The sequence below is a fragment of the Dermochelys coriacea genome, chromosome 14 (assembly GCF_009764565.3).
Source record: "Dermochelys coriacea isolate rDerCor1 chromosome 14, rDerCor1.pri.v4, whole genome shotgun sequence".
NCBI lineage: Eukaryota > Metazoa > Chordata > Testudines > Dermochelyidae > Dermochelys > Dermochelys coriacea.
In genome coordinates, this window is record NC_050081.1 from 32,130,729 (window position 1) to 32,255,310 (window position 124,582).

The 124,582-nt window shown below is 45.3% G+C and overlaps 5 protein-coding genes, 1 long non-coding RNA gene and 4 pseudogenes across 8 annotated transcripts; 7 read left to right on the top strand and 3 right to left on the bottom strand.

Moving 5' to 3' along the window:
- Window positions 1–7,736: 7,736 nt before the first annotated feature.
- Window positions 7,737–8,813, top strand: LOC119843054 (olfactory receptor 6N1-like). The gene has a single exon (XM_038371954.2). It carries the CDS (start codon window positions 7,763–7,765, stop codon window positions 8,717–8,719), a length of 957 nt encoding a protein of 318 aa, XP_038227882.1. The 5' UTR covers window positions 7,737–7,762; the 3' UTR covers window positions 8,720–8,813.
- Window positions 8,814–16,104: 7,291 nt separating this feature from the next.
- Window positions 16,105–17,058, top strand: LOC119843055 (olfactory receptor 6C4-like). The gene has a single exon (XM_038371955.2). It carries the CDS (start codon window positions 16,105–16,107, stop codon window positions 17,056–17,058), a length of 954 nt encoding a protein of 317 aa, XP_038227883.2.
- Window positions 17,059–20,731: 3,673 nt separating this feature from the next.
- LOC122456720 lies at window positions 20,732–25,154 on the top strand (annotated as a pseudogene).
- Window positions 21,838–44,065, top strand: LOC119843056 (olfactory receptor 1020-like). Of its 2 annotated transcripts, XM_038371956.2 has the most exons (3): window positions 21,854–21,896; window positions 40,007–40,123; window positions 43,004–44,065. In XM_038371956.2, the coding sequence occupies exons 2-3, from the start codon at window positions 40,118–40,120 to the stop codon at window positions 43,958–43,960; spliced, it is 963 nt and encodes a 320-aa protein (XP_038227884.1). In that variant the 5' UTR covers window positions 21,854–21,896; window positions 40,007–40,117; the 3' UTR covers window positions 43,961–44,065. The 2 variants fall into 2 exon arrangements, with proteins under 2 accessions (XP_043352955.1, XP_038227884.1); XM_043497020.1 differs by lacking the exon at window positions 40,007–40,123 and having other exon boundaries at window positions 21,838–21,896.
- LOC119842516 lies at window positions 21,851–70,368 on the top strand (annotated as a pseudogene).
- On the top strand, window positions 51,152–52,961 carry LOC119843057 (annotated as a pseudogene).
- A 6,260-nt stretch (window positions 70,369–76,628) lies between the features above and the next one.
- On the bottom strand, window positions 76,629–78,183 carry LOC119842508 (olfactory receptor 10A7-like). The gene has a single exon (XM_038370769.2). The coding sequence runs from the start codon at window positions 77,586–77,588 to the stop codon at window positions 76,650–76,652; it is 939 nt and encodes a 312-aa protein (XP_038226697.1). The 5' UTR covers window positions 77,589–78,183; the 3' UTR covers window positions 76,629–76,649.
- Window positions 78,184–94,540: 16,357 nt separating this feature from the next.
- On the top strand, window positions 94,541–96,283 carry LOC119842975 (olfactory receptor 5B21-like). Its single transcript, XM_043496992.1, is given in 2 exon segments — window positions 94,541–95,391; window positions 95,393–96,283. Coding segments are annotated over 2 exon segments (1,050 nt in total). The 5' UTR covers window positions 94,541–95,118; the 3' UTR covers window positions 96,170–96,283.
- Window positions 96,284–110,599: 14,316 nt separating this feature from the next.
- LOC122456631 lies at window positions 110,600–113,867 on the bottom strand. 2 transcript variants are annotated; one of them, XR_006275612.1, is made up of 3 exons: window positions 113,457–113,867; window positions 112,865–112,990; window positions 110,600–112,418 (listed from the first exon to the last, which is right to left on the bottom strand). It is a non-coding gene; the product is annotated as an uncharacterized LOC122456631 (long non-coding RNA). The 2 variants fall into 2 exon arrangements; XR_006275611.1 differs by having other exon boundaries at window positions 110,600–111,732; window positions 113,457–113,861.
- Window positions 113,868–120,079: 6,212 nt separating this feature from the next.
- On the bottom strand, window positions 120,080–121,672 carry LOC122455420 (annotated as a pseudogene).
- Window positions 121,673–124,582: the final 2,910 nt, after the last annotated feature.

Below are 124,582 nucleotides of genomic sequence, written 5' to 3' on the forward strand. Positions count from 1 at the left end.
AAAGGTAGGTAGGACAAGTAGTAGGAGCTGGAGATCCCGGAACTGAAGCCAGGGGTCAGAGTCAGTATCAGGGTCAAGAATCAAGCCGAGGGTCAGAGCCGGAGGCAGAATCAGGAATTTTTTCCCCTTCATTTCATTTGCCTACAGTTCTTGCCATTCCTTCCTTAGCTCACTTTTGATTAGGTGTTTAAATTCCAGTTTGCTTAAGGGGATCCTAAGGTCAACTTGTTTGTGATTAATAGCACTTTTTGTCAGCCAATTCGTTGCCTGCTATCCCTGTCTGCACCAGGATCCATGTGATTACGTTGGTTATATCCAATTCCACTAGTCTGGCTGTTAGCAGTAGTATATCATTAAGAAAATAATTTCTGCTGTCAGACTCACCATTGTGATTTGCCTGCTGCAGCCCTGACAAGGAGTCAGACAGGATGGCCACAGCAGCTGGCCGCAAATCTAAAGCACGATTTAGTGCTAGCATAATCCCTGTGTATCTCAGCCATAAAGATGGATACAAAGTTCGCCATACAGCTTTCTTAAGTCCGAGTAAGGGCACACAGGAAGCTTTTCCACTCTGTTCTTTCCTCTTTGAACCCTCCGTATGTATTTGTCAATACTGTCCCCCACTTATAGCAAATTAATATAATTGTGACATCTTGTCTATCCTTTTATTTATTTCATTATATAATTCCATGTCTTTCCCGACGGGGGTGATTTCTAATGATAGAGTATTTGCCATAGCTATACATTTGGTCTCTTTCAATCCCTTCTTTTCATTAAGATCATTATCCACTTCTGTACCTATTACATGGGGAATGTTGAGTTTTTGTCCTAATCAGTTAGCTTAGTGCTATCTTCACTATTACCTCGTACTTTGGCCCAAAAAGGTTAAGTCTGGGAGCTTCGTTTCTAAGAGTTAGCAGCAGCTGATGGAAATGCATATCTGTAGCACAGAGATACAGTAATGAAGGCACCACCTGATATACAATGTGTGTGCATGGATATAATCTAGTTCAGATTTGTATTCATTGCTGACCCAAAGGCCGGGCATCCATACCCAATAACTGGTCTAATTAATGATCTGTATAGCATTACCACCATTTTCATATCCACTCCCCAGGATGTTACAAAGGTATTTGACTTTTGCATTTATCTAATATTTTCAGTATGGTCCCTCCAAGTGAGCTTATTATCAAATATCACACCTATGAATTTGTAATTTCAGTATATTTATCTGTTGGTCATATAGCTATAACTTTACATCTTTTTGGCTTTTCCATGTTGTGAGGATCATTCCCTTAGTTTTGTCTATGAGAATTTGAAGCCCCACCTCTTTCCCCATTCTGCACTTTTCTTAAGTGCATCATCATTCTTTTGGTGCACTTTCAAGGTTTCTGTTTTTGATCCATATGGCACAGTCAGCAAACATGATCCCTATTCCTATACTCATCTCTTCAGGGCGATCATTTATCATGATGTTAAAGAGGGCTGGCGTAACTACAGTGCCCTGTGGAGCTTCACTTGCAATTTACTATACGTTGGAGAAAGCTTTCCCTAATTGGACTTGTACAGTTCTTTTGCCTAAGAAGTTCCTTATCCATCTGTACATTCTTCCTATGTTATCCATTGAGGCCACTTTATGAAGTAGTTCCTCTCTCCATAACACATCGTAGGCTTTTTCTACACCCAAGAATATTAGGATAATTAATTCTATGATTTTCATGCTTTTTTGAGCTTTTGTCTCTATCCTGACAACGTGGTCAATCACACTCCCACCTTACTGGAGCCCACTTTGTGTTTTATCTATAAAGCTACTTCTTTCTAGGTGTACTACTGTTCTCTCCCTTACTATACTTTCCATAGTTTTACTTAAGCCACACTAAAGTTTACATTTAAAATATCCACATCCTCCTCCCATCCCACCTCTTCATCTTATAATTATCCTTAATGTTCTTTTCTTCTCCCTAATTGTATCCTCTGATATTCATCATTCATGACTTTTTGAAACAAGGTGGCCAGAGTTTCTGCTTTTCTTTTGTTAGAGCTTATTACTCCATGCCCCGCAACTGGAAGACTTGGTGTTACGTGACTCTTACTCTTTATTCCATTCATTTCCCTAGTTTTATATATATATATATATTATTTATATGTATCTTTGCTGTATTGGTATTTTTACTTACTTTCCCATGTTATGGAGTTCAGCTTTCTCTTTTTGCCTTTTTTATAGCCCTATAGTGAAATTACCTTACTTTTTTTATATTTCATTAAGTCCGTTATTTAAGGATTTTTTGCTGTCTTATATGCCTTATTCCTTTCCCTAATTACCATTTCATATTCCCTGTTCCACCATGGTACACTTTTCCTATCTTTAGGCAGTGTTGGTATCCTAGGAATAGCTAGGCTGGCTGTCTTTATGATTCCTTTATTAATATCACTACAGAATTCCTCAATATCTTCACAGATACATTACTTATTCACATATTCCTCACTTCTCTTTCCAAAGATTTTTCCAGTTTGCTTTTTTAAGATTCCAAGTGGGGATATCCTTTTCCTTGAGATGTAATTAATGTCAGGATGTGGTCACTAGCCATTCCCTCCTCTCTGTCAATTTCACAGCTGCATTCACTCCCTATGGTCACAGATCCAGACATGAGAAGCTTCCATCAGCTGTATTGAACCTGTAGGTGCTCCATCATTTATTACTATGTTATTCTTTTCAAAGATTTGCTCTAAGCATTTTCCATGTTTTTCTTACTTCCCTGCAATCAGTTGTGACTATTAAGATCATCACAGATAATGAGTGGGTGTGTGACACTTGCAATGAATTCTTTCAGTCCATAGCCTCTAACTTCCTGCATGGGTTATAAACATTATAAAGTCTTAGAGATGCAGAATTGTTTTGTATTGGTATCTCAATAGCTAAATATCAAGGATAATGCTTTCTAATCTCTACTTCAAGGCACTTCAGGTTCTCATTAGTGAAAGGGTATGCATCCCCACCTTTTCCATTTCTCTATCATGTCCATATAGACCATATCCTGGGATTTTATAGTCTCATTTTTCTATTAGCCAAGTCTTGTGTGCATATTATATCAGGCTTTGTTTTCATATCAAAAATATTGGTCTTTAATTCCTGCCCATGTGCTATTAAGCTGTGGGCATTCAAGCTGAAAATAGTAACCCCTGTTTTTAACAGTCCATAGTAGCTTCACTTAGGAAAGTATGAAGTTGTTCCACTGACAGGTTGCTAACCTGCAGCTTTAATTATAATTCTCATTTTATGTTTTCTTTCCTGTTTTGAGAACTACAATTGATTACATCAACCATTAATGCAATGAATCTCTTTTCATCCCAATGTCACTCATTTCCTCCTATTAATTTGTTGCAGGTTATTGCCTTTCCTCACATCAGGTTCTCTTTTAGGTATCTCCTAACAGCTTCTGCATAGGACATGTTATTAGTAACTTGGGTTTTTTGTATTTCTCTAGCTTGCTCCCCTCAGTACAGCTTGCATATTCTGAGCTGTGTTTTCCTCCACAGTAGCAACATTTTTGTTCTGTCCCTTCCTCACAATCATCATATGAATGGTCACCTCCACATTAACTGCACTGTATTTCCCATTGGAATTATTTGCAACATGACCAAATCTCTGGCAGCTGTAGCATCTCACAGAAAGAGGACTATAGGACTTTGATACCCTAAAGTTACTCTGATATTCTGGACTATCTGGTAACATCCCTCCCCTAAAATGTGACCAGCACAGCTGTCAAGCACTTGCTATCACTTCCTCTTCTGCTAATTGGCCTCTTAGCACTTATCACCTTATCTCCACCTCTTCCTTGCTTTCTTTCCTGAAATTTCATTTGGCACCCCAGATACTACCCATCTTGTTTCTGTGAGGAATTTGGGTAGCTGACAACTTATTTTTATTTTACCTAGCACCTTTGTCTTAAGGAGTGTCCCTACTTGGTCTTTGTTTTTACATTCCACTAATGAGTCTCCAGCAGGTACCATCTTAGCTCTTGTTCTATCTCCAGCACTTTTTTGATCCCCTCTGCCATTCTCAGGGGGTTGATATCCCCTATCTTTATGTCCTTATCTATGGATTTTACCTGTTAGGTAATTTTCCCTCATTTCCCTTTCCTGCCCTCCTATTTGCTGGTCCTTCTTCTGGGTGCAGAGAATCTCCCCTTTTCTTTTTCCTTGCTTGCATCCAGTCTTCATCAATGCTTTCCCTATACTCATGGTCTAGCCTGGTTTCAGTTTCATTTCTCTCATCCATCTCACTCTGCCCAGCCAGCCACCAAGCCAGCACCCGACAATCTCCACTGAAACAGCCTTTCTTCAACCAGACCCTGGACGCTTCCTTTTTACACCCCATCACTTTATACAGGATCAAGGAGCCAATCAGGGATAGCTAAGACCACTGTCAGTCAGATCACATGAGGCAGAACTTCCCCTGGAGTTAAACCACTGCAGATTGTGTGTTGCAAGGAATAATGAAATTACAGGTAGCAATGTGGGGATGTTTGTTGCCTGGTAGTCCTATAGACCCACTAGGTCTTGCATCATCTCTTCTAGGGGTGCTGTCCAGACAGGCTCTTCTAGGAGGATGATGGTATGCTTGGCAGATAAGGGAAGCTTGACTATCAAATCCACAGTAATACCCACCTAGAGTCTGGATAGAGTGTCTGAAGGTGCTGAGGGGCGCCTTCTTACTAACTAAAGGAAGAAGTGGTCTTGGGGAATAGAGCATCCAGGAAATTATAGGGCTTGAGGATGCACATCTGCTGGGTATGGTCAGGGAGGTATTCCCCTTTTCAGGACAGGGCATTGGCTGCCTTGTTCTGGTGATAGGTGATGGTAAAATAAAAGTGTGTGAACAACAGGGCCCATTGAAGCTGTCTTTGGTTCAGCGCCTTTGCCCTACGGAGATAGTCCAAGATTTTATGATCTGTGTATACCTGTAATGGGTGTTGGGCACCTTCAAGGTGGTGGCGCCATTCCCCGAAGGTGGCTTTGATTGCTAGAAGCTCCGTATCTAAAATCTCATAATTTTGTTCTGCTGGGTGTGAGTTTCCGAGAATAATAAGCACAAGGGAGCAGGTCTGTTGGGGGCCTGATTCTTGGGGAAGTATGGTCCCAATTGCAACATTAGCTGCATCAGTCTCACTGACAAAAGCCTGCATTGGATTAGGATGGATCAGGACAGGAGCACTGGTGAGGCCATCTTGAGCTGGTCGACCACCTGTTGAGCCTCTGGAGAGTAGATGAAGGAGGCGTGTTTGCAGAGGAGCACTGTCAATGGGGCTATCTGGTCCAAAAACCCAGGCATGAAGTGCCTAAAAAAATTAGCAAACCCAAGGAAGCACTGCAGCTCCTTGATGTTCCAGGGGTGTCTCCCAGGTCTGAACAGTGTTCACCTTCGTGGAGTCCATTTTGAGCCCCTCAGAGACAGGATGTAACCCAACTACTCCCACAGAGTGTTGGTCAAAGCTGCCCCACTTGTGTTCGCACCATGGGAAGTTCTGTCCAGGGGCTGTCCCAATCTGTTCAGGCGTGTTTAGTGGAACACGCTGGGAACATGCTGGGTAGGGGGTGACCTACTGCCTCCATGTCCCACAGGGCTGGCCTTCTACAAGTGTGAGGGGTAGTCCAGGAAAACTTTCAGAATCCTTGGCAAAAGTAGGCAGGACTAGAGGCAGGAGCTTGGGATCCCAGAACTGAAGCCAGGAGTCAGAGCCAATATCAAGGTCAAGCTGAGGGTCAAGCAAAAGTCAGAGTCAGAATTAAGCCGAGGGTCAGAGCTGAAGACAGAGTCAGGATTGGGATGCGGATGAAACCCAGGTTTTGACCTTTAATCATATTTGTTACTCTTCTCTGGACTTTCTCCAATTTGTCCACATGTTTCCTGAAATGTGGTGTCCAGGAGTGGAAGAATTATTTCTCGTGTCTTGCCTACAACACGCTGCTAATACATCCCAGACTTATATTTGCTTTTTTTGCAACACTGTTACACTGTTGATTCATATTTAGCTTGTGATCCACTATGACCTCCAGATCCCTTTCCGCAGTACTCCTTCCTTCTGTAGTCATTTCCCATTTTGTATGTGTGCAACTGATTGTTCTTTCCTAAGTGGAGTACTTTGCATTTGTCCTTATTGAATTTCATCCTATTTACTTCAGACCATTTCTCCAGTTTATCCAGATCATTTTGAATTTTAATCCTATCCTCCAAAACACTCACAACCCCTCCCCGCTTGGTACTTTCTGCAAACTTTATAAGTCTAGTCTTTATTGCATTATCTAAATAATTGATGAAGATATTGAACAGAACCCTACCCAAAATTGATCCCTGTGGGACCCCACTCATGATGCCCTTCCAGCATGACTGTGAACCACTGATAACTACTCTCTGGGAATGGTTTTCCAACCAGTTATGCACGCACCTTATAGTAGTTCCATCTAGGTTGTACTTCCCTAGTTTGTTTATGAGAAGGTCATAAGAGACAGTATCAAAAGCCTTACTAAAGTCAAGATATACCACATCTACTGCTTCCTGCCATCTACAAGGCTTGTTACCCTGGCAAAGAAAGCTATCAGGTTGGTTTGACATGATTTGTTCTTGACAAATCCATGCTGACTGTTACTATCACCTCATTATCTTCTAGGTGTTTGCAAACTGATTGCTTAATTATTTGCTCCATTATGTTACCAGTTACAGAAGTTAAGCTGACTGGTCTGTAATTCCCTGGGTTGTCCTTATTTCCCTTTTTATAGATGGGTACTATATTTGCCCTTTTCCAGTCTTCTGGAATGTCTTCCGTCTTCCATGACTTTTCAATGGGGTGACGAGTGGTGATAGAGTCTTACTAGCCCAGATCACACATGCCAGATTGTTTCTGAGTTTAGGGACAGCATCTTTGTTCACCCAGTGCCTTTCCTATTCCTGTATTATCATCCCACACTCATTATGGAGTGGGGAGGGTCATTCCCCACTTAGTGTTGCACATCAGCCTGGTTTTGCCCCTTCCTAAGATCCACCCTCCAAAGAGCTGTATTTTATTATTGCTACATAGCTAATGTTGGGAAACAGAAAAGGCACTGCCAGTCCCTCACCACGTTACCATCACCACCACAGGAACTAAGGGAGAATTTACTCCACTTCATAATTTATGGCATGAACTGATCTCTTGTGAGGGGTTGAAAATTATTCCTTCTCCTACAGGGCACTGAAACGCTGAATATACCAGGTTATATTGTTAGAATTAATGGAAAGAAATCTAACAGAAGGATGGTGCCTAAGAACTCTAGACCACATTGAAAAATCTCAGTCCAAGATTTTAGTTGATGTTTGATTTTGACTCATAAGACAGGGCATGATTCTAGCTATTGCCAGAAGTGAAATACAGCATTTAAGCATCATTGTTAAGCTCTGGTATGTCACTATATAGGATATGATAGACAGAGAAATGATCTGATCTGTCATATTATTATGTGGCTACCAGATAAATGGGCTGTTATAGTAGTCATTGGTATCCGTGTCGAACACCCTCTTCCCCATCAGAGCAATGATCTGTCCTTGGACTCAGTTTTCTGGCACTTTGCTCTGAAATCTAAATTTAGTCTTAAAATTTCAGCCTGTAACCAGAAGAGGGAGGGAGTTTGTGAATATTTATGGAATTAATTCACAAGGTTTAATTAACTTTTAACTCTGAGTCCTTCCAATTCAGTCGCACAGATTTATTGTTCCTAGACTCAACCCATGGCAGACTGGAGAAACCAAACAGCCATCACTGAATTCTTCCTCCTGGGATTCGGGGATCTCCCTGACCTGCAAATTCTTCTCTTCCTAATGTTCCTAGTGATCTACATGGCAACCGTGGTTGCGAACATCCTCATTGTGGTCCTCATTGTGGCTGACCAGCACCTTCACAGCCCCATGTACTTCTTCCTGGGGAATTTGTCCTGTGTAGAAACCTGCTACACCTCAGCCATCGTGCCCCGGATGCTGGCCAGTCTCCTGACTGGGGACAAAACCATTTCAGTCAGTGGCTGCATCATACAACTGTATTTCTTTGGGTCTCTGGTGGCTACGGAATGCTGTCTCCTAGCAGTGATGTCTTATGATCGGTATTTAGCGATATGTAAACCCCTGCACTATTCAACTCTTATGAATATCAGGTTTTCCTTCCAATTGGCTGCTGGCTCCTGGTTAAATGGTTTTTTGGCTCTTACCATCTTTATCTTATTCCTATCACAGTTAATATTCTGTGGCCCAAATGAAATGGACTATTTCTATTGTGATCCCATGCCACTGATAAAGCTCTCCTGCAGTGACACACACCTGGTCATATTGCTGGATTTCATATTAGTCTCTGTATTCACCCTGCCTCCATTCCTACTAACCCTGACATCCTACATGTGCATCATCACCACCATCCTGAAAATCCCTTCCACCACCAGGAGGAAAAAGGCCTTTTCCACCTGCTCCTCTCACCTCATTGTGGTGACAATTTTCTATGGAACCATAATGATTGTCTACATGCTACCGAAACGTGATACACTGAGAGACCTAAACAAAGTGCTCTCTCTTTGCTACACGGTCCTGACTCCCCTGGTAAACCCCCTCATCTACAGCCTGAGAAACAGAGAGATCAAGGAAGCTTTGAGGAAAGCATTCAGTAAATGTGGCTTTTGCAAAAACGTGCAGAGACTTTGAGATAATAACTTAGCTTTGAAAACATCAGGCTGTCTGGGTGATTTAAACAATCATCCCCCATTAAAATTAAGTTGAAAAGTCCTAGTGAAAATCTCAACACTCAGTGTTGTCCATCTCAGTGGAAGGACCAGGAAGGGAGGTTGCCATAACCATGTTCCCATCATGGAGTTATGGGCACTAGGCAAAATGGAGACAAAATTTTAACCAATTGTTTAGATCTTTAAAAAAGCCATTCTTGATCAAAATAAATGTTTGGACAATAAAAATAGTAACTGCTTGTGCAGCATATATGGGAACGTAAGTCTGGCAAAACTGCCACCCCTGAAATTGTGCTTATTACCATCATAACCCTCTGCAAACCGACCATCTTCACTGAACTCACAGAAGCAAACAACCAGGCCCCAGCAGTGAGCTCTAGACATTTCATCAGGAACAGATTTATAGCTATTTTCTGGGCTACACCCGGCTGTGACCAGCTCCGGGAAAGCAACAGCTCCAGGCTCACCGGGCCCTTGGAGGCAGGGAGGTTGGGCAAACAAAGAGGTAGACTCACACGCCAGGTCCACTGGGAATGCCCAGACCGAGCTGGGGGTTTGCCAGGGCACACGTAGAATGAGGCCATTTCTGGGGTCAGGTCTGTCAAACGGTCACTGACGAGGGATTCTGCACATGACCGTGCAGGGCACCAGCTGCTCTGCTTCCACCAGCTGCAAAGAGAGGGGACCTGTTAAATGAGCGTCCCCAAAACTAACTGCAAAAAGCCCAATGTCCGAGAGGGCTAGTTCTGAGAGCACAATGTCTAGTCAGCCCCAGGTACCATAGACAGATGTGGTCCACGCAGGGCCCTTTCCTCAGTGGGTGAGGCAACTATGGTGAGAGGAAGCGGCTACCACCTACCAATGGGCAAAACTCCTGTGATGCCATACACGGCAGTGCTGGCTCAGTCACTGGGAGCATGTCAGGGCTTGGCCAGAGGTAAGAGAGCTGGGCACCAGTGAGAATTTTAGGGCTCCGACTCTGTGGAAAGGATTTCACAAGAGACATAACAGAGTTAGTCACCCAAATCCCTTTGAAATGGGAGATGGATGCATATCACCTTACACGCCTCTGAGAATCTCAGCCTGGAGAGCCACTGGGAATCTGTCACGGTAGGTTCAATCTATGCATTTCCATTGGACACAGAGCCCACATCAACAGAAGGCACTGGATGGATGGGAAACCCCTGCTAAACCTTTGAGAGCTGCTGCCATTGTATGTGCTCTTGTAGCCACTAATATTGCAATCATTTTTTGTAGAATTTTGTTCCCAGTGGCTATAGTTTGAAACAACGGACACCTAGCAGTGGGTAAGAAATGAGGAGAGATGCAATTATGCTGTCTAGGGCCACAAGAGGGCAGAGAGAACAGGTGCAGCCGTGCTGCCCAATGAACAGCAGCCAAAGTGGAAGGGCAAGAAAGGAGAAGTTATGTTGCCAAATGACCAACAGAAAGGGAGGTGAAGCTGTATAACGGTGTGTAAGTGTTGAGTAGACAGCATTGAAGAGAAGAGGACCTCTGTGCTGCATAGTGAAAGGTGGATAGTAGCAGGTGTTGCAAAATTGCCACCCTTAGATCTTTTACTGAGTGGCCACAGAGGTTGAAGTGTTCTCCTACTGGTTTTTGAATGTTATGACTCTTGATGTCAGATTTCTGTCCATTTATTCTTTTGCGTAGAGACAGTCTGGTTTGGCCAATGTACATGGGAGAGGGGCATTGCTGGCACATGATGGCATATATCACATTGGAAGATGTGCAAGTGAATGAGCCCCTGATGGCTCACCACACGATCCATTGTCTACAGCCAAGCTCTAAGATACAACTGCATTAGCTCCAATCCCTCAGACAGAGACAAACACCTACAAGATCTCCATCAAGCATTCTTAAAACTACAGTACCCACCTACTGAAGTGAAAAAACAGATTGACATAGCCAGAAGAGTACCCAGAAGTCACCTATTACAGGACAGGTCCAACAAAGAAAATAACAGAACGTCACTAGCCATCACCTTCAACCCCCAACTAAAACCTCTCCAGCACATCATCAAAGATTTACAACCTATCCTGAAAAATGATTCCTCACTCTCACAGATCTTGGGAGACTGACCATTCCTCGCTTAAAGACAGCCCCCCAACCTGAAGCAAATACTCACCAGCAACCACACCACACACAACAAAAACACTAACCCAGGAACCTATCCTTGCAACAAAGACCAATGCCAACTCTGTCCACATATTTATTCAAGCGACACCATCATAGGACCTAATCACATTAGCCACGCCATCAGGGGCTCGTTCACCTGCACATCTACCAATGTGATATATGCCATCATGTGCCAGCAATGCCCCTCTGCAATGAACATTGGCCAAACCGGACAGTCTCTACACAAAAGAATAAATGGACAGAAATCTGACATCAGGAATCATAATATTCAAAAACCGGTAGGAGAACACTTCAATCTCTGTGGCCACTCAGTAAAAGATCTAAGGGTGGCAATTTTGCAAAAGAAAAGCTTCAAAAACAGACTCCAATGAGAAACTGCTGAGCTTGAATTAATATGCAAACTAGATACTATTAACTTGGGTTTGAATAGAGACTGGGAGTGGCTGGGTCATTACACATATTTAATCTATTTCCTTAAGTTAAGTATCCTCACACCTTATTGTCAACTGTCCAAATGGGCCATCTTGATTATCACTACAAAATTTTTTTTCTCCTGCTGATAATAGCTCATCTTAACTAATTAGCCTCTCACAGTTTGTATGGTAACTTCCAACTTATCTGTATGTATATATATATATCTTACTATATGTTCCATTCTATGCATCCGATAAAGTGAGCTGTAGCTCACGAAAGCTTATGCTCTAATAAATTTGTTAGTCTCTAACGTGCCACAAGCACTCCTGTTCTTTTTGCGGATACAGACTAAGACGGCTGCTACTCTGAAACCTGTCAATAATGGGAAAGTTATACTGTAAAATGGCCACTAGCTGGCAGCATGTTGTAAGAGTGAGATATTGAATCTCAGGGTTGGAAGGGACCTCAGAGGGTCATCTAGTCCAACCCCCTGCTCAAAGCAGGGCCAATCCCCAGTTTTTGCCCCAGATCCCTAAATGGCCTCCTCAAGGATTGAACTCACAACCCTGGGTTTGGCAGGCCACTGCTCAAACCACTGAGGGCAGCTATTTTCAAAAATTCCCATTAAATGGCAGCATATCTTGAATACTAATTCAGGGGCGGTGCAAGTGCATGATAACTGGCCATCACTTTGGACAGGCATCTCCCAAAAATGTAAGCTGGTGTTTGTCCACGATCTAAAATATTTTCCACAAAGGATCATTAGACTAAAACATGATGTACAATGGGACTTGTATAATTGCAACTCACAGTGGGCATTGTTAGCTACAAAGCTTTGGAGACACAAAATGAACCAAGTGGGAAAAAGGTTGAAGTGGGACTGTATTGAAAAGCATGAAGAAAGAATATAAATATGAGAGAGCATTTACACTTATTAAATCGAAGGGGAAGCCCATTTTCCAAAGGTAGATCTCATGCACCAGCTCATCCCTTCAGATGAAGAGACTGCAGGTCTCTTTACTGAGAAAGTCCCATTTCTGCAGAATGATGAAAGACAAGAACCTCAGTGGAACTGGAGTTTCTGTCTGCCAAACTCTGAAGAGCTCTGTGTAGTCGAAAACATGTCTCTCACCAGCAGAAGTTGGTCCAATAAAAGGTATTACCTCACCCACCTTGTCTCAAACCCTGAGAAATGAGTTCATCAGCTCAAGTGAGAGCTGTCCTATGAATAGAGGTGAGCACCCAATTCAAAACTGCTGTTACTTTGCATTTATATATCACCTTCTAAACCAGGATATTAAAGTGCTTGAGGAATTAAGCATTAGCAATTTAAGATTTGCCTTCTGTGAAGAATGTGGGAAGTATCTGTATTAATTTTTATGATACATAATCTGTGTCAGGATGCTGGGCAAAGGTAGTAGGACAAGTGGTAAGAGCTGGAGATCCTGGAACTGAAGCCAGGGGTCAGAGTCAGTATCAGGGTCAAGAGTCAAGCTGAGGATCAGAGCCAGAGACAGAATCAGGAATTGGGACAAGGGTCAAAAACAGCTATCAGCATCCCAGTTGTGTTTCCGGGGTTGATCAGGAGTCAGAATCCAAGTCAGAGTTGAGGTCAGTACCAGGACTTCAGACACAGAGAAGCAGGGCGGTCATGACAGCTGGCTGCGATCCACATTGTTGCCTGGACACTTCTTGGTGCGCCCCATGGGTGAATATAGGGTCAAGGAGCCAAGAGCACTTTCAGTCCCATCATGCAGAATGGAATTTACCGTAGCATACAGCCACTGCAGATTATGGGCCACAGGGAATGAGTCAGCTACAGGCACTGACAGGTTGCAATATGGGGATATTACTTACCCGTTAACCTTACAGGCCCAGGTACAAGTCCTGCTGATACTCACAGTTACTTTGGGTGGCTATGGTATGGGTAGATAAGGGTTAAATTCTGCAAGCACTGTCTCATGATAGCTGTAGACAGACCTCAATGGTCTGATGCTCAAAAGGAAAAGCCCTTTGGGAGAAATGCATGAAGCAGTGTATTAGAGATACAGGGTGGGTGAGGTAATATCTCTTATTGGACCAACTTCCGTTGGTGAGAGAGACAAGCTTTCAGCTACTACACTGCATGAACCAATGTAGTCAGGTTCAGGTGCCCTTCTTCAAACCCCCAAGGGATCTTTGGGTAGGAACCCTGAACTAAGGGACTTTGGAGTGGATAAAAAGACAGCCTGTGGCTCAAAGGGTTAATGTGATGCTTGGATATATAAACGGGATAATCTGGAGCAGAGAGGCTATTTTTCCTCTGTATTTGGCACTGGTGCGACCACTGCTGGAATCCTGTGTCCAGTTGTGGTGCCCACAATTCACAGTTCACGAAGGGTTCAGCGAATAGCCATGAGGACGATTAAAGGATTGAAAGACTCAAGGAGTTCAATCAGTTCAGTTTAACAAGGAGCAGGTTAAGGGGCGAACTGATCACAGTCTGTAAGTAACCATGTGGGGATCAGAAATATGATAAGGATGGGCTCATCAATCTAGCAGAGAAAGGTATAACAAGGGTTAACAGCTGGAAGTTGAAACTAGACAAATTCATACTAGAAATAAGGCACAGTTTTTATCAGTGAGGGTAATTAACCACTGGAACAATTTACCAAAGAGTTATGGTGGATTTCCCATCAGTGGAAATTTTAAAATCAGGATTGGATGTTTTTTCTGAAGGATCTGCTCTAGTTCAAACAGGAATTAATTCAGGGAAGTTTTACGGCCTGTGTTTCACAGCGATTCAGTCTAGATGATCCCAGGGACCCTTCTGGCCTTGGAATCTATGAATAAGTGGGGAGAGATTCTGATTGGGGTGTTAGACTATTCGAGAGGCCAGGGTTGCAGGGGGCAACCTGCCTCAGTGTTTTTAGGGGGTACCTGGGTTAAGTGGAACCTGCTTAAACTGGCAAGGAAAGGCAGTGTTTAGATAGACAAATCGTCTCATGCCATTTGAAGTCATCACATATTGGGGTGCTTTACCTCCTACTGAACCGAAACAGTACCCTCAAAATCATCCAGATCTACGCTCACACAAGTGCATGTGAAGATGATGATATGGAAGGATTCTATGAGGAACTGGAGGAAACCCTCGCACAGAGTTCCACATAAAGGATTGCGATGGGAGATTTTAACGCCAAGGTTGGAAGAGGGAGAGGGCGAAAAGTTCATAGGAAGGTACGGTATTGGAGAATGAAATGTGCGAGAACGACTAAATATATTGGCAGAGACGAGGAGAATGTTCATTGGTAACACCTAGTTCCAAAAGAAGGCCAACAGAAGATGGACCTGGATCGCACCAAATGAGAAGACAAAGAATGAAATCGATTACTTTCTAATCGATAGACAATGCATCGTGCAGGATATTTCAGTAGTGCCATCATTCAACATCAGTAGCGACGATCGCCTACTGAGAGCCAGACTCACGTTCACTGTGAAGGTGGAGAAAAAGGCGCTATGTATGGGGAACAGAAGGCACCAACCGGTAGCTTTCGACGAGGCAACCCTGAAGGAAAACATTTCCAGGGAAGACTGGAGCCTCCTGGATGACTGCGATGATGATTATGAGAACTTCAGCAAGAGACTGAAATGGTGCGTGAAATTAGACAATATGTGCATCGGATTTTATTGTTTTAACCCTATTTCCCCCTGCCAGTTATGTTTCTGTGAACCAATCAATCACACCTGTTTTTGAAGAGGCCATCCTGAGTCACCAGAGGTTCACATTGGTCACAAGGTCCAAGAGAGGATTCCATAGCAGGGGACAAAGCCAGTTGTAGCTGCTGGAGATAAATACAGATGGTGAAACAGGGACGCTGTAGCCTGCCGACACACAGCACCCATTCTATATACATGGGAGATAGAGAGATGGATATATAGCTGATTACTTAAGAAGAGAGAGAGAATAGAAAAATCAGTGAAATAAAAGTTTTAACTTTCCTACCAATATTGGTTGGAATTTTCTAAGTGCCTTAATGGATTTAGGTGCCCAACTCGTCAAGAAGAGCGGGTGCCTAACTCCTATAGAGTACTATCGAAGTCTCAGCCTTAACAGTCCAAGAATTCATGTTACAGGGAGAGAATTCCCAGCACAATTTAAACATTTTCAGGTTCCACAACTTATATAATGGAAAGGGTTTTCAACACTTATTAATATTTGCTAAAGGTGGTAAATCTGGCTCTACCTGTTGGGAATTTTTGATATTTTGGAACTGTGTAACAGTGTTAAAGAATCACAGAGGTACATTCATAGATTTATAGATTGGAAAGCCACAAAAGACCATTAGGTCCTCTAATCTGACGTCCAACACTAGATTTATTGATTGATTGATTTGGCTTATACAAAAATATGAAGACTTTCTCAGTAATGGTATCCCACATTTGGACAAACTTTGTCACGAGAAGAGATATGAGATGATGTGAATCAAATTATGTGTGTCTAAATGGCTGCCCATTACTGTGGGCTCTCAGACCCTTCAATATAGCAACTGGGTTCCTGGTCCGATTTGAGAGATGTTGGTATTTTGTTAAATCTGCTGCATAAAACTTATGATAATATATCCAAAGAGTCAACATGCCAGCCAGCTCTGTTCCTGCAACTCCATCATCAAACCAAAGGGCTTCCTTCCCCCTCAACTTCTTCTTTGCTGGGTTAAAGCTTAAGTATGTTTTTGCCAATCATCTCCAAGACGTATTTTTCTCTTCTTCAGTTTTTATCCTTCCTAGATACACCCCATGGCAAACACAGAAGGGAGGAATCAAACATTCATCACAGAATTCGTCCTCCTGGGATTCAGGGATCTTCCTGAACAGCTGACCCTACTCTTCCTGCTGTTTCTAGTGATCTACATTGTGACCTTGGCTGGGAACATCCTCATTGTTGCGCTAGTTGTGGCTCATCGGCACTTTCACATCCCCATGTACTTCTTCCTGGGGAACTTGTCCTGCTTGGAGACCTGCTACACCTCCACCCTCCTGCCCAGGGTTCTGGCCAGTTTCCTGACAGGGGACAATACCATTTCTGTTAGTGGTTGTATGACACAATTTTATTTTGTTAGTTTCTTTGCTGCTGCAGAATGCTATCTGCTAGCAGTGATGTCATATGATCGGTACTTGGCGATATGCAAACCGCTCCATTATGCAGCCCTCATGAATACCAGGTTCTGCCTGCAGTTAGCAGTTGGGTCTTGGATAAATGGATTTCTGGCTGTTATCATAGTAATATTTCTTATGTTACAATTAACTTTCTGTGGCTCCAATGAAATTGATCATTTCTACTGTGAATCAACAGAAATGTTAAATCTCTACTGCAATGGCACCAACCAGATAGAGCTTGTCATTACCATCCTGGCTGCTATATTCACTCTTCCTCCATTTGTATTAACCATGATATCCTACGTGTGTATCATCTTCACCATCCTGAGAATCCCTTCCACCACCGGGAGGCAAAAGGCATTTTCTACCTGCTCCTCTCACCTCATCGTAGTGACCATTTTCTATGGGACCCTGATCATTGTGTATCTGCTACCAAAAAACAACACACTAAGAGACCTAAACAAAGTGTTCTCTGTCTGCTACACAATTCTGACACCTATGGCCAATCCCTTCATATACAGCCTGAGAAACAAAGAGGTGAAGGAGGCCCTAAGAAAAATTGTGAGTAAATGTGTAGATTTTACAAGAAATTAGAAATCACAAGGTTTTTATTTCTTACTATATTGAGGGAAAATGGTGACATGCAGAGCTTGCTTATTGTTTTATAGAAACAGATTCTGGGTGGTCCCTAGTCCTGGCTAGGTCTTTGGGAATGTGCTGCTATAATATTTGAGGATGTGCAAATATATGAAATGTGAGATCAGTCAATACCAGGATCTTTATATTCAGAATAAAACTGAACTGTATTACACTTGGTTCGAGTTAGGCAATTCCATACACTAAGCCCAAGTAAGAATATAAGATAAAAGAACAATTTACACTGGGATTATCAAAGGATCCTAAGGGGGTTAGGGATCCAAATTTCAATGGGGTTGTGTTACCTCACTCTGTTAGGTCCCTTGACAATCCCGGCTGAATGACAAAAGGATACATTGATTTTGGGTGCCTCAGCCACTGGGGACCCCCACTTGAGAGACCAAGATTTTCAGAGCACATAGAATTTTCATAACCTGTTGTGTGTTCAAATGGGGTGGGGGGTAGGAAATGATCCGTTCAAGTCATTCTATCTAGGTATGTGATGTGGCCCTCACCAACATTAACAATGGGACACCTCAAGAAAGAAGAGCTTGTCGATATGGAAAGAAATTATATGAATTTGAAGAAATTTGGGCCCTGTTTCCAGATACTTTTGGATAAAAAATGCTGAAATAATGCCTGACTTCCATTCCAACGGACCTCTCTGCTTTCTTCCTCCCACTTCCTGCTCCCGTTCCCCAACTTCATTTTTTTTGCCAATTTGTGTCTTTTTTAAAAATTGTTGTTATCCCCTCCCTCGCAGGCAAGGTTCATCTGATTTTCTATAGCCTAGTCTTGTAGTTTTGACAAGTTGCAAAGTTGCATAATTACATATTTTTTTTAGCTAGCCTGTAAAATGTTCAGTGTCGGGCAACATGTACGAGCTGTAACAATTGTTCGAGTTTGGTTCTTCATGAAAATTTTAAAAAAATGAATCACAAAAATAAAATGACAGGACACCTCACAATCACTGCCGGAAGTTAGGGAATTCCCATCCCCGTATTACAGAGGCACAGGGTGGATTACAGCACATGTCCAAATCCATACAGAAAGTCTGTGGTTGAGCAGGGAATTGAATGCAGATGTCCCGCATCATGCTCCAGGTCCTATCACTACACCATCCTTCGGCACCTGAGAGGGTAACGCCTCCCCGTTCTCATTAGTTAACCTCCTGTGCTTTCTACAGGCCATGAACTACTGACCTCACAAGCAGAGGGTGAGGATTGAGAAACAGGCATTTATTCACTGTAAGAGCCATTGGATGGCAAACAAGGCAACTGATGAAAAAGTGGATGCTGTACTGTTTAATGGTTACCCTGGTAGAGGGTGAGGGATGGGAAAGGGGCAGCTATACTGTACTATGGGCACTACGGGGCAGCAGTAATTCTCTAAAATTGCAGCTTTTATGAATATTGACAAAGCAATATTATTATTATTATAATAATAATGTAATAGGACCATCCAGAAACCTGGCCTTGGCCCCATTTTGCTGTGCAATGTACAAACACAGAGTAAGAGAGTCTCAGGCTTTGTCTACACTAACACTTTTGTAGGTAAAACTTTTGTCAGTCAGGGGTGTGAAAAATTTACAGTTGGGCTAAGTAAGAAAAATGCTGTTTGAGAACTAATTAGAGTTTGATTTAGGGCTATTTACTCTGTACAATGTGATGTGATGTTGACTTTGAGTTTTAGTGGTTACAAAGCTTTAACAGTTTGAATCTCAACAGCTGCTGTCATTAAAAAACTGTCTGACCCTCCTCATAATTTCCCATAACTGTGAAAATTTAAATCAATACAAATAATACAAAATGTTTAAAAATAAATATCAATATTATCCAGTTCTACCAAGCCTAGAGACAACACACAAACAGAAGAAAGAGAGTCAAAGCCTCATAATGTCATAGAAGAGCCATGCCTTTTTGTTTTTAATTCTGATTACTGCTTTGGGGTGGGGTTTAGTTAGGAAGGATTTGGCTAAATGAAAAGAAGTGAGGGAAAATATGCTGAGGAGAGAGGATTGGGGGCACAGAGAAGGGAAAGAGGTGGAAGCCATGAAGAAGGAAGATATGAAGGATGTTCTACTAGTTAAGGCTTCATTCTAGCATTTGGGATTAGAACTGGATAAAATGTTCCATTTTAACAGTTTATTCACCTAAAAAAATACAGTTTTGTTGACTGAAACTATCTGACATGAAGAAAAGGAGTACTTGTGGCACCTTAGAGACTAACAAATTTATTAGAGCATAAGCTTTCCGATGCATCCGATGAAGTGAGGTGTAGCTCACGAAAGCTTATGCTCTAATAAATTTGTTAGTCTCTAAGGTGCCACAAGTACTCCTTTTCTTTTTGCGAATACAGACTAACACTGCTGCTACTCTGAAACCTATCTGACATGAATTTGCCTCATATTTTCGGGAGTGAGGGGGCTGGATTCACGAAGAGACTTAGTGCTCGTTCACAAAATGGCTGAAGGAGAAGAAAGCAGCAGAGGACTGTGTTTTAGACAATGGTTGCAATGCTCACCTGCAATATTGGAGACCCAGCTTCAAGTTCCTATGCTGGAGCAGGAATTTAAATGCAAGGTCCCCTTCTCTGAGCGGAGTGCCCTAAATCCCGGGCCATAGAGTGTTCAATGGTGGATCTCTTTCAACCTTGCTATTGAAGCTGTTCCACTTTGCATAAAATACCTCAGTGGTCATTAACTCAGGGAGCAAGCATGAGAATGACTGTACAGCCCAGTGGTCGGAGCATGCAGCTGGGAGATAGAAGACCTTGACTCAAGTCCCTGCAACAATGAACATGTAATTATTGATATAAAGTGGGACAGCATCAACAGAAGAATCTGAGAGACACCCCCCGCCCCCGATCAGTCTGTCACTAGCGTTAGGACACTCACCAGGACTGGGATATCTGGGTCTCGCACATCACAGGCTAGAACTCTAACCACTGGGCCAAAGGTCATAAAGGCAAGCTGGGCCCCATTCTCCACTGCCCATTTTATGAATGGAACCTAAAGATCCTTGTGAATCGATCCTTTTAAAAATGCCTGGAAGCCAAATGTTTTCAGTTGAGTGACATGGTATTTTCAACCCAAAGTGGATTTTCTGTTGCATTTTGGTTTGTTGAAAATTCCAGATTTGGTTCAACCTGCAGCAATTGTCTTTTCTGAATTTTTGGAACTACCACCAAATCAAAAAATCAGCTGTTTGTTCAGTTCTACTTGGGGTACCTGTGTTCCAGTCCCTGCTCCACCAGAGATCCCCTGTTTGACCATGGACATTTCTGTGCTTCTGTTCCCCAGCTGTACAATGGAGAAAACAGGCACTCCGTACCTCATGGGAGTGTTGTGAGGATCTATACATTATAGACTGTGGGTCACCCAGATACTATGGCAAAGGGGGTCAGATAAGTACCTTTGGGAAAGGCAGGACTGTCTCATGAATGGGATCCTGAACACACCCAGAGGAACTGAGATTACTCACCCACACAGCTAGTGTCTGATACTGGACTCATGCCCCTAAATAGGCTACTACTGAACTGACCACTAGGTGGAAGTGGAGCAGAAATGAGAGTGATCGAATGCAGCAGTGATGGAGATGAAGAGAGACACTCAGGGAGGGGCCGTCTCACAATGACTAATGAGAGCCCGACCCTGCCTGCTCAGGTCTCACTCAGCAGTGATGGCGGAGGTGAAGAAAGTGATCAGATTTAGCTGAGCCTGACCTAAATGCAGATTTTTTGCGACTTAAGTTGATGCTGTAGGTCTTGTCTATATGGGGAATGTTATCAGCATACTTATACAGCGACAGTTACACCAGTGTAATGCCCCATCTGGACACCCTTATTCTGGATGAAGCTGGCTTTTTCCCAGTGTAGCAGGCATCACTTTCAAAGCAAAATAAGCTGAACCAGAAAATGGCGCTCTGAGTCCAGAATAAATGTTTCCACATGGGGAGTTTTGCCAGTATTGCTATGGTGTATTTGTACTGGCATTATTCCCTGTGTAGACAAGCATGTAGGGTCCCCAGCTGAAGCTAGCTTATGGTGGAAGATCCCTGCTCCATGCACTTAGTCTTGTCCCAATAAATTGCTGGTGGGGCACCAGTAACTGGACTGGATGACTGGGTTGCCCTGGGAGTGAATGCACTGGGAGGCCCAGGCTGCGATTACCGTTTGGGCTAGAAGACTCTCCCCAAGAGGAGAGAACTTTGGGCCAAGCAGGCTGATTTCAACAGCACTGGTGTTTGTGCCATCTGTGTCGCAAACCCAGCTGCAGCTCCCCACACTCAGTGGAGGAAAATGCCCCTCAAAAGTAGCATCAGGGGAGACACAACCTTCTCCCTCAGAGGATACAAATCTGAGGAGGCGAGTGCGCTCTGTCAATAGAGAGAGGAGAACATTCTCCAAGGGAGATCTCAGCAACTGCTTGTCTCTTCAGGGCCATGTGGGTCTCTTTACTGAGAGAACCCAATTTCTGGAGAGAAGTGAGAGAGAAGAACCTGACTTCTGGTCATCAACACTGAGAGATCCAAGCTCATCTACTGGAGGCTGAATAGCCTGTGATCTCGGGTGAGCATTATCCCTCATCCTGCTGCCAGGCACTGAGACAGAACCAGTCTGTCAGGGGATACCACTAAAGGGTTAATAGGGAAACTGCAGGCCTGCTCAGCTGGGACTGCTCAGTGGCCTCCCAACAGCTGCAGAGATAAAAGGGCTGCACAGCCACAAGGTAAGTTAGCTGCTAGAGAGACTGAAGAACTGCTGAGAGGAGTACCTTTTGCTTCAGCAACAGATTGGTAAGACGCTACCTAGGCAATCAGGTCTCTCTCCTTAATGGTCACAAGAATTGATTGGAAAATGGAAAACTAGTTTCATTTAAAACGTTGACATTTGAAAGTTACTTCCATTAATCAGGAAGAAGTTTGCATTTTTTTTAAACTTTTGGTGATTTTGTTTAAACTGCTGTGTGCTAGAAAATAATTAGTGTCCCTTCCCCTTGCTCTCTTCTGTCTATTTATTTTTCTTTTTGTCACTTGGTAACTTTCCAAAACTTCCTCAAACTTTGAAAAATTATCATGTGGCAAAATAACAGACTTTCATTTTTCCTCTTATCTCTCTGTACCTCTTTCACAATTATGGGGGGAAGAACAAGGAGTTGTGAACAAACTTTAGACATGATTGTTGACATGTTTTCTGAATCCTGTAAGCTTCTATCCCTTGTAAATGTATAACTTTGCTAGTGGAGATTTTGATGGTTATTTTTATCATGCTGTTTCAGAATCTCACTAAGCAGTTTGAATCAACAATATCTATTGGTAGAGAATTTGAAAAGTTAATCCCTGATTGTGGCAACCTGGGTTCAGCCACCTCAAGGGGAGAATAGATAGTTTAAAACAAGCAGTTAAGCCAACCTATTGCATATTGTGGTTGTTGTACATAAAAAAAATATGTTGAGTAAGGTTGTTGATGAAATCTTGTAATGCTCTAAACTTAATCACTGATATATATATACATACACACACACACACACACAGAGACCGTGGTTATGAGTGTGCATATAGGTTCAGAGCACAGGTTATTACAGTTTCAGCTCCACCTCACAGTGGCCATTCTGGTAGAGGGGGCTGCCTGCTCCTCCCCAGATGAGACTAGCTCAATGCCTGTGGCATTCTACAACCCAGGAAAAGACAAATGGTGGACCCTTAAGGGGAAAACACTGAGACATCCTGATGGTCAAGTAGAGGGCATTTCCCCTGCTCTGACTAACCATGAACCACCCTAGTCTATACCCCCCCCCCCCCCGCCCGGCTTGGTCTCAATCTGAAAATCTTGTTGAAGGGATTTCAAGTGAAATCTCTCCAGTAACTGAGGGACAGTCACTTGGTGGGTGCTGTCTGTGACATGCTGAATCCCCCTACAGTTAGGGAATATGCTGGGAAAGTTCTTTTATTAGAAAAGGGATTTTTATCTAATTTGAAATTTTACAGGTAGATGTTGCATCTGTTTTTTCTGCATGGCTTGTATGTTTGTTTCCCTTGCTATTAAATAAATCTCATGTTTATTTTTACCCCAGCAGGGGTCTGTGCGAATTGAGGAAAGCTTATCTGTCAAGAAAGGGGAAAGGTGCCCCTTAATGTCTGGGCTTGAGGGTGTCATTTGAGGGGGCTTGCCCTGCAAGACTGATGGTAGCCAGGGCAAGAGCTTTATTCTTATGGGCTGGCTACTGGGGTCAGGGCTCTGCCAGAGCTGGCAAAGTATTAAGACACCCAAGGTTGCAGGGCAGGCAGGGACAGAACCCCTGACTTGTCTGTGTGATCCCCAGAGTATCACTATGATGCTCACATAACAGCATAAAAACTGATCTGCATGGTACAGCATAAATGAAATCAAACAAATACCTGCCTAAAAAGGCTTTCCAGTTCCAGTTTTGGACTGGAAAAAAAACAGTCAAGGAGCGCTGGTTTCTGCCGGGGACAAGTCCAAAACAAACCAATATTCAGCTTTCTCCCTTCTGTCCTTGGAGTCTGACTTCAACATGGTTCTCCCAAATCCTAGGGAGGCTATAGAGTCACATTCATACTCCATTCCCAGCCCAATGACTATCTGTTGCCATTCATAATGGCAATTCATAGTCTGTCATGATGACAATGAATACTCATTGGGCTAGGAAAACTGGGTGAGAATAACTCTACAGCCTCCTACTTCATCATTAGCCTACATTGTATGAATCCCACCACCTCAGCCTGGGTTCTCAACCCAGCATTTGGGCTGTGACCTCAAGGAGAGGAAACATTTGAATCAGTAGATTAAAGTTTAACAAACATCATTCTCGTTGTACTGTAGAGTTTATCGCTTCCCCCAGATACATCCTATGGCAGACACAGAACAGGGAAATCAAACATCCATCACAGAATTCATCCTCATGGGATTTGGGAATATCCCCAAACTGTGGGTTTTTCTCTTCCTGCTATTTCTAGCAATCTACTTTGTGATCATGGCTGGGAACATCCTCATCATTGTGCTGGTTGTGGCTGATCAGCACCCTCACACCCCCATGTACTTCCTGGGGAATCTGTCCTGCTTGGAGACCTGCTACACCTCCACCATCCTGCCCTGGATGCTGGCCAGTTTCCTGACTGGGGACAGAACCATTTCTGTCAGTGGTTGCCTCACAATATTTGGTTTCTTTGGAGCGACAGAATGTTCTTAGTTGCAATGTCTTATGATTGGTATTTAGTAATGTGCAAACCACTGCATTATGCAGCCCTTATGAATGGCAGTTTATGCCTCCGGCTAGCAGCTGGTTCTTGGATGAAAGTAAATTCATGATTTACTTTGGCCACCACCTTGTGTTTTACCCACTGTGCTGTATCTAGATATATTATAGTAATCAGTGAAATTAAAAGGCAGCAAGTTTAAAACCAATCACAGGAATTTAAAAAAATACAAGGTATAATTAGCCTGGGGAACTCATTACCACAAGGTATTATTCAGATAATTGTGTTTTTTGACTATTCCCATAATAGTATTTCTTGTGTTAGAATTTACTTTCTGTGGTCCCAATGAAATTGATAACTTTTTCTGTGAATCTATACAAATAATAAATCTATGCTGCAATGACACCTACCAGATGGAGCTTGTTGTTACCATCCTGGCAGCTTTATTCACTCTGCCCCTCTTTGCATTAACCCTGGCATCCTACATTTGTATCATCTCCACCATCCTGCAAACCCCTTCCACCACTGGGAGGCAAAAGGCTGCTCTACATGCTCCTCTCACCTCATCATGGTGACCATTTTCTATGGGACCCTAATCACTGTGTAACTGCTACCAAAAACCAACACACTGAGAGACCTGAACAAAGTGTTCTGTCTGGTACACAATTCTGACTCCTATGGCCAATCACTTCATATACAGCCTGAGAAACCATGAGGTCAACGAAGCCCTAAAAAAAATTGTCTAGTTTTTATGAATTCAGAAACTTTAATTCCTTTAGGCAAAATGGTGTAATACTCATGCTATGTGGACCTTATTTCTCTCTCCATTTTTGGTGATATGCACTTATAACATTTTGAGGATGTGCAAAGTTTTGAAAGTATAAGAGGAATCAATACCAGGACTGTTGGAATAAAATTGATCTGCATTTTACTTTCTGAATGTGGGTAGATACCTTGATTCCATACACTAAAATAACTTGGGGCTAAATCTACAAAGGGACTTTGGTGTTGCAACGAGTAAGTTTCAGTGCCATGCCAGCCAGTGGGAACCTCAGCCCTGAGTTCGCAGCCAGGCTCCCTATACGGTGCATGGGGAGAATTAGGCAGCTAAGAAAGGGATCCTCTGAGGTCAGCATGCAGAGCAAGGAGCTGCCTTACCTAGCCAAGAGGAAAAATCAATTAGTGTTGCCTAAGCCCTTCTCTCCCATGGAGTTAGACACTATCTCTGCTTGGGATTTTCAGCTGGGAACCCCAAGGGGCGAGGGGTGAATTCTCTAGGCTGTTGGAGACCCCAGGTTCAGTCCCCCCTGACTATGATGGAGCAGGGATTTGACTATGGGTTCCCCCATCCCAGGTGAGTGTTCAAGCCACTGGACTGCAGTCATCCTCTGGCCCAATGCATGTTTAATTAGTTTGTTCCACTGTGTAAATGTCCTCAGGAGACTTTGAGGGAGCCCCACATCTGATTGCCCTCCACACCAGTGCACAGGGAAACTCTCCCAAGAAGAGGGAAACTCAAGTTTAAATGCCTCCTGTGTGAGGTTGGAGGGGGGAGGGAATGGGACCTATCTCCCCATGTCCTGGCTGAATGCCCTAGCCACTGGAATCAGGGTTATAATGGAGGCTTCATGCCCCCCAGCCACTTTGGTTGGGGATAGGCATGCTGTGAGCATGCCTACTGGATTGAGCCATGTGGGTGAGACAGGCAGGGACACATCCAGCTTGAGGCTCCTGTGGGGGTGAGGTATGAGATGAGTGCCTAGACTGAGGCTGTGCATATGCTCCCTGGCAGATACTGGCTCCTACAGTCCTTTAGTGGCAGAGATTTAGCCACCTATGACATCAGGTGTCAGCTGAACCAGGATTTTGAGGCTCTCAGTGGTGCCTAAATGCTGGCCCTACGCACCTGAGTCCCTTTGTGGACCTAGCCCTGAAAACCCAACTTCTGAACTGACGGATGCACTTAGGCCCATGGCCTCTCAATGAGACTTGTGTTCCTGTGTTGCCAAGGTCACTTGAGGCCAGATGTATTTAAAGGTATTGAGGTGCCTAGTGGAATTTTCAAAAGCGTCCAGGTGCAGAACATGCCAAAAATGGGTTTAGGCCCCAAGATGCTGCTGAAAGTCCTATTGGTGTTTAAATAGATTTTAAAATCTGGCTCTTGGGCACTTCTGAAAATTTTACTCCTGGTCTTTAACCTCCCCAGTGAGAGCAGAGGGATTCATTAAGTTTACAGCTTGGTGGCCCATATGAGACCGGAACCTCTGCTAACTGGCCAAGGGCACAGGGTGTGCATAGTTTCATAGGGATCCCCTGGGTTGGGTATCTGCACAAGAGCTCACCAGAGGGCAGCATGTGAGGTCTATACTGAGAGCTGATATCACACAGGTTATCATAACTCCTTAAGAATTATCCAGCCAAACTTTCACAAGTTTCAGAGTAGCAGCCGTGTTAGTCTGTATTCGCAAAAAGAAAAGGGGCACTTGTGGCACCTTAGACTAACAAACTTATTAGAGCATAAGCTTTTGTGAGCTACAGCTGACTTCATCGGATGCATTTGGTGGAAAAAACAGAGGAGAGATTTATATACACACACAGAGAGAACATGAAACAATGGGTTTATCATACACACTGTAAGGAGAGTGATCACTTAAGATAAGCCATCACCAACAGCAGGGGGGGGAAGGAGGAAAACCTTTCATGGTGACAAGCAGGTAGGCTAATTCCAGCAGTTAACAAGAATATCAGAGGAACAGTGGGGGGTGGGGTGGGAGGGAGAAATACCATGGGGAAATAGTTTTACTTTGTGTAATGACTCATCCATTCCCAGTCTCTATTCAAGCCTAAGTTAATTGTATCCAGTTTGCAAATTAATTCCAATTCAGCGGTCTCTCGTTGGAGTCTGTTTTTGAAGCTTTTTTGTTGAAGGATAGCCACTCTTAGGTCTGTGATCGAGTGACCAGAGAGATTGAAGTGTTCTCCAACTGGTTTTTGAATGTTATAATTCTTGACGTCTGATTTGTGTCCATTCATTCTTTTACGTAGAGACTATCCAGTTTGGCCAATGTACATGGCAGAGGGGCATTGCTGGCACATGATGGCATATATCACATTGGTAGATGCGCAGGTGAACGAGCCTCTGATAGTGTGGCTGATGTGATTAGGCCCTATGATGGTATCCCCTGAATAGATATGTGGACAGAGTTGGCAACGGGCTTTGTTGCAAGGATAGGTTCCTGGGTTAGTGGTGCTGCTGGTGATGGCTTATCTTAAGTGATCACTCTCCTTACAGTGTGTATGATAAACCCATTGTTTCATGTTCTCTGTGTGTATATAAATCTCTCCTGCTTTTTCCACCAAATGCATCCAATGAAGTGAGCTGTAGCTCACGAAAGCTTATGCTCTAATAAATTTTAGTCTCTAAGGTGCCACAAGTACTAACTTTCACAAGGATTATGTATCTCAGGGTTAAGCCAGGTCACCAGGAGGTGACACCTCCAGAAATACTTCCTAACTGTAAGAACAGTGGGACAACAGAACAGACTCCTAGGAAGATTGTGGAAGCTCCTTTACTGGAGGTTTTCAAAAGGAGGCTGGATAGCCAGCTGTCTTGGATGGTTTAGACAAAACAAATCCTGCATCTTGGCAGGGCGTTAGACTAGATGAACCTTGTGGTCCCGTCTAACCCTATAGTTTTATACCTCTGAGATAACAGGATGCTTTTCTCCCTGTCTGGCCATTTGTATATTGTGGGCCTCAAATGGAGGCCTCTTTACAGAATGAGTCTGGTGCAAGTTAAGAGATTTCAAAATCTGAGAGAAACAAAACAGTAGGGGGTGTTGAGAGTCCTTCACCTAGGAGACAACAGTGTTTGTTTTATGAAAGCAGGGTCACCACTAGCCTGGCTATAAAGCACAGCAAGGATTTTGGGGGAGCAATACTTTACAAGACACATGTATCTTGTTAACTAAGTTTGGGCTCTAGAATACATGTTATGATTTTTTATTATAGGTAACCATTTGTTTCAATACTTGCTACTACCGGAATCTCTAAGCTTTGCTAAATAAACTATTTGTTTTCACTATAAACATATGTAAATGCTGTGTGTTAAGCAGAGCAGTGATCCAAGATGGAATGGGTAAGCTCAGGTATACTGGTTCTTTGGAAGCAGCAGATCTGTGAATATGGCAAGTGTCCAGTGGACCAGGGGCTGGTCACTCCAGGGGGATGCTCTGAGGCCTTGAGCATTGGTATGTGCCTAATGCTAACTGTAAAGTAACACCAGGGCCTGCATAGGCCTAGAGAAGAGTGCTTGTGTCACCCATGGCTGGTGGAGTTAGGGAGCTGACCCCCAGTAGGTACAAACAAGTCTTCCTCACACTGAGGGCAGGCAGTGGTGAGGTGCTTCACAGCACTGGGTATTACAGGAAGTGTCGCAGCAAAACTGATTAAATTAGTAAGTTTTTGTTTTTAACCAAAATGAGTCTCAATTAAACGAACTGAAAAAATTTTTATTCAAGTTGAATGAAATTTTTCAATGTGAATTTAAAATATTTCAAGACCAATTCCCTCCCCCCAAACTCTTCACCAAATTCAACCTTAATTCCTCAATAGTTTCACTGCCCTGAAAAATGCATTTTTTTTTTTAGGCAAATTTACCATTCACTGAAAAAATGTCTCCATGCTCTACCTGTGGGCCATGAGTGACTCTATCTGGGTAATTGTCTACCTGAACTCTATGGGAGAGGGGATGCATAGAACACTTGCTCCCCACTCTCAGAGGTTGCATTGGATACAGGCTGAGTGTAGTGCTGCACAGTGGGATATTTGTGGGAACTCCCAGATTGCAAACTTGGGAGCCACTTGAGAGATGAGGACTCTGGGTGGAGGAATGCTCAGAGGGGTAAGGATGCTGGGTGCTCCTTGTCCCAGGTGCTATATAGCTCAGGTCCCAGGTTTCAATGGCATGACACAGGCTGATGGTGTTGGGAAAGCAATGAAAATGTTGTGTTGAATAAGGACCCCCCTGAGAGGGCTCCGGATTGACATCCCTTCTCTAAGTGGCTGCATTGTGTAACAATCACTAGGTAGCAACATTGCAACTTTTATACCATTTATGCTGCTACAACATCTAATGGACCTTAGATGGCAAAGCAGTGTAGCAAAGGAGTGGGGCATCTGTTACTGGGACAAGGTGAGATGAGAGTAATGTAAGAGAAAAGGGCACCTATCACTAGGCTTGGCAGAAGTCAGTTTTTATTTGTTTCAATGGATAATACACTTTCAGTTGCAGAAAATTATGGGGGATCATACTGTGTGGGTGGGTCAATCAATAGTTAATTACAGTAGTTGAGATTCAAAAAGTTAAAGCTTTAAACTGCTAAAACACAAATTTTTAACATCCCGTGTCAAAATATACCAAGTAAATATTCTTAAATCAAACTAAGTTGTCAAGCAGCATTTTTTTGTTCTTTACTGATCTGTAAATTTCAATGGTCATCAATGGAAATTTTTTTCATCAGTTTGTGGTTGGTAAAATCAACATTTATCAAGAAAAATCTAATTTTTCCAAGCCGAAGTTTAGTTCATCCTTTCCTCTTTTTTTACCCTCTACAGAATCTTCCCAGCTCTCACTGATGGCTTCTTATGTCTTGCTCACTATCTATTTTCCACAATAGACTCCCCATATGTATCCCTTGCCCTGTGCTGCCATCTAGTGCACAACATATTGTCTTTATCATTTGTGCTGCATGGCTATCTAGCAGCCACAGCACCACTGCTGAGTGCTTTTCTGTAGGTGTCCAATCTCTCCTCTGCTTTTTCCACCAAATGCATCCGATGAAGTGAGCTGTAGCTCACGAAAGCTTATGCTCTAATAAATTTGTTAGTCTCTAAGGTGCCACAAGTACTCCTTTTCTTTTTGCGAATACAGACTAACACGGCTGCTACTCTGAAACTTTTCTCTTGGCTCTCAATGGGTGCCAGTAACACAACACCAGGGTCCTTATTCTCTGCTGCCACCCAATGGCAGCAAATGTAGAGTGCAGCTGCCCCTTTTCATAGTCCTTATCTTCCACTCTCCTCTATCAGTCATTACACAGTATAACAGCCTGTTCCCTCTTATCTCCTGTCATCTAGGGGTATTCCCAGAGTAAAATGGTCCTTTCTCCTTTCAGAGTAGCAGCTGTGTTAGTCTGTATTTGCAAAAAGAAAAGGAGTGCTTGTGGCACCTTAGAGACTAACTAACAAATTTATTTGAGCATAAGCTGAAGTGAGCTGTAGCTCACAAAAGCTTATGCTCAAATAAATTAGTTAGTCTCTAAGGTGCCACAAGTACTCCTTTTCTTTCTCCTTTCATTACCCTCTGCTGCTACCCAGTAGCCATTGTATAATACAGTTGTATCTCTGGCCAGGTCTAAACAGAAATGTTTACCAGGATAGTAATGTTGGTTAGGTTTTTTTAATGACACCTCTACCCCAGTAGACATGGGTATAGCAAAAAATGTGCTCTTACTAATATAGCTTATTTCACTCAGGGAACCCATCTGTATAAGCTACAAGCAAAATCACTTTTTGGCTGGTAAAAGCCATGTCTGAGGTAAGAAGACTTTCAGGTATAGCTCTGCCCACCAACCTTGTTCTAGTTTGTGCTAGATTTCATACCAGTATAACTTTGTCTATTAGGGGTGTGATTTTTTTTAACCAATATAATTATACTGGCAGAAGCCCTTATACCTGTCAGTTATAGCAATGCAAAGATTCCTTATACCAGTATAACTCTGGCTACAATTCACCAAAATATGATTATCTAGCCAAATTCAGCAGGTAAACTACAGTTCAAGTTTATTCTGACTGTAATGATCCCAGTACTAACTCCTCTTACTTGTTTAAATATTTGCATATCTGCAAATGTTATAAGCACACATGACCAAAGACTGAGCGAGAAGTAAGGGCTACACAGCATCTGAGTATCAAACAGCAAAGCAGCTGCACTTGTCACCACTTTGTCTGAGAATTTAGAAATCTCACTTAAAAAAAAGACAATCTAGACCAGGGTTTCTCAATCTGTGGGTCAAGACCAAAAATTGTCACCAGAATGTTTCAAAGGTCACATGGCAGCTCCTGTCCCACAGGGACGGGCTCATCTCCCTGGGCTTGTCTCCCTGCTCCAGGCACTGCAAGCTCTGGGGCAGAAGTGGTGCAGCCCATTGGGGGCCCTAAGCAGGAATATTTGGAGGAACCCCCCACAGCACACATACTAATAACTAATAGGGGGCACCTTTGAGTCACTCAGGGCCCTAAGCGATTGCTCAGTCTGCTTACACCTAGTATCAGCTCTGCTCTGGGGTCCCAGCACCACTCAGGTTTGGCCCAGCTGTCATGATGGCAGGAGTCCAGGTAGGCCAAATCTCAGTGAGTGGCACTGCACCCCCATGAGCCAGGTCACACCTCCACTCGCACAAATTTGGTCCAGTCAGGGGGCGAGGCCAAACCTGAGCAGCGCTGCAACCGCAGAGGTTGCAATGCCCAGAGCAGAGAGCCAAGCCCAGCCAGCCCCACAGCACAGGAGCTGCAGGAGCCACCACTTTGGGTCCTGCCCAGTACTCACACCAACTCCCCTAGAGGGCAGGACCCAACCAAAATCACCCCAGGGCCTCCTCCACAGCCTGTTTATTGAGTTGCAACAGGCCATAAACATTTACAAATGGGTACAGAGTCTAAAAAGATTGAGAACCACTGATCTACACATTTACTGACAATTTTTCGCAGGGTTTCCTTCATCTTTGTTTCTCAGGCTGTATATGAAGAGATTGGCCATAGGAGTCCAAATCGTGTAGCAGACAGAACACTTTGTTCAGGTCTCTCAGTGTGTTGGTTTTTGGTAGCAGATGCAGTGATTATGGTCTCCCGATGAGGTGAGCGAAGCAGCCTATTGCCTCCCAGTGGTGGAAGGGATTCTCAGGATGGTGGAGATGATACAAACATAGGATGCCAGAGTTAATGTAAATGGGGGCAGAGTGAATAAAGCAGCCAGGATGGTGGTTACAACCTCTAGATGGTAGGTGTCTCTGCAGCTGAGTTATTATTTTTGTAGATTCACAGAAGAAATGATCAATTTTATTGGGTCCACAGAAAGATAATTGTGACGTGAAGGACATTGGTGTGGTGCCAGCCAGAAGCCCACTTATCCAAGACCCACTTGCTAGCTGTAGGCATAAACTGCCATTCATATGGGCTGCATAGTGCAGTGGTTTGCATATTGCTAAATACTGATCATAAGATATTGAAGCTAAGAACATTCTGTAGCTCCCAACAAAACTAACAAAATAAAATTGTCATACAGCCTGATAGAAATGGTTCTGTCCCCAGTCAGGAGACTGCCCTCCTGCTGAGGATGCTGGCCAGAAGTATAGCAGGTCTCCAAGCAGGGCAACTTCTCCAGGATGAAGTACATGTGTGCATGTGCGTGCGAGAGAGATGCTGATCAGCCACAACTAGCACAACAATGAAGATGTTCCCAGTCATGGTCACTATGCACTAGAAATAGCAGGAAGAGAAGGCTCTGCAGCTAGGGAGATTCCTGAATCCCAGGAGGATGAATTCTGTGGTGGATGTTTGATTTCCCCCTTCTGTGTCCCCCATGGATTGAATCTGGGGGAGATAAAACAAACTCTCCAGTATAATGAGAATACAGTATTTGTTAAACTTTAACTATGAATTTAAAAGCATTTATATTCAAGTGCCCCATCTCCTTCCAGCCACCAACCCAGATACTGGCTCAAGAACACAAACTGGGGTGGTGGCATTCATCCAATGGAGGTTGATGCTGAATTGCCAGGCTGCAGAATCATTCTAAGGCTATGTCTACACTGGAATTACTCCACTGTAGCTGCACTGCTATAGTATAGACACTTACTACAGCGATGGAAGGGGGTCTTCTGTTGCTGTAGTAAAATCCACCTCTCCAAGAGGCGGTAGCCAGGTCAACTGCAGTTCTCTTCTGGTGACCTAGCAGTGTCCACAGCAAGGTTTAGGCTTGATTAGCTACATCAGACAGGGCATGAAATTTTTAACAGCCCCGAGCAATGTAGTTAGGTGAGTTTAACTTTGTAGTGTAGACCAGCCTTTACTCTCCTTTTCTGGCCACATTACTATTCGTTGTCATTATGAAAGACTCTGACAATGGATGGTCATTTGGGTCAGGGACAGCCTGTGAAAGTGACTCACTAGCCCAGTGGCTAGGGCTGTCACCTAGGGTGTGGGTGAGAAGTCCATGCCCCAATGATGACTTAATTATTTAGTGGAATGTCTCTGAGAGGAAAGATTGCGAACACTCCTTGGCTCAGTGTCCAGGGCATTTGCCTGCAACATTAAAGATCCCTATTCAATCTCTTCTCGTGTGGCCACAGGAGGAGTGGAACCTGGGTCTCCAGTGGCTAAAGCCCTCAGCTGGGATGTGGACTAAAGCTTATAAGGGAGCAACTTCCTTCTCCAGCTGGCTTGTGAATATCTTGCTTTGCACTTGTCAAAATTCCTGAAACTCAAAACAAAAAAAAATCTGGGACAAAATTAAGCATTTCCTTTTGTTGTAACATCCCAGAGACGTTTCCAGTCAAAATGGGAACCTTTGGTAACATCCAAATATCTTGTTTTTTTTCACCTTTTTTTTTACTTTTCAGTTCACCATGTCCTTTTCGGTTTGACCAGAAATGATCTGGATATATATTCTTTTCTGAAATTGCCAGTGAACTGAAAAACCCATGATTTGCCCAGCTCTATCAGTGACATTGGAAAGTGTCAGTTTTGACCATGCAGCAATGTGCTGCTAAGTCACTCAGATTTGTGTATAGATCCTGATGCATCTGGTTAAAAACAGATTTAGCCTTGCTCCCCAGAATCAGCTCCAAGGAGCCATCTCTTGTGGCTTGTAATGGGTATGCCAGCTTTCCAGGAGGAGTCTGGCAAATGGAGGTGTGCAGATGGGATTCCCTTCAAAAATGTCCCCTCTTCCCCAGCAGAACCCAATGCTCCATGAATGTGGCTTTGCCAGTCCAAAACTTCACCTCTGAAGCCTTTTTAGGCAGGCATTTGTTTGATTTTATTTGTGCTGTACCATGCAAATCTGTTTTTATGTTGCTATATGATCACCACTAACTTTTGGATTTCTCTGCTAATGGATATTGATTCAATTTGTTTAGTGACATTCTGAAAACTGAACAATATCTCCATTAATATCCACACGAGCAAAGTTCTTCCTTTAGAAGGGATATAAACTTGCATGATTCTGAAAATGTGCCAGCTGTCATGTCTAAGGGTTTTTTCCCACATTTCCTTTTTATCCTTTTTTCCTTTTCTCACTCTGAACTTCTCTAACTTTGAAGAAGTTAGAGGGAAGAAAAATTCAGGTCTGTTACTTTGCCACTCTTTTGCAATTTTTTCAAACTTTAAGGAAGTTTTAGAAAGTCACTGAGTGGCAAAATAGATGAGGAATTAGTGTGTGTGTGTGTGTGTGTGTTTGTGTGTGTGTGGCGGGGGGAGGGGTAATGACACCATTTTATTGTTAAACCACTAGGGACAATCACCAAAAGTTTGGAAAAAAAAATGCAAACTTCTTCTTTATGATTAATGGAAACTGCTTTCAAATGCCAACACTTAACATATGCTATGTTTGTTGTAGCCATGTGGGTCCCAGGATAGAGTGGCAAGGTGGGTGAGGTGATCTCTTTGATGGTGAGAGAGACACTTTCAAGCTTACCTAGAGCTCTTCTTACCCTCTGAGCACATTCCTGACTGGATGTCTACACTGCAATTAAACCTCATGAGGGGAGAGTGACCTAGAGCTCAGGCTCCAACCTGAGCCCAAATGTCTACATTGCAATTTTATAGGCAGTCAGCTGACACAGGCCAGCTACAGGTGTTTAATTGCAGAGAGACATAACCAAAGCACCAGTTAAATACAAGGTGGAACAGATTGTTCAGCATAAGTAGTGAACACTTTTCAAGGGATCAGACAAGGTGAAGTGGCCTGTTAATACCTCAGTAATAAAGGGGGGAGGGGAGTTAAGTGGGTTACATATTGTTGTAATAGACCACAAATCCAATGTCTCTGTTCAGTCCAGGATTTTTAGTATCTAGCAAAGTTATGAATTTAAGCCCCCAGACTTGTCTTGAGGACAAGGACTGATAGGTCAGATATGGAGTGATTGCTTTGTGAAGTGTTTGCCCACTGGCATATGGTATCTTATCACTTTTTTTCCTGAGTTCATTCAAGAGCATAGTGATTGACTGTCTGGCTTTACCCAATTATTTTGGGGGCATTTAGTGCACTGGATGAGGTACGCCATATGTGATAGGCATTTGTAGGACCCATGGATCTTGAAAGGTGTGGGGGGATAGGGGTATTCTTAATCACAAAGTGGAGATATGACTACAGATTTTTGCATCTGTTCTGGCAGGGTCTGGTGCCACTCTGAGTTAGTGTCTCCTGGTCTGTGGGAGTTTGCTTCTTATGATGAGGTTGTGGGGGGAGGTTGTTTGAAGACCTGAAGAGGGAGCTCAAAGATTTATTTCAGGATGGGGTACCAGTTGAGTATGGGTTGTAATTGTTTAATCATATTCCTGGTTGTCACCTACCACATCACACTGGAACCCATACAGGGTATGTGGCAGGAGGGGGTCCCTTCCCACCATGTTAAAGCCAGTTCTATCAGGGTATTTGAATGGCCTGTTCCATGATGTGATCTACTTCTTTGGAGTGTCCTTGTTTTGGTGAAGGCACTCTTAAGAGTGTTAAGGTGTATATCCCAGACTTCCTCCTTAGTGCATATTCTGTGGTATCCAAGTGCCTGGCTGTAGATAACAGATTTTTTGTTATCTGGGATGGTTGCTGGAGATGACAGTAGGTGTGGTGATCCATTGGCTTTTTTAATATGGTTGTCTGTAGTGTTCTGTTGATAATGATTGTGCTGTCCAAGAAGCTGATGCTGATGTGAGTATTCTAAAGAGTTTGATGGATGAGTGGTTGAAGTTGTCATGAAAATCTATGGAGGAGTTTAGATTGGCTGGTCATAGGATGAAAGTATCTAAGTATCTCAGGTACATGTACCATGGAACCAGTCATACCTGAGATATGTAGACAATGCACAGTGGTGCACCAGGGTGATAAGTGGTTCCCACCTAATGTCTGGAAAAGTTTATCTCAAGGTGTCCTCCTGTGAGTGAAACTACAAGGCCTAGAGAACATAATGTCCAGCAAATACACAACTCCTCACATTTTCTGTGCATACATCTCACAATGATTCTGATGACCAGTGTGACATTAGAGATATGTGATAGCTTTGGATGAACCCATGGGATCAGTGTCCTCTGCCAGTTGTCATCAAGATGTCCTAGGATCACACTAAACACTTCTAAAAATCTGCCCCTCAATCCACAAAGGGACTTAAGCATGGTGATACCCAGCTTCTAAACACCTTGCCATGCAGTGATCCCACAGCTCAGGTTAGGTGCTTAGGCTGCACAGGGAGAATTGGGGCTCCTAATTCCCACTGATTTCAGTGGAAGGTAGGAGCAAGGTCCCTTTGAGAATCTGGACCTAAGAAAGGGATCCACAAAAGCCAGGGAGCAGGGAGCCCATAGGGAATGCTGAAGAGCTGGATATGACCTAAGCCCTGCTCTTATGAGGGACCAATGTGTGCCTAAATCTCAGCCTGAGGGAGGAGAGAATCTGTGTATGGGGTTCTCAGCTGTGACACCCCCCTCAAGCAGGGGTAATCACCTTGGAAGTGGGAAACCAGGGTTCTTTCCCTTCTGCCTGTTGTGGAGCAGGGTTTGAACAGGGGTCTGACCACTGGGCTGTAGAGTCATCCCCCCTTACCCTTTGGCCCAGTACATGTGAAGTTATTTATACATGGTGGAACGGCTTCAGCAGGTAAGACTGCAAGCACCCCCCTGCTCCATTATTGGAACATCCCATAGCTCAGTAGCTAGGCCACCCACCTCTGAAGAGTGAAACCCAGGTTCTAATCCCTTCTCTGCACAAGGAAGAGTTCAACCTGCATCTCCTGCCCCTGGCTGAGAGCCCTAGCCAAGGCTGAAAGGGAGGCTGCCATTTTCCCCTTTGCCATGTTGTGCAGAGTTAGGTCTTCTCTGAGCATGTCTGCATCAGGCCCACAGGTGGAAAAAGGTGGGGATCCTCCTGCAGCTTGTGTATGGGAGAGGAGCCTCAGCACCTAGACAGACGTGCAAGGGCACATGCTAACTGCCATGGACTTGGACAATTAGGGGAACTTAATGATGGAAATTCAGATGCTGAGGAGATTTCCATGCTGGACATTGAGGCTCAGTGGGAGGTTAGGGACCCAAAGGGTTAAGTGGCAGCTGAGCAGGGCTTTGGAGGTCCTCAGTGCCATTGGAATGTTGGATTTCAGCATTTCACTTGAGGTGCTTAAGTCTTCTGATGGATCTAGCCCCTAAATCTCAGTCAAAAGGAACTGATGCACTTAGGAACAAATCTCATCAACCATCAGTAAGTTATGAAAAAGGGTTTTAAGCTCCTTAGGCACTTGAGCTATACTGTATAATGGCCAGCAGAGAATGAGGGGTGGGGATGGGGCAGCCATACTGTGATGTGCACTAGGGGACAGCCAAGATTTTCTGGCCTATGGTGTCCATTCTTATGATTTCTAGATGGCAGCTGATTCTGGGGAATGACAAATAGACAGTACTAAATACTAAAACAGTGATTTTAGTTAAACAATATTTTAAGTGTTAAGAATTGATAAACTTGGGATTAAAACTTGAATTAAAAATGTAAACCAAGCTTTGTGAAGATTCAGGTCTATCCCTATATTGTATATTCTAGTCCTGCATTCAGCCAGTATCTTTCAAAAGCTAAGCAATAAGATTTCATCCATATCTACTATATTTGTCAGATTAATTAAAAACAAAAGGAAAAATCTCTTTAAAAACACAATTATGTGAGCCACAAATATTCAGCACTGGACATTATGAAGAACAAAGCTTGGGAGATACCATTATTCATAGTAGTGATAAATTCGACAGACCTTAAGAGGTTAGGGAGCAAATTATGCTAGAAGAGGACTGGGAATAGCAAAGTTTGTTTTGCATTCAGAAATAAGTAGATATTTGTACTCTTTCGTAAAGGCTGAAACATTTCCTTCAGGGCAAGAAGTGACAGTATGTCAAACTTCATGCTGAAAAAAACACTTTTTTAGACTCAAGTTGTAGAATATAGTATAATACACACAGATGAAACGATGATATTCACTGTACCCATAGAGGACCATGAACTGGCTAGTGTGAATGATAACCAACAGAACATTACTAACTACATCCCATAGAGGACCAGGTTATACAAACACTCAGACCAACTAGAGGTCTGTATTTTTGTACAAGATTATCTAATTTGTGTAATTGCTGTGGCACTGAAGATCCATGTGACTCAAACTTTTCAGGGTTTTGGGAAAAAAACTTGGGTCTGACCTTCATGCTTCCATGGTCTGGGCTTTTCCAAGAAGCCTAAAGAAGTTAAGTGCCAAACTCTCTCATAGCAATTCAGTGGCAGTTGTGTACATTACCTCCCCATGTCCTTGAAAATCCCAACCTAAATGTGTAAAACACCTTGTTGTACCTGCATTTTACCTGAGCAAAAATTAGGTAATATTTTCAAAAACACTTAGGCTTCTATATCACTGCTGAAGTTTGCTTAAGTCCTGTTGACTTTCAGTGACTCTTCAGGTGCTAGCCTTAGTAACTAAGACACTTCTGAAAATGGGATTTAGGCTCCTAAATCACATAGACACTTTTTAAAAAATGTTCCATGAACTAATTATCTGATATTGGATGGGGTCTGAGTACTTTTGTGTTTTGCTATTGAGGGCAACATGGGGTTTTGTTTAGAGTGCAAGAGCAGCTTTTTTAAAGCTGCCTAAGGGAACCAGATGGGAACTTGGTGTCTAAATCACTTAGGCAGCTCCAAGTTACTACAGAAAATTCTTTCCTGGGTATCTGGCTGGTGAATCTTGCCCATATGCTCAGGGTTTAGCTGATTGCCATATTTGGGGTCAGGAAGGAATTTTCCTCCAGGGCAGATTGGAAGAGGCCCTGGAGGTTTTTCGCCTTCCTCTGTAGCATGGGGCACAGGTCACTTGAGGGAGGATTCTCTGCTCCTTGAAGTCATTAAACCACAATTTGAGGACTTCAATAGCTCAGACATAGGTGAGGTTTTTCATAGGAGTGGGTGGGTGAGATTCTGTAGCCTGCATTGTGCAGGAGGTCAGACTAGATAATCAGAATGGTCCCTTCTGACCTTAGTATCTATGAATCTAGGAAAATCTCCACTGTAAACCTTATTTCTAGAATTAGTGTTATTTCTTGACTGTCAACATAACATTCACCCACCAAAGAGTGATTTTTAGGATTAAAAGTTTCTTCCCTCTCCAGAACTTTCCTTTTGAGATTAGAAATTTGACTCTACAGATAACCTAATAACTTTCTCTTGCCTGTTACATCTGCTGTGGGGAACATGCCTCAAGAGACTGCACCTTCCCACAGAAGGATATTTAGTGAATCAGAAAAGACCCTCCCCATTTGGTGGATGGTATGAAGCACAGAGCACATTATCAGATACAACAGCCTAGATGGGCTACCATGGCACTCTGTTCTAGTTACTGGGAACATGAAAGCACATGAATGCAGTGGGGAGAGAAGATGGACTGAATAACCTGGATCATGGTGTCTGAAATCCTGAGTGAGGAGGTGACAGACTCCACCTGCTGATGGAGGTAAATCAACCTTTTCTTCCCTGCTTCTTGAAGCCATGTAAATTTGCTAGGTAACTAATTCCATTGGAACCTAAGGGGAATTTGGCAATGATCTTAAACTCCCAACCCAACAGAATGTGGAAGAAGGAAAGACCTCTCAGGTCACTGCTATCTTAGCTCCTTGTATGGCCCCCTTCACCAGGGTATCTGGGCACCTCACAGAACTGAATGTAGCTATCCTCCCACCTCCCTGTGAAGTGCTATTGCCCCTGCTTCACAGATGGGGACCTGATGCCCAGAGGGACAGTTTTATAGAGGTATTTCAGCACCTAAAGACAGCAGATACTCCTAGTGGGGTTTGTAATCGATGGGGAGTTTGGTACCGCACCTACTCAGGCACCAATGTGGATTTTTGGAAATCCTGCCCTGAAAGTCACAAAGGAGTTTGTGACAAAGGAGGGAATTGAACCAACATCTGCCAAGTCCAAATTGAGATCTTCAAACACTGGAGCGTCTTTCACTCCACTTTAAACTGTCCTCCCTACTAAATACAGGATTGTACTCTTCATGGCAGCTCCCACCTCACTGCAGCATTTGACTTTTTTCTTTTAACCATCTAAAGGGCACAAATATTGGGATTTTTTTAATTTTTTTCTAACTTTTTAAGTATTTTTTTTACAGTTGCAGGAAATACAGTGCAGGGTAGGGTTGGGATCAGGGTTAGGGCAGGGCTGCAGGAGACTCCTAGCAGTGACAGCAGAGATGCTGGTGGCTCATGCACTGCCAAGGGGTCTAAGACACCAGGGTGTAAGGGGCAGGGAAGGTGGCTGCTCTGGCACAGTGGAGATCCTTGGCCCAGACTGTGAAGAGGGGGAGAATGATGAGCCCCAGGCAGTGGCAAAGGCCACCCTGTTGAATGGCTCCATCTGTGGGCAGAAGCCATCCAGCAGCAGGGTGGCCTCCCTCATAGCCAGAGACCACTCCTCCATCTCACAGCCCAGGCTCAGGGTCTCAGCTCTGGCTTGCTAAGACCGCAGCCTGTCCTGCACCTTGTGCCTTCAGGCAATGGGTGTCACCAGCCCCACAGCCATACAGGGAGCCCTGTGCACCTCTGCTTTCACTGCCCCACCCACTCACTCTGGGGGCAGAGGGTCCCTGCCCAGCCACAGGGCCAGTGACTCCCATCCCTGCCAGCACAGTGCAGAGGGGAGGCTGCACTAATGATGTCTGTTACCGATATTTTTTTGGTTGGTTTCGCTGTGTCGGCTGATATCAACATTTACTGATGTCTGTCAATGGAAATCAAATCCTGCCAAGCCAAACTGTGTCAAAGAAGGCTAAAGGCGTTAGCTATCCAAATCCCTTTGAAATCAAAGGGTCCCATCCTTGAAGTCAGTAGGAAATTTTGTCTTTGACATCCAAGAGAAGGCTCAGACTGAACAGAATTATTCCTGGTTTGTAAAAATAACTCTGTGCAGAATCAGGTCCTTACTTAGCAGTTAATAAGGATTAGTAAATTGGTCCAATAAAAATATATTGCCTCTTCCATCTTCTCTTTGGATTAGTAATGGCAAGAGACAGTAATGGCAGATGCAACAGCCACAAACAAAGGGAGAATTCATATCTTTTAAACCAAATATAAAGGGGGGGAGAATAAAAGGTAGAGCTGATTGATAAAAAAAATTCTGATGAAATATTTTTCTATGTTCCCATGGGAACATATTTTATTTCTAGGAAACTCTATTTCCTAAAGAGTTATTTTATATTTTATAAAATGAAACTTAAAAAAAATTTACTTTAAAATATACAAATAAAATACAATACAAATATTAAAAAACAAGTAATCTAAATGTGTTTTTTTTCTAGATTTATATTTGAAAGTCAATTAGAATGAAAACCAACATTTGAAATCATGGAATTGCCCATGAAATTAGCTTCTCCACTTCTATAATATGAAAATGTTTCTTACAAATTTCAAACAAAAATTCATGCAAAAGAGTGTAAATCTTTAGCTAAATTGGTGGTTTCTAGCTGTTTTTTTTTTTAAATAAAGTTTGGGTAAGTGTTGTCAGTATTCATAGTAGCAGCCATGTTAGTCTGTATTCGCAAAAAGAAAAGGAGTACTTGTGGCACCTTGGAGACTAACAAATTTATTTGAGCGTAAGCTTTCATGAGCTACAGCTCACTTCATCAGATGCATGGTCAGTAGTAACATTTCTACCACTGGGGCTAACTGCAGAAATTTCAGATTTTCTTTTCTGTAGAAGATGGTCACCCCGCTGGGTCTTTGGATGTAGAGTATCCTACTGCAGAACTACAAAATGTTATCAGGGATAGACAGGTAGTCCTGATTGTTTAGGATACAATTTTCAAAGGGCACTAATAGAATTAGGCTACCCATTTCCCTTGCAATTCACTTGCAGTTGGCGGCCCACCCATTGCAATTCCCAGCCCTATTTGCTTGGTTGGTTTCTTTTTTTGTGACTTCCCATAAAATCCTGACCCATTTCAGCAGTGGAACTCAAGCCTATTTTGTTCTGCTTTTAGACACCAGGAAGTGATGTATTTGACTATTTGAACCAATATCTTTACCAATACCAATGTCTCCTCTGTGTGTCTGTACTGTTGTATCTGAGCCCCATCACAATAGTATTTGAGTGCTTGGTGCCATCTGTCAAGGTACTGCACAGGTTTCCAGAGATTCACATTTTGTTTAACCTGCAGTCTGCTCAGATATGAAATCTGTCCCAGGGATCAAGAGATGGCATTTCCCCTCCCCTGGACTCCATTCTCCACTCCATTATTGTTCCAGTAGCCAGCAGAGGGAGACAATTAAAACAATGCTAACCTTTTATTAAGTGGATGTTGTCCATTTATGTTGAGTTATTTTCTTTCCCGTAGACGTGTACCATGGCAAACCCAGAACAGGGAAATCAAACATCCATCACAGAATTCATCCTCCTGGGATTCAGCACTTTCCCTGAACTTCAGATCCTTTTCCTGCTGTTTCTCATGATCTACGTTGCAACCATGGCCATTAACCTCCTCATCGTGGCACTAGTTGTGACTGATCAGCACCTTCACACCCCCATGTACTTCTTCCTGGGGAACTTGTCCTGCTTGGAGACCTACTACACCTCGACCATCCTGCCCAGGATGCTGGTCAGTCTCCTGACTGAGGACAGGACTATTTCATTCAATGCATGTGTCACACAGTATTATTTCTTTGGTTCTATGGCTGCCACAGAATGCCTTCTCTTAGCTGTGATGTCTTATGATCGGTATTTAGCCATCCACAAACCACTTCACTATGCAGTCTATATGAGAGGCAGGTCTTGCCTCCAGCTTGCAGGTGGCGCTTGGATAGGTGGCTTCCTAGGTAATAGCATAACAACATTGTCAATATCACAGTTAGCTTTCTGTGGCCCCAATGGTATTGACCATTTCTTTTGTGATCTTATCCCCCTCGTAAAACTCTCCTGCAATGATCCTCAGCTGATGGAAATGTTGACTTTCACACTCTGCTTGATTTTCACACTGGTCCCATTCCTACTTACCTTGATGTCCTACATCTGCATCATTGTGACCATCCTAAGAATCCCTTCCACCACTGGGAGGCAAAAGGCCTTTTCCACCTGCTCCTCCCACCTCATTGTGGTGACTATTTATTATGGAACTCTACTGATTGCCTATATGTTCCCAACAACCAACACACTGAGAGACTTCAATAAAATTCTCTCTGTCTTCTACACTATCCTGACTCCCCTGGTCAATCCCCTCATCTACAGCGTGAGAAACAAAGAGATCAAGGAGGCCCTGAGGAAAGCTCACAGGAAATGCAGGTTTGGACAATGCTAGCTGATCAGTTTCCTTAGGTTAAAATGAAATAGGTTTGATTCTGCCCCTAAAATCAGACCACTAAAGTTAAAAGGTCACATTTCTATTCTCTTCAATGGGCTTCATGTCATGCTCCTAGGAGAAATGGAGGTGCATAGACCTTCTTAAAAACCTGTTACCCTGTTTTTTAGGACTAATATTAGATACCACAGGTGAGTACAACTCAGCTGGTGGGAGACTTGAACTGATGGCTACTCGAAATGTAGAGAACAGACCGATCAGGCTCAATGGGAAGGTGCAGGCTAAATGGATGGAAATGGAATGCTGAGCATCCATTCCTTGTAGGGTGGGAAACTTAAAGTTAATTGCACAATTTCTACCACTGGAGGTCCATTTTGATGTTGCAATCTTATATTTTTTGTAATGCAGGTGTTGATGTCTGGGTGCTTCATCCAAAGGGACAGAAAAGCAAAAGGAAACCCTCTAACCTGTGCTGCAGGACACCAGCCCAGGCCTCTTATTTGCCCATTTTCAAAAGTGACTTAGCACCAGTGTGTTAAAGGTATTTAGGTGTCCTGCCAGATCAGGCCCGACAGGCAAGCCAGGCAAAGGAACGCTTATCTGTTAGGATGTAGATATTCAGGCCTGGCTGTAAAGGCCTAGACTCTAAGAATGTAGGTGTATTCTTATCACTTAGCTAGTTCTAGAGGTATAAAAGAATCAATCACTGCCTGCCGTTGTAAGGTCCTTCTCTCACTGACAGTCTGAGACCCTGTGCTTAGGCTAAGGCCTTTGGCTAAGCAGCAGAGGCAGCCATAAGCTGGGAAGCAACCGGTCACCTCCTCACATTCCAAACTAGTCACACTGAAATCGGGTGCTATTGGGCTGTTAGGATACAATCCTGTCCTAATCATGCCTATTGCCTCCAGAGAAAGGGAAGTGCCTAGAAGATGTAAAAGGAAACTTAGTTTGATAGCATCCTGTCTGGCAAGAACTCACTTATCAATAGCTGGGATGTGAAATCCTCATTTCTGTGTTTGTTCTATCACTGTAGTCCCCATTTCCCCATTGTCTGTATAATCTGTCTGGTTCTGTGATTGTTTGTTTCTGTCTGCTGTATAATTTTGCTGGGTGTAAACTAATTAAAGTGGTGGGATATAATTGCTTAAATCATGTTACAATATGTTAGGATTCATTAGTTAAATTTCAGGAAAATGATTGGTTAAGGTATAGCTAAGCAGAACTTAGCAGGGTTAGAAATTGGAATCATGTTTAGCTAAAGGGGGAAATGGGAACAGGGACACAGGTAAGCCTCTGTGGTGTCAGAGCTGGGAAGGGGGACACTAAGGAAGGAAACTGGAATCATGCTTGCTGGAAGTTCTTCCCAATAAACATCAATTGTTTGCACCTTTGGACTTCCGATATTGTTGCTCTCCATGTGAGAAGGACCAGGGAAGTAGGGGGCTTATTCCTTCACCCCCTAACACTATCTTCCCCAGGTTTGTGCATCACTCTGGGGCTTTGCACAGGTGTGAGCCTGCACAGGGTATGGCCAGAGGCATAGGGGACCTACAACCCTTTCACTGCAAACACTTAAGTGCCTACAGGGTTTGCCAGTAGCTGAGTGGGGTTTTGTGAATCCCAGGGGGCTGGCTTCTGGGATTTAGAACCCTGAAGTGGAAGCTTTGACTCTAGCCCTAGCTTCACATCCTTATCCTCACACTATAGCTGGGGAAAGGAAGGTAGAAAAAGGTCACATTACTTGCCCAGTCACTCAGCAGGCTAGTGGCAGGGACAGGCATAGGAACCAACTATCCAAAGCCCTAATCCCTGTCCTGTTGTAATTGACAATGGTACCTAAGGGTGTGAAGTGCCCAATTCCATTCACTGTCCATAGGATTTGGGTGCCTAACATCACCCTATTATGGGAAACTCAGCCTGTACATTTATAGCCAAACCACTGTCCTGAGAATTCCTTCCATTCCCAGGCTATGTTTCTCACCAGTTCCTTCACATGTTTTACCATTTCCTAGGAGACCCTAATAATGTATGCATGGTGCAATAAAAACTAAATGTGTCAACAGCATAACACTGTTGCCCTTCCAACTTGATGATAGCTCTCTGGGAACAGTTTTCTAATCAGTTATGCACCCACCTTTATAGTAGCTCCATCTAGCCTCTATTTCCCAGGTTTGTTTATGCATTAATATCAAATATTGATAATCTGAGTCAAAAGCATCTGATTGATGGAAGGAGGCCTGAGTGAATAACTTGCAGCTTAGACACTTGGGGGGCATCTATGCTGAAGCTGGGGGTGTGAATGGCAGCTCCTGAACATGTAGCAGCTGGAGCTGTACTCTAACTAGCTCGCTAAATATAGTAGTGAGGAAACCACAGTACCAGCTTCAGTGCTGGCTGCACAAGCAAGAACATACCCTGGGCAAAGGGGCACTGGGGGCCACAGAGGGTGAGGGAAGGGAAAGGGGCAGCTCTCCTGTAGCATGGATACTTTGGATAGCAGAGGGCAAAGGCTGGGAAAGGGGTGGCTACATGGGAGGGTGTAGGGCCCATGGGAGCATATGCCATTCCCCCCCAGTTTCTGTGAGCACTGAGCTGCCCTGCAGAGCTTGCTCTGCTCAGCCTGTCAGGGGCCTATGTCCTTCCCATGCTGTGCCTCACCTCCCAGCACATTCCTGGCTTGCTTGGCCCCTCTCCCTAGCAGCCAGGCCCTGGCAGGGAGTGGAGGGGGTGGGACAGAGCCACTTCTCCTGCCAGCTGAGGGTAGCTGGTCCAGATTGCTACCTCTGCAGCTGGATGCTGGGTCCTGGTGAGTGCCGGGGGGGGGGGGAAGGCCAAGGGAGGTGGGTAGGAGGAAGAGACGGTGGGCAAAGGGATAGGGGAGGGGGATAGGACAATGGGGAGAAGAAGAGGGGATACAGGAATGTGGGGTGGGAGGAAGCAGAAGCCTGGCATGTGGCATCCCCTCAGTGTCAGCAGCAGCACCTACAGCATGGAAGTGGTCGCAGCAGCACCAGGAGGCACCAGAGCAACAACATGGCAGCAGCAGCCGGTGCTGGATTAGCCATAGCTCCTGCACTCCGATCACCACAGCAGCTGGCACTCCCCAGTTAAGCTGGCATGACAACACAAATAGCAACCAGGTGTGCCAGGGCAACTGGCTTCAGCATGCATGTGCCTCTTTACCCCCCAAAATATAGCAGTCAAAGTACACCTACGCCTGGCTATACTGTATGGTGGGTATGTGGAGGAAGCAAAGGATAATGTGATCAATGTTTTATGTATCCTTCCTAATGATTTCTACATATCAGCTGATCACAGGGAGTGGCAAATAGACAGTAATTCTTAAATGCATGATTTCATTTTAAAAATATATTGCTGAGGTGATTAGAAGTCAAACTTGGAATTAATTTTATCCATGATCAGTGAAGATTCAGGTCTATCCCTGTATTTATAGCTAATTTTCAGTTTAAACATGTATTCCTCAACGAGTTGAGCTATGGGATTTCATCCCTATCAGCAATATGTTTGCCAGAGATTTTTTTAAAAACAAAACAAAAGAAACCTTTTTCAAAAATACAGTTGTCAACCACAAATATTCAACATCTAGGCATTTATGAATAATAAAGCTTTGGTGACACAATTATTCACACTGGTGATGAATTGAAATGAGACCTTATGACAAGTTTAAGGAGAAAATTGTGCAGGATAAGACTGGGAATAACAGTCTTCTAGATTGTTTTGCAATAAGAAATCATTGAATATCTGTATTCTTCCAAAAAGGTTGGAACAAACATTTCCTTCAGGGCAAGATGTGACAGTATGTCAAAAAGATCATGCTGAAAAAGGACAATTTTGGAGTAGAGTTGCAGAATATATTGCAATACCCACAACTGAAATGGTTATATTGACTGTACCCAGATTGGACCATGAATTGGCTAGTGTCAATGTAGAACACTGTTCTCTACCAGATGGAATCTGTACTATTTGGTTGTTTCTCAAACACTCCAGGAGACCAATCAGAGGCCTATAGTTCTGGTACAAGATTATCTAATTTGTATAATTGCTGTGGCACTGAAGATCCATGTGACCCTGAAACTTGTCAGGGATTCAGGAAGAAACTATTTGCACTTTATAATTTCAGGTCTCTAGCTTCAATGTTTGCATGTTCTGGACTTTTCCAAGAAGCCTAAGGGAGTTAGGTGCCAAACTCTCATGGCAAATCAGTGGCTACTTGTTCTACCTGCATTTTATCTGAGCAACAATCAGGTAACATTTTCAAAAACACTTAGGTTCGTAAGTCATGCTTAAGTTTGCTTAAATCCTGTTGACTTTCAGTGAGACTTAGACTGCTAACCCTTAGTAACTAAGAGACTTTTTAAAATTAAAATTAGTGGGTGGTCAGCACCCATCAGCGGCCAAGCTCCCCTCACCTCCTACCCCCCGTCGTCCTCCTCCTCCTCCCCTGAGCATGCCTCATTCCCACTCCTCTGCCTACCTCCTAGCGTTGCCTTCCCAGCCACTGCCAAACAGCTGTTTGGCAGCATTAGCATGCTCCGAGAGGGTGGAGGGAGGAGCGGGAACGTGGTGTGCTCAAGGGCTGGAGTGGGGATTTGGGAAAGGGGTGGGAACAGGTGGGGCAGAGGCAGGGCCTCATGGAATGGGTGGAGTGGGGGCAGGGAAGGGGGGCAAACGGGGTTTGAGCACCCATGTGAAAGAGGGAAAGTTGGCGTCTATGCTAGGGGGAGGCTGTTCTAGATTTGATTTTTGACAAATAGGGAGGAACTGGTTGAGAATTTGAAAGTGGAAGGCAGCTTGGGTAGAAGTGATCATGAAATGGTAGCGTTCATGATTCTAAGGAATGGTAGGATGGAAAACAGCACAATAAAGACAATGGATTTCCACAAGACAGACTTTAGCAAACTCAGGGAGTTGGTAGGTTTCTCCCATGGGAAACAAGTCTAAGGGGAAAAACAATTGAAGACAGTTGGCAGTTTTTCAAAGAGACATTACTAAAGGCATAAGAGCAAACTATCCCACTGCATGGGAAAGATAGGACGTATGGCCAGAGACCACCCTGGCTTAACCAGAAGATTTTCAATGATCTACAACTCAAGAGTCCTACAAAAAGTGGAAACTCAGTCAAATTATAAAGGATGAATATAAACAAATAACACAAGTATGTTGGAACAAAATTAGAAAGGTCAAGGCACAAAACTAGACCAAACTAGGTAGAGACATAAAGGGTAACAAGAAAACATACTACAAATACATTAGAAGCAAGAGGAAGATGGACAGAGTAGGCCCATTACTAAATGAGAGGCGAAAAACAATAACTGAAAATGTGGAAATGGCAGAGGTGCTTAATGACTGCTTTGTTTCGTTTTCACCAAGAAGGTTGGTGGTTATTTGACATCTAATATAGTGAATTCCAGTGAAAATAAGGTAGGATCAGAGGTTAAAATAGGGAAAGAACAAGTCAAAAACTCCTTAGACAAGTTAGATGTCTTCAAATCACAAGGGCATGATGAAATGCATCCTAGAATACTCAAGGAGCTGACTGAGGAGATATCTGAGTCATTAGTAATGATCTTTGAAAAGTCATGGAAGACGGGAGACATTCCAGAAGACTGGAAAAGGGCAAATATAGTGCCCATCTATAAAAAGGGAAATAAGGACAACCTGGGGAATTACAGACCAGTCAGCTTAACTTCGGTACCCAGAAATACAATGGCGCAAATAATTAAGCAATCAATTTGCAAATACCTAGAAGATAATAAGGTGATAAGTAACAATCAGCATGGATTTGTCAAGAACAAATCATGTCAAACCAACCTGATAGCTTTCTTTGACAGGGTAACAAGCCTTGTGGATGGGGGGAAGTGATAGATGTGGTATATCTTGACTTTAATAAGGATTTTGATACTGTCTCTCATGACCTTCTCATAAACAAACTAGGGAACTACAACCTAGATGGAGCTACTATAAGGTGGTTGGAAAACCATTCCCAGAGAGTAGTTATCAGTGGTTCACAGTCATGCTGGAAGGGCATCATGAGTGGGGTCCCACAGATATTGGTTCTGGGTTGGGTTCTGTTCGATATCTTCATCAATGATTTAGATAATGACAGAGATTACACTTTTAAAGTTTGCGGATGATATCAAGCTGGGAGGGGTTGTTAGTACTTTGGAGGATAGGATTAAAATTCAAAATGATATGGACAAACTGGAGAAATGGTCTGAAGTAAATAGGATGAAATTCAATAAGGACAAATGCAAAGTACTCCACTTAGGAAGGAACAATCAGTTGCACACATAGACAATGGGAAATGACTGCCTAGGAAGGAGTACTGCGAAAAGAGGTCTGGGGGTCATAGTGGATCACAAGCTAAATATGAGTCAACAGTGTAAAACTTGCAAAAAAATCAAACATCATTCTGGGATGCATTAGCAGAAGTGTTTGTAAGCAAGACACGAGAAGTAATTCTTCTGCTCTACTCTGCACTGATTAGGCCTCAACTGGAGTATTCTGCCAGTTCTGGGTGCCACATTTCAGGAAAGATGTGGACAAATTGGAGAAAGTCCAGAGAAGAGCAACAAAAATGATGAAAGGTCTAGAAAACATGATGTATGAAGTAAGATTGAAAAAATTGGGTTTGTTTAAGTCTGGAGAAAAGACTGAGAGGGGTATAACAGTTTTCAATTACTTAAAAGGTTGTTACAAGGAGGAGGGAGAAAAATTGTCCCCCTCCGCCACTGTTACTCACACCTTCTTGTCAACTGTTTGAAATTGGCCACCCTGATTACCACTACAAAAGTGATTTTTCCTTCTGCTGATAATAGCCCACTTTAATTGAATTGTCCCATTAGAATTTGTAAGGCAACCCCCATCTTTTCATGTACTCTGTATATATTTCTTCCTACTGAATTTTCCACTCCATGCATCTGATGAAGTGGGTTTTAGCCCACAAAACTTTATGTCCAAATAAATGTGTTAGTCTCTAAGGTGCCACAAGAACTCCTCATTGTTTTTTCTCTTCCTCCTGCTTCTCACCATCTACATTGTGACTGTGGCTGGGAACGTCCTCATCATTGCGCTAGTTGTGGCTGATCAGCAACTTCACACCCCCATGTACTTCTTCCTGGTGAATTGTCCTGCTTGGAGACCTGCTACACCCTGGGCAGGAGAGTTGAGATGCTGGCCAGTCTCCTGACTGGAGACAGAACCATTTCTGTTAGCGGCTGCCTCACACAATATTATTTCTTTGTTTTCCTGGCAGTTGCAGAGAGTTATCTCCTGGCAGTGATGTCCTATGATTGGTATTTGGCGATATGCAAACCACTGCATTATGAAGGTCTTATGAATGGCAGGTCCTGCCTCCAGCTAGCAGTTGGCACTTGGATAAGTCATTCTCTGGCTGCTAACATTAACTTTATGCAGCCGTAATTAAATTGACCATTTCTTCTGTGACTTCATCCCAGTAATAAAACTCTCCTGCAGTGACATACATATGATGGAGCTTGTCACTACCATGCTGGCTGCTATATGCACTCTCTTGTCATTTCTATGAACACTGGCAACATACATCTGTATCCTCACCACCATCCTGCGAATGCCTTCCACCACTGGGTGGCAAAAGGCCTTCTCCTCCTGCTCCTCTCACCTTATCGTGGTGTCAATTTTCTATGGGACCATAATGATTGTCTACATTCTACCAAAAACTAATATACTGAGAGACCTGAACAAAGTGTTCTCCATTTTCTACACAGTCCTGACTCCCCCTCATATACAGCTTGAGGAACAGAGAGGTCAAAGAGATCCTGGAAAAGTTGTCACTAAATTCTCTGCTGTCAAAAGGGTTCAGACCGTCCTACCATAGTTTGTTCAGTGCCTGTGAAATGGAAATAAGCTGGTTTGCTGTAATGAGTTTGAGTCACCTCTCTCACTGGCCATCTGGCTTTTTAGGTGAGGTCAGTGGCTGCTATAGCTTGCACTCAATATTGGGACTGATACTTCTACTGTTTTGGCTTAGGGATGCATGTCTTTGTGATTTGATTAGTCTGATATTTATCACTGCTGTTGTGGGTTGCTCTAAAACACCTCATCAATGAGGCACCAAAGGCAGAGAGATGCCATTCCCTGTGTCTCCATTACAATATTCTGTAATTACTTGAGCACACGCTGTGTTTTATACCAGGATCCTTTATCGTGGATTGCACCAGATACTCAATATTTCTTTTAGTCTAACTCCTTCAATGTGCAATGGTAATGTAAGATGTGAATCAGGTCTCAGGGCCCAATAACTCTGTAAGAACGGGAACCCTGAGGTGGGACAGTGAAGAAGAAAGGTCAGTACTGTGATAGTGGCACAGAGACACCTGACTTCTATTCCCTGTTTTGTTACTGGCTGACTTCACCTCTCTGGATCTCAGTTTCCTCATCTGTACAATGGAGTTTCTTAGGACCCCTGTGTGAATGGCTGCTTTGATCCCTTATTGCTTGGGGTACCCTTGTTTTTGCAGATTTCCAAATATTAGCATTCTGAAGTCTGATCTGTCAATTATAGAAAGCGGAGAAAGCATATAGTGTCCACTCCTACAGGATGCTGGGCATTTCCTGTGAAATGCTGAGTGCCCAGTGGAACAGGTGCTGGACTCTCCATGGAGACGCTCAGAGGGCTCAAGGGTTGGAGGGTGCCTATCGCTAACCAGTAGATTGATAGCCAGGCCTGCATAGGCCTAGGAGGAGTGCTTATATTAACCATGGCCAGAGGAGTTGGGAAGCTGACCCCCAGTAGACACAGATGAGATTTCATTACACTCAAGGCAGGTGGTAACGGGGTGCTGCACTGCCCTGGGTACTCCCGGGAAGTGTCACTGCTATTGAGGGTTAAGTTAGGAACTCCAGGTCAGCGCATTAGTAAAGCAGGCCCAAGAGAGTGAAATACGCATGGGCAGCAAGACGTTTGTGGGAAGTCTGCTGTCCCAGGAAGTCGATGGTTGAAGGTGACACATGATGGTCGTTGAACCGAAGTTACACCCACACACTGAGTTTGAGCCCTGTTATCCGTGATAGTTCTCGGAGAATGGGCCCTGGTCAAGATCCCTGAAGGGTTCCTTCGGGAAGTTCTGCACTGAAACCAAAATTTCTGGTTTTACAGCATTATTTCAAAGAGCTCTAGAATCCACATGCAGCCTCTGATTTTACTTTAGCAGCATTGTCAAGTATGTTAGCCTTGATTTAAACAGAGGGAAATTGAATAACTTCACTAACCAGTTAGTAATTCAACCATGCTGAGCAATGGAACCAAGTGTAAACTGACAAACCAGTTGCAGGGTCATTTGGTGAAGGGGTTTCTGATGTACCCTGCCTCTAAGGTGAGCTGCTCTTTGCATTTCCAGATCCTTATTTTGGGTGCAGAGCTAGGAAATATGGGAGGGCGAAGAATGAGGGGGAAATAGGAGATGGGTTTAGGGCTGTGGCAAAGGGCGGAGGAAATGAGGGAGATAATGTTGTGCCAATATTCTAAAAAGGCAAGCAGGGTGATTGCATAACTATAGGCTGGTTGTCCTGACATCAATCCCGGGCAAAACACTAGAAAGGTTGTTACGGGGTTCAACTGCTAAAGAATGAAAGGATAGAAATATAATTAATGCCACTCAACCTGGCTTTATGGAAAACAGATCCTGTCAAACTAACGTAATCTCAAGAAATGAAATCAGAAGTTTGGTTGGTAAAGGTAACTGCATAGACATGATCTACTTAGACTTGTGCAAGGCGTTTGATTTAGTACCGAATGACATTCTGATTAAAACAAAAAGAACGCTAGTCAATATCAGTGAAGACTGCAGAGAATGGCAGAACAAGAACCAATGGCTGGAAGTTGAAGCAAGACAAATTCAAAGTAGAAATAAGGCCCACATGTTTTTAACAGTGGGGGGTAATTTACCATTAGAACAAAATCCCCAGGACAATGTGGGATTCTCCATCTCTTGATGTCTTCAGACCCAGCCTGGCTGCCATTCTGGAAGCTGTATTAGCCAGACATGAGTGAATGGGTTCAAAACATGGGTTACTGGGTGAAATGTAATGGCCTGTGCTTCACAGGAGTCGGACTGGAGTACCTGATGGTCCCTTCTGGCCTTAAATTCTATAAATTGCTGATAAATGGGGATGGGTGGTAGGGGAGTGGATTGAGGGTGGAGAGAGTGTTCCGGGGGGTGGGGAGTGTCAGGCCAGGGGGAGGGGAGAAACACTGGAAGGGAATCATGGGTATGGATGGAAGGGGGAGAGGGGGCTAAGGAGGTGGGGATTGTCAGCTCCACATTCCCTTATCTCATTTGAAGCCACCACCCTTTCCCTTCCCTTCCCCTACTCCTGTCTAGCCTGGGTGTTAGTGGGGGGGGGGGGGAAGGAGAGATGCCTCTTATTCACCGCCCCATTGCTCAGGGCAATGGCTGGGAGACAGAGAGGGACACACCTCAGACAAAGGCGGGAAGGGGGTGTCAGCAGCCACAGCCTCAGTCAGGATCTGGGGGACCCTGCTCTTCTAGGGGTTTTTCTGTCCGCCGTGCGTGAGCCTGGTCCGCACACTTCCACTGACACCACCAACAGGACTTGGGGCTGAAATGAGGTATCCTTGATCTCTTAAAGTGTGGCTGCACCTATCCTTCTATCACAGCGACAGCTCTGATCACAAGCTGTTCCAGCTAATCCCCTACCATAAACAGAGGTGGATCAGATTGCTAGCCTAGTAGTTTTTTTTGTTTGTTTGTTTTTTAAATCTGTAGGGGTATTATTTAAATTAGAAATGGAGAGAAAGCTGGCAGGGAGAGAAGTCAATCAATGACATGTTAGAAAGGGTGAAGATAGCTGATAAGTGGCTGAGCTGCTAACAAAATATACAGTATATATTGCACTATATGACTGGAGAGTAGCAAATAGAGACAGCTACTTGGGAATTTTCCATCAAAATGTTTTTTGACAAAAATGCAGTTTTGTCAGAATCAAAATTTTTCACAGGAGTTTCAGCCAAACATTTTCAATTTTTTTCCTGATGGAAAATTGGAATGAAATATTTTGTTCTGGATCAGAATGATTTGAAATGAAAATATCAGTTTGTCAAATCCAGTCAAAACATTCAATTTCAGGGCAGCTGGATGCACCCAACTGAGCAGCCATGATACTTCGTGGGAGCTGTGGGCTGGGTTCTTGGGCTGGACTACATCTCCCTTGATGCACTGAGCACTCCCTTCTGGTTGAACCATTCAAAAATTCATAGATTTGAAGATCAGAAGGGACCACTAATCCTCTAGTCTGACCTCCTGTATAACACAGGCCATAAAACTCCCCCGAAATAATTCCTATTTGAATTACAGCAGATCTTGATTTAAAAATGTCAGTGATGGAGAATCCACCACGACGCTTGATTACTTGTTCCAATGGTTAATTACCCTCACTGTTAAAAAAGTATGCATTATTTCCAGTCTGAATTTGTTCAGCTTCAGTTTTCAGCCATTGGATCTTGTTATACCTTTCTCTAGATTGAAGAGTCCATTATCAAATATTTGTTCCCAGTGTAGGTACTCAGACTGTAAACAAGTCACCCATTAATCTTCTTTGTTAAACTCAAAGAGCTCAATCTATTTAGCTTATCACTATAAGGAATGTTTTCTAATCCTTTGGTCATTCTTGTGTCTCTTCTCTGAACCCTCTCCAATTTATCAACATCCTTCATGAATTGTGGTCACCAGAACTGGACACAGGATTCCAGCAGCAGATGCACCAGTTCCAAATATAGAGGTAAAATAACCTCTCTACACCTAGTCGATATTCCCCTGTTTATGTCTCCATTGCAGTACACCAGATGAGATGTAATCCAGCCAGGGAGTTCAGCTCAGAGTGGAAAATGGGACCATGAAGCACCCACACTACAACACCCATGAATTGCTGAAGCAGCTCGGGGGGAGAGAGTTTAACGTCTAACCTATCCCAAATGAAAATGTTTCACTTTGGTTAAAAACAATAACAAAAAAACAAAATGTATCAATCTGAGAATGTTTATTATTAGGGGAAAACAGGTAGGCACATGCCTGTGGAGGAGAACCTAGATCTTCTGTCTCCCACTCCTTTGCCTTAACACTAAGACCATCCATCATTCCCATGCATAGAATTTCACATAATGAAATCGCTTTTATTTAACCCCATGCAGGAGAACTCCTCTTCAAGCAGAGAAATGGACAATGGGATGATGGTGACTGAATTCATCCTTACGGGACTTTCCAATTGCCCAGCCATTCGCTTATCCCTTTTTGTTGCCTTTCTGTTAATCCACTTGATAACCCTTGCTGCCAATGGCCTCATCTTCATAGCCATAGGGACTGAGGCTAAGCTGCACAACCTCACGTACTTCTCCCTCAGCAACCTCTCCTTGTTAGACATCTGCTGCCTCACTGCTACAATGCCCAAGATGCTGGAAAACCTCAGAGAGCAACACAATTTCCTTCACTGGCTGAATGTTGCAGCTCTACTTCCTGGTGGCTCTAGCAGGGACGGAGGTTTTCCTCTTGGCAGTGATGGCCTAGATTGTACCCTCAGCAAATTTTCAGATGACACTAAAATGGGAGGAGTGGTAGATATGCTGGAGGGTAGGGATAGGATACAGCAGGACCTAGACAAATTAGAGGGTTGAACCTCCTAAAGTTTAGGTTGGATATTAGGAAAAACGTTTTCACTAGGAGGGTGGTGAAGCACTGGAATGGGTTACCTAGGGAGGTGGTGGAATCTCCATCCTCAGGGGTTTTTAAGGCCCGGCTTGACAAAGCCCTGGCTGGGATGCTTTGGTTGGGGATTGATCCTACTTTGAGCAGGGGATTGGACTAGATGATCTCTTGAGGTCTCTTCCAACCCTAATATTCTATGATTCTATGGATGTGGTCAGAAAATGAGGGTGGGAAATCACTAAAAAGTTCATGATTTCCACCCCACCCTGTTTTTAATCCAAACCTCATTTGACCAATATTGTCTAACCATCTCTGTTACACCTTAGTGTAGTACAAAGATGTGACTATGAAGAACATTCTAGACATGGCTGAGTCAGACAAACCAGATTATTAAGGCTGGTCAAAAAAATCAATCAACTTTTTTTCAGAGAATTGGGAGTGTGATTAAATGATTTTTTTTAAATGGAAAGTATATGCTTCCCTTGCAAATTATTGATTTTTCATCAGAAAACTGAACCCCCTGCCAAAACCCCCCAAACTTTTGGAGGGTGGCAGTTTTGTCTGAAAGTGTTTGTTTTCAGCAGTTTGGAGCCAAAAATTGTTCAGTTTTCAGCTGGAATTTTTCAAAATTTGGTTGTTGAAAACAAAATAATGGGTTTGGGAGGGATATCTATTTTTTTGTCAAAAAAAAAAGTCAGTTTTCCCTGGTGGGGGGGGGGGAAGCATGTTCTGACCAGCTGGATAGATGATATGTTTGTCAAAACCCATTGTGACAGGGTGAGGAATGCGAGGTTGATAGTGGGTGATTGTTCTGTATTTCCAAAGTTTCATAATATGATATTCCAAAAAAAATTTGTTATCTGATTCTTTGTACCCAGAAGGCTGAGATTTTTCAGAGGTCCCTAGAAAATTTGGATGCCTCAATTCCCATCAGTTTTCAGAACTGGGCTTCCTTCCTTAGGCAGTTTCAAGAATTTCAGTCATTGGCTTCTCCACATTTATCCCGGTATAACTGAGTCCACAGTCAAATCTTCACGCATTGCACTCAGGCTTAGGCACCCAGACATCTAGAATGGAGCAACAGAGCCCACCCTCAGAGACACAAACATCAGCACGTAGAGAACGTTCACTTCCAAAATTTAGGTGCCAACTCCAAGTGACACCTACAGGGTTCGGTGGCAGCTGAGCGGGGGGGTTGTGAATTGCAGTGGGGCCTAGAACTGGTTCATGTTACCTCTTCTTTGGGGCAAGGGAAGAGCCAGGGACTCTCGGGGACAAAAATCTATCTCCTGGTCTGCTCCTGGGGCAGTGTCTGCACTCCCCCTTATGCAGGGTTCAGGACAAAGTCCTTCTTGTGAGTTCACTCCCATTTGTGTTTCTTTTTTTGAATGGCCCAGCAAATGGGCTTGCCACTAGCCCACTGTCTGGAAAACAGTGAACTTGAAGCAACTTGCACAGCGTTTCATGGAAAGAGACTCTGAATTCAGAGCATTGGGCATGCCCAGAAGATGTAGGACCTCACTGTCAGAAGAAATGGGGGTAGGGTGAATATAAAGGCTATGGTGAAAGTTATTAGGTCCAGTGTGTGGGTGTCACTGCAGGAGAGGTTTGTCATGGGGATTTAATCACCAAGGGTAATTTAATTTGTCTACAGAAAACCAATTGTAACATCATACCCATTAATATGGAAGTAGCCAGAAATCTGCTCATCCAAGACCAGCTGCTAGCTGGAGGCAGAATCTGTTATTCATAAGGGTTGCATAATGCAAGGGGTTACATATCACTAAATACTGATCATAAGACATTGTAGCTAGGGGATAGAATTCAGCACCTGCCAGAGAATCAAAAGCATAAAATTGCATGATGCAGCTGCTAACAGAAATGGGTCTGTCCCCAGGCAGGAGACTGGCCAGCATTCTGGTCAAGATGGGCAAAGTGAAGCAGATCTCCAAGCAGAAAGAAGAACATGGATGTGTGAAGGTTCTGATCACCCACAAGTAGCGCAACAACGAGGATGTTCGCAGCCATGGTCACAATGTAGATCGCTAGAAGCTGCAAGAAGAGAAGAACCTTCAGTTTTGGGGTATTCCTGCATCCCAGGAGGATGAATTCTCTGACGGACATTTGATTTCCCTATTCTGCGTCTGCCATGGCTTGTATCTAGTGGAACCAAACAAACTCTGCTGTATAATTAGGAGAACACATAATTAAATGTTAATACATTGGCACCACTTAATTCTAGACTTGTTCTAAAACCTGCCTCCTCCTTTTGGCCAGCAGTGTAAGGACTAGCTGGAGAATCCGGACCAGGGCTTCAAACTGGATTTGATATTTTAGAAAGTGGACTAGATTCTATTTCAGATAGAATCATAATCACAGAACCATGACTACAGCCTAAATCCCAAGAAATATTGAAATCCTAGGCATGAAATAAAACCAGTATAAACCTCTCCTCTTCGCCATCTTTTCATGCACAATTTGGGACATTACAATCCCAATCTCCATCCCCATCCTCCACCACCCTAGATTGCCCTGCAAGTTAAGCATGTGCTCAAGTATTATGGGGAATTGGGGTCTAAATTGCTAGTCCCCTGGGGGGCAGCTACCATTTTGTGCTCACTTCTAAATCAAAATTACTGAGGTGATACACACACTATGCTCTCTGTCATGGATACTTTATTTTTATTCCTTCTGTTGCTGTTTGCCTTTAATATAAAATAAAAAGTCATTGAGGCTGAGATTTTCAAAGCTGTCTAAGGGATTCAGCTGTCCAATTCACAATAAAACCAGTGGTAACTGTGTCCAAATCCCCTAGACAGCTTTAAAAGGCTCAGCTGGAAAGTATATGCTTACTCTTTGTGTATGGGAAACAAAAGAAGTCAAAAAGTCTTAGACAGAACTTCAAGATCACAGGTCAAGGCAGGGGAATTAGGGGCAGGATTGCTGCTGTAGTTGGTGAGCTTTGGGAAAGATTTTATTTTTGTCTTTTATATTTCTTTACAACAGACAGTAGCTTCATGGAGTAGTGGAACATGTTATGCTTTGTGGACAAGTAGTTGATAAATTGAAGAGGTTCAGAGAAGAGCCACAAGAATGATTAAAGGATTAGAAAACCTGCCTTATAGTGATAGACTCAAGGAGCTCAATTGATTTATCTTAAAGAGAAGGTGAAGGGGTGACTTCATTACAGTCTGAGTACCTATATGGGGAACCAATATTTAATAATGGGCTCTTCAATCTGGCAGAGAAAGGTACAACATGGTCCAATGGCTGGAAGTTGAAGCTAGACAAATTCAGACTGGAAATAAAGCATACATTTGTAACAGTGAGAGTGATTACCCATAGGAACAATTTACCAAGGGTCATGGTGGATTCTCCCTCACTGACAATTTATCAATCAAGATTTGATATTTTTCTAAAAGTTCTGCTCTAGGAATTATTTTGGGGGAAGTTCTCCGGCCTGTGTTATACAGGAGATCTGACTAGATGATCACCATGGTCCCTTCTGATGTTGGAATCTATGAAGCCTGAGAGGTGGCAGATCTCTGTTCAAATCCTTTCTCCCCCTGAACCAGAAGGGGGACTTGAACTAGTGTTATCCCACACCCCAACTACATAGCCTAAGCACTGGGTTAAAAGTTATGAGGGAGATCCTCCTCTTCCCCCAAATCCAGCCGTCCTGCTTTGCATAAGATCACCTAAAAGGGCCCTGTCTGGTAGGTGAGCTCTGACCATGTTTACCAAATTGGGCCCCGCAGACAAATGAGGCAGAGGACTGGTTATCTCCTCCCAGCTCGTACATCGCTCTGGGACTCAGGTGTCTGTCTGGTTGGCGCTGTGCTGTGGAGCACATGCCCAGAGGCAGAAACAGAGGCACCTTGGGAACTTTTACTGCAAAAAAGTAGGAGCCCAGGGAATTTAGGCACTGACAGCGTTTGATGGTAGCTCAGCAGCAGTTTTGTGAATCCCAGAGGGGGCCTGACTCTGGGATCTTCAGGGGCCTAAAGTGGTAGTTAGGCACCCAAGTTCCTTTGTGAATCTGGGCCTTTTGGATTTTGACCCTTCCCTGTTTAGGCGATTTTGAAAATCCCACATGGGGCCTCTTTGCATCTTTAGGCTCTGAAATACCTTTGAAAAGCTGCCCCCGTCTCTGGGTGTGTCTGCTCCCTGTTTGCAATATGGGGATCACAGCGCTGCCTACATTACAGGGAAGTTGTGAGGCTAAAGAAATTGTGTGAGGCGCTTACTCCAATGTAGGCCATAGAAGTACCTCAGAGAGAGAGAGAAATAATGAGGTTCTTCATGGGTAATAAGTTCCAAATCAGTGATTTAAGGACTTAGTCCCATTTTCAAAAAGTTTTGGGGATTCCTGTCTTCCAAAGCAGACACTTCTGTCTTCCATTGGAAACCCAGGTTTTTAGTGAAAAAGTTTTGATGAAAAATTTTCCACCATCCCTTGTTTAAAAACAGCTGTCCCTGGAAACTTTGACCCTGACTATCAAGCTGTATATTCTCCACCCCAAAGAGAGAAAAAAAATGTCTTTGTCTCATCTATGAGTCTCTTACGTTGCAAGGATTCAATGCACCAGGAAACCTGTCTCAATGGAGGCATAAAAGAACTTAAATGCTCAGCCCTGGTCTACACTAGGCATTGAGGTTGAATTTAGCAGCGTTAAATTGATGTAACCCTGCACCCGTCCACATGACGAAGCCCTTTTTTTCCCAACTTAAAAACTCTTAAAATCGATTTCCTTACTCCACCCCTGACAAGGGGATTAGTGCTGAAATCGGTTTTGCTGGGTCGAATTTGGGGTACTGTGGATGCAATTAGATGGTATTGGCCTCTGGGAGCTATCCCAGAGTGCTCCATTGTGACTGTTCTGGACAGCACTCTCAACTCAGACGCACTGACCAGGTAGACAGGAGAAGGCCCGCGAACTTTTGAATTTCAATTTCCTGTTTGGCCAGCGTGGCAAGCTGCAGGTGACCATGCAGAGTTCATCAGCAGAGGTGACTATGATGGAGTCCCAGAATCGCAAAAGAACTCCAGCATGGACCGAATGGGAATTACAGGATCTGATCGCTGTATGGGGAGAGGAATCTGTGCTATCAGAACTACATTCCAGTTTTCGAAATGCCAAAACATTTGTGAAAATCTCCCAGGGCATGAAGGACAGAGGCCATAACAGGGACCCGAAGTAGTGCCGCGTGAAACTTAAGGAGTTGAGGCAAGCCTACCAGAAAACCAGAGAGGCAAATGGCCACTCCAGGTCAGAGCCCCAAACATGCCGCTTCTATGATGAGCTGCATGCCATTTTAGGAGGTTCAGCCACCGCTACCCCAGCCGTGTTGTTTGACTCCTTCAACGGAGATGGAGGCAACACGGAAGCAGGTTTTGGGGACGAGGAAGACGATGATGAGAAGGTTGTAGATAGCTCACAGCAAACAAGTGGAGAAACCAGTTTTCCCGACAGCCAGGAACTGTTTCTCAACCTGGACCTGGAGCCAGTACCCCCCGAACCCACCCAAGGCTGCCTCCCGGACCCATCAGGCAGAGAAGGGACCTCTGGTGAGTGTACCTTTTAAAATATACAAGGTTTAAAAGCCAGCATGTTTAATGATTAAATTGCCCTGGCATTCATGGCTCTCCTGGATATACTCCCAAAGCCTTTGCAAAAGGTTTCTGGGGAGCGCAGCCTTATTCCATCCACCATGGTAGGACACTTTACCACTCCAGGCCAGTAGCACGTACTCGGGAATCATTGTAGAACAAAGCATTGCAGTGTATGTTTGCTGGTGTTCAAAGAACATCCGTTCTTTATCTCTTGGTGTTATCCTCAGGAGAGTGATATCATTCATGGTCACCTGGTTGAAATAGGGTGCTTTTCTTAAGGGGACATTCAGAGGTGCCCGTTCCTGCTGGGCTGTTTGCCTATGCCTGAACAGAAATGTTCCCCGCTGTTAGCTACGCGGGGGGGAGGGGAGGCAAAATGCGACCTTGGAACGAAAGCACATGTGCTATGTATGTAATGTTAACAGCAAGGTTTACCGTGAAAGAGTGTACCCATTGTTCTATAAAATGGGTCTTTTCAAATACCACTGTCCTTTTTTTTTTCCTCCACCAGCTGTATGTGTTTCAAGGATCACAGGATCTTCTCCTTCCCAGAGGCTAGCGAAGATTAGAAGGCGAAAATAAACGCACTCATGATGAAATGTTCTGAGCTCATGCTGTCCTCCCACACTGACAGAGCACAGACAAATGCGTGGAGGCAGACAATGCCAGAGTGCAGGAAAGCACAAAATGATCGGGAGGAGAGGTGATGGGCTGAAGAGAAGGCTGAAGCTGAGAGGTGGAGACAGTGTGATGAGAGGAGGTAGGATTCAGTGCTGAGGCTGCTGGAGGATCAAACTAATATGCTCTAGTGTATGGTTGAGCTGCAGGAAAGGCAGCAGGAGCACAGACCGCTGCTACAGCCCCTGTGTAACCACTGCCCTCCTCCCCAAGTTCCATATCCTCCTCACCCAGATGCCCAAGAACTGGGGGGGGGGGCTCTGGCCACCCAGCCACTCCACCCCAGAGGATTGCCCAAGTAACAGAAGGCTGGCATTCAATAAGTTTTAAACTTTTAAAGTGCTGTGCGTCCTTGTCCTTCCCTTCTCCACCACCCCTCCTGGGCTACCTTGGTAATTATCCCCCTATTTGTGTGATGAATTAATGAAGAATGCATGAATGTGAAGCAACAATGACTTTATTGCCTCTGCAAGTGGCGATCGAAGGGAGATGGGGAGGGTGGTTAGCTTACAGGAAAATAGAGTGAACCAAGGGGCGGGGGATTTCATCAAGGAGAAACAAATAGAACTTTCACACTGTAGCCTGGCCAGTCATGAAACTGGTTTTCAAAGCTTCTCTGATGAGTACTGCACCCTCCTGTGCTCTTCTAACTGCCCTGGTGTCTGGCAGTGCGTAACCAGCAGCCAGACGATTTGCCTCAACCTCCCACCCTGCCATAAACGTCTCCCCCTTACTCTCACAGATATTGTGGAGCACACAGCAAGCAGTAATAACAATGGGAATATTGGTTTTGCTGAGGTCTAACCGAGTCAGTAAACTGCGCCAGCGCGCTTTTAAACATCCAAATGCACATTCTACTACCATTCTGCACTTGCTCAGCCTGTAGTTGAACAGCTCCTGACTACTCTTCAGGCTGCCTATGTATGGCTTCATGAGCGATGGCATTAAGGGGTAGGCTGGGTCCCCAAGGATAACTATAGGCATTTCAACATCCCCAACTATTATTTTCTGCTCTGGGAACAAAATCCCTTCCTGCAGCTTTTGAAACAGACCAGAGTTCCTGAAGATGCGAGAGTCATGTACCTTGAGCAGGGAGTCAGCTGCTGGTGTGTTATTCCTCTCCCCTTACCATTTAGTTATACTAAGGTATAATACAAAGAATTATAATTTATAGCTGGAATTTCCAGTGGAACCTAAGGGAGCTACCCACCCAACTCCCCTGAACTTAGAGTTCTGTGCCTGAAAAAAATGTAATCAGGATCTTGGCTGCTAAGTACAGTTTTAATGGGTCTCTATAAAAATGATTCATAGATTCTACCAATGTGATATATGCCATCATGTGCCAGCAATGCCCCTCTGCCATGTACATTGGTCAAACTGGACAGTCTACGTAAAAGAATGAATGGACACAAATCAGACGTCAAGAATTATAACATTCAAAAACCAGTTGGAGAACACTTCAATCTCTCTGGTCACTCGATCACAGACCTAAGAGTGGCTATACTTCAACAAAAAAGCTTCAAAAACAGACTCCAAGGAGAGACTGCTGAATTGCAATTAATTTGCAAACTGGATACAATTAACTTAGGCTTGAATAGAGACTGGGAATGGATGAGTCATTACACAAAGTAAAACTATTTCCCCATGGTATTTCTCCCCCCCACCCCACCCCCCACTGTTCCTCAGATATTCTTGTTAACTGCTGGAATTAGCCTACCTTGCTTTTCACCATGAAAGGTTTTCCTCCTTTCCCCCCCTGCTGCTGGTGATGGCTTATCTTAAGTGATCACTCTCCTTACAGTGTGTATGATAAACCCATTGTTTCATGTTCTCTGTGTGTGTATATCAATCTCCCCTCTGTTTTTTCCACCAAATGCATCCGACGAAGTGAGCTGTAGCTCATGAAAGCTTATGCTCTAATAAATTTGTTAGTCTCTAAGGTGCCACAAGTACTCCTTTTCTTTTTGCGAATACAGACTAACATGGCTGCTACTCTGAAACCTGTCATAGATTCATAGATACTAAGGTCAGAAGGGACAATTATGATCATCTAGTCCAACCTCCTGCACAACGCAGGCCACAGAATCTCACCTACCCACTCCTGCGATAAATCTCTCACCTATGTCTGAGCTACTGAAGTCCTCTAATCATAGATAGATAGATAGATGCAGTGTTTGTTGAAGCCATGTGAGTCCCAGAATATGAGAAAGTCAAGGTGGGTGAAGTAATATTTTTTATTGGAACAACTTCTGTGGCTAGGTCTACACTACGGACCTTACAGTGGCATAGCTGTAGCCACAGAGCATTCTTCTGCTGGCAAAATAAAACCACCCTAACAAGCGGCAGTAGCTTTGTCAGCAGGAGAGTGTCTCCTGCGACATAGCGCTGTTCACACTGGTGCTCGGTAAAGGCGTGGATATTTTTTTCACATCCCTGACCGACAAAAGTTTTACCAACAAAAGTGCTAATGTAGACAAAGCCAGAAAGCGTCATAGATAAATAGAAAGTGGAACAGATTGTTTAGCATAAGTAGTTAATACATATTTCAAGGGACCATTCAAAGTGAAGTGGCTCGTCACTACCTCTCCTGTCATAGGGAGGAAAGGAAAGGGGGTGGAAAAAAGAAGCTGGGGGGGGTGGTTAGTGGGGTTTACAGATTGTTGTAATAAGCCATAAATTCAGTCTCTCTGTTCAGTCCATGATTTTTAGTGTCTAGTAAAGTTATGAATTTAAGCTCCCAGGATTGTCTTTTGAAAGTGTTGTGCAGGTTTCCTTTGAGGATGAGGATTGATAGGTTAGACACAGAGTGATCACTTTGTGAAAAGTGTTCACCCACAGGATATGGGGTGGTTTTGTTTTTTATCATTTTTGTCTTGAGTTCATTAAATCACTAAATGCTCCATAATGATCACTATGCTCTCAAATAAACTCTCACAGGAAAATGGCAGCAGGTGAGGCTGGAGCTCAGGATATGAAATCTAGTGAGGTGGGTGGGCTAAGTCTGCTGACCAGGCTGGGAGATTCACTCCTGCTTGCTCCAAAATGCTGTGTAGACACACCCAATGTGGTCTGGCCTGGTAATGGAGCCAGGGATATCAACCTCTGTAACTTGACCTGGGGAACAGGAAATAAAGCCTGGTCTACTTGGTGAGACAAAGCAATCCCCTCCTCGTTTTACAGAGCAGGGAGATTCAGGCTGAGGTTCTCAAAACAGGAGAACCTCAGGATGCCTCCTGTTTTGGGTGTCCAAATTGTGACACACCGAGCCTGGCTTTCCAATTGAAGTCAATGGGAGCTGTGGAATTTTAGTGCCACGGCACATAAAGTACCAGATGTCTTACACTGGGCATCCACAAATGAAAACACCACTGAAAATTTGTTGTATCAGAGATATATATATATATATATATATATATATATATATATATATATATAAAAATTTCTTATACGATTCACCGATGTCACGGTGCAAGACTCACCCCTTCGGCTCTTCCTGCTGGTCGTCCTTGGGAATTAGCTCTTCCAGTCTCCGGAGTGCCCTCTGCAGGCTGGTGTCCCGCTTGCCGCTGGCCCCCATGTCCCTCCCGGACTACGGTGCCCCTTTACCCGGGGTGCTGCCCCCTGCAGTACCTCGCAGATTTGGGTCTCCCTTCCCCAGGGAACCCCCACTCTCTATCCCCACCTCATCTCCCCAGCTCCTCTGGCCTTCCCCCAGCCCTGCTCCACCTCAGGTACTATGGTGCACTTCCCAGCAGTCAGGCCCATCTCTCTCTACAGCTAGAGGAGACTCTCTGATCCTGGCCCTCTGCCCTCTTATAAGGGCCAGCTGAGTCCTGATTGGGGTATGGCCACAGCTGAGCCTGCTTCCCCCAATCAGCCTGGGAACTGCTTGCTCCCAGCCACAGTCCTGGGCTGTTTTAAGCCCTCTAAGGCCGGAGCAGGTGACCACCCCGCTACAACCCAACTTAATCAGTTAATGAACCAATCTGATATCCTTCTTTGACAGGGTAACAAGCCTTGTGGATGGGGGAACTGGTAGATGTGGTATATCTTGACTTTAATAAGGCTTTTGATACTGTCTCGCATGACCTTCTCATAAACAAACTAGGGAAATACAACCTAAATGGAACTACTATAAGGTGGGTGCATAACTGGTTGGAAAACCATTGCCAGAGAGAAGTTTCATCAGTGGTTCACAGTCATGCTGGAGGTGCATAATGAGTGGGGTCCCACAGGGATCAGTTCTGAGTTGGGTTCTGTTCAATATCTTCATCAGTGATTTAGATAATGGCATAGAGAGTACTCTTATAAAGTTTGCGGACCATACCAAGCTGAGAGTGGTTGCAAGTTCTTTGGAGGATAGGATTAAAATTCAAAATGATCTGGACAAACTGTAGAAATGATCTGAAGTAAATAGGATGAAATTCAATAATGACAAATGCAAAGTACTCCACTTAGGAAGGAACAATCAGTTGCACACATACAAAATGGGAAATGACTGCCTAGGAAGAAGCAATACGGAAAGGGATCTGGGGGGTCATAGTGGATCACAAACTAGATATGAGTCAACAGCATAACACTGTTTGAAAAAAAACAAATATCATTCTAGGATGTCTTAGCAGAAGTGTTGTAAGCAAGACACGAGAAGTAATTCTTCCACTCTACTCCTGGCTGATTAGGCCTCAACTGGAGTATTCTGTTCAGTTCTGGGTGCAACATTTCAGGAAAGATGTGGACAACTTGGAGAAAGTCCAGAGAAGAGCAAGAAAAATGATCAACAGTCTAGAAAACATGACCTATGAGGGAAGATTGAAAAAATTGGGTTTGTTTAGTCTGGAGAAGATAAGACTGAGAGGGGACATGATAACAGTTTTCCAGTATATAAAAGGTTGTTACAAGGAGGAGGGAGGAAAACTGTTCTCCTTAACCTGTGAGGATAGAACAAGAAGCAATGAGCTTAAATTGCAGCAAGGGTGGTTTAGGTTGGACATTAGGAAAAACTTCCTGTCAGAGTAGTTAAGCATGGAATAAATTGCTTAGGGAGTTGTGGAATCTCCATCATTTGAGATTTTTAAGAGCAGGTTAGACAAACACCTGTCAGGGATGGTCTAGATAATACTTAGTCCTGCCATGAGTGCAGGGGACTGAACTAGATACCCTCTCGAGGTCCCTTCCAGTCCTATGCTTCTATGATTTTATTGTCTCCACAGATAGAAAACAACTGTAGGACATGGCTAGCAGGAACCACACAATTGTGACACAGTTCTTCTTTGTGGCTTTCTCCAACATCCTGGAGCTCCAAGTTTCATTTTTTTTTCTGGTGCTGCTGTTGTACCTCATCATCGTGGTGGGCAACATCCTCATCATCACGGTCACGGTGGTGGACCCTGCCCTTCAGTCCCCCATGTATTTCTTCCTTCGGAATTTGTCCTTTCTGGAAATCGGTTATACCTTGTCCATTATCCTCAAGATGCTGGTGAACTTATTCTCCGAGGACAAGAGTATTTCATTCCTGGGCTAAGCCACACAGATGTATTTCTTCTCCTTCCTGGGGATCACTGAGTGTTGTCTGCTGGCTGCTGTGGCATATGACTGTTACGTGACCATATGTTACCCTCTGCGCTACACGACCATGATGAGCAGTGGTGTATGTCTCCAGCTCTCAACTGTGTCCTGGCTCATCAGGTGCTGGTGGGAGTCGGGCAGACAACTTTCATATTCCCTCTGCCCTACTGTGGGCCTAGTAGCATCAACCACTTCTTCTGCGACCTGCCCTCGCTGCTGAAGCTGGTCTGCACGGATACCTACAGGAATGAAATAGCTGTCCACACCATCGCTGTCACCTTCATCATGGTCCCCTTCCTGCTCATCCTTGTATCCTACATCCGTATCCTCCACGCTATCCTCAGTATTCCGTCAGCCGCAGGCAGGAGCAAAACATCTCCACCTGCTCCTTCCACCTCATCATGGTGACCTTGTTTTTTGGGTCTAGCATCATGATGTATCTGAGGCCCAAATCCAGCTACTCACTCAGCAGTGACAAACCGCTTTCCCTGTTCTACTCAGTGGTGTCTCCAATGCTGAACCCTTTGATCTACAGCCTGAGGAACAAGGAGGTAAAGGAACCCCTGAGAAGGGAGATGGCCAGAAAAATATTTTATTTGAAAAGTGGGGGGGAAAATGTTATTTTAATAGTCTTGTGATGGATTTGGAGTTGCCTGCTGTAGCCTGATCTATGAATCGTATATTGATTATATTGATTACTTAAGAATTCCCAGTTATCACTCTGAGGTATTGAAGGTTCTTGTCCCAAGATCAGGCCCAGTATTATTAAAGTTACTGTTCAGCTGGGAAGCCCTATGTGCACGGTTGCAACACTCACACTTTAGGAACCCTTCTGTCTTTGTAATAGTTGATTAATACATTCAGCAAAGTCACAAACACTCTAACCCAGCAAGATAGATTGAAATAATACATACTGTACATCTGAACATCCATATACTCCCACCATCCCTTGCAGAACAACCAGAAATATTAGCCATTATCTTCCTCATCACCATCACCTTCCTCATTATCACCAGTGGCCATCATCCTGGCACCTCCCAAGGGCTACATCTCTCTCTCCCCCTGCAGACAGGCTGGGATACAACTTTTATAATATGTTATGTCAGGGGTAGTCAATAGGTGGACTGTGGGCCAAATCCAGACCGCCAGATGTTTTTGAATGGACTTCAAAATCTTTTAAATTACTTGTTGTTATTATTGTTACTGTGGTGTGAAAAATGTTTCTCTGAAGTCTGGACCTTGACTATACCTTGACTAAGAAATTTGGACCTTGACAAAAAATAATTAACAACCCCAGTCTTACAGGATACAGGCCTGTAGGTTCCTTGCATTACTGCTGAATAAAATAAATGCTAAAGTGAACACTATGGGCTACCCTGTAGCAATCTGTGAATATTGTGTGATGTTTGTCTGAATATTGTAAAGATGTTTTTGTATGCACATATTGGGTTAATTCAACAGCCGGGTGTTCAGGAAATGACCCAGGAAGATGGACAATAGCTCAGAGAAGAGCTCCTCTGCAAACACCAAGGACAATTAACTGTGACATGCTACCTCTGCCCACCCATGGTGGGCCTGCTAGCCCAGCTTTCCCAGGACTGCATCCCTCCTGAATAGATGAGAGCCTGGTTTGCTGAGATGGTTTAGAGGGTGCAATTGCCTCCTGACCTCCAGAGGCTGGGGGGTTCTTCGAGGAAGCATAGCCTGCCTTGTCTCTTGCTGTGCTGTGTTCCTACTGTTAAGATTAAACAACACTGTTTTAAGAAGGCTGTTTTGGGTCACTGTTATCACTGCAGGTCATGGGTTCCCAAGTGGACATGCACTTGTACTGAGTACAGTCAGACCTGATGAGTAATGCTGGATGATTTTAAATTTGGTTTAGAAAGAGCTCAGCAGACCCTGGCTTGCAAGACCTCATGCACTGATTGTCAAATTTCTCAGATTTACTGTAAAAGAAAAATAATAATGCAGCCAGCTCTTGAGAGTGCGGGGTGGGGGTGGGGGGGAGGGCAGCTTTCAGGGATGCCACAGAATGAGATAATGATTTTTCAAGGTTTTGAGAAAGATATGGCTGAACAGAGATCAGCTTTCAGAAGAGCAAGGGAACCTGCCAAACAGCGAGGGCTCAAATATTTGATAAAGTTTCCAGCTCAGTTCCATGTCAGGGTTCGTGAGGAAGCGCATCAGTTCCAAAAGCCACAAGACCCGGAACATTTTGTAACTAGTCTAAAATGAATCAAGTCCCTGTTCTGTTCTAAACCACGTTTACTTGGCCTCCGTTGATGATATTGCGATCTTCAGAAATTTATGGGCAGGTCATAAGGCTCACAGAGAAATTTGGCTGAAGAGACTCAAAGGGTTTGTCCACTGCAAAGAAAAACCCACGGCTGGCCCATGCCAACTGACTCGGGCTCTCAGGGCTCGGCTTGTGGGGCTGTTTCATTGCAGTGTAGTCTTCTGGGCTCGGGCTGGAGTCCAAGCTCTGGGACCCTCCAATCTTGCAGGGTCCTAGAGCCTGTGTTGTAGCCTGAGCCTGGAAGTCTACACTGCAATTAAACAGCCTTACGAGCCCAAGTCAGCTGGCATGGGCCAGCTGCGGGTGTCTAATTGCTGTATACCCAAAGGTGCAGGTCTCGCAGTAAAAGTGTCAAAATGCAAGATAGGGGCGACCAAAGTCCCTTATCTAGGCCATTGGCAGGACAGGGCCAGATTTGCCAGAAACCCTTAAAAGTGGACTCCATTGTTAACTGAACCAAAAAGCAAATTCAGTCTTTTAGAGGCTTGCCGAATTATTACCAAAGACTCGTGGAAGGTTTCAGCAACATTGTGACTGCGATGACAGACTCTGCAAAAAGACACAGCCTTCCAAGATGGTTTTGACTACAGTCTGTCAGGAGGGCTTTGCTCAAGTGAAAAGACTTCTGTCTTCTGTCAGGCCTGGGAGCCACACTGATGCAAGCGGGCAAGGGCAATAAGAAGCGTCCTATTGCTTTTTTTTTTTAAGTAAAAAACTGACCCATCGCTGAACAAAATTACTCAGTCATCGAAAGGAAATATGCAATTGTGGGGCAACTAAGGCTATACCTATGGCACAGAAAGTTTAGAGTCCTAACAGACCATTCTCCACTGGCAGGGCTTCACGGAACATAAGGTATCAGCTCCAGACTGCAACGCTGGAGTATAGACATTCAATGAGTATGGTATGGAAACTGCACACATGAAGGGCAAGGAAAATGTGTGACAGAAGCACTGTCCAGGCAAGAGGGTTCTGAGCCAATGCATGTGGATTAGCCAATGGCTAACCCTACTGCCTCAGTGAGAGTGGGGGATGTGTGACCCAGGAATCCCGTGGTGCCAAGCGGCAGAGGGGTTGCCTAGGGTTTTACGGGAAGCCCCTGGGTTGGATATCTGCATAACTCTTCACTCAATGGTGGCATATGAGGTCTCTACCAAGAGCCGGCAGCCCACTAGGCATCCTAATCGGTGTGAAATGTGGGTGTGGATAATATTGAAGGAGTCATGTGTCCATACTCAAAACGAAGCCTTTAAGGTCTTGGCGTTAAGGCAGGTCATGGGGTCGGAGGTGTTCCTACCAGGCAGGGGGTAACTGTGACCTTAAGAGCCTCTGAGTCAGCAAAGGGCCCTTTAGACTATAACTCACAACAGGCCTGACACACTCACTATACCCAACACACTGTTGTCATCATGTGTATCTAAGCGGTGTCACGTTAGGTATTGTGTGCAAAATGGCGATGTTGGTCCCGAAAATCATTGTGTTCTGTGTGTATGGGTTGTGTATAGCAAGTTATGTATATGTGCGGGAAATATGTTCTTAAAATGGTGTTTGGAGGCCGTACATAATCCAAGTCTGCCCTAGACAAAGGAATATGGATTTACCTGTCTGATCTGCTTAATTACAGGGAGAGGACAATGAAAGGACATTTCCATATAAGGTAAATAAAGTAATCAAGCTAATAAGTGACGGAGGAAACAATATAGTGAGCACACGGGGGGTCTGAATCTGCACCTCAAGGAAATCTTTCTAACTCATGAGACAGACAATGGACTTTGGAAAATACAAGCAGGAGCAAAAAGCCATTCTAGTTATCCTTCAATTTGGGGACAAAGATAACAGCACCCTCTGATTCTGTGGAAGTTGGATCCCTGGCCTGGAGGGCTAAAGATGCTGGTAACTTGATGTGAGTGATAAAACTGCTTAGGCAAAGATTGTAACTTACTAAGATTTAAGTTTTAGTCACTAGAAAGCATGGTTTGGTTTGGTTTGGTTGTAACCAGACCTGTATCTTTTTCTCTTGCGTAGTATCATTTAAATTTCTGTTCTTTGTTAATAAACTTATCCTTAGTTTTACTATAAACCAATTCAGTATGGTGATATTGAAGTGAAGTGTGAGTCTTCAGCTAAACTAACAGTCTTGTGTGTGCACTGCCTCTTTGGAATCAGTGAACTCAATAATTTCTGAGTGTGCAGTGACAGGGACTAGAGACTGCAGGGATGTGTCTTTGGGGGACTCAGGAACTGGAGTTCACTGATGGCTACCTGCAAGGCAAGGTTAAGATTGGCAGAATCTTGAGGAGTTTACTGTGAAGCAGGCAGATGGGTGTGGGAGGGAGCAACACACAGTCTAACCTCCAGCAAAGCTCACTCTTGCTAAAGCGGAGGGGTGACACAGTGACTTATGGTTCTGTGTTCCCTGAGCAGACCCTTATCTCCCTGTCTTGACAGGCATGTATTGTGTATTGTATGCCTCTCGGTGTAGGCCTATTTGCATACTGAGCCAGATGCAAATTGAGAGAGTGCAAAATCTACAAAGGAAATCTGCAGGGTGAAACGAAGAGTGGAGGGGGTGTCCTGTTTGTGAATAGGATCAAAGGGATTGGTCTGGTGTATCAGGAAGTGCAAAGAAACTCACTGAGTCCTTCACCTGGGAGAAAAACTGACCGCACATTTGTTTCATGAAAGCATAAGGGTCCCAACCATCCTGACTGTAAAGCGCTGCAAGGATCCAGGGTGAGAAATACTCTACAAGACACAAGAGTATCTTGGGAATTAAGTCTAGGCTCTAGAATGTATGTTATGTATATAACCCTTTGTTTCCAATACTTCTACTTTCTACTATTTGGATCTCTGTGCTTTGTTCAATTAACATCTACTTGTTTAAACTATAAACATATCAAAGTGCTGTGTGTTAAGCGGAGCGTTGCTCTGAGGTGGAGCTGGTAACCTGGGCTGCAGTCAATTTTTGACTACTGCTAGTGTCCAGTGGACAAGGGGCTGGATGCTCCAGGGAGATACTCGGGGGTTGGAGAGTGTCTATCACTAACCTGCAAAGTGACAGCGGGGCCTGCATTGGCCTAGGGAGAATGCATGTGTTGCCCTTGGTCGGTGGAGATGGTGCGTTGACCCCCAGCAGGCACAGTCAGGGTCAAGTGGTTGTGTCAGTTTTATTATGGTAGCACCTAGAAACTCTATTCACCCAAAATGACTTGCCCAAATTGTGGGAGTTGTGAAAAGAACTCAGCACTCTACAGTGCAAGTTACCATCAGCAATGATACTGGACGGTGGCACACTTTTTTTTCTTCCCAACATTCTCCTCAAGGCTGCCTGCACCTCTTTGTTCCTCAGGCTGTAGATAATGGGGTTCAGCATGAGCATGAGGACAATGTACACCAGGCCGAATGGCCTGTCTCTGCCCCCTCCATAACTTGACTTGGGTCAGAAATTGATAACACTCACAGATCCATAGAATACAGTCACCACCACGAGGTGTGAGGACCAGGTGGAGAAGGCTTTGCACCTTCCCTCAGCAGAAGACATCTTGAGGATGATGTGGGCATAAGACACAAGGATCAGCAGGCCAGGGGCCATGACCACCAACACGACTACCACCTTGTTCAAGTAGATGTCGGTGCAGGCCAGTTTCAGAAGAGGGGGGATGTAGCACAAGAAGTGGTGAATCTCAATCCACTAACATCTGGGTCAGAGGAGCAATGGGTCAGGGGAGACTTAAGTGTATAAAATAATTAATGGTCTAGAGGTGGTAGATTAGGCCCTTCTGTTCTCCCTGTCTCATAACACAAGAACAAGGGGACTGTGACCCAGGAATCCCTTTGGTGCCAAGTGGCTGAGAGCAAAGGGTCAGGGGGATAGGTTTTTACATGGATCCATTGGGTTGGATATCTGCATAATACTAAAGGGTGACAGGTGAGATTACCAAGAGCCAGCTGCTCACTGGCCATCATAATCACTGCAAAATGTATGTATGGATAATATTTAAGGAGTTATGGCTCTATATTAGGCAAAGAAAAACACTAAATCCTTCACTTGGGAGGCAACTGACAGTGTATTGGCTTCAGGAAACGCGGGTCATGGCCAAGGCTAGCTGTAGTGCTCTGCAAGCATTTTGGGGTGAGCAATATTCTGCAAGACGTGAGAGTCTCCTATTAATCAAGTCTGGGCTCTAGAACGCAGGGTATGATTTTGTTTTATATGTAACCATTTGTTCCCAATACTTCTACTTGCTGCTACTTGACTCTCTGTGGTTCAGTAAATAAAGTTAGATTACTTTTGACTGTAAACATATCTTAGTGCTGTGTGTCAAGCAGAGCCATGATCTGAGGTGGACCTGGCTTGGGTGCTGGAGTGAGCCTGTTGCTAACCTGTACAGTAACAGCAGGGCCTGCGTAGGCCTAGAAGGGAGTGCTTGTGTCACCCATGACCAGTGGATTTGGGGAGCTGACCCCTGGCAGGCACAGACTTGGCTTCCCCACGCTAAGGGCAGGTAGCAGTGGGTGCCATACAACCCCAGGCACCCACGAGAAAGGTCACAGGGACATACAATAAAATTAAAAGATTGCAAATTATTAATCAATAAATACCTTTTCCCATGATGTATGATTAGACTGTAGCCATCAAAGTGGGACTGGACATTTGTATGGCTAACAACAATAGCCAGAGTCATCATATGTAATGATGATAATTCCTATTGCTCTAAGCAGCAGGTTGTTTTTCTCTAGGGACCAGACAGAGACTCTCAGCTATTCTGCTACAAAAACAAGACAACCCTGAGTAGATGCTGAGGACATTTGGGTTGAAACCTTCCCACACACAATGTGTATCCCCATGTTGGGTAAAGACTGCGTATCATTACCCCTTTTTGACCAGAGTGGCTAGGCAAAGTTTGGAGCCATGGGGATGTCCCAGTTGGAAGTAGAAATTGATGGAGTCTGGTATTTTCTTTGATCTCATTTATTGACAAGGAATGTACAAAGTCCAACTCCTCTGAATGCATGAGGAACCAAGAACAAAAGGAGCAGCTTCTTTGCTTACTGCCCCAAGTCTCGTTAGCCACCTCATTAGATCCAAACACTCACTTTTTCCAGGTTTGCACTGGGCTACTGCTTGGCTTTCTTGCTTTCTCCCCCCCCCTCCCCCACACACAAAGCCCTTCTGCCCACTCAGTCCAAATTCCTGGGCAGGTTCACACACTTCTTTATCTTAGGTGGGGGAGGGGGCTTCTGATTAACTCATCCTAACAGTTATGTGAATAGAAGGGTATGTTCACACATCAGTTAGAATATGTTTTTTAATTCAAGCATAACAAGGTTTCGTCCAGCTCATTACAACATCCCCCACCTCAGCGGAGGCTCAGCCTAGTCACCAGGCTTGGCCCCACCCTACAATGTTCACACAGCTATTTTTAGCATGCTAACACAAGCCCTGCTAGTACGAGTCTGCATACCTAGGCTGGGAGGCTCACCTTCAGCTGCCGTATAGACGTACCCTCAGTGGTTCAACTACTGTCATGCCTTCAATCTGTGGGAAAACCTGACTGTCCATCCCGCGGCACTTTACCGGAAGCTGTTGCAGCCTGCCAAGACATCCGGCCGAGTTGTCTTTTAAGTCTGCACGTGCCCAACAGCTGGAGCCAGCAACAGGGAGGAGTCAGCATTTGAAACACTTGTCTTGTTTGTGCTTTCACTCCTGTTTCAGGTAATGGGCAGAGATTCCATGAAGTGCTGGTGGACATTTCGGGGGCATTTTCTGACCTGCTGAAGAAGAAATTCCATCTGAATTCATTTGAGCAACATATATTAACTGATGACTTTTCTCAGGGCCTCCTTCATCTCTTTGTTTCGCAGGCTGTAGATGAGGGGATTCATCAGGGGAGTCAGGACTGTGTAGAAGACAGAGAACACTTTGTTCAAGGCTATCTGTGTATTGTTTTTTGGTAGCAGATACACAGTCATTAGGGTCCCATAGAAAACTGTAACCACAATGAGGTGAGAGGAGCAGGTGGAAAAGGCCTTTTGCCTCCCGGTGGTGGAAGGGATTCTCACGATAGTAGCAATGATACAAACATAGGATGTCACAGTTAATAGAAATGGGCAAGGAGAGCCTAGGGAGGTGAGTATGAAACTAACCAGTGTGATCATGCTGGTGTCACTGCAGGAGAGTTTTAGCATTGGAGAAAAATCACAAAAGAAATGGTCCATTTCATTGGGGCCACAGAATGTTAATTGTGACATAGAACACATCATTATTACACAAGTTAGGAATCCGCTTAGCCAAGACCCCCCTGCTAGCTGGAGGCACAACCTGCTGTTCATCAGGGCTGCATAATGCAGGGGTTTGCATATTGCTAAATATCGATCATAAGACATTACTGCTAGGAGATAGCATTCTGTAGCTGCCAAAAAAACAAAGCAATAAAACTGTGCAAAACAGCCACTGACAGAAATGGTTCTGTCTCTAGTCAGGAGACTGGCCAGCATCCTAGGCAGGATGGTGGAGGTGTAGCAGGTCTCCAAGCAGGACAAGTTCCCCAGGAAGTAGTACATGGGGGTGTGAAGGTGCTGATCAGCTACAACTAGCACAATGATGAGGATGTTCCCGGACATGGTCACAATATAGATCATTAGGAAAACCAGGAAGAGAAGGATCTGCAGCTCAGGGAGATTCCCAAATCCCAGGAGGATGAATTCTGTGATGACCGTTCGATTGTCCTCTTCTGCTTTCTCTATGAGGTGCATCTAGGTACAAATAAAAATACTAAAACTCAGAGGTGGGACTTTCAAAGGCACAAACATCCCATCAACTTAAGCAAGGGCAGAAGGACAGATATTCAGAGGCATTTAGGCATCCAAAGTTGCAGATAGATGCCTAGTGGGATTTTCAACAGTATTTTGGCAACCTAGGTGCCTTAAGGCCAGATTTTTAAAGCTATTTAGGTGCTGCGGCACTCAGCATCGCAATGCCCAAGCCTAACTCACTTTTTCCCAGATTTAGGCACGGAGAAGATTACATTCTATTGACAGCCAATGGGATTTAGACTCCTCCATGCCTATATCCCTTTTGAAAATGGAATTTAGGCTCCTCAATCAGTCAGGCATTGTTGCAACACTGAGCTCAGCAACCTCAAATAGCTTCAAAAATCTGGGCCTGAGGGCTTTGCTGAATCAGGACCTTAATTCAAGCTATGCAGAGCCACAAAGGATCTGCCATTCCTCAAAGGATGCTAGCTACTGGGAAGTTTTAGACCACACTAAAAAGGTCAGCAGAGCTAAGAGAAAGTAAAGGAATTGCTTTAACAATAACAATCTTGCAGCCTTTCCTCACATGAATAAATCCACGAGGTCTAATTCTGATCTCACAAACTGTTTTTTGCAATATTAACTTCTGCCAGAGATCCTCCCATTTTACAGCTGCCCAGGTGAGGTCAGAACCAGGAGCTGTAAATTCTGAGTACATGTACATCCTACATGCTATATATTTTATTTTTAAATAACTGACTTGCTGCACTGAATATATATTATTATTATTTTAATGGGAATTGGGGGTCCAAATTCCTTAAGTGGGATAGACAGAGGAGTAGGTGTGGTTGATCTACCTTGTAATCTGGAAGAACACTGCAAAGAGATAATGCAGTGCTCAATGCCGCCCAACAGCTGCTGAGAGTCTCAGCTGACACTCCGGTCAGTGGAGGAAAGGCTTTGCTGAAGACAACCAGCAGCTACAGGGTAAGGAACATGCACAGAACTTCCACTTTATGGGAAAATCCTGAAGGACATTTTGAAAACAACTGAGGAAGGAGTGAGAATCCATGTGAAAGAGGTGAGTTGTCAGGGAGACAGAAAAGCATGCAAGCCCTGTCTAAAGGGCTGGGGGATGGGAGATAAAAGCTATAGGAATTGTCCTGGGTACTGTTATGCTTACAGCATACAAACAGGGAAGTTAGATTAAAACATCAAATACTCTATCTGGAAGATTGCAACGGAACATGACTTTATTGCATAAAATCCAAAACCCTAATGCACAAGAACCAAAACCTGAGAGAGAAAAAGCAGGCTGCTCCCTAGGGCAGAGAGACCCAACTCACCCAACATTACTCTAGGCTGGCTCTTTCCAGACTGACTGCTGAAAGACACTGATCTCATGCTTCCCTACAGAGCCCCCTGGTTTGCAAGCAGGACTAGGAGAACCCTTGAGAATTTAAAATGAGAGTATATAATTTTAACACAGTTTTCAATACACCACAGATGCCATAGAAAGAGAGGGAAAGATACAGGCACAGAGAGACACATGCAGACAGATATAGGGAGATGAGTGAAACACCCCTATTTAACATTAGAGCTGACGGATTTCTTTTCCTTCACAGAAATGTTTGACTTTTTGTGACAAAAATTGACAATCAAAATGTTGTGGCTGAAAACTGAAAATTTTCCACCAGAAGCTGAAAGCTTTTGATTTTTGACCCAATATTTTTCAGTTTTTGGCTGACAAGTTTTTGGGTTTTGGCCAATTCTTTTTTTTTAAAATGAAAACATGCTATTTTCCAGGGAAAGCAGACACTTTTCATGAAAAATTCTCATTTAATTTGAAAACCCAATTTTCCATAAAAAACAACCAAAAAAAAACAGTTTTGAGAAGAAATTTTCCAGAAGCTCTATTTATCATAAGAAATGTAACACATCCAAAAAGGCAATATAAAAAAACCCTCTGCATTCCAATGTTAGAGAAATAAGGAGACAAATTAGTAATACACTAGATCAGTAATGTATCACTGTAACCAATTTCACTCAAACGAACACTGAAACACCAAGTCAGCTGAAATGTGTCCAAGTTATCAGTTAACCAAAGGCCTTGTCTATGCTACAAAATTAGGTCAAATTTATAGAAGTCAGTTTTGTAGAAAGCGTTTTTATACAGTCGATTGTGTGTGTCCCCACACAAATGCTCTAAGTGCATGTAGTCGGTGGAGTGTCTCCACAGTACCAAGGCAATTAGAGAAGGTGTATCAAGCCACAGCCTGGCCATGAGCCACCTGAGCACAACGATTGATTTTCCTTATGGAATTACAGTGCAGCTGATTTTGCTTGCTACGCGGGAAACAATACTCACCCAGTCACTATATCTCATCCACAACATAAAAAGGGGCTTGGAAAACAACAGTGGGCTGAAAAACAAGGGCAAAATTTCATAGAGAGGACTCAAAGGCAGGCAATCAAAGAAACACTGAAACACCCTGTCTGGGACAGGATAGAATGGGAAATGCTCAGAAACCAAAAGAAAGAGAGAGAGAGACAAACAAAGAGATAGAGCCTTTGTATATCAAGTGTCTTCCTAATAGTACACTGCATGGTCTACAGTCCTTAATCAGCCTTCACTGAGTGAAAATTCCCATACACCGAGAACAATGGAAGTGTGTTGATTACAGACTGAGCAAAACCGTCGTATTTGAGCACCTCACAGTCCTTAATGTATTTATACTCACAACGCCACAGTGAGGTTGGAAAAGGTTTTTGTGCCCATTGTACAGATGGAGAACTGAGGCCCAGAGGGCCAGGCTTGATAAAGTACTTAGTGCCTAAAAATGCAGATCAGTGCCCAGTGAGATTTTACAAAGTCCTTGATCAGGCTCAGTGCCTAACTCCCATTGAAGCCAAAGGGAGTTAGATGCCTAACCTGCTTAGATACTTTTCAGCATTCCACTTGGTGCCCATCTACATCATTTGGTGCCTCAACACCTTTAAAAATCTGGCCCTAAGCAATTCCCCCAAAAGCCTCCCCCCCCGGGGAGCTTGCACGAGAGTAGAGAATTGACCCCAGGTGTCCAACATCCCAGGTTAGCCCCCTATCCAAATCTATCCATAGCTATAGCTCGCTACATTATTCAGTTTCCTGAATTACAAAGTGATCTCTTATGACAGTGAGTTCCAAAAAACAAATACACATTGTGTAAAAAGAAAATGGTTCTGTGTCTGAGTGTTAAAGGTGTTGCCTGTTAAGTTGATTGGGTGACTCTTGATTTGGAGGTGCACCTGATGGAGTTTCTCTGTCCCATTCATTAGTCCTTAATGTCTCGCATGTCCTGCCTTGTTCATCTCCTCTTTAAATTAAACTCTCCAAGCCTTTTCTGAGGCTGGGATATTCAAAGGGACCTAAAGAAATTAGGCACAGTTGAAAATCAAGGGGATTTGGTCACCTGACTCCCTTGAAATTCCCAGTCCCATTAAACTCTGCCCATCCATGCATCTGCTTCTCTTCTCACCCTCTGCTCCGTTCCCAGCCCCATGCAGCAAATGGGAAAAGAAGAGATGCTCTCCTCCCGCAGCTCTGAGACAGCAGGTACAGCCCAGGAGCCTGCATGTCAGAGCCAGCAGAGCGGGGCGTGAGCGTGCGCTCCTCATGCTAGTGCCTGAGACACTGAGAGCGCGACACTGACCAGCAGCGCAGCTGGGAAACTGCCTCTGCCCAGCGCCCTGCCCCATGCACAAAGGGAACGCCTCAAACAGCCACACACAGACCCCTCTCCCTTTCCTTCCCTCCTTGGCGCCCTGAGACACAGACTCCCCCAGCTGCACTCTGCAGCCCAGCTGAAGAGTGAGTGTGTCTGGGCCTGGATTTTGTGCAGCACTCCTGGTGCAAGAGAACAGCTGGAACTCAATGCTCCCAGCCACGCTCTGCAGTGTTGCAGTTCAGCCCCGTTAGGGGCAGGGATGAGGCATATCAAGGGCAGAGTAGGAAGTGAGAGGGAGCAGGATATGCACAGCTACGGTGTGCGCCTGAGAGAGCACCTCGGCTGTGCTACTTCCCACTACGGCACCATTTCCTCCCGACGTGAGGTCCCCAGGATCTGACTAAGGGCTTGTCTGAATGGAGAGTCAGATTGTGGTAAGCTGGGGGGGTGAATCTACAGCACACTAGCCTGCCATGTACTAACACGCTGTGTGGACCCTGCTCCAGTGCACTCAACGTCCCCTAGTGCGCATTGACCTACACCCATTTCAAACAGCACTAGGGCAAAGGCCACTAGGGGACTTTTAGTGCTTGATAACGGGGTCTGTGCGGCACCTTACTGCACAGCAACCTATAGCATGGTACATTTCAACCCCAGCTTGCCACGCACTAACTCCCTGTGTGGACAAACCCCAGGAAGTTCAGATTTACCTTTAATCCTCAGCAAGAAGTGGCGACCTCTCTTTCGATGCTGAGTGGGTGTGGGGATCAGGATCTGGTTTCCTCTTCCATGCTGTTTTCCTCCGTGTCTCCTACTCTCAGAGCTTGTCTACAGGGTGGGGTAGTGCACTCAAGAACAATGGGATTTCTAAAGGGCACCAATGTGTGGCTGGTGAACTGGCTCGTGTAAACTCTTGCTGGCACCCACTGAAAGGTCCTTTGTGCATGACACATTGGGACACTTTAGAATTAACATCCTGCTGTTGTGCACAAGCGCCTCATATGGACAAGCCCTCATTTGCTCTGCAAAAGCATCTACCTTCTACTGCTGCACTGGGCTGGCTCTTGATTTCTTTCTTGATGCACACATGTGTGTATATTACAAGGGACCTCCATGCCTCCTGCTCTGGAGCCTTCCAGGGTTTATAGGGGAAAGCAGCTTCACGCTGGCTCAGGCAGCTGTTGGGATCTCCTCTGAGGCTGCTGCTAATGATCCCTTTGAAAGTGCCCTCAGGAGGGAATTCAATGCTATGGTGCTTGTTAAGACAGTGTAAACACCAAGGCTATTGACTACTGAGGCCTGGTCTACACTACAGTGTTAGGTCAATGCAAGTCATTTTACGTTGACCTAACTATTGAAGCGTTTATACTTAAATTTCACTCCCGCTGACGTAACTGCCCCGCTACGCTGAATTAATAACCCCACCTCCACAAGCGGCGTAGAGTCAAGGTCGATGTAGTTAGTGTCAATGTAAACACTGCTTTGCTTATGTCAACTGTTACTGGCTTTCAGGAGCCTTCCCGCAATGCCCCACGCTCACGGTGCAATCAGTGCACATGCTGCTGGTGAGATCATGCACCGCCGACACAAGGAGCAAAGTGCAGACACGCACAAGCAATGTAATTACTGTGGTGGCTGTATGCCGATATAAGTTAGATCGACTTAATTTTGTAGTGTAGACATGTCCTGAGTTAGAGAAAAATGAGTTCCTTAGGATTTGGCCCATAGAAGTTATTCTTTGCTGACTGTCTGGGCTAGATTGCCTATTCCGGGATGAATTATTAACAGGAGTGTTGTATGTAAGACCTGGGAGGTAATTTTTCTGCTCTACTCGGCACTGGCGAGGCCTCAGCTGGAGTAGTGTGTCCAGTTCTGGGCGCTGCACTTTAAGAGGGATGTTGAAAAATTAGACACCGTCCAGAAGAGAGCAACAAAAATGATAAAGAGGTTTAGAAAACCTGACCTGTGAGGAAAGGTACAAAAATCGGGCCTGTTTAGTCTAGAGAAGAGAAGGGTGAGGGGGGATGTGATAACAGGCTTCAGAGCTGTACCAGGTTGTTAGAAAGAGGGTGATGATCCATTGTTCTCCATGTGCACCAAGGGTAGGACAATAAGGAAACTATAACAAAACATGGCGAGGAGTGGGGAGGAGCACTGTGGAATCACAGAGCAACTGTGTGGCCCATGGAGAAGCCACTGGATTGGGACTATTCCCAGCTCTGCAACTGGCCTGTTGGATGGTCATGGGCAACTCACGTCGCCTCTCTGTGCCTCAGTTTCCCATCTGTAAAATGGGGATAATGATGTCAAGCTCTTGGAGATCAGCTGATGAAAAGCACAGTATAAAAACTAGGTCTTTTGTTTATTACTGAGCCACAGTAGCACATCAACTGCAAACCTAGGTGAGAACGACAGCTGTCTAAACAGCCAGTAACTCCTGCCAACAAACATTGCTTCTTCTGTTTAAAAAACTAGGAAATAAAATGTCACAAAAAACCTTTGTTAATGCAGAGTTAAGGTGCCCGGTGATAGCTAGGGCCCTTCTCAAAGGCTGAGTTCAGCAAAACTCTGACTTCTGAGAACCAGGAAATACAGAGAGAAGATAAATGCCCACACAACCTTAACACTGCCCTATTTGTGCAAAAACCCAAAATACCCACACCACACACTCCCACTCTACCGTGTCACTGCAGTGGGCAGGCGCTCCCTGCCCTGGTCTTATGTTCAAACACTGATCCTACTCCCCCAACAGAATATCACACTTGTAAAGTGTAACGGCCACTTCACACCCTTTTCCAGCCCCTGAGTTGCTGAAGACAGGGGAGAGTATTGTCACACTTTTCAAGACCACCTGGCTCACTCATGCCACCCCTGATGACAGGGGAAGAAGAGCTGTCAGGCTGTCTGGAGTGGCTGAAGATCACGGGTACCAACCTCAGGGCAGACTGTTCAGAAGCAGGGCACAACCCCCACATTGGCTGTGAGTTCTAGACTTAGATTTCACCACCAAGTATCAAGTAGGAACTCCTTAAGAACTACAACAAACTTAACATGGAGTCACAAACAGTCCCCTTGGGCACTCCAGTCTGTCTTGCCACCCAGAGGAGCCTGCCTTTGCAATAGATGGCCCCTTACACCAACAATCACAATATTCAGGTTATTCCCAGCCCCAAAGGACCAGTCACTTACCCCAAGTCAATTGCACTTTAGATATTACACCAAAGATGATGCTTGTAGCCAATCCTATAGTAAACTACCTAAGGATTTATTAGCTAAGAAAAATAAACATATCTATTCATGGGACACCATCATAGGACCTAATCACATTAGCCACACTATCAGAGGCTTGTTCACCTACACATCTACCAATGTGATATATGCCATCATGTGCCAGCAATGCCCCTCTGCCATGTACATTGGTCAAACTGGACAGTCTCTACGTAAAAGAATAAATGGACTCAAATCAGATGTCAAGAATTATAACATTCAAAAACCAGTCGGAGAACACTTCAATCTCTTTGGTCACTCGATTACAGCCCTAAAAGTGGGAATTCTTCAACAAAAAAACTTCAAACCAGACTCCAAAAGAGACTGCTGAATTGGAATTAATTTGCAAACTGGATACAATTAACTTAGGCTTGAATAAAGAGTGGGAGTGGATGGGTCATTACACAAAGTAAAACTATTCTCCCCCCCCCTGCACTGTTCCTCACACGTTCTTGTCAACTGCTGGAAATGGCCCTTGATCATCACTACAAAAGGTTTCCCCCCACTCCCCCGCCCGCTCTCCTGCTGGTAATAGCTCACCTTACCTGATCACTCTTGTTACAATGTGTACAGTAACACCCATTGTTTCATGTTCTCTGTGTATATAAAATCTCCCCACTGTATTTTCCACTGCATGCATCTGATGAAGTGAGCTATAGCTCACGAAAGCTTATGCTCAGATAAATTTGTTAGTTTCTAAGGTGCCACAAGTACTCCTTTTCTTTCTACAAGGGAAGAGGCAATTCTTGATTTAGTCCCAAGTGGAGTACAAGATCTGGTCCAGGAGGCTGAATATAGATGAACTGCTCAGTAACAGTGACCATTATGTAATTAAATATAAACATCCTTGTAGGGGAAAACCCCCACAGTAGCATTTAACCTTAAAAAGGAGAACTACACAAAAATGAGGAGGCTAGTTAAATGAAATTAAAAGGAACAGTCACAAGGGTGAAATGCCTGCAAACTGCATGGAGAGTATTTAAAAACACCATAATAGAGACTCAAACTAAATTTACCCCCCTGCCCAAAAAAGTAAAGAGGACCAGAAAAATAGCTAACAGCAAAGTAAAAAAGGCAGTTATAGACAAAAAGATATCTTTTTACAAATTGGAAGTCAAATCTACTGAGGAAAAGAGAGAGGAGCATAAACTCTGGCAAGTCAAGCATAGAAGTATAAGTAAGTGAGGCTAAGAAAGAATCTGAAGAACAACTAGCTAAGGACACAAACACTAAAAGCAATTTTTTTAAGTACATTAGAAGCAGGAAGCCTGACAAACAGTCAGTGGGGCCACTGGACAATCAAGGTGAGAAAGGAGCACTCAAGGAAAACAAGGCCATTGCGGAGAAGCTAAACAAATTCTTTGCATCAGTCTTTACTGCATGGGATGTGAGGAGCTTCCCACACCTATGCTATTCTTTTTAGGTGACAAATGTGAGGAACTTTCCCAGATTGAGATGTCAATAGAGGAGGTTTTGGAACAAATTGATGAATTAAACAGTAATAAGTCATCAGCACCAGATGGTATTCAGCCAGGAATTCTGAAGGAACTTATATGAAATTGCAGAACTACCAACTGTGGTATGTGACCTAGCACTTAAATCAATCTCTGTACCAGAGAATGGAGGGTAACTAATGTGACACCAATTTTTAAAAAAGGCTTCAGAGGCAATCCTGGCAATTACAGGCTGGGAAGCTGTCAAGGTTCCTTCCCCACTCTGAACTCTAGGGTACAGATTGGGGATCATCATGAAACCCCCCTAAGCTTACTTTTACCAGTTCAGCTTAAAACTTCTCCAAGGTACAAACTATTTTATCTTTTGTCCTTGGACTTTCGCTGCCACCACCAAACGTCTAATCGGTTTTATTTTATTAGAAAAAGAGCCCGTATGGAAAAGTCTTTCCCCCAAAAATTCTCACCAAAACCTTACACCCCCCTTCCTGGGGAAGGCTTGATAAAAATCTTCACCAATTTGCATAGGTGACCACAGACCCAAACCCTTGGATATTAAGAACAATGAAAAAACATTCAGTTTCTTAAAAGAAGAATTTTAATAGAAGAAAAAGTAAAAACAATCACCTCTGTAAAATCAGGATGGTAAATACCTTACAGGGTAATCAGATTCAAAACATAGAGAATCCCTCTAGGTAAACCCTTAAGTTACAAAAAGACACAAAGACAGGAATATCCATTCCATTTAGCACAGCTTATTTTCTCAGCCATTTAAAGAAATCATAATCTAATGCATATCTAGCTAGATTACTTATTAAATTCTAAGACTCCATTCCTGTTCTGTCTCCAGCAAAAGAATCACCCAGACAGACCCAGACCCTTTGTTTCTCCCCCCGTCCAGCTTTGAAAGTATCTTGTCTCCTCATTGGTCATTGTGGTCAGGTGCCAGCGAGGTTATCTTAGCTTCTTAACCCTTTACAGGTGAAAAGGTTTTTCCTCTGGCCAGGAGGGATTTTAAAGGTTTTTTAAAGGTGTTTACCCTTCCCTTTATATTTATGACAGAAGCCTAACTTCAGTACCAGGTAAATTGGTTGAAACTATAGTCAAGAACAGAATTATCAGACAAATAAATGAACACAACGTGTTGGGGGAAGAACCAACACAACTTTTGTAAAGGGAAATCATGCCCACCAATCTGTTAGAATTCTTCGCGGGTGTCAACAAACATGTGGAAAAGGGTGAGCCAGTGAATACAGTGTACTTGGACTGTCAGAAAGGCTTTGACAAGGTCCCTCACCAAAGGCTCTCAAACAAAGAAAGCAGAGGGGATAAGAGGGAAGGTCCTCCCATGGATCAGCAACTGGTTAAAAAGATAGGAAACAATGGGTAGGAATAAAAGTCAATTTTCACAATGGGGAGATGTAAATTATGGGGTCTCCCAAAGATCTGTACTGCGACCAGTATTGCTCAACATATTCATAAATGATCCAGTAAAAGGGGTAAATAGTGAAGTGGCAACATTTTCAGATGAGAGAAAATTACTCAAGAAAGTTAAGTCCAAAGCTAGGAAAGTGCATAGGAATCTGCCCCCAGAAAAGTCTGGAGAAGCAGCTGACAAGTAGTTGAGAAACTGAAGGGCACGGTCCCTGAAAAAACAATGAGTTCTCAGAGAGAGAAAGACAGGAAGCGAGAAGGTGAGGGATGGACAGACAGAGGATGAGTAACAAAGGAGATCTCACAAAACTGGGTGACTGGACAACAAAATGGCAGATGAAATTAATATTGATAAGTGCAAAGCAATGCACATTGGAAAACATAATCCCAATTATGCATACAAAGTGATGGGGTCTAAATTAGCTGGTACCACTGAAGAAAGATCTTGGAGTCATTGTGGATAGTTCCCTGAAAACATCTGCTCCATGTGCAGCGACAGTCAAAAAAGTGAACAACGTTAGGAACCTTTAGGAAAATGATAGATAATATGCAAGTAAATATCTTACTGCCTCCATATAAATCCATGGTATGCCCACACCTTGAATACTGCGTGCAGATGTGGTTGCCCCCTCTCAAAAAAGATATATTGGAATTGGAAAAGGTGCAGAGAAGGGCGACAAAAGTGATGAGGGGTATAGAGCGGCTTCCGTATGATGAGAGATTAAAAAGACTGGAACTCTCCGCTTGGAAAAGAGATGACTAAGGGGGGATGTGAGAGAGGTCTATAAAACTATGACAGGTGTGGAGAAAGTGCATAAGGAAGTGTTATTTACCCCTTCACAGAAACCAAGATCCAGGGGTCACCCAATGAAATTGATAGGCAGCAGGTTTAACACACACATACGGAAGTTCTTCTTCACACAATGCACAGTCAAGCTGCAGAATTCATTGCCAGGGGATACTGTGAAGGCCTAAAGTATAACTGGAGTAAAAAAAGAATTAGATCAGTTTATGGAGGACAGGTCTATCAATAGCTATTAGCCAAGATGGTCAGGGACACAACCCCATGCTCTTGGTGTTCCTAAACCTCTGACTGTCAGAAGCTGGGACTGGATGACAGGGGATGGATCACTCAATAATTTCCCTGTTTTGTTCATTCCCTCTGAAGCATCTGATACTGGTCACTGCCAGAGACAGAACACTGGGCTAGATGGACCATTCGTCTGACCCAGAGTGGCCATTCTTGTGATGTTACACTGTTTTAACAAGCCACACAGCATCAATTCTCCTAAGGAGGGAATCCAGAGGATCACTGGCAGCAGTCCCAAGGGAGATCCCAACAGCAGCGGCAAGGGCCAGGGGCTGGCTTCTTTCCCTGATAAATACTGCAAGAATCTAGAGCAGGAGACATTAAGGGTTTGTGTGATGCCAACGATCAACCCAGGCAGCAAGAGATGCCCATCCCAGCAGCCACAGGCAGGTGTCTGCTCACGAATTGGGACAAGAAGGCTGACTAACACCAGACCCAGTCACTGGCGATGGGGAGCTCGCTGCTTCATGCAGAGGTTTGAAGGTAAGTGTCACTAGCCTCGGGGCAAATCCTCAGGTCCTTGTTCATATGCAGCCCTTGCTCTGACACTCCCCCTTGGACAGTGTCCTCACACGCTGGGAGCACTGCCAGAGTAAGGACTTCAGAGTCGGTTTCTTTGTGGTTCACAGCTAGAAAAACTGATGAATCAGAACAGAGACCCAGCTATCATCTCTGCCCTTACACATCCCTCTGTCTGTCCTCCCCTAACCCTCTTGCTCGCTGGCTGGCTGTCCCCATCTCTCTCTCCCTGACAAATCATTGTTTTCTCAGGGACCTTGGTCTTCAGTTTCTCAGCTACTTATCAGCTGCCTCTCCAGACTTTTCTGGGAGGCAGATACCAATGCACCATCCCAGCCCAATCCTCAGATGCTTTATGTCTCATGCTGAGTATTTCCTCCCTGGATTTCTGTGGGACTTGAGCGCCCTCAGCATTTCTTGGGCAGTATTGAGCACTCCACAGAAAAAGGGTGTACATTAGAAATGAACTGAATGGAGACAGATTCCTTACAGATTAGGAAACTTTGCCCAAGCATTTACTACTCTACCTTAATTTTTTTCCTGAGGATGGGTACTACAGCGGTTAGGGCATAGCCTGTGACTTAGAAGACCTGGGGTCTCTTCTCTGATCAGCCGCAGCCTCTTTGTATGACCTTGGATAGTCACTCAGTCAATAATTAATATTTAACATTAATCAATAATAGCTGGCAATTCATTATAAGCAGTTTCAGTGTTTCTGGACTAGTCACTAATGGGATATGAATGAGAGAAATCTGAGTATGCATCTGCTCCAAGGGGTGGTTTCATCTGTGCCTTGGACACTGCCATTGGCAGAGTCACTTTCCCATCTGTGCTGTTGCTCATTGTCACTCCTCATCGCAGGTACTGACATGGTGCAATCTCATTCCTGCCCTCCTCTGGGGAAGCTCATGTGTCTGACCCTCGTCCCCATCACATTGTTAAGCTGGAGCTCAGACTACAGTGGACAAGTAACTCAGCTTCAGCTCCCAGCATGATGCTGCGGGGCAAGGGCTGATGTGATCCGTGGCTGTATAAACAGGGGAGCAGGGAGAGGATTTCACCTCTGTAAAGAGCACTGGTGACACCGATTTTGGAATACCATGGGCAGCGCTGGGGTGCACATTTTAAAATGGATGTTGAAAGATTGGTGAGGGAGCAGAAAAGAGCCATAAAATCGATTTTCTCCAGCTCTCAAATATCTTCCAGTGAGAGAGAGACTTATAGAGCTCGATGTGTTCAGTTTATCAAAGTCGAGACAGAGGTGATTTGATCACAGCGTATCAGCACCTTCCTGGGGAGAAAACACTGGTTATCAAAGGGCTCTTTCATCGAACAGGGAAAGGCACAGCTAGAACCAATGGCTGGAAACTAAAGCCAGATACATTTCAATAAGAAATAAGGCACAGTTTGTTGCCAATGTGTGTGTGATTATCCATTGGAACAATCTACCAAGGGAAATGATGGATTCTCATCTCCTGATATGTTCAAATCAAGACCGGCTGCTTTTCTGGAAGGTACTTCTTAGCCAAACAAGTTATTGAGCTCAGTGCAGGGGTAACGAGGGAAATTCTGTGGTTATTGTTAAGCAGGAGCTCAGACTGGATGATCTAATGACTCATAGACTTTAAGGCCAGAAGGGCCCATCATGATCATCTAGTCTGACCTCCTGCACATCACAGGCCACAGAACCTCGTCCACCCACTCCTGTAATAGACCCCTAACCTCTGGCTGAGTTACTGAAGTCCTCAAATCATGGTTTAAAGACTTCAAGTGACAGAGAATCCACCATTTATACTAGTTTAAACTGGCAAGTGACCTATGCCCCATACTGCAGAGGAAGGCGAAACCCCCCCCCGGGTCTCTGCCAATCTGACCTGGGGAAAAATTCCTTCCCGACCCCAAATATAGCAATCAGTTAGACCCTGAGCATGTGGGTTAAACCCACCAAGCAGATATCTGTGAAAGAATTCTCTGTAGTAACTCAGAGCCCTCCCCATCTTGTGCCCCATCACCAACTACTGGGGATATTTGCTGCTATCAGTTGCAGATCTGCTACATGCTATTGCAGTCAATCTCATCATGCCATTCCCTCCATAAACTTAAGCAATCATAACTCCCCTCAGCGTTTTTTTGGTTAGGCTAAACAAGCTAAGCTCTTTGAGTCTCCTCTCATAAGGTAGGTTCTCTATTCCTTGGATCATCCTAGTAGCCCATCTCTGCACCTGTTCCAGTTTGAATTCATCTTTCTTAAACATGAGAGATCAGAACTGCAAACAATATTCCTGATGAGGTCTCACCAGTGCCTTGTATGATGGTACCACCACTTCCCTCTCTCTACTAGAAATACGTCACCTGATGTATCCTAGGACTGCATTAGTCTTTTTCACGGCCTCATCACATTAGAAGCTCATGGTCATCCTGTGATCAACCAATACACCCAGGTCTTTCTCCTCCTCTGTCGCTTCCAACTGATATGTCCCCAGTTTAAAGCAAAAATTCTTGTTGTTAGTTCCTAAATGCATGATCTTGCACTTTGCACTTTTAAATTTCATCACATTTCTATTACTCCAGTTTTCAAGGTCATCCAGATCCTCTTATTTGATATTCTGGTCTTCCTCCGCACTGGCAATACCTCCCAACTTTGTGTCATCCGCAATTTTTATTAGCACACTCCCACTTTTTGTGCCAAGGTCAGTAATAAAAATGTTAAATAAGATTGGTCCCAAGACTGATCCTGGATGAACTCCACTAGTAACATCCCTCCAGCCTGACAGTTCACCTTTCAGTATGACCCATTGTAGTCTCCCCTTTAACCAGTTCCTTCTTCACCTTTCAATTCTCATATTAATCCCGATCTTCTCCAATTTAACTAATAATTTCACATGTGGAACTGTATCAAATGCTTTACTGAAATCCAGGTAGGTTAAATCTACTGCAATTCCTTTGTCTAGAAAATCAGTTATCTTCTCAAAGAAAGAGATCAGGTTGGTCTGGCACAATTTACCTTTTGTAAAACCACGTTTATTTTATCCCAATTACTGTTTACCTCTATGTCCTTAACTACTTTCCCTTTCAAAATTTGTTCTAAGATCTTGCATACAATTGGGGTCAAATTAACAAATATGTAGTTTCCTGGCTCACTTTTTCTGCCTTTTTTAAATATAGGCAGTATATTTGCAATTCTCCAATCCTAGCTTATGATCCCCAAGTTTACAGATTCATTAAATCCTTGCTATTGGGCTTGCAATTTCATGTGCCAATTCCTTTAATATTCTTGAATGGAGATTATCCAGGGACCCCGATTTAGTCCCATTAAACTGTTTGAGTTTAGCTTCACCTTGGACGTTGTAATTTCGACTTCCATATCCTTGTTCCCATTAGCCACCCTGCCACTACCCCTAAGCTCTTCATTAGCCTCATTAAAAATTGAAGCAAAGTATTTGTTTAGGTGTTAGGCCATGCCTAGATTATCTTTTATCTTCACCCTCAGTGCTTAGTGGTCCCACTTCTTCTTTCCTTATTTTCTTCTTATTTAGATGGCTATAGAACCTTTTACTATTGGTTTTAATTTCCTTTGCAAGGTCCAACTCTGCTTGCCTTTTGGCATTTTCACTTTATCCCAACACTTTCTGACCTCCATGAGATACCTTTCCTTGATGAACCATTCCATCTTCCATTCCTTGCAAGCTTTCTGCTTTCTCTTAATCACCTGTTTGAGAAGCTTGCTTGTCTGGGCTGGTCTGCAACCCTTTCTTACGAATTTTTTCCCCTTGCTTGGGATGCCAGCTTCAGATAGCTTCTGCAACTTCTACAAAGTAATTCTAAGCCTCCTCCACATTAAGATCCTGAAGTTCTTCATTCCAGTCCACTTCCCAAATAATCCCCTTAATTTTTTTAAGTTACCCCTTTTGAAATCAAACACCCTAGTTGCAGATCGAGTTTTGTTTATCCTTCCATTTAGTTGAAACTCAATTAGCTCATGATCACTCGAACCAAGGTTGTCCCTACAACCAGTTCTTCTATGAGGTCCTCATTGCTCACCCATACCAAATCTCAAATGGCATCACCTTTTGTTGGTTCAGCAACTATTTGGTGAAGAAATCTGTCAGCAATCACATCCAGGAAAATCTGGGCCCTACTATTATTATTTGTTTCAGAGTGGTTGGCGTGTTAGTCTGTATCAGCAAAAACAATGAGGAGTCCTTGTGGCACCTTAGAGACTAAGACATTTATTTGGGCATAAGCTTTCCTGGGCTAAAACCCACTTCATCAGATGCATGGAGTGAAAAATACAGGAAGCAGAATATATATTCTAGCACATGAAAAGATAGGAGTTGCCTTACCAAGTTGGGGGTCAGTGATAACAAGCCAATTCAATTAAGGTGGAAGTGGCCTATTCTTAATGGTTGACAAGAAGGGGTGAATACCAAGGGAAGGAAAATTACTTTTGTAGCACTTGTCCTCCAATCTGTAACTGGGAAATCAAAATCTCCCTTAATCACACAATTCCCAGTAGTATTTGTTTCATTACAAACATTAACAAGAGGTCTCTATCTATATTGGATCCTGGTGGTCTGTAGCAGACTCCAAAATTATCCTGGAAGAACCTCCACAAGCTTTCTTCCCCAAAGTGATTTTAGCTGAAACCAACTCTATCTTATCGATTCCATCACTTCTAATTTCTTTACAGTCTACCTCATCATTAATGTACAGTGCTACTCCACCATCTTTGCCTTTATTTCTGTCTTTCCTGAACAGCACATACCCATCAATACCTGTACTCCAGTCTTCAGAGTAGCAGCCGTGTTAGTCTGTATTCGCAAAAAGAAAAGGAGTACTTGTGGCACCTTAGAGACTAACAAATTTATTAGAGCATAAGCTTTCGTGAGCTACAGCTCACTTCATCGGATGCATTTGGTGGAAAAAACAGAGGAGAGATTTATATACACACACACAGAGAACATGAAACAATGGGTTTATCATACACACTGTAAGGAGAGTGATCACTTAAGATAAGCCATCACCAGCAGCAGGGGGGGGAAAGGAGGAAAACCTTTCATGGTGACAAGCAAGGTAGGCTAATTCCAGCAGTTAACAAGAATATCAGAGGAACAGTGGGGGTCATTACACAAAGTAAAACTATTTCCCCATGGTATTTCTCCCTCCCACCCCACCCCCCACTGTTCCTCTGATATTCTTGTTAACTGCTGGAATTAGCCTACCTTGCTTGTCACCATGAAAGGTTTTCCTCCTTTCCCCCCCTGCTGCTGGTGATGGCTTATCTTAAGTGATCACTCTCCTTACAGTGTGTATGATAAACCCATTGTTTCATGTTCTCTGTGTGTGTGTATATAAATCTCTCCTCTGTTTTTTCCACCAAATGCATCCGATGAAGTGAGCTGTAGCTCACGAAAGCTTATGCTCTAATAAATTTGTTAGTCTCTAAGGTGCCACAAGTACTCCTTTTCTTTTTGTACTCCAGTCATGACTATTATTCCACCATGTTTCTGTTACCCCTATAATATCTGGTTTCACTTCCAGCACCAGTAGTGATAGTTAATCCATTTTGTCACCCAGGCTCCTTGCATTGGTGTACCAACATCTTATCTGTTGCTGCTTGGCTTTGTCCACATTCCTTTCCTGATTGGGTACAGTTATTCTTCTTCCAGTGTCACCTATCTGACTGGTATCAGCACTATCCTTCCTCTTAATGTCCATTCTCCTACCCACTGTGGCTCCTTTCTCCATTGCTGTATCCTTTCTGACTTGATTTTCCTCCCTCTCAATCTTAGAATCAGGCATGGAGATTACATGAGCATCTCCCCCAAGTTTCTAGTTTAAAGCTCTTTTAATCACTTGTGCCAACCTCCATCCCCAAATGGTCCCTTTTGGTCTTAAATCTAAGAATCAATTAATGAAAAAAGTTGGGGTATGGGGCAGAAGCGGGGCAAGTTAACTGGGTGACAGCTCTTTGGGGTGTGTGGGGAATCTCTCTGGAGTGAAGAAGTTTCTCTGTCGTGAGAGAATATAAACCCAGCTCTCAGTTTGCAGTGGGAAGTCTTATGGAATCAAAAGATGGAAATCTATCTAATTTCATGGTACAGCCAAGTCTTTCAATGTTCATTACTTTTCACTATCACAGGATGCAGCTCATGGAGAAAGGAGATGCGGAAAATCAAACAGATGTGACAGAATTCATCCTCCTGGGGTTTGGGGATCTCCCTGAACTGCAGATCCTTTTCTTCCTGGTTTTCCTAGTGATCTATATTGTGACCATGGCAGGAAACATCCTCATCATTGCTCTGGTTGTGACTGATCAGCACCTTCACACCCCTAATGTACTTCTTCCTGGGGAACTTGTCCTGCCTGGAGACCTGCTACACTTCTGCCCTCCTGCCCAGGATGCTGGCCAGTCTCCTGACTGGGGACAGAACCATTTCTGTGCGGGGCTGCATGACACAGTTTTTTTTCTTTTGTTTTCTAACAACTACGGAGTGTTCTCTCCTGGCAGCAATGTCTTATGATCGGTATTTAGCCATATGCAAACCACTGCACTATGGAACCTCTATGAATGGCAAGTTGTGCCTCCAGCTAGCAGCTGGGTGTTGGATAAGTGGATTTCTACTTTGTACAATAATGATAGGTTTTATGTCACAATTAATTTTCTGTGGCCCCAATGAAATGGACCATTTCTTTTGTGATCTCACCCCAATGCTAAAGCTCTCCTGCAGTGACACCAGCCAGATGATGCTGATTCTTTATATATTTTCCTTCCCACATGCAGTTTCCCCCTTTCTATTAACCTTGACATCCTATGTTTGTATTGTTAGCACCATCCTGAGAATCCCTTCCACCACCGGGAGGCAAAAGGCCTTTTCCACCTGCTTCTCTCACCTCATCGTGGTAACACTTTTCTATGGGACCATAATGATTGTCTACCTGGTACCGAAATCCAGCAACCTGAGAGTCCTGAACAAAGTATTCTCTGTCTGCTACACAGTCCTGACTCCCCTGGCCAATCCCCTCATCTACAGCCTGAGAAACAGAGAGGTCAAGGTGGCCCTGAGAAAAGCTGTTAGGAAATGTCTGGCCCTCACAAAGGATTCAGACTAGTTGAATGAAATGAGGATCAATCAATCTGGTTTCTATTGTGAAAGAAGGAGGGTCTAAGTGGGCCCTGATACAGCAATGCAGTATACAAGAGATGTGTGTGCTTGCACACACACACACACAAATTTATGTCATGATAGGCACAGATAGGACCTATGGATCTTGAAAGGTGTGTTGGGGGAAGTATTGCTCATTGTAGCAGAGAAGATATGTCTGCTGCTTTTGCATCTGTTGTTCTGGCAGGGTCTGATTTGGCTTTGAGTTCGTGTGTCCTGATCTGTAGGGAACTTGCTTCTGATGGTGAGTATGGAAAGGATGAGGGATTGTTTGAAAGCCAGAAGTGGGGGTTCAGGAAAGATTTCTTTCAGGATGTGATCCCCATCGAGTGTGGATTGTAATTGTTTAATGATACTTTTCATAAAGCGATCGCTCTACATCTGACTTCTCAGTCCTCATTCTCAAAAGAAATCTGCACAACCCTGTCAAAAGATGAGCCTGGGAACTTAAATTCATAGCTTTGCAAGACACTAAAAATCATGAACTGAATAGATACACTAGATTTACGGCTTATTACAACAAACTGTAACCAACTACCCCCCCCCCCACATGCACACACACCCAGAGCTGTATTTCCCACCCTTCCTCCCATGACTGGAGGGGTGCGTGTCATAACCATAAGGGTAGCCTAAAATTCCTCCTTACCTGTAAGGAGGAACCTGGTTGGCACTTGACCAAATGAACCAATGGGGACAAAAGATACTTTCAAATCTGGGGAGGGGGGGAAGCTTTGTTTTGGGTTCTTTGTTTCTGTGTTCCTTTGCTCTTGGGACTAAGAGGGACCAGATATCAATCCATATCCTACAAACCATTCTGAACCAGTCTCTCAACTTGTGAATTTTCCCTTTGCTGGAGGGAGGTTTATCCCTGTTTTGTTGTAACTTTGAAACTAAGGCTCGAGGGGGTTCCTCTGTGTTTTGTGCATCTTTTGTTACCCTGTAAAGTTATTTCCAACCTGATTTTACAAAGGGGATTTCTACCTTTTTTTAAAAAAAATAAAATTCTTCTTTTAAGAACTGATTAATTTTTTTTTCAGTGTCCAAAGATCCAGGGATTTGGGTCTGTGTTCACTTTGTACCAATTGGTTAGGATATTGTTCTCAAGCCTCCTCAGGAAAGGGGGTGTAAGGGCTTGGAAGGGGGGATATTTTGGGAGAACAGGAACTCCAAATGGTCCTTTCCCTGATTCTTTGTCTAAATGACTTGGTGGTGGCAGCATAATGTTCAAGGACAAGGTGGAATTTGTGCCTTGGGAAAGTTTTTAACCTAAGCTGGTAAAAATAAGCTTAGGGGGTCTTGCATGTGGGTCCCCACATCTGTACCCCAGAGTTCAGAGTGGGGAAGGAACCCTCACAGGTGTTAATCATAGAGTATCAGGGTTGGAAGGGACCTCAGGAGGTCATCTAGTCCAACCCCCTGCTCAAAGCAGGACTAATCCCCAACTAAATGGGACATTTCAACTTGAAGGGTCCCCTGAGATGTGTGTTAACTACTTATGATAAGCTATCTGTTCCACCTTGTATTTAGCTGTGACACAAGGTACATTTCCTAGACTGAAGAAAAGTTCTGTGTAAGCATGAAAGCTTGTCTCTCTCACCAACAGAAATTGGACCAATCAAAGATAACACCTCATCCACCTTTTCTCTCTCTCTTTCTCTCTCTCTCTCTCTCTCCAAAAAAAATGTTCTGTTCTTTTCAGTTTTCTGTCAAAATCTTTGGAGGTGGTTTGCACTGTGCTCCTTTCTACTCAGCTGAGGAAAGAGTGAGGGGCCCAGACTCACAGTCCCCGCCCCGCCCATGTGCACACACCTACTCTCCATGCTGCAAGACTCACACTTCCCCGTTAACCCACTTTTCCTGGGGGGAAAGGAGCTCCTAGATAAACAGATTTTAAGGTGAAAAAAATCCATTCTGATGATTTTAGTCACATCTCCCACATAGCAGAGGCTGGAGCTTTCCAGCCAGTGATTCCCCCCTCAGGCGATCACCCAGGGATCTGGTGAAGATAACCTTTGTGGGAGCTCAGTGAAATGATCAGACCCAACTCTCCGGTGTCGGGGTCGCTGTCTCTATCCCAGCCTGGTGCAGAGATGAGGCCCCAACAAGGAGGGGAGGGAGGTTGGAGAGTCAGCCTGCCCCACACAGCCTGCGTTCTGTGGGGCTGGGGCTGGCTCCCTGCTCTGGCCTGTTGGCTCTCCTCACTCTCAGATTTGCTGGGCGGCTCGTTCCAATGAGTGGGAGCTCAGACCTCCGACCACCCCAAGGGGACAAGGAACGGGAGGGATAAGGAGGGGGAAAAAGATCCCCAGCCCCACATACAGTGAAGGTAAGATGCTGATGCCAGGGTAAAGGGGTGAGAGGCCCTGTGGGGGGTTCTGGGGTGAGCCCCAGGGGACTGGAGCGACTGAAGAAGGGAGAGGGGGGTTGGTGTAGCCAGGAGCTGGGGGCATTCGGGCTGATGGGTAGGATAGATAGACCTGGGTGTTGGGGGCCATAAAAGGACCCTGGGGGGAGTAGGGGTGCTGGACAGAGGAAGGTGTGGGGAGGGAAGTGTTTTGAGGATGGTGGGGGATGGAGCGTAGGGACGGTTTTCAGAGGTGGGTTTATTAGGGAATGGGGCTGGGGGGATGATAAGCAGTGGCGGGGGGAGGTCTGGGTGGGGGTGAGGGAGTGCTGTCAGGGTGATGTTTTCTGGGGGTGTTTAGTTGGAGGGGTGTGCCATGGGGTGGATATATGTGGGGAGAAGGGGGTTGGTGTAGTGTGGTGGGTGGGAGATGTGGCAGAAGGAGATTTTGTGGGGTTTGGGTGTGTTTATTTGGGAATGGGGTAGAAGGAGGTTGGATGGATTTAAACAGGAGCTGTGGGGAGGGTTGGAGGTTATATGGGAGTCTATGGTGGGGGTGTTGGCTGGGGACTGCAGGAGGTTTTGGGGGGTCTATGGCAGAGGGTTGGGCAGGGGGCTATGGGAGAGGGTTGAGGGGCACTGTGGGAAGGGATTAATTGAGGGGTCTATGATAGGGGTTTGGAGGGGGAAAGAGAAGGGCGGTGGGGGGCTGGGAGCACAGGGAGCCGTGTAGCAGTGCCGATAGCAGCAGCTGGCTGTGTCTATCTCCCTCCCTCCTCTGGAGCCCCTTCCCCCTCTCCTTCCCTCCCTCCATCTTACTCCCCACACGGGGGGCAGGCCTGGCGTGCTGGGCATGCTCAGGATGGACTCTGCCCGCAGCACCACACCGGGCCACGGGGACTCTTCCTGCACATCCTCCTGCTGGGCAGCCAGCGGGCTCTCACCAAGCGGGAGGCTCGCTCAGATCTGGCAGGGGGTGAACCCCCTCTAGCCCGAGCCCACCCCTGGCAACACCCATAGCTTGTCCCGGAGCTAGAGAGGATCTTTTAGAAGGAGGCATCCAGCCCTGATTTAAAGACTGCAAATGACCCACAATCCACCACAGCCCTGGACAAACTGTTCCAACGGCCAACTGCCCTCACTGTTAAAAATGTGCCCCTTCTTTCTCGCCCAAATTTGTCTCCCTTCTGCTACCAGCCCTCTCATTTTGCCTTTGTCTAAGAGACTGAAGAGTCCCTGGCAACCATCAACACCCTCCCTGTTGGTACTTCTAGTCAACTCTTTGTGGAAGCTTTGCTCGCCGTCTCCCTGTCAAGTTACATAGTTTGAGGTTCTTGAGTCTTTCACTGTAAGGTTGGTTTTCCAGATCCCCAAATCGTTCTTGGAGCACAGGTCAGCACCACCATGTTGTGCGACGGACGTTTGACAAAATTATTGGACTTAGTGACAGATTGCGGGAAGGGTTACGTCTTTCAGTCATTCAACCCAGATTCAAATTGCCATGGACATCAAAATATTTACTATGGACACTTGTGCCCGTGTACGGACACGTTGCCTATCCCTGTCTTGGAGCAACTCTGAACCATTTACCAAGGGATGTGGTGGAGTTGCCATCATCTAGAGACTTTACAGGAAGGCTAGAATCTCCTTCTAAAAGCTACGCTCCAAGTAGGGTCATAATTGATTGATTTTAAATAATGAACATGCCTTTAGAGCAGGGGGACTGGATCCAGGGTCTCCCATGTCCTGGGGGGGTGCTGTACCCCCTGAGACTCAGAGTTATGGGGTAGCTGTGTCTGATTCAAAGAGAGGGGCTGAGAGACCCAGTCAGAAGGATGCACCTTCCTCCAGCCAGGATTTAGATGCTGAACTTTTGGGGGGGGGGGGTTGGGACACATTCCTGTGCTTAGCATTTCCCAGGGGATATTTCCCTTAGGTGCCTGCCTGCAGAGCATGCTGGCTTTTGTGACTCCCAGTCTTAGCCCCGTCGCTCCCCATTCATTGTTCAGGGAGCCTGAGTACCTATCTCAGGCATTGTGAACCCCAAGGATTTCCTTGCCGCTGACAAGCTAGGAGTTGCTACACTCTAAGTTCCTGGGTAAATCACAGAAATGCAGGGTGGGAAGGAACCTTGAGACGTCCTCACTACCTGGGGCAAGATGACCCCAGTGCCCTGCTATTGACACAACCTAAATCACTGGTTTTCAACCTGGGATCCGCACACTATGTCTAAGGTTTCCAAAGGGGTTTGCACCTCCATTCAAAATTTTTTAGGGGTCCGCAAATGAAAAAAAGCTTGAAAACCACCGACCTAAATGATTCTGTATTGGAACAGGTATTGACAGCAGTGAGATGGGATGTGAGAGTGGTCTGCAGCTTTAGTAATGGGTAGGGAAAGTATAGGGTTAGTTAGTATCATGCATGCAACAGTGAAGGGGTTCTTGTGACACAGGGGCCCCTTGGTGCCAACTGGCAAAGAGTTTGCGGTTTACAAGCAACTCCTGTCTCAGACCTGACAAACTCACTACAACTAATACATCACTTTCATGGTGTTTATCCATAAAGGGTAGCATCCAAGGTGTCTACTGAAAGCTTGTAACGTACCGATACTCAATTATTGCGAGGTGTACATATAGGGAATAATGTAGCTATACTAAAAGTTTTGCCCTATGGTCTTGGAGTAAGAGTTAGTCAGCAGGGAATCGTGTCTCAGTGATGGCCCATTTAACTAGGAGGGAGTTGTCATCCCTCCCTGACTCATCTATTATGTAATGTATCACTCAATTGTCTACCAATCCAGAATAATCAACGGAAAGCCAAAAGACACTATAAACATTAAAACCCCGTGGAAGCGAAAAAGACAATATGATAGCAAGGGGATGGCCCTGTCTGGGAATAAAGACAAAAGACTGATTCTGTATATGACAAGAGAAAGACTGCATTCCTTCACTGAGGAGGTACCTTGCCGAGCAGGGGTGCTTTATGAAAGACTAGGTCCTAGCTCCATGGGGCCAGCAGTCCCTGTGACAGACTGAACTTTGGGGTGAGAATCTACTTTATTAGATAGGAAAGGTGACCATTAGTAAGCTTAGGCCCTAGTTTGTGCTTTATGATTTTGTTTTGTATGTAGCCATTTGCTTCTGTCACTCACACTTGTTTCTGTGTGAATCTCTGTTCTTTCTTAAATAAATTCCCTTTTGTTTTACTGTAAGTGAACTCAAGTGCTGTGTGACAGAGGACTGGGGGCGGGGGAGGTAAGGTGAAACTAAGGAATCCAGCGATCGAGGAGGATGCCAGAAGGGGACTCTTTGAAGGGACTCAGGAGCTGGGGTGCATTGATTGTGAGGCTGCAGGGCTGGTGGAGACCAAAGGAGAGCATCTGAGCAGCTAGTTGTGTCCGGAGCTCTCACTCAGTCAGCACAAGCAAGACTCCCTCGTGTTGGAGGCAGGGGGTAATAAGGTGAGTCCCAGCCCTGGACACCCCACGAAGCATCATAGTTGTAAACGTCTGGTTACATTTTACAGGGCCTGGCTCAGCACTGAGGGCCAGGCAGCTGCAGATATATCCGTCCATTGCCATGACAAGGCAGAGAGGCAGTGTGTGTATTTGGGTCATGGGTGGGGTGGGGGAAGGAGCAGCACGCACTGAGGGCAGAGTTAAGGTGACACGGGCTTTTACCTTACGCGAAGTCTGAGTTTTGCTAAATGCAATGATATGGAAGGGCACGAGCCTTCCCCTCAGCCACATGGTTGCTCTGTGATTCCGCAGTGTTCCTCCACATACTTTGGTTATAGTGAAGTGGCTTTCAGCCTTTATTCATTTGCAGACCCCTACAAAATTTCCAAGGAAGGTATGCACTCCTCTGGAAATCTTAGGCAGACTATGGACCCCAAAGGGGTCTGAAAAGGCTGAAAACCACTGTTTTATAGTGCAATAGCAGTGCTTCGCAATGTTTACAGTTGCTACCAGGACTGCTATAGCAAGTCCTAAGACAATCTGCATAAGCATGTGAATTTTAGAGCACTTGGAGTCATCCCCTTAAGAAGAAGGGCTTCCCAACCTTGGCTATGGCAGAGCTGTCCTGGCACTCCATTACTGTATGAAGCAGGGGAAGAATGAAGGGGAGGGGATCCACCCATCTATCTGCAGCAGATTGGGCTCAGAGAGGTGGGAAGTGGCCCACTCATCTCCATGAGAGGTTCTCAGCTGAAAGAGAACAGCCAGGAGGGCTCAATACAGCCTGAAAGCACAGCCCTGAGGCACGTGAACTGCCCCCATTCACTTTAGTGGGGGTTCCCCTCCCAAGGGCTGGAGAGTTTCTGGTGTGTCAAGCACCCCCCTTCTCAGCAGTGCATCCTTGGTGCATGCCCCAAGCCTGCCTGTTCTCAGCTCCCCCATCCAGAGGGGCAAGGGCTCCCCAGATCCTGGCCCACAGAAAGGCAAGCTCCACCTGAACCTGATTCACATAGAAGGAGACTAGAAGAAGGGGTCAGACCCCTATAGGCAGGCAGGCCCTTCCCCCCAAAAATACTGCAGAGCTGTGTGGGGACCATAAATTGGAGTGACCAGGACATCTCTGTAAATGCGCATGAGCTAGCCCTGACCTTAATACAGACACACACAGACTTTCACTGCCATTCAGCTGGTTGTGGACATCCAAATCCCATAGGCACTTTTGAAATCTCAGCCTGATCTCCCTGTGAAGGGAGTGACTCACTGCAGGGGCACCTCCTCCTGGCTGGGTCTGGGAATCAGTTCTCACCCCATCTGGTGTCCTCTTCCATTAGCTGCTCACATTGTTACCCCTCCCTGTAACTCAGGGTGCTCCCTTCTTGTGACCCAGCCCTCCGGCCAGGTCACTATATGGCACCCCAAGGTAATGCAGTCCCAGCCGACAAGCTGGCCATTTGCCTTCTCAGGCAGTTTTTGTCCCAACGCCAGGTCCTGGGCCACTTTGCCAGTGGGGGGACCCAGGTACCCTCTGACTAGCACGATAGGCCTGCTCAGTCTCACAGCCTGTTGCTGCAGCCCAGCACTCTATCTCCTTGCCTTCCTCTGGGTTCAGCCCTGGAGCTTCCTCCATGCCCCTTAGCTACTTCACTCCTCTAGATCTCTTGTAAGACTCTCTGGTTCAGGACAGAACTCCAGGGCTTCTTATCCCCCTGGATCTCCTCCTTGTCCCAGGCCAACTCCCTTTCTCTCCAAGGAACAACTGCAAACATCCTACCTCCCTACAGCTCATTCCTGCTTGGGCTTCCTGGCTTGATAATGCTAGCCCAGCTCCTCCCACAGCTAGGCTTCATCTGCCATTAGGCCCTATCAAGCCCTGGTTTCCCTCCAGGTGCAGCATCGAAGGTTAATTGGCCCCTCCCAGCCCACATTAACCCACTCAGGGCTTGGGTGGGGTGGACACTCCATCACACCCACATACCCAGTGCAATTTTCTTGAGCTCAAAGCACCTTACAAAGAAAGAGAAGCATGGCTTACCCCCTTTTGCAGATGGGGAAACCAAGGCACGGAGGAGTCATATGATTTGCTCAGGGTCACCCAGCTGGTCAGTGGTAGGCATGGAAATAGACAGCAGGCTCCCAGGTCCCCAACCACTGCCTCCCATGATATAAACACCAATTTAGTGAAGAAAATGACAAAGCCCAGGATTGTCAAAGAGGCTCACGGGGGCCAGCTGAAATTCCAGGGGAGCTGGGTCTCTAAATCCCTCTCAAAGCCTTTTGAAAATCCAACCCTAATAGAGGGGATATTATATCAACTTTTTTTCTTTCTTTTTTTTTTTTGGAATGTGTTTATTCTCCTTGGCATGAGTCAGGAGAGATTCTCTTGCCGTGACCACCCTGACAGTGCTATGAACTAAGGTGAATGAAGCGTTAACTCATAGAGATACATGTGTGATTAATTCAAAAGTTGATGTGGGAACATGCAGGTTTTTGGGGGGTTTTCCCCAAGGTCAGACTGGCAGAGAGCCTGGGGGGTTTTCGCCTTCCTCTGCAGTGCGGGGCAGGGGTCACTTGCTGGCTTGAACTAGTGTAAATGATGGATTGTCTGTTACTTGAGGTCTTTAAATCAAGATTTGAGGACTTCAGTATCTCAGCCAGAGGTTGGGGGTCTATTCCAGGAGTGGGTGGGTGAGGTTGTGTGGCCTGCAACGTGCAAGAGGGCAGACCAGATGATCATGATGGTCCCTACTGGCCTTAAAGCCAAAGTGATCTCCGTGGGGGAAGACAGAGGCAGCACACAGCAGAGCCATGCTCAGCTGCAAGGGGGGCTGCAGGAGGCGATGGTGACCTTCTATACAACCTGGATCAATTTCATTTGAAACACATTAATTTCACTAACGCTCTGCTTAGGACAAAAATATTTAAAAAAACCAAACAAAAAAAACAAACCCAAAAGGCTGCTTCATTATGTGCTCATTAAAACCATTCCTATAAGCAAAGTCCCTTCTAAAAAGAACTCTCTCCAATTAGCCTTGCAGCATCTGTGAGTGTACAGAGACTTGCAGGAGGACACACTGGTCATTAGAACTTCGCATGTCTTAATGAGCACTCCGAGAAGGGCTCAGCCCAGCACAGGGCTGGGCCCGGCTTGGAGAGCTGACAACCCTCTCGAGGAATTACGGGCCAGCAGCAGAAACAAAGTTATTCATTGCTTTAATGGGTCCCGCCGCGGGCCATTAGAATGACAACACTGCCGGGAAATGCCAGTCTCGGTGGCAGTCTCGTGGGGCCTGATTAGAACAGAAAGTCAGAGGCATTGATTATAGTTAGACAAAGGAAGGGACAGGTCTGTTCCTATGCAGATAGCCCCAATGGGTAAAGCCAAAGGAGTCAAGCCATTCATTCCCAGCGCCCGTGACAGGTGATCCCTCCCTTCGTAAATTCCATCAGACCCTCAGGTAGTGAGGGGATGTGAGGGGGTGCAGGGGGGCTGCAGTGAAACAGACATGTAAAAAAACCTCAGTTTTCCACAAGGTTAGCAAAGGTGTCACGGCCCAGGGGCAGTGAGCAAAAGGCATTTCCGGGTTTCTAGGCCTCAATGACTGACGGGCATTGCTGCCCTGCCCACAACCCCTACCTCTGCTGATGTCCTCGGTTCTAACCCACAGCCCCCTTCTCTCCCACCCCGTTCCATCTCTGGGCTCACACATACACTCAGCTGTGCTGCTGCCCCTCAATCCCGACCCATAGCCCCCTGCTGTCCCAACCCTGACTCCCTTACAGCTCTGCTGACCGATCTCAGCCCTGACTGCCTTGCCCCAAACACACAGCTCTGACAGTTCCCATCCGTCCTGACCCTTTGCGATCCAAATTCACCGCCCCCACCCTCCCCTGCAAAGCTCTGTCAGTGCACCACAGTTGTGACCGGCAGCTCTCCTCCTGCAGTGCTCCTGTCCTGTCTGCAGCAGGCAGGCTAAGGAGCCTGGCCCAGGCCCTGCATCCTCAGAGCTCTGGTATTTCTGTGGAGTTCTGAGCTCCGGCAGCCCCTGCCAGGCCAGGCCCAGGCCAGAACTGAGCTGTCTCCATGCATCACCAAGCAGCTTGCACTTCTCCCCCATCACCCACCCACTCTCAGAGAACAAGTGTCCTTCCTTCCAAGAGGGCGCAGAAGGGAAATACGCACCGCGTCCCACATCCGAGCGAGAGGACAGCAGGGATGCATGCACCCGCACCCACACACTGAGCAGGTCTCATTCCCTCCAGGAGGAGACAACAACAAAACACACACACACAAATACACAGAAGATCCCACAGCCTCCGGCAGGGGGAACAGCCTCACACGCATCCTGTCCCAGATCCATAGGATCGGTGCTGTGCCCCCAGCTTTGGAACAGTCCCTTGGAGGATCCCCTTCGATGGGCCAGACCCCCAAAGAGTCTCACTCTCCCTTCGGGGAGGCCACATGGCCTCATCATCTCTTGGACTGACCCTCTGCGGCTCCAGCCCCCCTGCTTCATCCTGTGAGCTCTGTCCAGCGGAGCCAGACTCCAGAGAGAGAAGTCTCCACTGCGCAGGGACACATGCACCTCCCCAAGGATTCGCAGTGACGCTCAGGCAGCGTGTGCAAAACAGCCGGGTTTATTAGTCACGTGGACACAGCCTAGGAAGCTCTTAGGTTAGCACAGAGAAATGAAGGTGAAAACATCGTCCTTTCTGGTCAGCCCGGGGCCCCGCCCAGCCGAAGTGAACCCCATGTCCAGGCTGTGTCTGTGTGTCTGTCTAACCTCTGTAGTCAGTTCCCAAGGGAGAGAGCATCCAGAAGTCACCTCTGACCACCCAGCTCACACCTTCCTAGTCCTTCGTTCTCCATCTGGCATGTGTGTGTCTTTGCTCAGCTTCCCTGCGAGAAGGGGGCAAATCTAGGCAGCGCTGGCATTGTCTGTCTGGCCCCCTGGTTCATCTGGGTCAGTTTCAACCAGTTCCTTAACGGCTCTTCATGCCACCTGGACAGGGAGCTGACACGCACACTCCTCTGTCTTTTAGCTTTTCCTGAAAACATACATAGGCCTTTCCCCCACACTGTGTAACCATGTGCCATAGAGGGGAAACCGAGGCACATAGTGAGGTCATAAAAATATTACCAAAAATTCACCCTTCCTCACATATACACATAGCAATATATCACCAAAAATGTTAAACTTCTGTTATAGTTCTGGGTCTTCATAGTGTGAATCAGAATTCACCTTCCCTGATTTAAGTGGGGCTAATGCATTGGGGCATCTGAAACCCTGATTTGTCTCCAGAGGTCAGTTTCTAACCTTGGTCTCACTGGTGTAAGTTTGGAGAAGAAGAAGAATTCATAAGAATAGTTTGGAGCACGTGATGTGGATCCAGAGACTTTAGCTTTAATATCGGAGCTGGCCCTGACTTTCTTTGCAACCTCAGCCAAATCACTTAGGCAAAAGTTTTCAAACTCAGGTGCCTAAAGTTAGCCAACAAAAATCCCTACTAATCAAAGTGGCCAGACTTGTAGGTGTGTTGGGCACCTGCATTTCTCAGTGACCTGCCTGGGAGCCAGGGCTGTTCAGCAGTCCTGAAAAACACACCCAGACTAAAACAGAGAGGTTAAGGCTAAAATTTTCAAACTGCCTAAGGGATTTGGATGCCCAATTTCTCTTCATTTCTAGGGGATTTCGGCATCTAACTTGTTTAAGCACTTGTGAAAATTCCACAAAGCACCTAAATAACTTTAAAAACCTCTCCCTCTGGATACTAGGATTAGATGCTTTTGAAAGTGTGACCCATCTCCTCTCTGTGCCTCAGTTTCGCCAAATGGGGCTGGGGCTGAGGTCTACGGTTGTGCCAGATGAGAGCTAAGTTTGGCACTTTGAAAGCAGTTTTATAGAAACTAGGTGTCCAAATCCCATTGAAATTCAATCAGATTTAGGTGCTTAATTCCAGCCTAATTATGATTAATTTTAGGTCCCCAAATTTGAAAATGTTGGCCACAAATCAATCTTCCTAAAGCTATTCATTTGGGAAAAGCAGAGGTTGCAATTGTCCCAACCAGCCCTTGGTGCTTAGAGTTTTGACTGGCAAACGGGAAGCATTTGGAAGTGAACCGGTAAAGAGAAATGATGGAAAACACAGCATATGTCAGTGAAATTCTGGCTACTTCATGCGGTCGCCAGAGGGTAGCAAAGGATAAGGAATGAGAGGGAAGCAGCATTATAGGGACTGGATGGGAGGGGATGACTCACTGGTCTCTTCTGGCCTGGGAAACTATGGGACCATCTCATCTTCCCTCGTGTATAACACAGGCCCTAGCATTCGTCGCATTCTGGGGTGTATTAGCAGGAATGTCGTATGTAAGACGCGGGAGGTAACTGTCCTGCTCTACTCAGCCCTGGCGAGGTCTCAGCTGGGGTACTGTGTCCGGATCTTGGCACCACACTTTCGGAAAGATGTGGATACATTGGAGAGAGTCCAGAGGAGAGCAACAAAAACGATCAAAGAGTTAGAAAACCTGAGCTGTGAGGAAAGGTTAAAATACTGGGCATGTTTAGCCTTGAGACCAGAAGACTGAGGGGGACCTGCCAACAGGCTTCCAATAAGCCAAGGGCTGTTCTGAAGAGGACGGTGATCCATTTTTCTCCATTGCCACTGAAAGGAGGAGAAGAAGTAATGGGCTTAATCTACAGCAAGGGAGATTCAGGTTAGATATTAGGAAAAACTCTCTCTCTCTCTCTCTCTCTCTCAGGGTAATCGAGCTCTGGAACAGGTTTCCAAGGGAGGTTGTGGAATCCCCATCACTGGAGGTTTTTAAAACCAGGTTGAACAAACACCTGTCAGGGATGGTCTAGGTTTACTCTCGCTGACTCAAAGATTAAAGAATTTATTCCAAGAGGAGGTGTGAAATATACATTTGATATGTGAAGTTTCTTGCTCATAACTATTTCTGCTTCAGTAACTGACCAAGATGTTACCGGTTTCAGAGTAGCAGCCGTGTTAGTCTGTATTCGCAAAAAGAAAAGGAGTACTTGTGGCACCTTAGAGACTAACAAATTTATTAGAGCATAAGCTTTCGTGAGCTACAGCTCACTTCCGATGAAGTGAGCTGTAGCTCACGAAAGCTTATGCTCTAATAAATTTGTTAGTCTCTAAGGTGCCACAAGTACTCCTTTTCTTTTTTCAAGATGTTACCCTTCATGTATCTACCCTAGTATTATACTGCACCCAGCACTGTCGTATCTGACTCCCAAGTATTTTTCGAGTTATCCTCATAGCATAACTGGAAGTGGGAATATCATCATCATCCTCATCCCTATTTTTCAAAGTGGAAACTGAGGCACAAAGCAATGAAGTGGCTTTAGCCAAGGTCACGCTATGATTCGGTGATAGAGCTGTGAATTGAACTCAGCACCCCCCCATGTTCCCCAATCCAGTGCATCACTGGGATGCTCTCCGCAGGCCAGTCTAAGATATCGCACCCCATCAATATTTTGGGGACCACACTGTATTAAGTTTATGTATCACTGTGGCCCAGGAATTGCACATAAGTCCATGGGGGAGGGCTACGCCAGCTCCTCCAGGAAACAAAAATACCAGGGGAGGGCTGAGTAAAGCAAAGCAACTCACCATCTATGTCTACACTGCACCCTACGCCCGGGCTCTGACTCATGTCTGAGCCCAAGGCCCCCTTCTGCATGCACACAGGTCAGTCTGACTCAGAGCAGGAAGCACTCAGGGCCAGGATCCTAGGATGCTGCTAGGGGGATGGGTCAGAGCCCGACTCCCACTGAGACTCGGGTCCAAGCCCTGTCATTGAGCAGTGTGGACGTGGGTCAAGCCGCAGACCCAAGTCAGAAGGTCTACACAGTGCAGTATGGACATGTTAGCACAGCTGTAAGACCCAAGTCCAGCACTGTAAACCCAGGCTTCCAATGCAGTGTGGACACTAAAGCATGGGCTTAGAAACACCGAGTCCACAAGCCTGGGTTTACCATGCAGTGTAGACACCCCACCCGAGACTGATCCGCTCCACAGAAGTTCCATGCCCTCAGAAGGGTTCGCACGCATTGGGTCAAGCTGGCTTTTCCAGAAATGAGGAAACAAAGAAAGGACTTTTGCTCTGAAAGGATGAGCTTGAACTGACTCGGACCCACCGACGGACAGGACCTTCTGGGCTGGCGGAAGCGTTGGAAAGACTGACCTGCTGGGGTCCCATAAGACTGACGGGTGACTCCTGCTATGCTCAGTGTGTTTACATCTGTTTCTTGTCTTTATTATGGTTTCTCTGTGATGCTTTTACCACAGTAGAAGCCAGAAGTCCTGAGTCCCAGTCCCCCCTACTCAACCCACTAGGCCACATTTGCCTCCAGGAACCAAAACAGAACCCAGGAACGCCATGGGCCAGTCCCCTGCTCTAGTCACTAGCATGCCAAGCCCAGCCAGAGCCAAGGAGAGGACCTAGGACCCAGGACCAGACGGGAACGGATGGGGCATTACAGGCTGGAGGGTTCATACATTAATGGGTGTGCTACAGTACATGAGGCTGTTTATGGTCACATACGTGTGAGTACAGACGGTCGTATGATTTTATTTTGTTATTCTGTGTGTGGATTTTCTATCTATCTAAAGGCTCAGGTATACAGACTGGGACTGCTTCAAAGTCCACTGGAGTCAGCTGGAAGCTGGGATATCCAAAGGCGCCGAAGGGAACTAGGCAATCAGCTTCTACCAATGGAGTTTAATCTAAAGACCACTGGAAAGACTCACTCTGGCTGGAGTTTTCAAAGGGAGCTGGTTCCCCAGCTCTCTCTGAAAGAGCCTTTCCTTTGACTTCATTGGGTTTGGTACAGAATAATAGGTTGGGATTTTTAAAGAGGACAAATCCCCTGGAACTGGGTGCCTCAGCCACTTCTTCCAAAATCCCAGCCACAGAGTTTAATTTGCAAAAGCCTAGTAATATGGGCTAAAATACTGTGCCCGTTGAAGTCGAAGATAAAACGCCCTTTGATTTCAATGGGGCCAAGATGTCATTGCTGGTATTGAAGTTCCACTATTCATAGCAGGAAGTGAGAATTAAGATCTTGGAATTCCGTCTGGCCTTTGGGGAAATCTCAGTCCCAGGACAGCATTCCTTCAGGGCTTAAGGCAATTAATCAATTACCTGGTATCTTAATCCTTCCCTGGAGTCGCTGCACAATGTGGCAGTAAATTGAATTTGTTGAGTTGCCTTCTCAGACACAGAAAGGCTGAAATAGGGACACGACCCAGCACAGAGTCATATGGCGAAAGCTGTTCAAAGGGGGGTCAGTGCTGGTTAACATGAAGTGGGAAAACTGTCTGCTTCTTCATTATGTTTCTGCAGTTTCTTGATAAAAATAGCACTTTCTTTCCCGGGAATTAACCAGCTGATGTCTTTCATCGTTTGCTTGAGTCCCAGGATGTCCTGAGAAGGGCCCGGTGCTACCCAGGATGGACACAATGTGAGCATTAACCGTCAAGATGGACGGTCAGGTTTTTAAGCATTTCTTCCTGTGGTAGAGAATTCAGCAGGTGGTGAATGGGGACGGATTCACAACACGCTGCACGGGGCAAACTTCCTCCATCTGCTGCCTGATTCCACCTTTCAGCCTTCACCATGGAATTGCATTTGCCAACACAGCACTGTTCAGCTGGAAAATGTCTGACCAGCTCTAGTCTGGACCTAGGCAGAGAGGAAACGAAGAATGAAGCGAATCACTGTGCTCGTCTTTGCGTTCAGGATTGTCTAGCGAAGAGAAAACTGCCATTACGACAAAATGAGGTCGTGTTTGGACAAGCAAAGATCCTGTTGGTCTGCCTGGCTGTCCTATAGCTGAACTCCGTGTTGATGGGACTAGGTTGACACTGGACGGCTCATGCAGGGTGAGGTCAGTGCAGCCACCTCTGGGGTGGGGGGCTGGGGGCTGTTTACAGAGGGACCCCTCAGTCATTTGTAAAAAGCGAAGAAATGTGCAACATTGATGCAGGTGATGCTGAGGACTCCCCCACAATGCGGAGAGGAGGCGGTGGCTGTAAGCAGCGTGGGGGTTACTGAACAGTGGGTCAGAGTGGGGTGTAGCCGGGGGGCAGCCTTTGCTCCTCTTCAGCCAGCGGGAGGCAGATGCATCCGAATTGGTGGCAGTGGTGGGATCCCAGCTGGGGCTTTGCTCTGGGCTGGGCACAGGCCGGCCAGGTGGGTCTACACCCAGTGTCCCCTACTGGCCCTCGGGCTCCCAGGTGGACACCCAGGGCAGTTTGTGGAGCGAGTGCAGGGATCCCGGGGGGGGCTCAGAGCCTGAAGATGGCAGGGCCAACGCTGCAGCCCAGCAGTTGCGTTGGCGGCTTCCAGGCACTCGCTCAGCCGGGCCCCTGAAATGAGAGGGGGGGCAGTGGAGAGACACCAGCCCGGGGCAAGAGGGGAGGGCCTGGGGGAAAGGGAAGAGAGCTCACGGTGCGCGGGGGACTGGCGTGGGAGTTGGGAAGCTGGGAAGTAAAAGGTGCCTGGGGGGCGGGGCACCGACACCCCGGAAGGGTGCTGGGATTGGGATGGGGAGAGGCTGGGGATGGGGGCTCTCGAGGGCTGGGCTGTGGGACCCTGGGGGGCAGGAATCTCAGGAATGGGGGCCCTGGGACCCATGGGGCACAGGCTCTCAGGGCCCTGAAGGGGGCTGGGCTATGGGACACGGGGGGCAGGCTTATGGCTCTGGGCCGTGAGGTTCCTGGGGCCCAGGCTCAGGGGCCCCATGGGGCAGGGGCTCTCAGGGTCAAGACCCTAGACACTGTCCCTGCCCCCCACCCTCCAGGCTCCCTCTCACCTGCTCAGTCCCACACCCAGCCCACAGCCTTGGCCTCCAGCAGCTCGACTCATCGCGCTGCCCCACGGCCCGGCTGTGCAGCCGGACCACGGCCAGCACTGTGGCCCAGATGCTGAAGGTCACGTCCTGTGGGCGGCAGGATAGAGACAGCCTGCGTCAGCGCCCAACCTGGCCCCCTCCCCCAACCTCCATCCTTCACCCAGCCCTCCCCCTTCCCTAGGGATCCCCCACTTCATCCCCCCACTCTGACTCGGAGGGTTCCTATCGCCCTCGCTCCAGCACCGTGGACCCTCCACCCAGATGCCCAGTGCCATGCCTGGGGAGTAGAGAGCTGGCCTGAGACAGGGCCCAACCTGGGCACCTCCACTTGGCCCTGTGTCCCCTCGATCCAATGCTCTGACCCCATTAGGGGTTTCCCAGCCCCCCGATCTGGGCCTCTCTCGCCCACTGGGCTCCAGGATCAGGGGTCCTTTAATCCAGTCATCCTCAGACTCTCCCCCCCGACTGGGTCACCCCCAATCTCATCTGGGAGCAGAGAGCAGGCCCAACCCATGGCACCTGCCCCTGAGCTCTCCTCTGCACCCCCGCTCACCTCAGTGGGTATCCTCCCCCTGGCGTCGGTCTCGCTCACCCCCAGCACAGCAGCCAGCCGGGGGTCCAGGTTCCACGAAACGTCGGTATTTTGCAGAGACACCAGCCTCAGCAAGGGAGGCTCCTCCAGTGCCCACTCTGGGGAGAGACACAGGGAGATGGGGCTGGTACAGGGTTGTGGGTACAGAACAGCGACATGGCCTGTCCAGTCTGGGAGACAGCCAACAACCTTAACTGTGACCCTCTGTGTGTCCTTAACTCTGTCCCTCCATGGGTGTCCTTAACCTGCTCCTCTGCACCCTTAACCCCACCACAGACATCCTTAACTCTGCCCCTTCTTGCACCCATGGGATGACAATTAACTTTCAATCGGAGATGGGCACCCCAAGATCCCCCTGTCCCTCAAGATCCCCTGCCCCCCAGCCAGTACATGCCTGTACAGCTCATGCACCTGCCAGGAGAGATGAGGTCACCCCGAGATCCCCCCAGTCCAACCCCTACTTCTCTCCCCCCCAGGACCCCTGCCCCCCAGCACCTGTCTCTTCTTGTGGAGCTGGGCCTGGATGCAGGCCCCCTGCAGCCGGGTATGGAAGGCGTCAACAGCCCTCTCGGCGTCCACGGGGAACTTGAACATGGCCTCCATGGGCGCCGGCTCCTTGTTCCTGTAGAGCAGCTGGCAGCCCATGTCCGCCACAAAGCCTCACATCAACACCGACACCGAGCTAAGGTGCAGGGGCACTGGGGGGAGGGGGACGTCAGCCACAGGCCCCCCATGGGCACCGGGAGAAGGAGTCACATCAGCCATGGGGCCCCTCCCCCTCATGGCACCGTCCCCCCAGCCCTGACTCACCTGGCTCCTTGGAGCTGGTCAGGAGGCCGCAGCTCATCATCTCAGCTCCGGGGTCAGGGATCTGTGTGAGGGGAAGGTGGGAGGGTGAGATACGGGGTTCCCATGGAAACTGATGGGCACAGAATGCCCTGACCCCCCCCCACTCGGTGATGGCTCCGAGATTCCAGTTCCAGCCCCCTGCTCAGCCAGGTCCGGTGGCAGGGAGTCCCACAGGCCCAAGCTCCTGAGATCAGAATAACGGCTCTGCCCCAAGTGCGCCAGCCCCCAGCAGGGTCAGGCAGGCAGGGAGTGGGGTACAGCTGGGAGTTGGGGGATGGAGAGAGAAACATAGGGGGGTGTAGGGGAAGGATGGACAGATGGAAGGAAGGAGAGGTGCAGGGGTCAGACGGAAAGAAGGGGGATGGGGGGCTCGTGCGTTAGAACGAGGGGGCTGGGAGCCAGGACTGCTGGGTTCTATCCCCAGCCCCTGGAACAGTGACAGGAGTTGCAGGGGACCCGGGTCAGTCACTGGGGGGTTGTTAACCCAGCTAGGCCCTTCTCCCCACTGTCGACCTGTAGAGAAGCAGAGGTTTGTGGAGCAGGCTCCAGCTCCTGGCCGTTCTTGGCAGGGACATGGCCCTGCTATTTACTCAGCTTTCACCCCAGGCTGGAGCAGTCGCCATAGATCCCCCGCCCCAACGGGGTGAAATCCAGCCCTTGGCCACACCCATGGGCTCCCAGCATTCTTGCTCCATGCCCCGGAGCAGTTCGGCCTGGGCTTCGGATTTGCTGCCTTACAACGGGATAAGAGGACGGCAGCCGGTTGATTTTCCCCGCAGCAGAAATCTGGCTCTGAGGCACGCAGGGAGTCTCCGCGGAGGAGTGGGGAGCTGAGGGTGGAATGGGGGTGAGGAATGCCAGAGCTGCCGTGAGCGAGAGTGGCTCCAAACCCCACTCTCCGAGCCACGTTTCTGCTCGCCACCACTGCAGCCGCCTGGAGAATTCCCAGCTGGAAGGTTGGACGGGGAGACTGGGATCACCTGGGCTAACCCGCACACCGGGGAGGGCCCGGAATGAACCGTGGGGGGAACATAGGCAGATTTCTAGACAAACTTCCCGTCCGGCTTCACACATGGCCCAGGATGGAGAATCCACCCCAGCCCTCGGGGAGTTGTGCCAGCAGCTAATTCCCCTCCCCGCCAGACAGGTGAACCTCCCTCCTAGCCTGAATTCATCTGCCTGCAACTCCCAGCCACAGGACAGGCCACGTTGCCCCCCTTCCACTGCAGGTATTTACAGCAGTGGGGCGAGGCCTCTTCACCTTCTCTGGGCTAAGCTCCCTAGGCTGGGAAAGGGCTGAGGCCAGGGCAGGGCTCCAGAGGGCAGCGGGGGCTGGTTGTTTGTTCCCGGCATTTAACTCTGATGCCTAATTCCCAGCCCGGAGGAAGGGAGTCGACGTGAAAACCAGGACAATTCACAGGCTGTGGCTCTTGCTGCAGGAGCTGCTTCTTGGGCTGCGAAGGAGCCGCAGGTGGAGTCACAGTGCGGTGGTGGGGGTGGGGAGCTGTAAGGGACCCAGCGGACCCCAAGAGCCGTGGGGAGCAGGTCAGGGCCGGTGCACCTCGTTGCAAAAGGGGAGGGTTGAGATTTGTGTCGTCACACCGGCCGGGCACCACGGGGATGGCCCCTGGGAAATCCACGCAGGGAGAAGCACGGAAAGGGAGGGTGGATGGGGGGTGTGGAGCAGAAACGTTTCGGGGTCACCTCCCTCCAAACACCCCCAAACCCGCCCCGGCACGCAGGGCCCCACAGCCAGGGAGGGGAGACTCTGCAGGGGCGAAGCCCTGAGTCAGGAGTCAAGTCAAACCAGGGGGTGGGGGGCCCTGGACACGGAGGGGAAGGGGGGCTAGGGCCAGAGGGGCCAGGCCCCCCAAGGGAGGGGGCTCTACTGGGGCCCAATCCGCACCCCCGGTACCTTCTCTCTCGGTCTCTGAGCAGCGAAGCCCTGAGTCGGGCTGGTAGGGAAAGTAGCCCCGCCAGGGAGCATCTGCAAACGTCCCCCACCCAACCCAGCCAGGGAGCGTCTGCCAGCTCCCCGTCCCCAGCTTCTATAAACCAGGGACTGTCTGCACAGTTCGTCGCCCCCACCCCCCAACCCGGGAGCCAGGGACTGTCTGCAAACTCTTGGCTCCACACATCCTGCCATGTCCCCTCATTGAACTGGGACTGGGGGGGGGGGTCTCCAAACTGCCCCTTTCTCCTTCCTGCCCCTTTATGGTGGGGAGGGGGGAGGATTGTGGATGCAAATGTTTCAACTCCAAGATACCCCTTTCCCATCAGGGTATTCACCCCACACTCTCAATCCAGAGGGCAGTGGTGGAAGAGGGGGGAGAACCCCTCAGTCGACCGTCACACCTGCCTCTCAGTAGTGAGAAGGCATCCAAGAGAAATGAGGAAGCTCGGTCTGATGTGGGGAAGGGAGGGGGGAGTTTTTCCACCCACCGCGTTTCCTCTGGGGTCTCTGCAGAACTTGCTTTTAATGTCCCGCTGGATGGTGCTGGATCTGCCCCCCCTGGCCCCAAGTCCTCTGTGGGTGGGAGCCCAGAGCTGGGGCAGAGAGAGCCCCCCCCCTCCACCCACAGCCCCACACCCATGGGCCTCTGGCCTGGGGGGACTCATTGTAATGGGGAGGTGAGAGGTCAATCTCCATGGCCCCTCCAGACCTCGCTCTCTCTGCTGAGGCTGCCAAAGAGGTAGCGCCCAGGGGGATGGGGGCATCTTCTCCCCTACGGCCTGAGCTGGGACCCACCAAATGGACCCCACAAGCAGGCATCAGCTGGGGTCGCTCTTCCACCCCCATGGAAGTAGCTCTGGATGTAGCTGCTGCTGCTGCTGGGGCAGGTTCATAAGAGGTGCCTGTGAGCGGGGCACCCTGACCCACCCAGGGGATGACACGGGGGGCACCCAGGGATCCCCCCTTCCTTGCAGTTCCAAACATCACAGTCTGAGAGGAGGGGAATCCCCACCCCCCACTCCCTGATACCCCCTCACCCTCGCTGCAGCATCTCCTGCGGGGGACACCGGCCTGGGAAGAATCTGGAGAGAGGCTGGAAGAGAAGAGAAGAGAAGAGAAGAGAAGAGAAGAGAAGAGAGCTCCAGGGAGGGGATGGGGGTGCAGAGGCCAGGAGGGATGCTGGTCAGGGAGGATCTCCAGACAGACAGACAGACAGACAGAGGGATGCGGGCTGAGGGAGGTCACTTACCCAGCACAAGCAGAAGGAGAGTTAGTGCCATCCTGAGCTGGTTGCTCTGGGGTGAGAGCTGGGTTCTCAGCTCAGCCACCGGCCCCGTCTGGGTGCCGGGAGGGGGACGGGCCCTTCCCCTCTGATGGAGGCAGAGGAAGTCACAGCCTTAGGCGCAGTCACCGCTCATCTCAGAGGGCCATTGCACTGTAACTACACTGTAACTGCAGTACTCTTACTTCAAAGTGTAATGTATATCCCTGTTTTGTATTTATATGGGGCTCATGTCGAAGGAGATTTTTGTCCACCCACTCTGTCCCTGTGAGACACTAGGGCAAATTCTCCGAAGTCAAGTGAGTTACACCAGATGTGAATTTGGTCCAATGTCCCTATGTAACATCAGTACCCAAGCTTGTATCCCTACTTGATAATCAATCTGTAGGAAGGATAAATAAGTTTTTAATTTAAATACTCAGATCCTCAAACCATGAGCCTCGGATTTATATTGCATATTAGACAAAAAGCGCACAATAAAAATCATATTGTATGAGGTGATCAGATCCCTCATTCACATTAATTGCTGTTTCTATGTCTTGCTATCACTGTACACTGAGTTAGTACATTGTGAAATCAGTAACTTGAATTATTCTTTTATCCTTGTGAACTATCAAATGATATATCCTGAATTGTTTCAGGTGTGCCGATGGTCCAGTGAAGCACAATCTAGAAATTCCATTTGAAACATCCATATTTGCCAAGAGAAACCAAAGCTGCCAGTAAAATTCTATTCAAGTATCAGGGAAAATGAAGGTGTATCAACTATATGGAGATCACAGTTAACAAAAATTATCTCTCTCTGTGTCCCCATACACATCTACCTATCTAATCTAATTTATTGTACTATCTAGGTATTCCAACAATAAATAAATCCAGACTGATCAAGTGCATAGTGTTTCACAAAAGTAGAATTCACAGAACAAACTAAATTGGTTGGGAACGATTTGTGGACATAATCTTCCTTGTCCATATCACTTTCATAACCTTTAACATTTTGAAAACAGCCTCCACCAGGCCCAATGTGATAGCTATCCACAAAAGCACCACATTTTGGAGGCACTTCATTATTCTAACACCTGTGAGTTCATGGAAACGTTAGAATTTACACTCACAAAACTCAATGGGCTCAAGATTCAATGGAAACATGGACACTGCTTATGTGAATCAGTAAGTTACCCTTTACAATGATCTTTATGTGAATATTAGGTAAATCAGATTGCACAAAATCTTAACCAGTTCCATGTTATTTTATGAAGCGATATTAATTGTACATAGCACATCCATATGTTTTAAGTACATTTTGTAGACCGGATGCTAATCTACTGTAAATTGGCAGTTGAAGGTCTGGCCCTAGACAGCAGGCAAGCCTCAAAGGGTTTGAATGTTGGGTTAAGATAAAATTCTGGACAATGTAGGGTGAAATCCTGGCCCCACTGAAATTAAGTTCTGTAGTTGACTTCAGTGGGGCTAGGATCTTCTTATGATTTTTAATGTCTGTCTTACAATATTAGTTGTTTTTCTTCAAGTCTCAGCTGCTTGAATCAACAGATCAGCTTTCATATTTTCTTTTAAATCATCATTATCCCTCTCTCTTAGGTAGTTCTTTTCATCCATCGATCACAAAGCAGTATATAAAGGAGGTGAGTATCATTATCCCCATTTTACAGATGTGGAAACTGAGGCACAGAGAGAAGCCATTACTTGCCCAAAGTCACCCACCAAGCCAATGGCAGAGCCAGGAATAGAACTAAGAAAAGGAGGACTTGTGGCACCTTAGAGACTAACAAATTTATTTCAGCATAAGCTTTCCTGAGCTACAGCTCACTTCATTCTCCTCGTTGAAGTCCAGTCCTCTTACCACCAGGGCACACTCCTGGTTACAGAGAAAACCATAAAAACATGAAGTGCACCCTACAGACTCAAAAACCAGAGAGCAAATCAAAAGAACCCAACATTTCTTATTTAAAGCCAATCTCATGATTTCTAACGACGTCTCCTCTCCTTGCTGAGATGCTCATAGCGAGGGTGAGGGGGTATCAGAGAGTGGGGGTGGGGATCCCCCTCCTCTCACACTGTGATTTTAAAGGTGAATCAGGACTAAGATTCTTGATTCAGTTTTGACATCATCAAAATTTTTGCAAGCTATTGTCACATATTTTCAGTCCAAACCGGCAGAACCCTTGTGAAATCAATATTTCCAAAATTTTGGAATGCCCGTGTACTAAAAACAAAGAAAAAAAGAAGCCTACAAAAATACCCATCTGGGTTTTTACCCAGTCTGGAACTAGAACTGGAACTTTATTCTGAATCCCCTTCAAAATCCACCGGGGTCTTGATTTGAGGTTCCTGTGGGTTTACCTTACCTAGGTTTGGAAGGATTACATTTTTATCAGTAAATGTCGGTCAATGCCATTTTTGCCGTACAGACAGTCAACCGACCAAAAAAAAAAAGATTCCACCAATAAAAACAGAAATGTACAGAGAAGCAAAGTAAGAAACATGCTGCTTCAGAACTTATTGGAGTTTGATTTAGGAATATATTGTGTATATTTTGACTTGTGATGTTGACAATTTCAGTTTGAATCATTATAAAGTTCTAACTTTTCGAAAAATCAGTTGTCATTAAATAATTATTTTCTGACACACCTTGTTGTCTGACACGCCACAGCAATTTCCCACAAGTGTGAAAATATAAATAGACAATTTTTTTTAAATGCTTACAAATGAACCTTGATATTCTCTGTCAAAATTATAAAAAATAAAAATTGAATTCTGCCAAGCCTATTGATATCTCTATCCTCTCCACAGGCCATGCTTTAATATAAATAAATAATTGGCACATGTGGAATTTGTTTCATTTTAAATTAAATACAAAATAAGAGGATAATAATGCATAAGGGCTGGATTTTGAAAGGTATTTAGGTGCTTAGTGGGGTTTTAAAAAGCATCTAGGCTCTTAAAACTCATAGAAAATCCCTTTAGGCACCTAATTACATTTAACAATCTGGCTGTAAATGTTCAAGGATGTGAGACACAAAGGACCAGATTGTTAAAGGTATTTAGTCACCTAACTCACATTGATTTCCATTGGAGTTAGGCATTTAATTACCTTAGAATTCTGGCCCTCAGAGATTGTTGTTATTTTTTCAGTACCCTATAAACTTTGGTATATCTTCCATGTTCAGACTCATTTTTCTTTCACCACATTTTCTGTGACAGCCAGTGACCTCCAGGACATTTTGAAAAACATCACTTCCCTGAATACATGTCTCAGGGCTTCTTTTACCTCTGGATTCCTCAGTGTGTAGATGAAAGGGTTCAAAAGGAGTGTGACAATAGTATTCAAGACGGTGACTATTTTGGTCAATTCCAATGAGTTCTGCTTGGAAGGGTTGACATGTAGGAAAATGGTCGAACCGTACCAGATAATCAGAACTGTGAGATGGGAAGAGCAAGTTAAAAAGGCCCTTCTCCATTCCTTATCTGATGGTATTGTCAGTACAGTGGAGATGATGTAAATGTAGGAGAGCAGGGTTATGACACAGGAGCCCAGGACGACGATGAAGGAGATGATAAAGGCCACCAGATCAATAAGGTAGGTATCTGTGCAGGAAAGAACTATCCATGGTGCTATGTCCCCAAAAAAGCGATTGATGACACTAGGGCCACAGAAGGACAACCTGGGGATCAGAAATGCTGGGACAGAAATAGCCAGGAAACCACCCAAGCAAGAGCCAACAGCCAGCTGAGCAGTCAAGGTGCTGTTCATGATGGAGCTATAGAGCAATGGATAGCATATAGCCAAATAGCAGTCGTAGGCCATGACAGCCAAGAGAAAATCTCTGTGCATCCTATGGAGAAAACAAAATACATCCGTAGGACACAGCTGATGAAGAAGATGGATTTGCTTTGGGACAAAAGGTTGGCAAGCGTCTTTGGGATACAATCTGTGGTCTACCATACCTCCGGGAAGGAGAAATTGCAGAGAAGGAAGTATATTGGGGTGCAAAGGTGATGGCTGGTTGCCACTAGGACTATGATCGCCACATTTCCTGTGACTGATAGAATGTACATGACAAGGAAGAGCACAAAGAGCAAGATCTGCAAATACTGGATCCCAGGGAATCCCAGGAGAATAAATTCCTTCACAATGGTGTGATAGCCCTTTTCCAGTGTGGTCAGCTGTTTTACCTGCCAAAACAAATGAAGACGTGAAATGAAAATGATTAAACACAACCGTGGCTTTGTGGGATGCAGATGATATTGATGCACAGAAAGAGCAGTTAATTAAAAGAGGCAGGAAATAATGGTTTAAGGCTGAAAATATCCTATTGCTATTACATTTCTGGAGCCTTCCTGCTCACAGGGTGAATTTAGGCTTGTCATAAATTTTCCTGTGGAAACTTTTTTCCAGTGGAAAGTGTCTTTTGGACCAAAAAGAAACTTTCATGATAGAAATTCCATTTTCAGGTGTTTCCTGAAAAACACAATTTTTAGTTTTTGTCAATGAAACATGTTTTTTTCCATGGTCAGCATCCAAAGCCCAAGATTGATTTTATTTTAATTTATATTTTTGTTGTTTTAAATTGAAATTTTTCAAATAAAAAGTTGTTTTCTGGGTGGGGGCGAGGGTTGTCCTTGTGACAAAACCCTGAAAAATGTCAACAGAAAAAACAACATTTTTCCTGTAAATTATTCAGGATTCAGGAGCAAAATCATTTTCAAATGAGAACTATGGGTGTTAGGCATTCAGCACAATCTGAGATTCCTTTAGAAGTGAACAAAACTCCATAGTCTCTTTTGAAAATCCCTGCTAAATAGGGTGAGCTTTTCAAAAGTTCTCAGTATAGGCCTATTTCTGCTCCCAAGGAAGTCACTAGGATTTTTGTCATTGAGTCAGTGGGAGCAGACTTAGGTCAATACTGAACACATGAGATTTGTACCTGTCAATTTCCTTCCTACAATGCAAGAGGATATTTAATTCTTTTTGCGCAGAAAGTCTCAGGTTCTAAGCCTGCTGAAGTCTCAAGTTGGAGTGGGGATGTTACACAAAGCTGCAGTTTAGAGGACAGTTACTCAATTTTGGAGCATAAATAACCATTTACATATATAAACCAGCATTCATTTTTGGTGGTTGAAAATGACTCAGTTGCAACCTCCTTTGACAAATTGATACTGAGGTGTGCAAGGTCATGCAATGAGCCAATTACAGCAAAGCTCAGGGCCAGAGAGGATCAAAGAACAGGAAGCAATTTTCCTTAAAAAAAAAAATCTCAAAAAATGCGGACATTTTTGATTAGCTGTGCCAGGAGTCTGCAATTCTTCTCCCCATTTAGTCAGTAGAACATTCTTCTCAACCAAAGTCATTAATAGAACCCAGGAGCCCTGATTCTCAGCCCCCGCTCTGCTCCAACCACGATCTTAACTCCCCTCAAAGAATGGGAATAGAACCCAAGTGTACTGATTCCTATTCCTTTGATACAACAGCTACTCTATGCATCCCTAAAAGAGCTTGGCACAGAATCCAGGTGCCCTCACTCCTAGACACCTGTGCTAAGCAACAGACTGCAAGCCCCACAAATACAGCAAAACTGTAATGTGCTGAGTTTCTAAAACACCTTCAGAAAAAAATATCAGGTTCACCAGTACTGGCCAAAAGTTTCCTTCACAGATGGATTAATCCTGAGGTCTCAAATTTGAGGCATTCAGAATTAGAAGCCTCTTTTGAAAAAGTTGTCCCGAACTTGAAATCTATCAATGACTTTTACAGTGAATGTTCTGAATTTTTGTTTGATTGCTTGTTTTGGGTGTACTGATTTTTCATTAAAGTTACAATGTCAGGTTAATTTATAACCTAAATTTAGTCCCCCTCACTATTTGGATTTGAATTTGCAAAGGATCCTAAGGGAGTTATGAAATGTAATGGAATTGGGTGCCTAAGTCCCTCAGACACCTTTGAAAATCCAAGCCTTAAATATTTTGTATCAAAGTCTAATCGACATGGGCAATCAACAATTATATTTTCTCCCTCTTCAATCTAAACCATTTATTTTATGATGAATAATATCCTACGAATAACATCTAATGCCCTGACTCTGCAAACAGTTAATACATGAATCAACTTGCATATATATACAGATATAAAATAAAAATGCATAAATTTACTTACATGAATGATTCCTTTGAAGTCAAGGGTTCCACTCACATGAGTAAAGTGAGGAAAATAAGTACAATTGTTAAACATTTTTAAAAAATGGAACTTACTGCAACTCATCATTCAGCAAATCTTCTCACTGGGCAAATCTTCAGCAGGTGTGAATTATCCATAGACAGGGCTGATGAGAGAGGGAAGGTAGAACAATTGTACTGAGGGCCTGAGCTCAGTGCCCCCACAAAACTATGTATTTAGGGTGAAATGGGAGGGGGAAAACATAATTTCCTGGGCCTCCAAATTTCTCTCAGCAGACCTGTCAATGGAGCTACAATTATTTAGACCAACTGAGGATCTGGCTCTTTGTATTCAATCTCCACTGATGGAAAGAGCTGAACCTAGCAAAATTTCCAGAACAGTTAAAACACCTGATTGACAAAATCTACTTGCCTGCCCTTTATCATGTTGAAAATGATGAGAGCAGCCGTGATATTCTATTTTCTCCATAAAAAGAAGGACTCATCTCAGCTGAATGGTAGAGTTAATCTTTTCAAGACTTTCCTCCTCTTTTAACTCATAATGCCCTTTCCTTGTACCAAGTAGACATTATTGGCTTGCAGGGAACTGTATGCCTTTCACAGTAAATTATGTTAAAAATATTGAATTTAATACAAAATATTACTATTTAATACTTTAAAAAATACCTCGTTTGTAAGGTAGTGAACTGGAAGCACTCAGAACCAAGTTGGACACTAAGAAGAAGATTGATTAGATAGATAGGATAGGATTAAAGTTCAAAATGGTCTGGACAAACTGGAGAAATGGTCTGAAGTAAATAGGACGAAAGT

Coding starts and splice junctions, on each gene's coding strand:
- LOC119843054 (XM_038371954.2), top strand. CDS start 7,763: ATGGCAGACTGGAGAAACCAAACAGCCATCACTGAATTCTTCCTCCTG.
- LOC119843055 (XM_038371955.2), top strand. CDS start 16,105: ATGGCAAACACAGAAGGGAGGAATCAAACATTCATCACAGAATTCGTC.
- LOC119842508 (XM_038370769.2), bottom strand. CDS start 77,588: ATGCACCTCATAGAGAAAGCAGAAGAGGACAATCGAACGGTCATCACA.